The 121,896-nt window shown below is 41.6% G+C and overlaps 1 protein-coding gene across 2 annotated transcripts; it reads left to right on the top strand.

The window, feature by feature from the left end:
- Positions 1-1,609: 1,609 nt before the first annotated feature.
- Positions 1,610-57,549, top strand: LOC138738075 (olfactomedin-like protein 2A). Of its 2 annotated transcripts, none has more exons than XM_069888366.1 (9): positions 1,610-1,683; positions 1,778-2,063; positions 18,698-18,961; positions 28,891-28,998; positions 31,826-32,005; positions 33,891-34,158; positions 50,726-50,791; positions 55,414-55,599; positions 56,001-57,549. In XM_069888366.1, the coding sequence occupies exons 2-9, from the start codon at positions 1,998-2,000 to the stop codon at positions 56,600-56,602; spliced, it is 1,740 nt and encodes a 579-aa protein (XP_069744467.1). In that variant the 5' UTR covers positions 1,610-1,683; positions 1,778-1,997; the 3' UTR covers positions 56,603-57,549. The 2 variants fall into 2 exon arrangements, with proteins under 2 accessions (XP_069744467.1, XP_069744466.1); XM_069888365.1 differs by having other exon boundaries at positions 50,726-50,950.
- The last annotated feature ends 64,347 nt before the right edge of the window (positions 57,550-121,896 follow it).

The raw sequence follows: 121,896 nt of genomic DNA, 5'->3' as shown, positions 1-121,896 counted from the left end.
CCCCACTTTATTTTAACTATGTTTTTATTTTTGAAATGAAATTCATAGCAACATTTGCACTGATACTGTCGCAAAACAATAAATTTCATGACATGTTCATGACAATAAATTCTGATTCTGAGTCAATGGAGGGAAGTAGTGAGTTTGTGTGATAAGAGTCAGCCACTTTGCAACCCTCTGCAGTTTTTTGTGGTCAGAGGCAGAGCAGTTCCCATATCACACCAGGCCCAGGGTTGCAGGTGACATGGCCATTGAATCACTTTTATCAGCAGGCTTTTTCAGGTGTATTCTCCGCTAAGAATGCGCCTGAAGAAGCAGAAACGGACCCTTAAATTGCAGTTCAGGTGGCAGCGTTAAAAACGCAGCGCTGACCACCTGAAAGGACAACTGCGCCAGGATGCGCATCTGAGCGCATTCCGGCTCCTGTCCCTTGGGCTGTCAAGTCAGGATGGCTGGCTGTCAGCTGGGACAGCTAACACAGGCTATCAGCGCGGGGACGTCCCGCGGAGGATGGTCCCCACACTGATCCCGCTGTCCCGCTCTCTTCCCACTCACGGGGCTGGAGCGGCCGGCGTGGGGGTGGGGGCGGATACGGGGGCTGGAGCGACCATCGGGGAAGAAGGAGGCTGGAGTGGCCGGCGGGTGAGTACGGGAGCTGGAGTGGCCGACGGGGGAGGAGGCTGGAGCACATGCGAGGGAGAAGGAGGCTGGAGTACCGGCGGGGGAGAAGGAGGCTGGAGTGGCCGGTGGGGGAGAAAGAGACGTTCGAGTCAAGTACCGGCATTGTTTCAGCCAGCCCCCTTCTCCCCTCTCCCGAAATTAGTCCCCACAGTGTGAGGACAGCCCGCGCCGGCCGCCCGACAGTGCGGGGACTGGGAGAGGAGCTGTCAGGCGCTGGCCAGCTGACTGCATTCAGATGGCTGGTGAGGCCACTGTGCTGCGGGGATTATCCTTCTCTGAGGAGGGTTACCAAGCTCGCCTTGCAGGCGCCTGCTGCACATTCACGTAGCCTTCCCACAGCTACATTTTACCAAAATATATGGCTTTACAAGCGGGGTTACTGGCCTCCTGAAAGTGCCCAGCTCTATTGGTGAAGCTTCTCAGACTTGAATTGTTAAATCTGATACCTTTCAGAGGAATTTCTGATTTTATTTCAAATTTCTAACATCAGCAGTATTTTTTAAAATTTCAACCTACTTTGGTTCCAACTTCCAGTTGTTTGTCATTCTCAAGTAAGACCATGACATCAAAGTTTTTCACTGTATCTCGGTGCACTGGACAATAAGCAATTCAATTCAATGAGTATTGCCATGAGTACCAAGGTGGCTTGACAGGAAACTGTAGCCTTAGTGGTTCTTGGTTTTCTCTCTTTTTCTGTTTCTTGCATGCTGGTTTCCCTCGTCTGAACGGTGTGTCATATAACGGGATGTACAACTGCTCCTGCTGCGAGCAGATTGTTGGCCTCCAGATGGCGCAGCCACATCGGGAAACGAAGAGATGCTCGCCTGGAGAGCGTTGTTGGATGAAGAACGGGGCCACACGTGCTGGCTCACTGCATTAAACAGCACCTCCTTCCCACCCCGTGTTTCAACGTAACTCTAAAAGCCAAAGGAGACCTGTCATTTTTACATTTAAATGAGGTCTTCGGCGACAATCGTGGTTCTTTTGCAGACTGGATTTTCGGTGAGTTGCTGGCCCTCTAACCCGTGCAAAGATGGACAGTGGGTTGGTATTTACTGGTAATCATTAATGCCCCTCCTTCCCATTCAATCCACAGTGGGAATTAAAAATAGCCTTCTCTGCTAGTAAAACGGAATGTGCAGCGACGTACAGCTGCAGTTGCCCAAGAGGAGTTGGATGCAAAGCTTTCGCGTTCCTGCAGGGAATCTACGCCAATGTTTGTTTAAAGGATCGGCGCGCCGACTTTGTTCGTGTTGTCACCAGGATTTCGCCTCAAGCTGCAACGTCTTTCTCTCTCCAAACACCGAGTGTATAAAATGCGGGTATTACGAAAAATTCTCTTTTTCCTCATCTTATCACAAGGAGTTGCTGCCAGCAGTAAGGTGAGATATTAGTTACCTTTTCAAATCATTCTTTTAATAGGTTAAAGGGTTTATTTTTATATTAAATAAATGTAGTCCTCGTTCATATAACTGTTTCTTTCAAGTATCTTTCAACGTCGAAGGCTTCAACACAAGTGAGAGGACTGATTGTTACGCTTACATTGCGGGCTTTGTACATCAGTCACAGAAGTCAACCTCGTGTTGTTATAAACAAGTCGTGAGACTTCTCCTGAACATCTGGATTAGATTCAAAGCGCCAAAGTCACAGTAGGTGGGTCGTTATTAACTGCACCAGACCCGTTTCTTCTCCACACATGGCATGTGCAGCCTTGTCTGTTTATAGGTTACAAATCAAGTTTACTAGTACTTGGATAGTCAAAGTGAGTGCATTTCGTATTTTTCTAAAACCACGAATATAGCAGGAGTATGGTGACGTTTCCTGGAGGTCAAACTTTTCAAACATTTCAAAAGTAGATTATTTTGAATGCGATCTGTTTTCCATTTTAAGATATTGATTCATAGTTTTTTCTAGTGATTCTTTTTTTTATCACTGGAAAAACACTCAATAGTATAAAGACTGAAATATCCTCTGTGAAAGTTTCCTCTGAATAAATGATTTCACCATAAAATTTCAATGGCATTATACTAGAGCCACATTTAAGATCTGCCCCATTGTACCGTTGAAAGCAGGCGCGATCTCAATCCCAAACTGTAATAATTCGATAAAAGAAAGCCTCCATCATTTTTTCATTAATTATCAGACTCTTTCTGTACTCGAACCAGTTTTTCAATGTCCACTAACTAAAAGAAAATAAACCCTTGCTTTCTCTAAATAAAGAACATACTTACCTTAAGTTAGTTTTATTCATTTACCTAAAGCAAGGTGAAAAGTGCTTCAGGAGAAATCCCTGAAGCACCCCATTGCCACTAAATAGAAGCTCAATGCAGTTTTTACCAAACTGCAATGAGCTTCTATTTAGTGACAAGGAATTATTCAGATTTGGATTTTTGACTGTATAAAAACAAATCTAACGAGGAAGTGTGGATATTTTCCAAAATGTTGATTTGGTTTGTGTGGTGTTGACCATCTAGACTTTATGTGGTGAACTAACTGAGATTTGTGAAGTAGGTGGAAAGAGGTACCCTCTTTCTTGTGGGGGGAGGGGGAAAATCAGAGCTTGGGACTAACCTCCCTCAAAGTGGAGGTGGAATGCAGAGTGCTGATGCAGGGATTAAATTCTTCACACTGAGAGACATGATTTCATTGGAGATTCTGACATTTCCATTTCTAGACATTTGTCAGAAATAGCCATCAATGAATGTGGGAAAATGTTAAGATACTAATCGGTAATGATCTAATTGAATGGTACCACAGCTTGAGAGAATGAATTGTCTCTTCCATTATACAGTGTGGTCAAAAAGTAAACAGGAAGGCAAATGGAAACAGTTTCTGTCTGTCATTCCACACATAGCAGGATTCTAAAGAAATGAAATAAAGACTGAACATTACTCCACGAGCAGAGGTAGAGGCAAGCGTTGGTTGCCCTCTCAGGTCCTGCAGGATTTGTACTATGTGCTCACCCAAAACCTTCATAAAGAGGGAACAATGAGCAGAAAAGGAGCAAATCCACTTTAATTCTTTCCCCTGCACAAAATCTAAAGCTCAGTTACACAAAATAAATAGATTCCCATTTTTATTATAGTAGCAATGGTTAAGAAATTATGCATGACACATTTAGTCTGTGTCAAACAACTAATTTAATTTTAATTATTTCCAATATTGCTCAATTGATATTTGAATCTTCAACTATGTATTGCAGAATAAATTACGGAAAGGATTCAGACAGGAATTTTTAATCTGTTAACATCCAGTAGGATTTTAAATATATCCTACAGATCTTAATTATCATAAAAACTAATACTAAATGATTTTCTGTTCATCAGTTTAAGTGGGAGGTAATAGAAATCTCCCGGGAACTTGCCTACTCTGTACAAGGTCCCACTGGTGCCACAGTGCCTTGGAAGGCATCCAGAATCTTGTTGACGTCACCCCTCGTCAACGGGGGAGCTGAATTGTCACTGCTCTACAGCAGAAACAGAAAGAAGACAAAGAATTATTTTGCCATTATTCAAAAACAGTTACCAGTGATGTCACTCTCCAACTTGATCCAGTGGATTTCCTATTGTCTGGATGAAACTTGCCAATGACTTACTCTGTTAATTTGGCCCTGTGATTTTAGTGTGTATACACCTACTGCCATAAATCTTGATATTATGTCAATGCTGGATTTCAGAGTAGAACATCAAATGTCAGGATATCCCGATGTTGTGAAAAATGTCTACATTCCTCATCCCAGGCCAAATTGAGAACAACAAGCAAAGTTTTGTTTTAAATAGCAGTGATATAAGAACTTTGCTTGACTTCATAATTTAATTGCAATCTGCTGTATTTCTGTCTGTCCTGGACTCAAAGATTGAATTTTAGGTGACGACATCATTAACGTCTCTTGCTCAGACACTGTCACCAGGAGGCTCCTGTCATATATTTGGCTAGCTTGTCCACTACAACATATCCATTACACCAGTAGTTCCCAATCATTATGAATGAAAACTCCAGTTGTTTGCACTCAGTTAAATAGATGGTCTGGCCTCATAATCCCCTAATGATATGACAAGGCCACTCTTTTTAAGGACCCAAGGCTGTTCTGCGAATGAACAATAGGCACCCAGCTGGTAAAGCTAACGAGTTGAATATTTATTTAAATCTAATTTTACTTTATTATGTAAACCTTCTAACTCATATCTTTAAAGGCAGACAGATCCTGTTTAATCTACTCTCCAAGAGGTTGGGAATCATTTCATCATCCTGTATCACAGCGCAGAAAACTCATGGCTGGAACAGTTCTGAACAAATTTGATCAAATCTGCTTCATGTTCTCTATTTTTAATCCAGAAACTATTCCACATGTTTGAATGAAATTTGCCATGAAGCTGCTGCTCAAGTTTACTTTCCTCTGAGGCATAGGAACAGAATCAGCATGAATTAAAACTACAATTTCCACTGAACTGATTCATGTAATTTGCAGCATGTTAATAGAAGAGTTAAAGTATTACGTTGGGAATGTGAAGCAACTTTACTGAATATTTTAGATAAATATTAACGGTTAGGTGGTCTGAAAGGAGACTTAACCAGAAAAAAATATGCAGAATGAAAACCTTATTCAGTTTAAATAACAAAATGAAAGGAAGTTATCAAAATTGCCCAATCTGAATGAGAAGAATAGTACCAGCTAGACTGATGTCAATTACTGTACAGGGATGGTCTGAGCAATGGAACACCTAAAGAACCTTAAATTAAGATGTGAGGTAAAAAGTGACGGAACTTAAATTGTCTGAAGTTAAGAAAGTGAACAGAGGTAATTTAAAAAAAAACTCCCAATGCTGGAAGCATTCAGCAGATTAGGCTGCATCTGCAGGGAGATATGGTTGTTTTCCAGTAGATGAGCTTTTATCAGAATTAATCATAAATGTCTATTTCTGTCTCCACAGATGCTGTCTGACTTGCTGATTATTTTCAGTTTATTTCATATTTCCTCATGACATAGGACAACCCATTGACATAATGCCAGCTCTCAGGAGCAATCCTTTCAATCCAATCCTTGTAATGTATTCTCTCTCACAAGCCCATGAATTCCCTCTGATTTCTCCTGCCACCTCCTACACTAGGGGTAATTATGAAATCATTTACTGACCAGTACTTGGGATGTGGACAGAGAGGGGGTAAAATGGAGGACCCAGAAGAAATCCATGGTGTCACAGGTAGAATGGGCAAACACCACACAGACTGCACCAGATGTCAGGATTGAACCCAGGTCACTGGCACAGTAAGGTAACTGCAATATCTGCAGCTCCTGTTTCTGTCAAATGTTCATATATAAATGAGGATTAGAATTCCAATGCTTCTACAATTTCATTAACCTGATCATTTATTCCCTCCACCACCAGCAACATCAATGTGTACCATCTACAAAGTGCACTGCATGTACTTGTTCATGCCATTCTGACATTACCTCCCTTATCTGTGACCTAACAGAAAGGACATGGGCACCAGGCACATGGAAACACCACCACTTTCAGGTTATCCTCCCAGACACAAATCATTCTGATTGGAAGTACATTGGGGTTTTGTTGCTAGAATCATATTAAATGGCCACTTTAAATGGCCCTTGCTGTGTAGATGGGTGGTAAAATGTGTCGGAAGCTGATGAGAATGTGGGAGAACAGGTTACAGGGAAAATTAGAGGGGAATGTGATGGCTTAGAAACCAAGCTGTACTCAATAAGCTGAATGGCCTTTCCCCATATCATAATGAAATATGGAAACATTATATTCCACCAAATTTTTAAGGGATACTTAGGAATATGCAAGAGATAGCCAAATCCAAGAAACTGAATAAATTAAAGAGTAAAGTTATTTGTTAATTCTGGATGGATAGGAATTTTGGAAATGTTTCACTCAAATTCAGAACTGACTAATGTCATCAAGAAAACTATATCATACAGTTTATACACATGTAATAATCAAATTTTGTGGACTAAATTTTAGTGTAAAATTTAAGGGGTTGACTATTACACACATACTACTTTTGACCGCGGTAAGTACTTGCGTTGTTCAAGGTGGGCAGCTGTAAATGGGTGGTAAGTCTGCATTTGGGGGCGTCAGAAGCTCAGATGGCGAGCAGCTGAGTCCAAGACAAGAGTTCGTCTTGGTCATCAATTTTACAACTGAAGTAGGCCTCTTAGGCTTTCTTATTAAGTGTAATTATGCTGCGTCTTTGAGCCTTAAGCATGTACTCACCATAAATGTAACAGAATGTATCGTAACAGTTGTGACATTGATGAGACATTTCTGCTGTATTAAATCTTCCTGTAGAAAATAAATGCTATTGTTAAGTATACTCATATGCTATTGCCTAAAGAGCATGTGCATCAACATGCATTCAATCTATATCAATGTAATACACAGCATCTGTATATGAGAGCTGCTTTTATAGCCTGTCTGCATCTATCTTGTCCAAGCCTGCCCAGGCCTAAGAAAACATTTGCATAGCACCTGCACTGAGTGCATGCCCAGGCAAGCTTGGATAGATCAAAACCGCTTGCTTTGTGGGCAATATACCAGTAGACTTGAAATATGACAGAAAATTACAAAATAGGTTATATCTAAAAAAAATAATGTGATTGTAAAATTTTCAGGTGATTTTCGTGATCAGTAGTCCAAAGTCCATAAAATACACCCAAAAGTGTTCAGAAAGCAAAATCTTCATTGTACAGTGTTTTCAATGAAGCTGGTACATACAGATTATATACAAATTCTCACCATATCTTAAGTATTATTTCAAAGTGATAAATATTTTTTCCATACATCCCTTTAGGCACTGAGCTCCAGATATTCACCACCTTTTGGATGGAGAATTATTCCTCACCTCTTCTCCAATTCTTCTGCCAATACTTTGGCTCTTGGTTTCTGATCCCCTTACAAGGAATGAGACATTTGCTGTAAAACATGAAAAACTGTAGACACCATGATTGAAGTGAAAACACAAAGCAGAGAAACACAGCAGGTCAAACAGCATCCTTTATTTCCAGAGGTAAAAATACACAACAAACGTTTTGGCCTTGAGCCCCTTATCATGGTACCTTGGTAAACGCTCAACATTGAAACGTCGGTTTTGTATTTTTATCTTTGCGATATAAAGGACACTGTTTGACCTACTAGTTTCTCCAGCTTTGTGTTATTACTTTTAAATGAGACTTTTGTTATTTGTTCTAATAGTCTCCTAATTAAATCTCAATCAGCCTCTTCAGTTGCAAAAAAATATCTCTAGTTGATCCAGTGGTTCTCGTGAAGGGGACACTGTACTTGGTCCAGTTCTAACAGATCTTTGTCATGATGTCATCACCAGAACAGTTTACTGTACTCAAACTGTAGCTTAACTAGTGTTGTATACAGGCCCAGTATAAACTCCCTGATTTTTATATACAATTCATAAAGAAAGAAAAGTACCTTGTGTCTTAAATGTTAATAGGATTCCTGTTCTCAAGTAAATGCCACCCTTAAAAAAACAATTCATGCCTGCAAACGTGTCATTTCACATCCATACATTGGCTTTATTGATGCTGTTGTTACCAGCAAATACTCTGGGCAATCAATGAAGCTGGTTCACTATGATAGAGCCTGCAATTGCTTGTTTGTGTTGGTCAAATACTAATCTTCAGTAGGGTTTCTTAACTGAGACATGAGAGAATTCATGTTCAGTTGTGATTCGGAAGTATCTACCCCAATTTGGAGATAACATATCTTGATGTTTTAGCTTGTTATTTTATAGTTTTAATTTAATATTAATAGTTTATTTGATTTAGTTTATTTTTCAAATCTTTCAGCTTTGTTTAAAAAAAACTCAAGTAAGTTCTTCTGTAAGTTAATTCATGCATTTCATTTTCCATATGAATTTGTAAAATGAGATCAACATTATATGCTATTGAAATTTCACTCATCTCTGGGTGTGCGTTGGGACATCCCTGGAATTATGGTTTTGCTCATTCACAACAAATTGTATATTACTTGAATCCTAAAACAAAATATTGCAGATATCAGATATCTGAAATAAATTGCAAGACAAATCAGTATATTTTTTTCCACTTGTGGGTAATTGAAGAGAGGGCAGTTTATAACATAATTAATGTTAAAAGCAGAAAATTATGGAAATGTTGGAAATATTCAGAATGACTGACAGCATCAGTAGAGAGAGAGAGAAACAATTAATGAAAACACCATACACAATATACACAAGTGCTGGAGAAACTCAGCAGGTCACACAGTATAAATAGGAAGTAAAGGGTAACTAACATTTCTGGCTTGGGCTCTTTGATAGGAAACACCATTGCTCTTTCTACAGATGCTGCCAAATCTGCTGAATGTTTCAACCTAGGACTATAGAACCATAGAACATTACAGCACAGAAAACAGGCCATTTGGCCCTTCTAGTATGTGCTGAACTATTCTGCCTAGTCCCACTGACCTGCACCCAGTCCATACCCTCCATATCCCTCCCATCCATGTACCAGTCCAAATTCTTCTTAAACGTTAACATTGAGCTCCCATTCATCACTTAACCTGGCAGCACCTTCCACATTCCCATCACTCTCTGTGTGAAGAAGTTCCCATTCATGTTCCCCCTAAACTTTTCCCCTTTCACCTTTAACCCATGTCCTCTGTCTTGTATCTCATCTACCTTAAGTGGAAAAAGCCTACCCACATGTGATGCACTTCTGCAGCAGTAAGCAGACGCAAAACTCAAGAAAGACTGTGCAACAGGCTTTATTCAGTTACGGGAGGGTCCTCAGGATTATATCCTGGGCGGTTGAATGACAGATAGCTGGGTAGAGTTAGGTCTATTCAGGTTGGCTGATTGACAGCTGGCCAGGTTTGGTCTGTCCTCCAGTGATCTTCCTGTAGGTACAGTAGGCTAGTGGTGTATCACCATATTCGCCCCCTTCTTTAAAATGTTTAGCCACATTCTTAGGTGGTATTTACAGGTTTAGACAGTCTGGCGGCCGTTGGAGTCTCTGTGACCATCGCAGGGTTGGCTCCTGGTCAAAGGTCAGCAAGGACATGCTGAGTATCTGAGAGCTAGACGGGGCGGCTAGGGCGGGCACTGGGGCAGTTGATGTGGCGCAGCACAGTGGGGTGGCTGGGGCACCCGGATCAGTAAGCATGTAAGGCTTTGGAAGGGTGGGGAGAAGGGTCATCCCCCGCGGCATGTGTGTCCAATGAGTGTTCGAGATGGGGAAGACGCATCGGCTGACATAGTCCTGGGGTGGTGGAGGCTGCTGTGTCAAGGGGGGTGCTCCCGTTGGGGCCAGATCTCTGGTTGAGATGGTGTCCTCCTGGTCATTGGGGTAGCTGATGTAGGCGTAGTTGAGGTTGGTGTGTAGAAGGAACACCTGCTCAACCAGGGGGTCAGCCTTGTGGGCCTATGTGCGTTTACGTACTGGTCCTGGAGATGTGAGCCATGCTGGGAGGGAGATTCCAGTTGCCGATTTCCTGGGGATGAAAACAGGCGTTCGTGAGGGGTCTTGTTGGTAGCCGTGTAGAAGAGAGACCTGTTGGCATGGAGTGCCTCGGGGAGGGCTTCCTGCCAGTAGTCCACGGACCAGGACTCCTCCTGCCCATTTCCCCTCGGGTTGTAATTAGTCATATGACTAGTTGCGATGCCCCTTGCTGGTGCAGCTCCTCACTCACGAAGCTGGACCCCTGGTTGCTGTGGATAAACGTGGGGTAGCCGAACAGACTGAAGATCTGTGTCAGTGCCCTGATGACAGTGGCTGTGGAGGTGTCTGGGCACGGGATGGTGAAGGGAAAACGGGAGTACTCGTTTATCACTGTGAGGAAGTAGACGTTCTGGTTCGTGGAAGGCAGGGGGCCCTTGAAGTCAATTCTGAAGGGCTGTGTGGCCTTCACGACATGTGCCTGGGGTGGGTGGAAGAAGCAAGGCTTGCATACTACGCAGACCTGGCATGCCTCAGTCATGGTTCGGACTCCCTGGACAGTGTATGGAAGGTTCCGGGACTGATTGAAAAGGTAGAGATGAGTAACGCCCGGGTGACAGAGGGAATCGTGGAGTGCCTGCTGCTGGCCGGTCTGGGCCGAAGAGCAGGTCTGTGGTAGGGCACTGGGGGAATCGTTGAACTTTCCTGGTTGGTTCTAGATGTTGTAGCTGAACGTTGCTAGCTTGACTCTCCAGCGCAAGATCTTGTCGTTTTTGATCTTGCCTTTGTAGGTGGTGCTGAACATGAATGCTACTGCACTCGGGTTGGTGAGGAGGGTGAACCTCCTGCCTCCCAGGTAGTGATGCCAGTGGTGCACTGCTTCCTCGATCGCTTGGACATTCTTTTCAATGGCGGAGTGCTCGAGCTCGGAACCACGGGTTCTTGAGAAGAAGGCCCTCCTGGTTGAGGGTGACGGCAAGGGCCACATCAGAGGCATCATACTCCATCTGGAACAGGGAGTCCTCATCCACTGCATGTGTCATGGCATCTGTGATGTCCTACCTGATGTGGGTAAAGGCCGCCTGCACCTCGGGTGGAAAGGGAAAGGTGGTGGCCTGGGCCAGTGGGTGGACCTTGTCCGAGAAGCAGGGAGCCCACTAGGAGTAGGCAGAAGAGGCTGAGGCACCTGCGGAGGGCCTTGAGCATGTGTGGGAGGGGTAGCTTCATTAATGGGTGCATGTGCTCTGGACAGGGCTGATGACACCATGTGCCATGATGTACCGCAGGATGGCGAGGCGGGTGGTGTTGAACACACACTTCTCTTTGTTATAAGTGAGGTTCAGCTCCTCAGCCATCCGGAGAAATCTCTCAAGGTTGGCATCATAGTCCTGCTGGTCATGGCCTCAGATGGTGACATTGTCCAAATATGGGAAGGTCGCTCTCAGCTTGTGCCAGCCTACCATGCAGTCCATTTCACGCTGGAAGACAGAGACCCCATTAGTGACCTCAAACCCTGATGATAGGCTGACTTCATGTCGATTGTGGAGAAGACCCTGTAGCAGGCTAGCTCATTGACCATGATGGCTATCCTGGGTAAGGGGTAGGGATCCAGCTGGGTGTACTGGTTAATGGTCTGACTGTAGACTATGACCATTCTCAGTTTGCTGCCCCCTTTGACCACCAGGATTTGGGCTCTCCATGGGCTGCTGCTGGGTTCTATGATGCCCTCCGCCAGGAGCTGCTTTACCTCCGCTTTAATTAATTATCTATCGGCTGGGCAATAGACAGTCTAAACTGTACTTCTCCAATGTCCCCCTCAAAGGTACAACTCCAGATCCTGTGGAAAATCCACTTTTGTCATTTTTTTCAGAGTATCCCCTAGATCTTCCCAGAAGAATCTCACCCTTGTACACAATCAGGTTGAGTGGCAAAGGTTCCAACCTCCACACCGCATCTAAAGCACATTCCCAAGATTTCTAACTTTGACTTGTGTAATTTTATCGGTGTGAGATACAACTGATGCAAAAATTTATATGGCACCAGCATGTGTCTGGCATTAACAATTCCTGTCAGGCTATTGAAACACAAATCTTCCCACCATCATTCATCAATTGTGCCCAAGTCCAACTCCCATCTTTCCTGGCTTTGGGCTTTCATTTTGGATTATGGAATACATCCTAGAGATAAATTAGAGTCTCCATGTCATTACAGTCAGGTAGGGTTATTGTGGATCCCAGTTTATCACTCAGGAAAGATCTCAGTTGCAGAAGGCAGAAGAATGTTCTATTTGATAACTCATATTTAGTCCTCAATTGTTCAAATGACATGAGCTGCCCTTGATAGTAGCAATCCTTGATATACCTGATTACCTTCTGGCACCCGGTATCCAGGAATTTATCGCTCAGAGTCATGGATATTAAATTGCACTTGGTCAAGGGCGCTTTAGGAGATAACCCCACCTTCAATCCAATACATTGATTTATTCTTTGTCGTGTCTGGCACACATGTTTTATTAAGAGGTTAAATGTATTTTTTTAAACTAATTTGTATATAAATTCTCCTGCTACCTTTTCTCCTACTACATGTAACCCGATTTGTGCCCAAGAAGGGAGAACCCCTTCCTCAAAAAATGAGGCAACATACCTTGCCTGGATACCTAGTAGTATTTTTAAAAATCTGGCAGTTTTAAGTCCCCCCCCAATTTATAATTCCCATGTCAACTTTTCCATGGAGACTCTTTACACTTTGAATTCCACAAAAAGCTTCTGACACATCCATTGAGCATTTTAAAGAAGCACTGGGGCAATAAAATGGGCAGCATTTGAAAAATATATTGTAGTCTTGGCATCACCTTCATTTTTACACAGTTAGCTCACTCATTAATGTTATGGGTAGAGTTTTCCATCTGGCCAGGTCCTCCTCAAACTACTGGAGCAAAGTGAGATAATTTAATTTATATAATCATCCAGTATGGTCCTTAGTTTGGCCAATGACCCCCCCCCCCCCCCACCCCAGATTCCATCAAATACTCTAACACATCATCAGCAAACAGGTTGATTTTGTGTTCCACCTGGCCTACTTTAAACCTCTTTATGTCTGGATCCCACAGAATGGCTTCTGCCAGTATGAACAGAGCTGGGAAAGGTCCTGCCTTCTAGATCTACTCAGTGGGAACACTGGAGACACCTGCCCATTTGTGATAATTTAAGGCTGGGGATTCTAATACAATGTCCTTCCCTGAATGATGAATATTTGACCCAGTCCAAGTTTTTCCAATGTCTTAAACAAACAATCCCACTCCAATCTATCAAAGGCCTTCTCCGCATCCAGGGATGTGGCCACTCCCAGGTCCTCCCCTGACTGGGTCAGGTGTATTATATTAAGCAATCTGGTTACATTATCTGCTGATTGCCTCTTCTGAACAAATCCCACCTGATCTGGGTTTGCTCATTTCGGCAAATGTTTTGGCAACCTATTGGCCAATGTTTTTGCTATAATTTTATAATCTACATTTTATAATGATATAGGCCCATAGGAGGAGGGTTTCAATGGGTCCCTGTCTTTTTTCAGGATCACCATAATGATTTCTGATGAAAAAGAGCGTATGTGTCTCTGCTGCCTGATCCACCACCTTCATGAGGAGGGGCATTAACAGGTCTTTGAATTTTCTATAAAATTTGATTGGGAAACCATCCTCTTCCCTTTATTAACCCACCTGCAGAGAACTCAAAGAGTGTGTTCTATCTCCTCTCTAGAGAAGGGAGTGTCTAGCTCCTCTTGATCCAAATTTGGTAATTCCAATGAAAACAAGAAATCATCTGTTTTGGCAGGTGATTTCACCCCCCCCCCCCCCACCCCCGATTCCATGTATACAGAACTTACTAAATGTATCATTTATTTATTTTGGCTTATATGAAATCTTGCCTTCCCCGTTTGAATTACATAAATTGTCCTCGAGATTCTTCCGCCCTCATCTGCCAGGGCAAGACTTTATGACCCTTTACCCCAGTTCATAAGACTGTAAGGCCAGCTTCTCTGTTTTGTATATCTGTATTGTATTTGAGCTTTATATTGACTAAATCCCTATATATTTCCTCCAATCCCAACCTTTGATAATCTTCTTCCAATTGAGTTATGTCCTGTTCCAAATTATTAATTTCCCTCATATATCCCCTTTCTATCCCTTTAATATATCCAATTACCTGCCCCTTTAAATAAACCTTCAATGTGTCCCAAATCAAAAAAATTGATATCGGTAGAGGGCAGTTCGTCTTGCAGAACAGTTCTATCTGAGTTCTGATAAAGCTACAAAATTTTGGTTTTCCCAACAGCAATGGATTTAGGCACCATCTGTACACTGCGACCTGCATATCTGGCATTATGATGGACAAATTCAGGGGTGAAAGGTCTGACAGCAGCTGGCCATGTACTCGGATTCCACTATCCTACTTTCCAACTGGGCTGATGCCAGAAAAGAAAAATCAATTCTAGTGAAGGAATTGTGTTGCCTTGAGTAAATGAGTAATCCCTTTTTCTCAGATTCAGCTTTCTCCAAGTGTCTATAAGATTCAGATCTTTCACGAAGGCCAGGGTGGACTTCGCCGCCTTGGCCCTTGTCACCTTCGTGGCTGACTTGTCTATGGCCAGATCCTAACAAAAATTGAAATCCCCTCCAATAAATAAATTCTCAACCCCCCCGATACTTCGTATAAATTTTTCATCATCAATATTTAGGGCGTATATATTCATAAGTGTCCAGAATTCTGAGTATATTTGACAATGCATCATCACGAACCTCCCTGCTGGGTCAGTGACCACCTCCTGGACCATCACTGGAACATTCATTCCTATTAGGATTGCCACACTCCTGGCTCTGGAATTGAAGGAGAACACTGCCACCTGTCCTTCCCATTCCCCTTTTTAATTTGGAATGTTCCTGGTTTGTAAGATGTGTTTCCTGCAGGGACACTACATCTGCCAGCAGCTTCTTAAGGTGTGTCAAAACTCTTTTACTCTTAACTGTCCCATTTAACTTATTTACATTAAAATGTATGAATCACCCCAGTGCCTCTCCATCTTCCTCTCCCCCTCAAATACTTACCTTCTGTCTCATTTGTCTCGCATCGACTCCTGGCGCAGACGTTCATGTGCAAAATGAAACCTAAACGAATTGACAAAACAAAAACCAATAATTCAAAACAATACATTAAAAACCCCACATAACCCCTTCTCTTTCCCCTCTTTTCCCCACTCCACTCCTACCCTTCTTGGCACCCCTATCCCTTACACAGGAACCAACACCCCCACGGGCACCCACTTAACCTCCCCACCTCCTCCATCACATCAAAGCTCTCCTTTATAAATTTTCAACCTTTGTGTAACCATTTTTTTAATTGTTCACCCTTATTTGTTTTAAGAGAGAAAGCAACTTCTCCTCTTTAAAATGTACAGGTTCCATGACCTCGCTGCTTGTTTTCCTTACTTCCTTAGACTCTGCCAGTTTCCCGAGTAAATACTGATGCAAAAAAATCCATTTAGGATCTCCCCCATCTCTTCTTGCTCCATACATAGCCAACCACTCTGATCTTCAAGGGGACCAATTTGATCTCTTACTATTCATTTGCTCTTAATATACCTATAGAAATCCTTAGGATTTTACTTCACATTGTCTGCTAAAGCAATCTCATGTCTTCTTTTTGCTTCCTGACTTTTTTTCTTGAATTTTTCTTGCTTTTTTTAAATACTACTCAGGTACTTCATTTGCTCTTTGTTGCCTATACCTGCTCTATACCTCTCTCTTCTTCTGAACCAAATCCCAATATCCTTTGAAAACCAAGGTTCTCTATGCCTGTTAACTTTGCTTTTCACCTGACAGGAAGATTCAAACTCTGTATTCTCAAAATTTTACCTTTGAAGGACTTACACTTACCTAGCACATCCTTGCCCAAAATCAAATCCCAATTCTCATTTCTTCCAAATTGGTCCTTCTCCAATTAGAATCGTAACCCTCTTCATAATTAATGAAACTAATGGGATTTTGATCACTGAACCCAAAATGCTCCCCCCCACCACTTCTGTCACGTGTCCTGTCCCATTCCCTAATAGAAGATCCAGTATAGCACTCTCTCTAGTTGGTACCTCTATATATTGATTTAGAAAATTTTCCTGAACACATTTGACAAATCCAAGCCATCCAGCCCTTTTACAGTATGGGAGTCCCAGTCAATATGTGGAAAGTTAAAATCTCTGACTATCACAATTTTATGTTTCCTACAATTGTCTGCTATCTCCAGATTTGCTTCTCCAATTCTCACTGACTATTGAGGTATTTCCATTTCATATATTATGCTCTGTTTCTGTCTGAAATTTTCCCATGGTCAATATATTTGTCTTCCTTATTTTAATCAATTGCCTCAATTGTCCCATGTTTATGCTTGAGAAAATATTTCAAAGTGTGTCAGCCATTGTTTCCTCTACATCCTCTACATTGGAGAGACTGGATGCAGACTGGGAGATCGCTTTGTTGAGCACCTCAGTTCTGTCTGCTGCATTAGCTTGCATCTCCCAGTGGCCACCCATTTCATTTCTCTATCCCATCCCCTTGCTGACATGGTCTCATATCCTGCCAGAATGAGGCCACCGTAAATTGGTGGAATAACACATCATCTTCTTACTGGGCACCCTCCAACCAGATGCATTAATATCGACTTCTCTGGCACTCATCAAACAACCACCACACCATCCCCCCTTCCCCATCACTTTTCCCTATCTCTGTCTCTCCATTTAATCTCCTTCCACACACCTTTTGTTGGTCTGAATTCCTCCCCCATTGTTTGAATTCTGAGACTTTCTGAGATTTCCTGCTTCTAGATTATTCTTCTTATTCCTTGAAGAAGGGCTCAGGCCTGAAATGTTGGCAATATATCTTTGTCTCCTATAGACAGTGAAAAGACCGGCTGAGTTCCTCCAGATTTCAATGTTTTTTATATAATCACAAAATCTGCAGACTTTTCATGTTTCACTCAGCCATTGTTTGTGTAACCTCAAGAGCTTCAGGAGCAAGACTACTAAAGTTACAAGTTGTTGCTACAGGACAAAGGTCTGAGGGTGAAATAATCCATTAACTGGATTGCACAGAACAATTCAATCTTCCAGCTGGGCTCCTTTTTTATTTCCAAAGCAGCATAATTACTGTTAATTTGGTGGTAAACCTCTCAGAAATGGTGACATGCTGAAGACCTCTGGCCTTTTCTAGTAGAGTGTAGATTTAAATTGATAAGAATGTCATCCAAACAAACATCCTAAAGAAGTTAATGGAAACTGTAGGGTATTGCATTTTCCCAGAAACCTTTTTAACTTTTGTTTATATTCTTATTGTTTACCCCTTCTGGAGACTTAATCCTGGGTTTTGCTAATGGTCGGATGTTTCATGAATCTGTTGCTCAGGACTGCAGCCATTTGCTTGCAAGGTCTTGTTCCTGTTTACTTTAACCAATTTACTGCAAAATAAACAGACCCAGTGCTGCTTCTTGTAGCCCCTCAGCACCTGAACAAAGTGGCAAATGACTCAGATTTTCTCTGTAAACATTCAGAAAATGACAGGGATGAACAAAATGAAATGGAATTTAAACAAAAGACCAACAATTTATTCTTGTATAAATTACAATGACAGGAGTGTTTTGAGCACACTTGGATTGCCACAGATTGTCCAGAACTGTGTACTCTCTGCCTCTAAATTGCATTGGAATCATGAATTTCAAAGTAAGTGTAAATGGATGGTTTCTACAAAATATCTCATTTATGCGGGGAAGCATTTCCAGGTACATGGGGCCACAGTTGGCGTGGCGGTTAACCCAACACTATTGCAGCACAAGCGACCTGGGCTTGAATCGGCACTGCCTGTAAGGATTTATATGTTCTCCTTGTGACCTGCGTGGGCTTTTTCCAGGTGCTCCAGTTTCCTCCCACTCTCCAAAACATGCAGGGTTGGTGGGCTAATTGGGCAGCATGGTTTGCAATTCCCCAAACCAGCTTCTACCCTTTTATAAATAGATAAACAAACAAATAAATAAATAGATGGATGAATAAATAGATAGATGAATAAATGAATAAATAAGCAAGCTTGGACACATTTGGTTTGTTAATAGGAAAGGAATCTATCATGTTTAGTTTATCTGGGCTAAATGTAACTCCTCACTCAGAGCAACATGATTGATACTTAAGCAAAAAACAAACTGCTCAAAGAACTCAGTGGGTCAGACAGCATTTGTGGACTTAGAGGGTGTAGCAAGATCCTAACCCAAAATGTTGATTATTTCTCTGCTACACAGATACTGCCTGACCCACTGAGTTACTCCAGCAGTTTGTGTTTTGCTCCAGATTCCAGCATCTGCAGTCTCTTGTTAACTGTCCTCTGACGACATTCACAGCTCTGAAGTGCTTTTGGATCTCTCAAGGATCAGAAATGTTAAGAAAATGCAATCTCTTTCTTAGCATGCTGGGAATAGTTACGGTACTGACACAAACTTGCTGTGGTAAATACTGAAGCCTAATGATGTTGACCAATTGTTTTCATTTCAACAGTTGTTTGGGGAAGATGATCAAGTCAGAATGATATCTGAGGGCTCTGACTGCCGCTGCAAATGTATCATGAGACCACTGACAAAGGAGGCCTGCAGTCGCTTCCGGAGTGGGAATTTACGCTTTGAAGACTTCTATACAGTGGAAACTGTCAGCTCTGGGACGGACTGCAAGTGTTCCTGTGTGGCTCCTCCTTCATCTCTCAATCCCTGTGAAAATGAGTGGAGAATGGAAAAGCTCAGGAAACAGGCTCCAGAATTCTTTAAGGTACCACAGTAAAGTTGGGTGAACATTTGCAAAATATGAATATTCAAAACTGGACTCTGTTGTTCGATGTATTACAATTAAACTATTTTATCCCTGTACATTAATCAATAAATACTATATGGTTTAGTTTATATATGAGTTAAGGATTGGTAACCTTGTGGATATGTTCCAACACAAATGATCTTGATACCCAGAATCAAATCCCACCATAAAATGGGTTGATGGAGGATTTTAAGATCATTTAATTTAAAGGTAAACATCAGAGTGGTAAAGTTCCATACATAGTTATGCCATTTAATATTCTGCATCTGTTCCAGGAAAGGATAGAACCAATGAAATTATCATTAAAAAGGGTAATTGTAACATTGAATATAGAACTCACTTATTGGCAGTTCTGTTGTGCTGAGAACCTAGCACAAATCCTTATCCTGCCTACAGATGAAGGAACCATTGTCAACCTGTTGTGCTGGGAACCCATGCTGGGAACCCATGGGACAGGAACTGGGCAGGTCCCTGGCTTCTGCTGGTCCTCTACTGGAAATTAATTACACTAGGGCTCCGTGTCAGCATGGCCCCCCCCCCCCACTACTGTGCCCAGCAGGATGCAGCTCAGGGAAAAGGACTTTATTTGTCAAAGTGCTTCAAGGTAAAGTTTTGTACCCTTACCTGTCTGTGTTTGAGATTCCAGATACATTGCAATGTAATTGACTCTGAAAGCAAGCTACTGATTATTTCAAAGCCATCAAGAAGGTTCATATAATTTGAAAAAAGTCCATAACTCTCTTGTATAAGAGCACTGCTAACTATTTGAGTGACCATATATTATTTGACCACTGACCTTAAAGACTAGATTTTCTGGCATTTACATTAGAGTTCGCAGTTTTATAAATTTTGTTATGATTAAAATAAATGTACAAAATAAATACTGGGATTTCATTGTAAATTCCTCGTAATTGCTAATAGTTTGAAAAAATCTGTCACATTGCAAGTGAAACTCAAAGTATAAGATGTTACAGTAGAACAAACAGAAGTTGTAGATTACTTACTGATTGTGGGGAACTTTTTTTGAAAATTTATTTATTGATAATGATAAGTCATACAATAAAAAATACAAATAAAGAAAAACATAATGCATCCATAATATTTTTGTAAATATACCCCCTGCAACTCCCCCCCCCACTCCCTACCCTAACCCACCCATCCTTTCCCACCCCACTCTAAACTACCCCAAAAGGAAAAGAAAGAGGATGTAGCGGCAGCTACTCTGCTCCTGCAATAATACACGCAACCAGACGGGTTGAGCTCAGTGAGCAGACTAGTTTATTGCAGGCTGCTGGGCTGCACTTATACTCCTAGCCCGGACCTGGTTGAGAACCGTGCTGGAGGGCATTGACATCACCCGGGCGTCACGTGATCCTCAAGCGTGGGTTTCTGAGCCCCGAGCTGGAAGGAAGGGAAACCTCCGACTGAGCTATTTTGGCTGGCTGCCCCGTCGCGTGGCTTACAAGCGGGGTCGGTTCGCCTGCCTTGTGGTGAGCCGCCACACAGCCCCCCCCAGAACCAGCACCAATGTCCTTTTTTGCCAGGTGTCCTCGCTTCTTGGGCTGGGCAATGACCATGGCCTCGGTAGGATCAAGGTGCGCTGGCTTCAGCCTGTCTATGGTAAACAGCTCATGCCTGCCGCCCAAGTCCAGCATGAATGTCGAGCCGGAATGTTGTAGAACCCTGTATGGCCCCTTGTACAGTTGCTGCAAAGGTGCCGTGGTCAGGCCCCGCCAAACAAAAATGAACTCCATGGAAAACAGCTCATCAGGAATGTGAGACAGGCGGATGCCATGCCTGGGCGGCAGTGGGGGTTCAAAGGAGTCCAAGCGTGCCCTGAGGTGAGGAAGTAGTTCGTGTGGCGACCGCTGGGGATTGTGAGGTGCGTTGACGAACTCACCAGGTAGTGCCAGCGGTGCACCGTAGACCAGCTCAGCTGATGATGCCTGCAGATCTTCTTTGGGAGTGGAGTGGATGCCCAGGAGCACCCAAGGCAGTTCGTCCATCCAGTCAGGACCGGTGAGGCAGGCAATGAGCATCGACTTAAGGTGGTGATGCAGATGTTCAACCAGTCCATTGGCCTGCGGGTGGTAGGCCATGGTGTGGTGTAGCTGTATCCCCAACCTGTTGGCGAGCTGTGCCCAGAATGCAGATGTGAACTGGGTGCCCTGATCGTTGGTGAGGTGAGCCGGGACGCGAACCGGGCGACCCAACCTTGCAACAGGGCTCGGGAGAAGGAGTCGGTGGAGGCATCTGGCATCGGGATTGCCTCGGGCCAGCAGGTGGTGCGGTCCACCACTGTAAACAGGTAGCGGTTGCAGGATAAGAGTAAAGGGCTGACGATGTCCACGTGAATGTGGCTGAACCATTCCCAGATGTGCTCGAACTCCTGTACGGTGTGCCTGTGCACCTTGGATGTCTGGCAATGGATGCATGTTCTGGCCCAGCCCGCGATCTGCTTTTGCAGCCCATGCCATATGAACCATTCTGCCACCATCCGGACCGTGGACCTGATGGACGGATGTGAAAGGTCGTGGATGTGATGGAAAACCTGCCTGCACCACTGCTGCGGAACCACTGGCCGCGGGGTGCTCAAGGAGATATCGCACAGGATGGTGCCTTCGCCGCTTGGAGTTGGGAGGTCTCGGAACCGCAGGCCGGTGATGGCGGTCTTGAAGGCCCTCGTCTCCTCATCAGCTTCCTGGACCTGGGTGAGCTGGTTGAAGTCGAGGCAGGGGGTAAGCGCGCAGATGGCTGGTCACAAGAGTGCATCGGCAACCACATTATCCTTCCCCACTTTGTGCTGAATATCGGTGATAAACTCCGACACAAAGGAGAGGTGACGCTGCTGGCGGGCCGACCAGGGATCCTTTGCCATTGCGAGCACCTGGGTGAGGGGTTTGTGGTCGGTGAAGATGGTAAAAGTCCTCCTCTCCAAAAAATAACGGAAATGCCACACCACCAGGTACATGCCCAGTCTTCTTTTCTTCTTTGGCTTGGCTTCGCGGACGAAGATTTATGGAGGGGGTAAAAAGTCCACGGCAGCTGCAGGCTCGTTTGTGGCTGACAAGTCCGATGCGGGACAGGCAGACACGATTGCAGCGGTTGCAAGGGAAAATTGGTTGGTTGGGGTTGGGTGTTGGGTTTTTCCTCCTTTGCCTTTTGTCAGTGAGGTGGGCTCTGCGGTCTTCTTCAAAGGAGGTTGCTGCCCGCCAAACTGTGAGGCGCCAAGATGCACGGTTTGAGGCGTTATCAGCCCACTGGCAGTGGTCAATGTGGCAGGCACCAAGAGATTTCTTTAGGCAATCCTTGTACCTTTTCTTTGGTGCACCTCTGTCACGGTGGCCAGTGGAGAGCTCGCCATATAACACGATCTTGGGAAGGCGATGGTCCTCCATTCTGGAGACGTGACCCATCCAGCGCAGCTGGATCTTCAGCAGCGTGGACTCGATGCTGTCGACCTCTGCCATCTCGAGTACTTCGACGTTAGGGGTGTAAGCGCTCCAATGGATGTTGAGGATGGAGCGGAGACAACGCTGGTGGAAGCGTTCTAGGAGCCGTAGGTGGTGCCGGTAGAGGACCCATGATTCGGAGCCGAACAGGAGTGTGGGTATGACAACGGCTCTGTATACGCTTATCTTTGTGAGGTTTTTCAGTTGGTTGTTTTTCCATGCCCAGTAACTCACGGTCAAAGGCACTATACTTGCGTTCCGGCGGGCGGAGCAGGCGGCTGAAGAATGCCAGTGGCTCCAGGACGGCACCGATGGCTGTGGCAGAGGCATCGACAGAGAGTGCCATATGCAGGTCGATGTGCGGGTGGGCGAGCATGGCGGCCTTCACGAAGGCACCCTCGGTGGCCTCAAATGCTGTGCAGGCTTCTGGGTTCCAAGCGAGCATCTTGTGCTTGGCTACGATGAGGGTGAACAGTGGCTGCATGAAGCGCGCAGCTCCTGGGATGAAATGGTTGTAAAAGTTGACCATACCCGCGAACTCCTGCAACCCCTTGAGGCTGTTCGAGTGTGGGAACTCCCTGACGGCGGCAACCTTTGCAGCAGTGGGTGTGGCTCCTTCGGCCGTGATGGTATGGCCCAGGAATTCCATGGACTCTTTCCCGAACTGGCACTTGGCCGGGTTGATGTTAAGGCCGAAGTCAGCCAGCTGGGAGAAAAGGGCACGTAGGTAGGCCTTGTGTTGCGCTCAGTCCTTGCTGGCGACAAGAATGTTGTCCAAATAAATAAAGACGAAATCCAAGTCCCTGACCACAGAGTCCATGAGCCGCTGGAAGGTCTGAGCGGCGTTTTTGAGCCTGAACGGCATGCGCACGAATTCAAACAGGCCAAAGGGGGTGATGATGGCCGTCTTGGGTATTTCCTCAGGGTGTACTGGGATCTGGTGATATCCGCGCATCAGGTCAACCTTGGAGAAGACCCTCATGCCATGCAGGTTGGCAGTAAAGTCCTGGATGTGAGGGATGGGGTAACGGTCAGGAATGGTTGCCTCATTGAGCCGTCAATAGTGTCTGCAGGGATGACAGCCACCAGAGGCTTTTCGGACCAGGTGGAGCGGCGAGGTCCATGGGCTGTCGGACCGCCGAATGATCCCCAGCTCCAACAGGTGCAAAAACTCCTCCTTCGCTACCTGGAGTTTGACAGGCAGGAGACGGCGTGCCTTGGCATGAACCAGTGGGCCCTGGGTGGGGATGTGGTGGAACACCCCGTGGCGCGGCGAGGCAGCGGAGAACTGTGGCGTGAGGAGTGTCGGGAACTCGTCCAGGATCTGCTGGAACTTGTCTCTGGGCATGCTGATCATGGCCATCTGCGGATACTCCAAGTGGGAGGCGTCGAGGCAAATGGCCTGGAAGGTACGGGCATCCACCAGGCGCCTACCTCGAATGTCCACCAGAAGCCTGTGTGTGAGGAGGAAGTCTGCACCCAGGATGGCAGTCGGGAGGGACGAGACGGTGAACCTCCACATGAAATTCTGTTGGCCGATCTGGAAGTGGACTGTCTTGTCTCCATATGTCTGGATTTCCATTGCGTTGGCCGCATGGAGGGGAGGTGCACGAGGTCAGTTCTGTGATTCGATGGCCGTGGCCAGCATGATGCTGATCTGGGCTCCAGTGTCAACGAGGAACCGCCGGCCGCTGACTGAGTCCCGCAGATAGAGAAGGCTGTGTCCTTGGCCAGTCACCACAGCCATTAACAGCAGCCAGCCTCGTCGTTTCCCTGGAACGAGCAGGTCTGATGATACTTCTGAGCCTTGGCTCCCCAGCACTGGTGGTAGAAGCAGAGGCCTGAAGCAGATGTTATGGTCTTGGTTATGCTCTTGGGTGCCCCTGCAGGGGCCGAGTGCTCTACCGCAGAGCTGGGGCGAGCTTGGCATGGTTGTGCTCATGCCTCGTGACCTGCTGGACCACTGAGCCTTCCGAGAATCATGCGAGCCTTAGCTCTTGGGCCTTCTGGGCGACGTTCCTCGGGTCAGTGAAGCTCTCCTGAACCAGCAGAGGGCAGATGTCCCCAGGCATATGCTCGAGGAAGATATGCTCGAAAAGTGGGCAGTTGGTGTGCTCACCCATGAGCGCGAGCATCTCGTCCATCAGTTCCATTGGGGACCTGTCCCCCAGGGTGTCGAGGTGCAGCACCCAAGCAGCACACTGGTGTCTAGATAGTCTGAGGGACACAGTAAGCATTTGCTTGATGGTCTCATACTTATCCTCGGCGGGTGGGTGCTGAACAAGGTGCAGCACATGTCTGGCGGTGGCCTGGTCCAGGGCAGTGACCACTTAGTAGAATTTGGTCATGTCGGACGAAATCTGGCAGAGGTAAAACTGGGCCTCCGCGTGGCCGAACCAGGTATCTGGCTCCTGAACCCAGAATTCAGACAATTTCACAGCTATAGCGCTGATCCCAGGCTCACTCATGATGGGTTCAAAGATATTTGAACCAGTCGGGGTCGCCAGTTGTAGCGGCGACTACATTGCTCCTGCAATAACACACGCAACCGGATGGGTTGAGCTCAGTGAGCAGACTAGTTTATTGCAGGCTGCTGGCTGCACTTATACTCCCAGCCTGGACCTGGCTGAGAACCGCATTGGAGGCCGTGGACGTCACCTGGGCGTCACGTGGTCCCCAAGCACGGGTTTCTGCGCCCCGAGCTGGAAGGAAGGGAAACTCCCCCCGACTCTGCCATTTTGACCGGCTGCCCCGCCGTGTGGCTTACAAGCGGGGCCGGTTCACCTGACTTGTGGTGAGCCGCCACAAGGAGATCACAATACATAAAACTCTCGATCAGTTGTTTGCCATGGTTCGGAGCAACACCATCAATGTGTGGGAAGAAAATTAATAATTCAACCCCATATATTCCAGATACAGGCTCCAAGCTTTAACAAAAAAGAATAATTCTTATCTTATCTTATCTTATCTTTTCCGTCGGAATACAAGATCTCATTCTTCCAAGTAATTGCCAAACATTTTCTAGCCACAACTAAGGCCAATCTCAAAAAAGCAATTTGAAATTTATTTAATTTTAACTCCAAGCTCTTAATACAACCCAATGAAAATATTAAATGATCAAATGGAATTTTCAATTTAAAAATAGCTTCTAAAAGTTCCTTAAATCTACCCCAAAAAGGTTTTACCGTTTCACATAGCCAAGTAGAATGTAAAAAAGAACCAACTTCCTTATGACATCTAAACATGAATCAGAAGAAATAAATGTATATTTCCTTAATTTTTCTGGAGTTAAATATATTGAAGAAGAAAATTATAATGAACCAATCTGTACCTTACATTACAATTTTAGTCATACTATCATTGCATAGATTCATCCAATCATCCTGAGAGATAGATATGGACAAATCTTTTTCCCATTTTAATTTCGATTAATAAACATCCAGCTTAACCATTTTATTCTGCAATAAAGCATACATCTGAGATATAAATCCTTTCTTGGCACCAACAGTAAGTAAAATCTCAAATTTAGATCGCCTTTGCAGCTGAAACATGCGCCCAAAATTATCCAACAATAGGGCTTTAATTTGATAATAAGAAAAAAGAGTATTCAAAGATATTTCATATTTCTCTTTCATTCTCTGGAATGAAATAAAATATCCTGCTTCATAACAATCCTCTACTAATTTAATACCTTTCTGATCCCACAACTTCAAAAGTTGATTATCAATTGTAAAAGGAAAAAGCTTATTTTGAAACAAAGGAGTTTTCGCCAAAATTTTACCTTGAGTACCTATAATTTCACTTTTTATTCCCTAATTCCATTAAATGTTTCAACAAAGGAAAATTATAATTTCTTAATAACTGAGAATTCCATCTATAAATGAGCTGATCCATCTTTTTCTCACTAATCTGAAATAATTCAATATTGGCTCATATCAAAGGTTTATCCACTTCAATCATCCTATTAATAAATTTCAACTGTGCAGCTTCATAATCGTTCTAAAAATTAGGAAGTTGCAAATCTTCTAATGCATATTTCCAAGTTAATTTCTGTAGTGGTACCCTAAGCATTTTATCTTTCCACAAAAACCTCCTCACCAAAGCATTCAAATCTTTTTAAAAATTTTGAGGAATCTTGCAAGGAATAGATTGAAAAAAATATTGAATTCAAGGAAAGATATTCATTTTAATACAATTAACATGCCCTATTAATGTTATTGGTAAATCTTTTCACTGATTCAAATCATACTTAATTTTAGACAATAAAGGCAGATAATTCAGTTCATATAAATGATTATAATCTGATCCGACCACTTAAATTTGACAATATGCCTACAGACTAATCCATTTCAGTTAATTTTATAACCCGATACTTCACCATACTGCTCCAATCTATCATGCAGACTCCCCAAAGATTTCAAAGGTTGAGTTAAATATATCAAAATGTCATCTGCAAACAAATCTATTTTATATTCATCAGCTTTCACCTTAATAATTTTAATATTAGTATCTTGTCTAATCATCTGAGCCAATGGTTCAATAGATTGTGGAGAACTTAGCAAATTATCAGGAAATTGGACATTTGCAGAACCCTTGTAATTTGCAGCATTTCCTCAGCAACAGCAGGTTAGGCTCAAATTGCTTTCGGCTTCTAGTGTATTTACAATTCATAGTCCTTGGAGATTTAAAGGCTTTGATGTTAACACAGTGGGTTTAGTTCAAGGGAAGAGGGTAGAACAGAAATCTGCAACTCTTTTTTTAAACTGGATCCTCACACAAAAGTCAACCTGACTGCCAGGCCTGTCAGACATATTTACTGCATCCAGCCCTCCCTTCGTGGCATTCTCTACATCGGAGAGACCGATCGCAGATTGGGTGATTGCTTCGCTGACCACCTCTTCTCCGTCCACAACCACAGTAGTAGCCAACCATTTCAATTCTGAGTCACACTCCCAGACTCGCTGTCCATGGCCTTTTGCACCATTCTGCCCTGACCACTCGCAGGTTGAAGAAACAGTACCCTATCTTCCATTTTGGCACTCTCCAGCCAAATGGAAAGAACATTAATCTCTCTGTTTTCTGTTAAACTTCCTGGCATTTTCTTTCCCCTCCCCTTTCCTGTCTTTCCAGTTCTCTCCTCTCTTCCCCCTTACCCATCCAGCCATCCCTCCTCCCCTTCATTGCTGCTGTGCCCTCCTTCCCCTCATCCACTTATCATCTCCTGCCTTTGCCACCCTCTCCCCCCCCCCACTCATTTGTTCAGATGCCTGCTGGCATTCTCTCATACCTTGGTGAGGGGCTCAAGCCGAAACATTGGTTATGTATTTCTACCCTTGCTACATAAAGGTCACTGTTTGACCTGCTAAGCATCTCCAGCATTTTGTGTTTATTTTATTATCTTCCAATCAGCCTGCAACAGATCAAAGATTGATAGCATGGAATTTGTAGTGGTATTGGAAACCAGGGGTCTAATCTCTGACCATAGGCAATGGTTTCTACAAACATCAGACTGGGGAGTTAGGAGGAGATTGAGGAAGGGTATTTGAGGTTCACTTCATTATCCCAGATTGGGAATAGAAGGGAATGGGAAATGGTGGTCTGATCCAATTGAAGCTAGTAGGTTGGGAGAATGTTGTGCACATCCCACGATAGAGGTTGATAAGGATTTTTCTTCAAAGCTATTACTGACTTCCTTAAACTGCTAGGTGCCTAATGACTGTTAAATGTTATCAGCCAGGATTAAACTGTAGTAGTTTAAGAGTTTTAAACATTTTAACTTCTCACCCAACTCCAAATGTGCATTTTTTTTGGGAGAGAATAAAATGATCTTCAGATTTTTTCAGTGTTGAAATAGCATAATTCATAGTGCAACATTCCTTGAATCAGTTGGCAATCAAAGTTGAGAACACCAAAGGATGGGAGAATTGTTCTTCAGTTGAGCAGTTGGGATTTTCCTATTAGATTTTGCTTGTATCTGGGAGATTAAACCAGTTTCATAATTTTACAGCCATTTTTTAAGAAGATTGGATTAGGTTGTGAGGCATGCAGTAGAACAGCTCCTTCTCCTCTGCCATCAGCTTTCTGAATGGACAATGAACCACAGACACTACTTCACTTTGCACTCATTTATTTATTTTTAAAATGTGATGTATTGTAAAATTTACACATTAATTCTGCCACAAATCAATGAATTTTGTGACATGTTTATGACAATAAATTCTGATTCCGATACATCTGCCATTTTACCCTCTCTGAAAGAGTTTTGTGGGATTGGAAGAAGCAAGTCAGGGAATGTTAGTAAAGAAATCTTTGTTAATTATGGGTTTTAACTTCTTGGGTGCTTAAAGTGATTGCAGAAGAAACTATAAACCAGTGATCCTGTGACTGACTAAATGCCTCATGTGTTTAACATCACTCTTTATGGTCTCACTTTAGCTACAGTCACTCGCTGACCTACTGGAAGGTACTTTATACAGCATCGATATGATGAAAGTTCACTCATATATACAAAAAGTGGCAACACAGATGAACAACCTTGAAGAGGTGATGGAAACTAAGTTCATTTGATGTACTGTTTGTTCACTTGATGTACTAGAATTGGTTCTTGTTCTAAATCTTACATTGTTCTTTGAAAATGGCACTCTCATACCAAAAACAAAGTTTCTAGTCCAAATTATAATGACTTCATCAATTTAAGGCAACAGCCCAATCTCAAGATTCAAATGATAAACATGTACTTTCTGAATTTATTCTAGCATTTCACAGTATGGCCACGATGATTTTATAATTTAATTGACTATCCATCACTTAAAACATGATCCATTCCCACCATTCATTTCATTGATGTTTGTGCATTTGCAGAAAAGTAGATGTAAGACTTCCTTTGCTAATCAAGGACAGGTCATACTTTGAGGAAGGGCTGAAACATTGATAGTATATCTTAACCTCCTATGGATGCTGCGAGACTTGCTGAGTTCCTCCAGCATTTCTGTGTTTTAGTACAATCACAGCATCTGCAAACAAAGCAAATCACCCTGTAATGAGTAAACCCCTGAGCCAGGGCAGCACAGGATGACCCAACCTAACAAAAACTACTCCTGAATCTTAATGCAGATAAACAAAAAATCTGCAGATGCTGGGATCCAGTACAGTACACAACAGTGCTGGAGAAACTCAGCAGGCTATGCAGCATCCATAGAAAGCAAAAGGTAGTATTTGGATATACTGCACCAAATTTTAATGTTTGCAGCCAAACTAACAAATGAATCAAAAAATGGTCCAAACCTAAAATGTTGACTTGAGACACATCTGCTGGAGGAGCTCAGCAGGTCAAGTAATATCATTGGGAGAAAAAGAAAGGTTTAAGTACTTCAATCTAAAACTCTTTAGTAAGACTGAAATGTTAAATGTCCATTTCTCTCTTTGGATACTGCCTGACCTGCTGGGTCCCTCCATTAGTCAGGTTTTATCCAGTATCTTTAGAGGGAGATATTCATTCCCATAGGGTGGGAAGTTCTGAACCATCCATCAATTAATTCTCCAGTCTAAAGTCAATAAAACTTGAGTTTGACCATTGCTAAACAACTGCTGACAGATATACCCTGATAACTTTTAGTAATCTCTTGCATCGGTGGTTGTGTCCAGTCTTCAGAAGTAGAATTCCCAATGGGGATTCCAGAGGATAGGCTGTATGGTAAGTGTATTTATAGTCTAGAGCACTGTGCATGAGAATTCTTTGTCTCCAAAATAATTAACTTGGAAACAGAAAAAAAATTATAAATGTAAGACAAGTGATATAATTATTTTCATAAAATAAGATGAAGAAGCAAGTTATTTTTGCATTCATGATGGATAATATCTCCATTAAGTTTAATTTTTGGAGAATTCTGTTGTGGAGTTGTGGTATATGTGTAAAGATTGTTGCCAGTGGTACGGTGCTGATAGATTGTTTCTCTGATATTGCAATTTAATTGAGGCTCACTCTCTTTAATAACAGATTCACTCTAGTGCCTTTGGGTCTGATTGCCTGTGATAGCAAAAACATAAAAGAAACCACAGCTGTAAACAAAATGTTCCCATTTGAACAAATTATAATGGATCATCTTTTTAAAAATTGTTAACTATAGGTTGCAACTGAGGAACTGTATTGATGAGATTTGGTTTAATGTGTGGTCATTTTTCTTTGGCAAACCTTAATTAGCAATGAAATCTGCTCCTCTGGGAACATGTTGTTGTGACTGCAGCTATGAATTCATTGTTAAATTCATTGTTCATACTGTAATGGATAAATATTGGGAGAGTTTGGTAAGATTTAGAGTAGGTTACGTACATACACACATTTTAAAACAGATCTTATTTGAAATACTGAAGAATTCATATTCAGTAACATTGCAGGATCTTTGGAGACTTTTATGGACATTTCACAAGTTGGTGCTAATGGAAATGACATCATGAAATGAATGACCATTGTTTGGAGGAGACAAACTGACTGTTAAAAAGTACTTACAGTGTGCTCACGGAAAGGTCACTCCTGGGTTTTGTTTATCTAAGACAACAGCTTGACCAAGAAGAACTGTTGTTTGTTGAAGAAGGTGGGGGTTTTGCAAGAGAGAGAGTCACATGGGCTTTCTGGCAGTCTCAGTTGGAGAGAGAGAGAGAGAGAGAAGACAAGCCCTCTCAGCTAGTGTGTGTGTCACTAAAAAGAGACTTAACAGTCACAGCTGAAAAAAGCCAAGAAGAGCTGGTTGTGAACAGAAAGTTCCAGAGCATGGATGGCTGGAAGTGTTATCTGTCTGATGTTTCTCTTAGAATAAGTGGGACAGAAAGGAACTCTGTGGTAGCCTGAAGAAAGAGGTTGCCATCTGGAGAACCCTGATGGGGCAAGTTTCATCAGTGAGACATTGAGATGACTAATGGTGGTACCTCAGTTGTGGAAATCTTGGAACAACAAATCTCTCTCTGCAAACCCTATAAGAACCTTCCTGAGCAATAAACATTTTCCTTTCAAGCACCAAAACCTGGTGAACTTCATACATGTTAAATTCTGTGCACAGTATAAGAATTGCCTGCATCCAGAGAACTTGGAAGAAGGAAAAGTGAGATTGAACTGTGAACCAAAGAACTTTTCTTAAATTTACACGCACATTACATACACGTGTGCTTAGAATTAGAAGGGGGTTAATTTGTGTTAGTTAAGTACAGAGATAAGTCAAAGTTTGATTCTATTTTTATGTTTAAAGTTGATCAAAAATAACTTTTGTTTTAAAAACTACTTGTCTTGGTGAATATCTACTGGTTCTGGGTTTTGGGGTCCTTTGGGCTTGTAACAATACATTTTATGATGGATAAACTAAAGTCTACTCTGTTTCAGACCATCAAATCAAACCTGACCAGAGAGAATAATTTCATGAAAGAAAGTGTGAGAACCCTTTCTGACCAAATGAAACATTATGAAAATTACTCTGAGATTATGCTCAGTGTAAAGAAAGAAATTTCAAAGCTGGGTCTCCAGCTGCTGCAGAAGGATGCAGGTGTGGAGCATAAACAACAGGTAATGAAATTAATAACCTATATCAACCAAACAATTGAGATGATATTTTATAACTACCATTGCTCTTTAGTGTTAATTCACAAAGCATTATATAACTATGCTAAATTAAATCTTTACGCACAAGGACAGCAATTCATCATCTGAATTATGTACATTCTTCTGAAATATCTTGAATTATTAAACAAAACAAAGAGGAAACATCATCTTTGAAGATAGTCCTGGGAAGCTTCTGTGAGCTTCACAATAATGAGGGTTTAATGTGTTGAAGGCAGTAATTTAATAAAATGATTCTTATAATGTAGTCGCCCACAAAACCAAGGTTTGAAAGCTTAAGGAAACAACGGCCAATTCTAACATAAGCTCAAGGACTGAGTTTTCTTTCATATTTGACCTGGATCTCAGACATGCTCACATGAAATAGTTTTAATGAAGCCAGGTTGAATTCTTTGAGGCATTTATAGAAATGTGGATAAAAGGTGTGCCATTGCTCCAATGTATTCATGAAATACTGAGTCCATCTCAACCTGATCCCACTTGTACAATCAGTATTTAAATCTACCCAATCCCTTACAACTAGTCAGAATGCATACCTGAACAAAGTCTGACATAAACAATCTGGTTTCTTGGGCAGCTCTGATTCTAATTGATATTTAGCATAATTCAAGGTTCCTTAATTCTCATGTAATATTACAGAACATGTAGTATCACATAAAATTGGCTTCTGCCTGCCATAAGTGTTAGTGTTGCCTGGTACTCCTTATAGCAAGAGAAAAAGAGAAGAAAAAGACAGTACCTTCAGAGTCACTGAGTGTCCGTGGATTCACCTCCAGCCCTCCCGCAGCCTCCGCAGCTGCATTGACTCTTGTTCAATACATCAGCAAACTGAGCACCAGATCCAAACCTTCGACACGATTAGGAAGCCCTCAGTGCCTGAGGCCCTACAAGATCCCTTCTTGCACTCAGCACCCTCTCAAATACTGGCCTCGATACCTGGTCCCATGAGCCAGTCTCCAGCAGCCTGCAGCCTGTGCGAGTCCCCTAACCACAAGTTGCCCGCAGCCTGTGTGAGTCTCTCAGCCACTGAGCCCCTCGCTGGTTCGCCGCCGTGGTCTACTTCCCTGTAGGATCGTCTCCTCTGCTTCTCCTTCTCAACGGGGCGTGTTCTTCCCATTTCTGGTGCCCTCCATTAGTCCACTGTTCATGTGGAATCTGCAGACTGCTACTCAGCACTGGTGCCACTATCATGGCCACAGACCCTGTTGAACACCTGTACAGAGCTGCCAGCATTAGGACTGGACAGTTGAACCCTTCGGAGCAGCTCTGTGTCTCCACTCTCTGGTCTCCCAGGTCCACAACAGCGGCAGCATTGCTGTTACAGCAACACCAGCACCATTTTTTTTGTCATTGGTGAAGTTTGACATTTCATTTCTGGTTTGAACCTACTTGTAGTGTAGTGTAACCCTATTGTGAATAAGGCTGGAGGAAAGACGACAGGAGAAACCACTGAGCAGGTTAGACTGATGTACTTTTGGAATCTGGGGAATGACAAATAAAATCTGGGCTAGTTTATAAAAAGGCAGCAGTGGCAAGAAGCAGAATTAAATAATGGTGTAGGGAGAACTACCAAGTGAAAGCAATAGAAGGAGATCTATTATGTGGTTCAGATTCAGTAGATCAGTACCAGGTTGAGAATAGGGAGAAAGCCTCCAGTTGCAAGCAACAGGACAAGAACCACTCCAATATCAGTGAATATCATGTTTGACCTTGAGTCATGAATGGGCTGCAGGTAGAAGAGGACCACGCTGAGAAAGAAAGCCTAGTTACACGAAAGGCTCAAAGGACTGAGACGTTCTTAGACTGTAACTGAATCTACATTTATTTTCAGTACACATCTGGAGCGAAAGATGCAAAGAAGTATTTAAATAAAGCAGAGAACAAAAAAAAGTCTCCAGCTCGAAAATTTCCTCCCAAAGTACCAAAAGACAAAAGGATTAAATCAAAGAAGCCAGCTGCCAAAGGAAAAGCAGCAGCCTTACTCAGAAATCCGCAGCCCACCACCAAGGCCAAGTCTGGCATGCAGCAGCCGGCTGTCATAAAAAGTGTTACCTATTACAAGGCAGAAAGAATTGAAGACACAGGAAATAATGGCAAGAGTAAGTAAAAACAAGGCAACTCTTGATATTTTTATAACTGTTAAGATCATAAAAAATAAGCAGAGGCTTATTTTTCTATGTCGAAAAAAATTCTAAAACCTTCATAAAACTGAGTGTCCTATTAAATGCATGAAAGTATAATTAATAGAGAACTTGGTTTCGGAGGAGATTCTTGGAGCTTATTGTAAAACTCACTAAAAGTCCAACAGAGGAGTTGAATCTGAGAATGTAAAATGTAAATGATAATATAAGCATCCATCAGGAAACTGACATGACAGAGGACATTGCTGTTTTTAACAACTACACTCCAGCCCTACCCTCCACACCCTCAATCTGACTTTCCACTGCTGTAGTCCGCAACACAGTGGGCAAATGTGTTTCCTGACTGGTGATTGTGTTTAAAATGATCACCAGTGACGACTCTATTTAGTATCAAACAAAGGTTGAATATTGCAGTCTATAATTTCAGTAAGTATTGAAGACAGTAAAATTCTGTCAATCCTGCATGGTCAGATTTTCCAGACTATTATAAGTTACTGCGAACTAACTTTTAATTTTTTAGATCTGGTATAATAAATTTTCCAGCAAATACTGTGAGTTAAAGGGAATGTGGGAAAGAGGGACCAGGTAAAGAGAGCGTAGGATGCAGGGCTATTTGTTGAGAGAGTGCAGGCGTAAGCACCAGGTGAGCTGGTTTACTGTGTCATTGATCAATATGTTGTCAAAACTGATGTGAAGAGACATTTATTGATAGGTAAAACAAAGCAAATATTGTGTAAAGAGGTAAGAATCTACAATATTGCAAGAGTGTAAACCTTTTCTACATTTCATGTGACATCTAATTTTAAATTGGTTAGCTACTCCATTACATTATTATGCATCCACACCGATGTCCACATCTTTAATTATTTTGGAAAGATGAGAATTTTAACATAATTGTAAAAATCTGGTGTAGTTGATATTTTCTTTTGCCTATTGAAGCATCCTATCTGCTTAAACATTGACCTTGTAGCGACTACCTTGGTAGAGCTACTAAAACAATATACATACATCATGTTAGTCAACACAAGACTATTTTATTTAGACTTTACAGGCTTCTTTTATATACCTCATATCCTGGGCTCTACGGGACAGGGTGCGACATCATTATGAGTTTACCACTGATCCACAGGACCGGCAGGTTTAAATTAAGCACAGTGAGAGTCCTGTGCTTTCCGGCAGGAGACTCAGCACACCAATGTGCCATTACTTGGTACACAGCACCGCGCGCATGCGGTCCATTAAATGGATGAGTACCCAGCTGTCTGTCCTATGGCTCCGCGCGCCTGCTGAAGAACCACATCAGTGACATTTTGCAATACTGCACTGCTACACCACATCCCCCAGAACCGTCGCCAGAAACCAATACACCAGTTGCATGCACCTTAGGATGACCTCGCCGCCTGGGCTGGGGGCAATGAATAGATGAAGTGGGATCCACAAGGGCAGACTTGAGTCTGTCCACACTGAACAGTTGTGAATGCCCCCCAATGTCCAAAGTATATACAACCCCGTCCTTCCTAATCACGTGGAAAGAGTCCTTATATGGTCATTGTAACGGCGCTCCTGGGACCTGTCTGCATACAAAAACAAAGTCAGCGTCAAAGAGCAGTGGGGGCACATGCTGTTTAGGGGTTCCGTGCCAGTTGGTTGGAACAGGTTTGCTGACTGCAACACCACATTGAAGCTGCTGAAAGATGTCCAGGTCAGAGGTGGATGCAAAGTGAATGTCCCCTGGAACTGAAAGGATCATACCATAAACCATCTCTGCAGATGATGCAGGCAAATCTTCCTTGGGAGCTGTGTGCACTCCCAGTAGAACCCATGTAACTCATCAATCCAATATGGACCGGTGAGTCGGGCCTTAAGTGCGGACTCGAGTTGTCGGTGGAAACTTTTCACAAGGCCGTTGGACTGTGGGTAGTACACTATGGTGTGGTGCTGTTGTGTGCCACAAAAGTATGCAAAGGCAGTCCATAACACAGAGGTGAATTGTGCTCCACGATCTGAAGTTATGTGTGTCGGGACACCAAATCTAGAGATCCAATTGACAATGAATGCTCTGGTGCATGTCTCAGTGTCACTGGATGGCAACGGGATGGCCTCTGGCCAGCACGTGAAATGGTCTACAACTGTTAAGATGTATCTCATGTTTTGAGATACTAGCAATGATCCGACCAGGTCCACAATCACGTGTTCAAACCACCGGCATACCACCGGAAATGGTTGAAGAGGTGCCTTGGTATGCCACTGAATTTTGGAAGTCTGGCAGGAGGTACATGTGCAGGCCTATTACGCGACGTCTTTTTTCAGTCCATGCCATATGTATTTATTCGACCTGAGCTTGATGGATGTTTTGATGGATGGGTGAGACAAGCTGTGTACCTGGTCAAAAAGGCATCACCTCCAAGGTGCTGGAATCACCGGTCTAGGGTAGCCCAAAGACAAGTCACTAAGTAGGATTGGGCCACCCAGTTGTGGTGCCACCTGTTGTCTGTCCATGTTAGTAATGGCTATACTGTATGTCTGAACATTAGGGTCCATGGCCTGTGCACTAGCTAATTCAGGAATATCAATGCCACCCTAAATATGACAGCATATCAGCAATGAGATTGTTTTTACCTGAGACATGGCGCATGTCCTTGGAAATGTATGACAGGTGACACTGCTGCCTGGTTGACCATGGATCCATTATTTTACTGAAGGCAAAAACAAGTGGCTTATGGTTGTAAACACAGTGAAATTCTGACTTTCCAAAACATATCGGAAGTGTCGTGTGGCTATATACAATGCCAACAGTTCCCGATCAAATGCACTATATTTCATCTCCACTGGCCGTAGTGTTGGCTAAAGAAAGCAAGGGGTTGGCAATGGCCATCGATGGACTGCTCAAGAACTGCACCTTTAGTCGTATCGAGGCATCAGTGTTAAGTGTCAGGGAAGCATCGGGATAGGATGGGCGAGCATTGCTGCCTTGGTCAAAGCGTCTTTGGCAGTTGTAAACGCAACCTCCGTCTCTGTTGTCCAAGTAACCTCCCTGTGCTTTGTGGTGAGGATCTCAAACAGTGGTCAAAGAATGTCAGCAGCTGCTGGAATGAATAGAAGTTTATCATGCTCAAGAATTTCTGCACTCCCTTAACTTTGGTAGGTTTTGGAAAAGCACAGACTGTGTCTAAGTTGCTGGATAAGGGAAGACACCGTTGGCCATGATCCACTGCTGAATCAATTTCACTACCTCTTTATTTATACCTAATGCCTCCATCTTTTTTCCTAACCTCCTGTGGGGAACTTTGTCAAAAGCTTTACTCAAGTCCAAATAGACAACATCCACAGCTTTCCCTTCATCAACCTTTTTTGTAACCCCTTTGAAGAACTCAATCAGGTTTGTCAAGCATGACCTACCCCTGACAAAACCATGCTGATTACTCCCTATCAATCCCTGTACCTCCAAAAATTTGTAAATAGCATCCCTCAGAACACTTTACATCAACTTGCCCACCACAGACGTCAGACTTACAGGCCTATAATTCCCAGGTTTGCATTTGGACCCTTTCTTAAACAGAGGAACCACATCCGCCACCCTCCAATCCTTTGGAGGGTATTCATTGAGCCAACACTCAGATGGAAAATAGTTAACAGAAGCTCCTATATACTAACAGGACAAATTTATTATATTTTGTCAAAGCACAGATTTGGTAACAAATAGTTCGAGATAGCCAACAGAATGAAGTTAAGCAACTATTCACTATTTTATTTAAAACCAACCATTGTCCTCCATCATTTGAATTTCCTCTGTTGAATGCAGCATTCTTGCAAGATAGCAAGAATGATAGATCTAAAGGAGACCAGTCTTCAGATGGGGAAAGCAGCCTGTTCATCCACAAAAGCACCATGGTCTTGATTGAAATCCACTTTATTACAAAAACCAAGTTTGAAAACAATGTTCATTCATCTCTTCTCTATTTGAAAATTCCCATCACGTTTGTTTTCATAGCAACAATCACAGTGTTTTTGACTGTTTTTCATTCTTCTAGTGGTAGTCAGCATTTCCTTATGGTCCATTTGTAATATTTTTATGGTTACAGGGTGGTCCTGCTATTAATTCCTGGTGGTCTGAAGCATGGTATACATCTGTTTTTTTCTTTTATCTTGTAAAAAAGTGTCCATATTCCCACATGATGAAAGATAGTTTTCATATTGGCAGTTTTCATATCTTACAAAGAAGGGAAATAGTTTGTTTCTTGAGTCACAATAAGATCACATATTTTACTGAGCTCCAATGAGTATTGAGTAGACTCGTTCAATATCTTTCCAGTTGCACTCAATTTATGTCTCTACATGTATCCCTGGGAACAGCTAGTCGATTGTCTTCTGTGAGGCAGCTGCCTGGGTTGAACCTTGACAAGGACCAGTGCACCCCTTTCAAACCTTATTGGTAAAAACAAAGTGCACAAGGAGCTGGATGATCATTTCATCCACACTGCAGCCATCTCAAGAACAGCATGCAGTGGACTGAAGCCCTGCCTTGGCACCAAGGATTTGATGGGGAGGTCATTTATTTACATTTCAAAACAGACTGCATGTATGTATGTGTATATAAACGCGCGTGCACACACACACACACACACACACACACACACACACACACACACACACACACACAGCAAGACTTCACATTCATAGTGTCATATTTTTATATACTCAAAGTGATGGCCTTCTTACTGCTAATTTTCTCTTCTTGAAATAGCTCGGTCATCTCTGCTATGCAGCTTTGAATGCAAGGCAAGACATCCTCCAGGAAAATGGCACACTGTACTTCAATGATATCTCACCTAGACCCTGCAGAATCCTTACCCTTCTCTCTTTCTACTCCGACCTTCTTTTAATAATAAGCTAAATTATATTTAAATCATATGCTTATCTATTTATTCTCTCTGCATACAATAGCCTTAGGCACATTTAGCTACTAAATGAATGTTGATTAGATTCATTACAAAACAAAGGAAATAATGTTTTGTTTTCTATGTACTGCTCTAGATTTGTTCTAGATTTCATCATCTGTACTCTGTCTTCAGTGTTTCTGATGAGAGTTGGTTGATATGTAATCAGATTGTATCCAATCTCTCAGTTGAATGGTTTCAACAAACTGTGGGGCAAACAATACAATTTCAACAAAATATGTTTCTGATGAGAGTTGGTTGATATGTAATCAGATTGTATCCATTCTCTCAGTTGAATGGTTTCAACAAACTGTGGGGCAAACAATACAAACTAAACAGGGAGGGGAGAGTGCCATTAAATGGAATAGCTTTAACCAATTCAAGCCATAAAGAATTTTCTGGTATGCATCCTGTTTCCACACTCACTGCTTACAAACTACAATGAGCCGCGATGCTATTTCCTGCTCAGACCTGCCAACAGGTTTCCTGTAGATTAGTTTTGTTCTTTCCCAATTGTTTCTCCTTTAAGTCCTGGCATTCCAGAGAAATGAATCAGTTACACAGTCAACAATAAGTGTCCCTTGCATTCTGTCTTGTAATCCTTCAGCAAATGTTTAAAGTGCTCAAAGATTAAAATGATTGGCTAGAGATTCTTCCACTCCAGAAAAGACAAGTTAACATGATGCAAGATGGGACCCACAACTGTATTGTGCAATGAGTGTGTATCAGGGTGGCAGGTTGATGGGGTGTGGTGTGAACATGTACAATTCGTTCATTTTTGCTTTCATAGTGCCTATCAGGGAAGAGTACTTATGTGTGTGTGTGTGGGGTTGGTGTATATGGAGGGATTAGGAATGCATGGGGATGTTTGTCCATGTAGGCTTTATGTGGTGTGCATTGTGTGTGAGAGGTGTAGGGTATATTACATGGGGATGCACTGCTCTTTTGGGCTAGATGCATTTGAGAGGTGGTGTGTGCAAGGGGTAAGTTTTGCTTATAGAAAGCATGTGTGTGTGTGTGTGTGTGTGTGTGTGTGTGTGTGTGTGTGTGTGTGTGTGTGTGTGTGTGTGTGTGTGTGTGTGTGTGTGTGTGTGTGTGTGTGTGGCATAACTGGTCCCTCAGCTTGATGTGTTACTGAGCACCAGGATGGCGGCCCCCACAATCCGCATGCAGGGTTTAGACTTAAAACTGCCAAGGCCATATTTATTGCCCATTCCTAACTTTTCAAAAGTAGGTTAAGGGTAACATAGGTGGGTCTCTGAAAATTTCTTCAAATTGTCTTAGAAGAACAGGATGTAAATGAGATGGGAAAAGTGCAAAGAAACAATTGAATTATATTTCTACTTACCAGTATTCTATAGCAAACAAATTAGTGTATTTACATTTTATCAATGTATTTATGTTTACAATTCAAGATCAAAAACTATCTGTAATGTGGGGGCCTAAATTAGCTATCTGAAGTGCTTTAATGCTGTATAAATATTTTGTTGCTGTATAGGCATTGCTTATATGCAGTACAATGCTTATTGAATAGTATCAGAGTGAAATATTTTATTCCAAAACTTGCCTAAACATTTTATTAGAGATTCAGTGCCAGATTCTGCAAGTGTATGAAGGCGCAGTGAGAGAATAAATAGAAAACTCTGCACTGCTTCAAATATGAAAATTACATCATATAATTAACTGAAACAACTTTTCAGGGAATTATTAAAATATGTCATTAACTGGCATTGATGTAATGCTTGCAGCTTTTCAATAACTTTGTTTGATTCAAATTTCTGTCCATCTAAACATTCATCTAAACATTCATCTAAAGTTTTTGAAAAACAAATAAATAACATTTCACTATATAGCAATGTTGTAATAAATCTGTGAGTTTGATCAGTTAGTGTGTTTAGTGTGTTGTGATGAAGTTACTGTGAGTTACTGTGAGTCTAAAAGACAACTAGAAAAAAAGCAGAGAAATTTGTTATTTAAGTGGACGCTGTGCTGTGAAATGAGCTTTACACTTCTCCAGGCTTTCCACTATAGACCTTTGAAATTGAATTGCACACCTCCATGTTTTGGTGTGATGTGTCAATCAATTTCACTTCCAAAAAAATCAACAGCCTGGTTGGGTCCCAGGCTGCAATGTTTTCTCATTTTGAACCAATCTTTTGTATTGCCTCCAAATTAACATAAAATTGTCTCCATTTTGAAACTATTAGATATCCAAGATTCTGACAGCATGAGGAAGTAGAGTTGAGAAAATGGAAATTCCAATCATTGTACAGAGCACAGCAGAAGACCTACCTCAGATTAATGTGTAATTTCTGTGGCTTGATTCTTACCAAGCTGTAGAGATTAGCTTACTGTGTTGTGGCCAGAAATGAAGCCCACTTGGATTAACATTAGATTCTTTGAATTTGAGGCTCAGAAGGCATGGTTGATGTAGCATTTAGTGCAATGCCTTTGCAGAGCCAGTACCCAGTGATCGGGACCAGACCAGGGTTCAAGTCCTGCGCTATCTGTAAGGAATTTGTATATATTGCGTGGGTTTTTCTCCGGGAGATCCGGTTTCCTCCCACCATTCAAAATGTACCGGGGGTGTAGGTTAATAGGGTGTAAATTGGGCGGCACAGACTCATGGGCTCAAATGGCCTGTTACCATGCTGTATGTCTAAATTAAAATTAAATTAAATAGATTTCTGCTCTGTAAGGATAGCATCTTGCCAGCACTGCCCACTGCTGGGTAACAGAGCAGTTAAAGGATCTTTAAGCAGGATTTCATTTTCTGGTTTTATGAACATGTAGCATGATTATATAATGATTCTGCCATGAGTTTTAAGAAAATATTTTTTCCCATTTGTGTGCAATGTTCATGAGAAATGGATTTAATTAAACAATGTATCAAGAGTTGGGGAAAAAAAAGCTGAAAGAGAAAGAATCTCAAGATTCAAAATTTGACAAAATTCTCAATGTCCCAAGTTTATGTATGGTCAACTTGCAATGAATGAAGATGGAGAAAAGGGGTAGGTGTTTGCTTGTGATGGTGCATCTAAATCATGTAGTTTTGGAAGATTGTAGCACATAGTGCCACAAGGCAACAGCTCCCTGGTTTTATGCTGGATCCTTGGAAAGCTATTTGAAATTCACCTGATATGCAGGGAGGATGCCTGTGTAAGTTGCCTTTCTCGTTTTTAGCCTGGTGCATTAGAAGAGTTAGCCTGAACGAACACAGTAACAGGCCCTTCTGCCCACAATGTCCATGCTGACCATGATGCCAATTTAAACTAATCTCATCTGCCTGCACATGATCTACGTATATTCCTACATTCCCCGTTTATTCGTGTGCCTGTATAAAACCTTCTTAAATGGCAGTATCTTATCTGCTTCACTATCCCCCCACCAACAGCAGCATGTTCTAGCACCCTGTCACTCTGTGTAAAACAAAAACTTGCCCTGCATTTCTCTTTTAAGCTTTTCTCCTCTCATCTTAAATCTATGCCTTTTAGTATTTGACATTTTTACCCAGGGAAAATGACTCTGACAATTTTCCCTTTCTATGCCCCTTCTATAATTTTATTTTACTTCTAAAGTAAATCACAAAAGTCTGCATACTCTGTGGTTGAAATAAAAACACAATGCTGGAGAAACTCATCAGGTCAAACAGTGTACTTTATATAGCAGAGATAAAAATACATAACCGAAGTTTCAGGCTTGAGCCCTTTTTCAAGATATGGTAAAATGTCAGGAGGCATCTGAATAAAGAGACATGGTTGCAAAGGCAACAGGTATTAGGTGGAGAAGGGAAGGACACAGCAGCAAGCAAGGGGAGGAGGGATGGCTAGGTGAATAGAGAGGAAAGGAGGTGGAGAGCTGAGGGAAAGAAGAGGGAGAAAGGAGAGCAGGTTAACAGAAACTAGAAAAGTCCATGTTAATGCCATCCAGCTGGAGAGTGCCCAGATGGGCACTCCAATTTACCTCCAATTTACAGGTGGTCGATGGGATAGAAAGTGAAGAAACTGATCAATTTGCATCAGTGAAAGCAAGAAAGTTGCAGTTATAATTTTCATGTAGTGCCATAATTTGTTAATTAAAAGATTAATAACTTTGATTTGTATTTTTGAGCTGATATTATGATAAAGTTATCTAAAAGATGGGTGTCAGATGTTTGGACAGGGGCATAATTTCAGTGCTTGCTATAGGCACTATTTTCTGCAGATACACCCCTGTGTTGGAGTGGGATACAGAACTGAAATGATTGGCTACTGGGAGTTCCCTGTCACTCAGGAGACAAGCTTTCTACTGACCTATATTACAAAGCCACCATCTCCCAATGACTACACTTCCTCACACTCTGTCACCTGCAAGAATTCTATTCCCTTCTCACAACTTCTCCAACTCTGCCACGTCTGTTCCCAAAATGAGGTCTTTCAGTCCAGATCTTCTGAAATGTCTGACTTCTTACACAAAAATGGTTTCCCCTCTGTAGTGCACGTCGAAAGAATCAAAGGCTTGTTGATCTAAACCAAGGCTTTCATTAACTAGAAGACTGAAGCATGTCATATGTAAGTCAACCAGTCCAGAATGACCTGGTCTGGCTAGGAGCAACCCTTTAAGTGGCTACACTCTCAGCCAATCACAACCATCCTATAACCACAATATATACATATACACATTGGTGATAGAATCCGTACTATCACACCCTCCATCACCATCAACTCAGCCCACACCTGCATCCTGCTCGTCTGCCCTGACCTCTCTACCCCCAGGTGCAACAAACACGGATTCCCTTGTCCTCACCTACCACCCACCAGCTTCTGCATCTAACACATTATCAACTCCACCATCGTTCATCAAGCCACCATCTCCAACACTATCTTGAATCTCATCACCTCTGGTCACCTCCCTCCCACAGACTCCAGCCTCCTTGTTTCCCATCCATGACCTGCTTGTTTCTATCTTCTACTAAAGATACATAAACCCAACTATCCTGGTAGATCTATTGTTTCCACTTGCTCTTGCACCACCAAACAAGTTTCCTCTTACCTCGACTATCTTTTCTCCCCATTCCAATCCCTCCCCACTTGCATCTATGATACCTCACATGCCCTCCATCCCTTCAATGACTTCAGATTTGCTGAACTGGACCGCTTCATCTTCACGATTAATGTCCAATCCCTATATACCTCCATTCCCCATACAGAAGGTCTTAAAGCATTTTGCTTCTTTTTGGACCAGAGACCCAACCAGTCTCATTTTACCACCACCTGCTCCACCTGGCAGAATTGTCCTCACTCTAAACAACTTCTCCTTTGACTCATCTCACTTCCTCTAAATCAAAGGAATAGTCACATGGGTTCCAGCTATGCCTTCTTGTTTGCGGGTTTTATGGAGCAATCCATGCTGCAAGCCTGCACAGGCAAGACCCCTCAACTCTTCCTCCAGCATATTGATGACATTGGGACTGCCTCATGCACCCACGATGAGCTCATCAACTTCATTCATTTCGATGCCAATTCCCCCCCCCCCCCCAACTCAAACTCACTTGGTCCATCTCTGACAAAACTCTCCCCTTTCTTGGTCTCTCTGCCTCCATCTCGGAAGACAAGCTTTCCACTGACACCAACTCCCACAATTACACTTCTTCTTACCCTGTCCTCTGCAAGGATTCTATTCCCTTCTCACAATTTCTCCATCTCTGCTGCATCTGTTCCCAAGATGAGGTTTTCCAGTTCAGATCTTCTGAAATGTCTGCATTCTTCCACAAATGTGGTTTCCCTTCCACCACTATCAACTCATCTCTCCCCTGTGTCTCTTCCATTTCCCGCTCATCTGCCTTGGCTCCTTCTGCCCTCAGGCACAACAAACACCTACCACTCCACCAGCCTCTGCATCCAACACATTATTCTCCAGACACATCTTCCCCTCTCCTCCCCTTTCTGCCTTCCGTAGGGATTGCTCCGTCCATGAGTCCCTCATGCACTCATCCCTCCCCACCAATCCCCCCCTCCCCGGCACTTCCTCTGTGGCCACAGGAAGTGCCACACACCTCCTTCTTGTGCCCACACCTCCTCCTTAACCACAGTCCGGGGCCCCAAACAGGTCTTTCAAGTGAAGCCACACTTGCTTGTAATCAGATTCGTTTACTGCATCTGGTGCTCCCTTTGTGGCCTTCTCTACATTGGAAAGACTGGGTGCAGACTGGGAGATCGGTTTTCTGAACACTTTTGCTCTGTTTGAACCAGTGATAGAAACCTCCCAGTAGCCAACCATTTCAGTTCTGCATCCAACTCCCATATTCACATGTCAGTCCATGGCCTCATGTACAATCCCACCAAGACCCCCCTAAATTGGAGGAACATCATCTGATTTTCCATCTGGGCACTCTCCAGCTGAATGGCATTAATGTTGACTTTTCTGGTAACCTGCTCTCCTTTCCCCCTTCCTTTCCTTTCCTTTCCTTTCCTTCCCCTGTCTTCTTTCCATCAACTCTCCAACCCCTTCCCTCTCTATTCACCTAGCCATCCCTCATCCTCTGGCTTGCTGCTGTGTTCTCCCTCCCTTCTCCACCTATTGCTCTTGCCTTTGCGACTATGCTCCTCTCCCCATCCCCCCTTACCTTTTTATTTGGATGCCTGCCGAATTTTACCATACCTTGATGAAGGGCTCAAGCCCGAAATATAGGTTATGTATTTTTAAAAGACCTGCTGAGTTTCTGCAGCTTTGTGTTTTTACTTTATTATACCTCTGTCAAGTCTTCCCTCAGCCTCAAACACACCAGAGAAAAAATCCAAGTTTGCCCAACCTTATAACTAAAACTAATCCAGGCAACATCTTGGTGAAACTTTCATGTTTTCTGGAAGCTTGTGGGAAAAATCGGGAAACATGAAATATGGAAGGAAGGCTTAAAAACATTTTTTTAAATGTTTAAAAAACACAAAACCCTTAAGTTCAGCACTGATGTTTTGGTTATCAAATATTGACCACCAACATTGTGTTACATTTGGAAAATTTCATGTTTACTTACAGATTTCCAAACATGTTAAATTTATTTACTTCCACAACTCCAAAATAAAAATAGAAGTGGCAAGCATCTCGGAGAGGGAAAGGTTAACACTTTAGGTCAATAACCCATCATAACTGGAAAAGTTAAGGATAAAAAAAACTCTGAGAATACAGTAAAGGAAGTAGGGGATGATCTAGCAAAGGGGAAGTTCTGTGGTAGTGTGGGAGGCAGGAGAGATTAAATGGTGACAGAGGAATAGAAACAACAGCTGGATCGAGAAGAGATGTAAATGGAAGATGCAGAATCATTATCAGTTTAATACAGACCTTCCCTTCTCCCTCATTTTTCCATTCTATGACATTCTACAGTCAAGAACCACATCATGATAGCAGTAAACAAACATTACTGGTATCAATCCCCTTCAGCCAGCAATGCTCCAGATCCAAAATATTTTGCCTAAATCTGAAAAGTTAGTACAAGAAAAGATACATATAGGACATGTCCTCTTTCCTTTAATTTGATTTTTTTAAGTATGTGTTCAGTTTAGTCACAACATTACAGAAAGGATGTAGTTATGCTGGATGGCTACAAAGGGCAGTTATAAAGATGAAGAGGAAAATTGTAGCTGTAAGGAAAGATTGGATTGGATTGACTTGATTTAGGTTGTTTTCTTTCGAACAACAGAGGCTGAGATGAGAGTTAATTGGGCCCAAAATAAGTAAATAGCAAGAACCTGCTTTTTTTAATAAAACTAGGGGGGGTGGGGGCAGAGTTTTAAAGTCATTGGTAGAGGAATTAATGGGGAACTGAAGGAAGGTTGATAGGCACTTGCAGTAGGGATGTAGATAGAACCTTTCACCATATTTCATAGCATGCCAGGATACAGCTTCTGAAGCAAGTCAACATTCCCTTTCATATCATAGCTGATCCACTACCTCCCTTGTAGTTTATACATCTATCAATCTCTATTGATTTGGCCTCTGCAGGCAGCTGATTCCTAAGATTCATGACTCTGTGAGAAGTTCCCCCTCATCTCTGTTTGAAATTGATGACCCTATTTTTTTCAAACCTGTCCCTGAGTTATAGATAACCCCACTGGAGGAAACACCCTGTCAGGAAGCACTCTGTAAACCCCCTCAGAATCTCTGTGTTTCAATAAAATCCCTTTTCAATTCTCAAAACTTCAATGTGCATAGGACCAACTTGCACAACCTTTCTTCATATGTCCACCACTTCATCCCTGGAATTAACCTGGCAAATATTCTTGAAATTTGGTTGAGATTGGGTTTCCATGACTAAACCTGGTGAGTACAGGCCCGCGGAGCATAGACACCAATCACACAATGGATCAGGTCTGCAAAATCTGACAGCTTATAATGAAGCCCAGTACGAGGTTTTATCAAAATAATTATTTAGGATCTAGGCATCATAAGCAAAGCCACCATTAATTCCCCATCACTAATTTATTATATAGTAAATGGTCAAGCCCTCAAAACTGTTTTAAAATGGGAAGATGGAGGAGTACTAGAGCTGAAAGCTTTGACTCAGGTAGATATGGTGCTCTAGGCATTTGGCACTCTCACTTTTACAGGCCAGGATATTGTGGTCAAAATTTGTTTTTTTTATTTATTTATTCGTTCAAAAAAACAAATAATATATGACATATACAGCAATTAAACATGAACATGAATGTATATATATATATATATATAAACATGTATATGTATATTTAACTCTTTTTTTAATATTTCTTTAAAAGAAATATTAAAAAAAGAGTTAAATATACATATTAAAATCTAATCAATATAAATTGAAATGTAAATATTCCGAGTATAACAGCCACTTATTAATAAAAAATTGTGGTCAAAAGTTGTACATTACATAGTTAGATAGGCTTGCTTTTAATTCCTTGAAGGGTGACCTTATGGAGATATCAAAAATCAAGGGGAAAGTGAATGCTCATAGTCTTCTTCCCTGTAGTTAATACTAGAATGAGAGGATGAGAGAACTTATGTTTATGGATAGAAATTTAAGAGGGACTTGAGGGATAACACTGTCACTGAGAGGGTCCGAATACGGAATGAGTTGCCAGAGGAAGCTATAGAAGTGAGCATTTGCAATGTTCGAAAGACATTTGGATGGCTATATGATAGGAAGCATCTAGAAGGATGTGGACCAAAGGCAGGCAAATGAGACAAGCCAAAATACCAACTTGGTCAGCATGAACAAGTTGAACTGATGGACCTGTTCTATCCTGTATGTCTCTATTTCCTTGAATAGTTAGTGGTGAGGCACTTTCTAGAACTGCAACAGCCGTTCTGGTGAAACTATTTTGTGAATGCCATTAGGAAAGGAATTCCAGGATTTAGCTCCAGCAACAAAGAAGGATGAGCGATATTTTTCCAAATCATGATGGTGTGTGACTTGAATATGAAACCAGCCAGTGATGATGTCCATTGCACTTGCACAGCTTGGAGATGTGTTGTTGGAGTAGTCTGGGTACGTACCTGCAGAGTATTTTTGTGAATGGTCCACAGTTTAGCCATTGTGTCTTGGTGGGGGAAGGAGCATCAGATCAGTGAATGGGATGCCAACAAGTGGGCTGCTTAGTCCTGGATCATAAGTTGTTGGAGCTTCACTAAGCCAAGCAAGGAAAGGGTTTTCCATCATACTCCAAACTTGTGGAAAGGCTTGTTGGATGTCGGGCCTCTTGTAGCCACTATCTTTATGTGATAACTCCCAGGACATTGCTGGTGGGGAACTTGGCAATGGTAATGCCATTGAATATTATAGGGAGGGAGTTAGACTCCCCTTAGTTGGAAATGTTCATTGTCCGACACTTGTATTGCATGGATGCTACTTGCCATGTATCAACCCTGGGCTTGAATGTTCTCTAGATCTTGTTGCATGAAAGTTTGGTCTGATTCATTTGCTGAGGAGTTACAAATGGAATTGAACATTGCAATCATCAGTGTCTATTTTCATGTCTGACATTATGGTGGAAGAATAGTCACCTTTAAATAGCTGAAGGTGATTAGACTGGCCTGAGGAACTCCTGCAGTGATGTCCTAGACTGGGATGAATGACCTCCTGCTACCAAAACCATCTTTGTTAATTGTTTTCACAACTGAATGATTAATTTTAATTACATTTGAAGCTGGAACTCAACATTTCTTTCTTCCAGTCTCAAAACAAAAAAAAACAGTTATACAAAGTACACAAAGTTCATGTTTGGTCATTAAATGTAATAATAGAAGGGCTTTGCACATTTAGTAATATGGTCACATTGAGCCAGATTTCAGGAGTATAATCTCAACTCCATTATCTTCTTGATGTGGTAAACTGACTTGGCACATTTTCTACACACTGTTTTAATCAATCCTACCCTTTGTTCTAGCTTTAATTTATAATCGAGGTAAACACAATGTTTTACGTTGATTTACACTGGAAAAAGCTTTCTAGTGCATCTGCACATTGTACTTTTTGTACATAAAACAATAAACTGTCAAACTCATGAGTAAAACTCATGGAGATTGAATTTTTAAAAGCCCAACAATGTTACCTCTGATTTGAATCTGCTGGAAATGTGACACATCATTAACAGAACTTATGGAACCAGATTTTGCAAAGGGGTTAATTCAAAATGTAATAAATTCTAAAATTTGAAGAACATAATCAAGACAAATCATGATTTTATTGGAAAATGAGCAGAGAACATAAAACTTCTTGAAATTAGATGTTTTGAATTTGGTATGTGACTGAAATTGCCATTAGAGTGTGGTATTATTTTTTTTCTGTTTTTTTCAGACCATAATTTTTTACTCATTCATCTTAAAAAGTTGAAGTATGTGAAATACTGAAACAAAAATCCTCAGGCAGTATTTAAAGATTATAAACATTAAACCCATCATTATCTATGCCAGTCAAAAAAGAATTCCCCAAAGTAATCCTCCTTTCAACATTGTGTTGCGAGACCCGCAGGTCATGTTCTTCAATTCGGTGCAGTGTGTAAAAATGATGAAGGTTTCTGACTCAACCATCCTTTCAGGTTGTGAATTCCATCCTTCTATCAAACTCTGGGCAAAATATATTCCTCTTGTCCCCTCTAATCCTTTAAATAGTTGAACCCCCCCTGTTTATTAAACCTTCTGTCAAGACAATTAAATTTCCCTAATTTCTCTACCAATTGAGGAAATCATATGCTTGAAAGAAAACATTCCCTCTGAGCTGTAAAACTAAGATGTAAAGTAAACGCTATTCAAGTTCAAGTTTATTATCATCTGACTATACATATACAACCAGATGAAACAGTATTTCACAGGACCACGGTGCACACACATAATACACACACACAATAATTAAATATGTACATAAAGATATAATTTAAAATAAATATAATATATAAATATTTTTGGATGATTTACTCGGTTACAGGATACAGGTTTGTCAATCTCACAGCCTGCGGGAAGAAAGCTATTTCCAGCTCAACAGACCTGATTTTTATATAAATTTGCATCATTCAACTGGTGATATTTTGTGCTTGTAACATTTGAAATGGACCCAGATTGATTAACTTTATTTTAAAAATCACTTTCAGATAGTTCATTTAGAGGGACGTCTCATTCCGAGGATCAGGAGTCGAGAGCAGGAGTGAAGTCTCAAGGTGCTTATGAATCTGAGGGAGCTGGCAGGAGCACAGAGAATTCAACCACAGCTTCATTCCCTATCACCAGTAGCACCAGCCCAACCACAGCTGGCCCAGGCACAAATACCACAGACAGCATCATGGAACCAACCACTCGTTCAACCAGGCCAAATAAAGGTTTATTCGCTGTGTGCTAAATGAGATTCAAACAAATTTGATTTTTTTACAGATCTGAACAGTCAAAATGGGTTCCGTTAGAGTTTTTTTTCATTATTTCATTTGTTTTATGCATTCAGTTTTTTCCCCATGATTTGAATACACTATGTGAGACAAGGCTAGCATTATATTGTTCATCCATACAATTGAATTACTTGTTAGTCTTTTTAAGAGGGTATTTAATAGTCAATTTTATTGGTAGATGTGGAATTACAAGGGCTATGGGACCAGAAAACATTTAATATATATCTGCCTCCAAAATTAACTGCATTTTTCCAACCTGTTCCAGTTTAATTCCAACACTGATATCTCTGAATGGAAAATTGCAGCTCAATAATGTCCAGGACAAAGCAGGCCTTTTGATTGGTATCTCAACATTCACTCTCTGTATCATCAGTGCAGAGTGGATGCAGTATTGCCATGTACAAAATGCACTGTTGTTACTTGCGCAGACTACTCACAAACCCAATACATAGAGGGATCATTACCTTCCAAATCACACAACATGCTGATGTGGAGTAATATTGTCACTGGATATAAATCCTAGAATTCTGCCCTCTGTAGGACTGTGCCAGAATTCCTGCAGGAGGTGCAAGGAGATGGTTCACTTCCACTTTCTCAAGGAAAATTAGAGATAGGCAATAAATGCTAGCCTTGCTAGGAAAACTAAAATACTGAATATGAACAAATAAATGAATAAATAGGTAAGCATATTTTCTCTTACATGTAATAACAAAGAATTAATGATGATTTACAGGAGTGTTGTCAGACAAATGATGACATCAATTCATTCAAATTAATCAATTTATTTTGTATTGATTTGACCATACTGAAAGGTTTGTGTATTATTAAAAGCAGCTGGCTCAATGTCTTCAATTTAGCCCCTCAAGCCAGCTCCAGCATTCAATAAAATCAAAGCTGCTCTGATTGTAACTTGAACTCCATATCCCCTCCTATTCCCCACAACTTCTTGCCTGCTTGCTTCAGGCATAAAATTATAGAATTTATCAAATTCTCCACCTCTACCACCCTTTTAGCAAGAGAGTTCTGAAGGTTCATGACTTGCTAAGATTTAAAAAAAATGCATCATTTGTTTTAAAGGGGCAACCCCTTAGTTTTTAAAGTGACCCATTGTTCTAGACTTTCCACAAGAGAAAGCATCCTCTCCATGTTCACCCTGCCAAGACTTTGTCAGCATTTAATGTATAGTATTTTAATCAAATCCACTTTCACCCTTCCAAACTCCAGTGGATACAAGCCTTGCCTACCTAATCTTTCTTCAATAATCAACCTACTCATTCTATGAATTAGTCTAATAAATCTCTTTGAACTTCATCAAACACATTTACATCCATCCTTAAATAAGGAGACTAATCTTCTTTGGTAGGCCCTCAGAAATGAGGATGGTTGACATTCATTCTGTTTATTTTTATGTGTTCTGAGATGGCTAATAAAGCAATTAATAAGAGTAACATCTAGAAAATCTGCTGATAATTATAGTTAAATGGTAGTCTTCTCCTTTCGTTGCTTATGTTGTTTCTGTGAGCTCCTGATGTATAGCCTCAAGATACTCAATACCATCCCAAATGTTCCTTTTAGTTTTGAGTAGTCATGAGTGAGAGTTCCCAGAATTGATGGAAATGTTGTGTTTCCTCAATAAGGCTTGGAACTCACCCTTGAATCTTTTCTTCTTTCCATCTGTTAATCTCTTCCCAGACAGGACTCAAGTAATATTTCTGCAGCTGGTTTTTGGCATCAGATTAAAGTGGCCTTTCCAATACCATACATGTATTCCAGATATGGTCTCACTAATGCCATATTATCTGTCTATTTTTGTATTCATTTCTTCTTTTTCTTCTTTGGCTTGGCTTCGCGGACGAAGATTTATGGAGGGATATGTCCACGTCTGCTACAGGCTCGTTGGTGACTGACAAGTCCAATGCGGGACAGGCAGGCACGGTTGCAGCGGTTGCAAGGGAAAATTGGTGGGTTGGGGTTGGGTGTCGGGTTTTTCCTACTTTGTCTTTTGTCAATGAGGTGGGCTCTGCGGTCTTCTTCAAAGGAGGTTGCTGCCTGCCGAACTGTGAGGCGCCAAGATGCATGATTGGAGGCGATATCAGCCCACTGGCAGTGGTCAATGTGGCAGGCACCAAGTGATTTCTTTAAGCAGACCTTGTACCTCTTCTTTGGTGCACGTCTGTCTCGGTGGCCAGTGGAGAGCTCACCCTATAACACGATCTTGGGAAGGCGATGGTCCTCCATTCTGGAGACATGACCCACCCAGCGCAGTTGGGTCTTCAGCAGCGTGGATTCGATGCTTGTGGACTCTACCAGCTCGAGTACTTCGATGTTGGTGATGAAGTCACTCCAATGAATGTTGAGGATGGAGCGGAGACAGCGCTGATGGAAGCATTCTAGGAGCCGTAGGTGATGCCGGTAGAGGACCCATGATTCGTAGCTGAACAGGAGTGTGGGTATGACAACGGCTCTGTACACACTGATCTTTGTGTATTTCTTCAGGTGGTTGTTTTTCTAGACTCTTTTGTGTAGTCTTCCAAAGGCACTATTTGCCTTGGCGAGTGTGCTGTCTATCTCTTTGTCGATCCTTGCATCCGATGAAATGGTGCAGCCGAGGTAGGTAAACTGGTTGACCGTTTTGAGTTCTGTGTGCCCGATGGAGATGTGGGGGGGCTGGTAGTCATGGTGGGGAGCTGGCTGATGGAGGACCTCTGTTTTCTTCAGGCTGACTTCCAGGCCAAACATTTTGGCAGTTTCCACAAAACAGGATGTCATGTGCTGGAGAGCTGGCTCTGAATGGGCAACTAAAGCGGCATCGTCTGCAAAGAGTAGTTCATGGACAAGTTGCTCTTGTGTCTTGGTGTGAGCTTGCAGGATTGAAGAGTCTGCCATCCGTGTGGTACCGGCTGTAAACAGCGTCTTCATTGTTGAGGTCTTTCATGGCTTGTTTCAGCATAATGCTGAAGAAGATAGTAAAGAGGGTTGGTGTGAGGACGCAGCCTTGCTTCACGCCGTTGTCAGTGGAGAAGGGTTCGGAGAGCTCATTGCTGTATCTGACCCGACCTTGTTAGTTTTCGTGCAGTTGGATAACCATGTTGAGGAACTTGGGGGGACATTCGAGGCACTCTAGTATTTGCCAAAGCCCTTTCCTGCTCTCGGTGTTGAAGGCTTTGGTGAGGTCAACAAAGGTGATGTAGAGACCTTTGTTTTGTTCTCTGCACTTTTCGTGGAGCTGTCTGAGGGCAAAGACCATGTCAGTAGTCCCTCTGTTTGCATGAAAGCCACACTGTGATTCTGGGAGGACATTTTCGGCGACACTAGGTATTAGTCTATTAAGGAGAATCCTAGCGAAGATTTTGCCTGCAATGGAGAGCAGCATGATTCCCCTGTAGTTTGAGCAGTCTGATTTCTCGCCTTTGTTTTTGTACAGGGTGATGATGATGGCATCACGAAGGTCCTGAGGCAGCTTTCCTTGGTCCAACAGAGCATGAAAAACTCATGGAGTTTGGTATGCAGAGTTTTGCCGCCAGCCTTCCAGACCTCTGGGGGGGGATTCCATCCAAACCTGCTGCTTTGCCACTTTTCAGTTGTTCAATTGCCTTATATATCTCTTCCCGGGTAAGGACCTCATCCAGCTCTAGACTCAAGGGCTGTTGAGGGATCTGGAGCAGGGCGGATTCTTGGACTGAGCGGTTGGCACTGAATAGAGATTGGAAGTGTTCTGACCATCGATTGAAGATGGAGATCTTGTCGCTGAGGAGGACTTCACCGTCTGAGGTGCACAGAGGGCTTTGGACTTGGGATGAGGGGACGTACACAGCCTTTAGTGTCTCATAAAAACCCCTGAAGTCGCCAATGTCGGCGCTAAGCTGGGTTCATTTGGTGAGGCAAAGCAATTTACTCTCACAATAAATTACAATATGATAGCTTCTATGATTGCTTTCTCAATTACTTGCTTCACCTTTTGGATATGTTACTTCAGGTCAATCAGATCCATCTGAGATCTCTGCAATTTTTCAGAATATGGATGAAACACAGCACATTAATTTTCCATCAACCCATCTGTTAAGCAATGAATGAATTAGTATAAACAAATAGAGATATGTCTTTCTCAAAGCAATAATGTATGCTCATTTTCAATGGAACCATATTTCTGAAACATGATTCAATGGACTCACATTACTGTTTTGCTCAATTAGCACAATAAACAGAAAAAGTTCAAATTTTTCTACGCCTGCTTCTGTTCAATGACCCTGCAAATATTATTCAGTTTAACATTTATCATTTCCTGTTCCAGAAAATTTATCATTGATAGTTTATAGCAAGCTGTTCCATCCTGCACAATGTCACACTTCTGTAAATTTCTCAGTATCTGAAACTCATACTAATATTCTTTTTATCTAAAGTCAGAGAAGGTGAATGTTACGGGACATTGTCAATGATTGAGCCACCTATCAAACATCATAGTTATGGCCGTAATGAGGGTGCTTGGATGAAAGATCCCATGGTAAAAGACAACAGGATCTACGTGACTAACTATTACTATGGAAACAACCTCATAGAATTCAGAAACCTTGAAAATTTTAAACAAGGTAAGATGTAACACGTTTAAAAATCACCAGTAGTATAACAGACACATTCTAGGTACTAATAATATCCAATTTTTGTGTCAATTGTCATTCTAAGATTAGTGCTTCTAAATTGATTACATGAGCTTGTTAACTTTTTTATTGGAAATCTAAGATGGACTCATGATTCAACCATGCAACATACACTTTTCTTCATTTTTAAATGGATGAGATTAAGTTTTTACATGTATTCTAACTTCAAAGTAATGGACTGGCAATGTTCCCAAATACCAATGAACAATGTTCTCTCCATTTGGTTCCATCTAGCCGATTATTACAAGGATCTGCTTTTTAAGTGTAATTTTGTTTTGAATGAATTCACCAATATTTTGTTTTTAACACCCTCATTATCTTTTCCCTCATAGGACGGTGGAGCAACCTTTACAAACTTCCTTACAATTGGATTGGAACAGGCCATGTTGTTTACAATGGATCATTCTATTACAATCGGGCTTTTACCCGAAATATAATTAAGTATAATATTAAGCAGCGATTTGTAGCTGCCTGGACCCTTCTTCATGATGTGGTTTATGAAAACACTACACCATGGAAATGGCGGGGACATTCAGACATTGACTTTGCTGTTGATGAGAGTGGCCTGTGGGTCATTTATCCTGCCTCATATTATGAATATTCCCAGCATGAAATCATCGTAATCAGTAAATTAGATCCAATCGATCTTTCAGTGAAGACAGAGACAACATGGAAAACAGGCCTCAAACGTAATTCCTATGGTAACTGTTTCATCATCTGTGGTGTTCTGTACGCAGTAGATACCTACAATGAAAAAGAAGGCCAAGTATCTTACGCATATGATACTCACACAGACACTGAGATAAATCCAAAGTTACCCTTCATCAATGAGTACACTTATACCACTCAGATTGACTACAATCCCAAAGAGAAAGTTCTGTATGCATGGGATAATGGTCATCAAGTCATTTACAAAATAATTTTTGCATTCTGACTTTCCATAAAAACATGGCCCATCACAGAGCACTTTTAATTTGACTTATTTTGATCATTTCTAAAGAATGAGAATTGCACTTGAGCTGGTAGGGTCAATTCTTGTCATAAATGATCAGAAGTAAATAAGTTTGAAAAAGCATGATGAATTATGATTGATCATTTTACATAAGCACAATGTAAGACACATAAATATTCTCCTTTTATTTCAATACAGCACCAACTAGAACTTAAGAGTCAAATGGTAGACTAAACAAGTTCCTGCCTTTGTGCAGGATATCATTAATAAAAGAAGTCATGAACATAAGCTGTATTCTAAACCAGCAGACTAATGCCATTTTTTTCAGATATATCAAAATGGCAGACTGAACTTTTGAAATATCACCATTAAAATATGCTCCAATATTGACTCAATAAATTCACACAAAGGATCCTCTGTTTGAGTATATCTATAGTGAGTTTTGTCAGGGCATGTTTAATTGACCATATTTCTGGAAAATATGTTCATATTTTAAAAACCAAGTCCCATCTGCTGAAATTTGGATGCTTCAGTAGCAGCGCAAAATTGGCAGTGAAAGAGGTTAGCTTTTAATTAAGTGGACAGTAAGAGTTTCCTTTTCATTAGGGTCCATGGCCAGGCTGCATAACAAACAACTGATCTGTTACTGCTCATACTGCACCCAGCTGAAATTGAAACTCACTCTCCCATGAGTTTGCATTGGTATTATTATGTCAAAAGTTGCACTGTATGTACAACCTTGTTTTGTAATTTGATGGAGAGTGTGAAACTAGTGCTACTGCTAAATGCTTTAAATACTGTACTCTATTGCCTTTTGATTAGGAAATATACACATCATGTATCTATCTATATAGACCCTGTGTAAATTTTGCAAATAGACTTGGATTCACAGGGCATAATTCAGTTTCTGTACAAATAACAGATATAAATAATACAAGAAAATCAAAATGTATCTTTTATTGTTATTTCAAAATAATTTTAATGTGTTATTTTTAGAATTCTGTCTGGCTTGAGCATTGCTGTTGGAATACTGGAAAGGAATAAATAACCACAAACAATATATTTTTCAAGACAAAGAAATATTGCAACTCTAAAATATCAAATGATGCTCTTACATTAAACAGTATGGTACAGCACCTTATGGCCTATGATGTACGTGCCAACCATGATGCCAATTTAAACTGGTCCCACCTGCCAGCATATGGTCTATGCACTTCCATTCTCTCCCTGTCTAAATGGTTCTTAAATGTTGCTATTGTATCTGGTTTGACCACTTTCCTCAACTGTGCATTTTAGGAACTGACCTAGATTCTTTTATTCTTTGAATAAAATAAAACTTGCCTCATAAATTTCCTTTAAACGTTTCCCCTCTCAATTTAAACCTGTGCCCTCTAGTATTTAACATTTTCACCCTGGGAAAAACAATCAGATTGTTTATCTGTTTCATAATTTTATATTCTTCTATCAGATTGCCCCTCAGCCTTCACTCCAAAAAATATCATTTGTCCAACAACTTCTAATGACTTGTACTTCTTAATCTAAGCAACCTCCTGCTGAAGCACTTCTGCAGCCTCTTCAAAGCCTCCATGTCCTTCCTGTAATGCAGCAACAGTCTGCACAAAATATTCAAACATTTTATACAAATGCAGCATAATTTCCCATCTTTTATATTGAATATCCTGACCCATGTAGGCAAGCATGCTGTACACCTTCTTTATTACATTATGTACTTGTTTTGACACTTTCAACGAACTATGATCTTGCAACTTAAGAACCCTCTGTACATCAATCTTCCTAAGGGTCTTGTCATTTACTGTATACCTTCTTCTTACATTTGACCTCCGAAAGGGCAACACCTCAAACTTGTCCAGATAAAACTCCATCTGCATTTCTCTGTCCACATTTCTACTAGTCTATGTATTATTTTGCTAAATTGTTCCACATCCTTCTTTACTATCCACAACTCCATTGATTTTTGTGTTATCCACAAACTTAATTTTTTTTTAGTAATTAGATTTTTGTGCAAGCCATATAAGGTATATATACATATATACAGCCATGCATCAACTTACATCCAGGTTACGTTCTGGAAGTGGGGACGCAAATCGATTTGAGTCTGTCAATTATTATAGGTAAAATATACATAAATATATATAAATGTACAACAAGGTACCATGGCACACATACATATTTACCAATGTTTTACAGTACAGAGTGTTTTTTCTGTAGTAAATAGAGTATACATTAATGTAATAACACAATGAAAAAAATAAGTACATACATATATTATGGATTTCAATTACATATATGTACTGTATTACACATCGGGTGTATATTGTGTATCAAAACCTGTTTTGTTTTGGCTTTGGAGACCATGTGTCAAAAGCGTGATGTGTGACTTAATGTTTGCTAACACCCACCAATGTGAGTCCCAGCATAAATAATTTTTTTTTAATTAAGCCCTTATGGTGACCATGGACGTATCTGCGATTGGACATTACTTGATTGGGCATAAATCAAGGTATGGCTATGAGAGGGACACACACACACACACACACATACACACACACACACACATTTTGAATCTAACCTACCAAGTATCAATGGATCCTGTGTGCCTTAATCTTCTTTATCAGCCTACCACAAGGGACTTTGTTGAAAGCTTCAATAAAATCCATATATACAACATTCTCAACCCACCATCATCAATCACCTTTGTTACCTCCTCAAAGAACTCAGTTAAGTTTATAGCATGTGACCTCCTGCACAAAGTCATTTTGACTAGTGCTATTAAGTCACTGCTTTTCTAGATGCAAGTGATTTAAATGAGGAGTTGTGGCATTTTACTTTAGCTGTTGCTTAAGCCATTATAGGCACAATGCAATATATTGTACCAGCTCTTTCTAATTCAGATATGCAAAAAAAATTGAAATTTTTTTCAAGATTCAATTTATTGTTATGTAATAAAATGGTGTCATATTACATAAAATTGCTTCTGTCTATTGTAAGGCAGTCAGATTTGCCATTGGCAGAAATTGCCTGAAGTGCATCTTAGAGCCAGAGAAAGAGAAGCAAAAGAGAGTTCTCCCCCAAGTCACCAAGTGTTTGTAGATTCACTTCCAGCGCTTCCTCAGCCTCTGCAGCCACACAGAGTCCAATCCAAAGCAATGCACCATTCCAAATCTGAGCTCCAGATCCAAAACTCCGACACGATCAAGAACCTTTCAGCGTCTTCGGCACCCCCCTCACATCAGTAGACAGGGTGATCTATCATTTTCTAGTGCCCTGCACCAATCCTCTGCTTCCCTGGAGTCTGCAACCCCTGTGGCTGCTGCCGATCAGAGGCACCGCCATTTTGGACGCAGACCCCAGGATTTTAAATAAAACTACCGTTGGCTCCTTGAACAGGTCATTCAAAGCCTGTGCATGTTGACACCAGTTGACTGGGCGGATGCACCCTGCAGGAGTGCTCCTCGCTCTCTGTGGGTCTGCACCTGTGGCAGCACTACCGTTACAGCAGCTCCAGCATTGCCGCCAGTTGTAATATTGCAGATTAATTGGGAATGTGTAATGCTTCATAATATTCTTCTCATATCCGTGCAATGATTTTGCTTTTTGTGGAGACACAATGATATTTGGAAACTGATAAAACAGCATTTTTCTAAAATTGTAATCAGAACTGCATGTTTCCTCATTTACAAATGTTTGAAACAGACCATAGCCATTATGTGATCAGGTATTTTGATAAAAATTTATTCAAAAATCAATTGAAGTTTTACTTGGTTTGGAATTATTTACTTTATCTGATGCAAAACAATATATAAAATGTCTGTGATTTTATCCTATGTGTAAATGACTATACAAAGATCAACCTGCCTATAATTTATAATTATTACTTCACAGCTGCTCTGTATGAATTGTATGTCTGAATTCACAAATAGATTTCCTTAACAGTGTTAAATTAATCCAAACAATAAATCATCAAATTGATGTTAATATGTAGGCTGTTAGAAGGACATGGGAAATAAATGTGCTTCATACAAAATCAGATTGGTCAAAAGCAGGATCTGTATCTGGGAATATCAAATAGTTGACAGGATGGCATTCTGATTGCCTTACTGTTTAAAAAGAACAATTCTCATTAATTAAATAAACAGCTATAATTTTTGCAACTATCATTACAAATATTGGTCTGTGGTTTACTTCAGTGATGGCCTTGTGTTGAGTACATATTAAATTTTTGACTACAATCAAGTGTGTATTTTAAAATTCACTGAAAACTGCATTTTCACACACATTGCTGGAATCTTCAAAACTTACTTTACCATCAGTGGCTATTTACTAAAGAGTCTGAATGAAAGGACAGACTTGATGTTTTCCAACTTCATTCTTAAGTTGAATTCTAGGATTCATAAATAATGCAGCTTGATTTAGTTTTTCCTCCCTGCCATTGGCAAGTATTCCATTACTGCTTGATGATGCTTGCAAATGAGAATTGTAAGTTATAAACTGTAATGGTATGGATTGTATGTACTCATTGGCCGGTAAAGGCTCGGGCTGGCCCGCCTCCTGATGACACTCTCTCCTGGACTCCTCCCCTGGAACCCAGGCCATAAAGGTCGGGCCACCTCACCCTTCCCTGCACTTCCCTAGCTTGGATCTGGGCCAGCTCAAGTTTAATGTACCATAAAGCCTATCGTTCCCCTCAGTCTTTGTTCTTGTGATTATTGGGGCAACTGGTAGTTACCAGCAATTTATTGTACAGAAATTTTTAACATCTCCGGTAATGGAGAATTTGCTGCCCCCGATTGGCTAGAGGAGGATCCCCAAGTCCCGGGTGCATCAGAACTCTTCGAGCAGTGGACCAATTCCTTCAACAACTTTCTGGAGGCCGCTGCTGGAGTGGTCGACTTGGATGAGAAGAGGCTGAAGGTCCTACAGGCAAGAGTCGGCCAGAGGGCTTTCCAGGCCATCAGAAGCTGCACGACGTACACCGAGGTAATAGCTGAGCTATGGGTCCTATACAAGCCCAAAATCAACAAGGTCTACTCCATTACCTCCTGGCGTCCAGAAAACAGCAGCCTGGTGAGTCGATAGAAGAGTTCATCTGAGCCCTGATCACACTGGGAAAAGACTGGGGAACCCCACGGTCCCTGTGCTGGGGGCCCAGTGCATGGAGGATCTAGTCTGGGACACTTGCGTATTGGGGCTGACAACATCTCCTCAAGGAGGATCAATTCCCATTGAAACAGGCGATCTAACTGGCCAGGACCTTAGACTCGGCCCAGCACCATGCAGAGTCAATCGTGGGCAGAAGCGGGCCTACCCAGTACGCGCCGCCACAAGGGTCGCCATCCTTGGAGTCGTTGTCGGGGATGATCGACCCGATTGCGGCTCCAGTGGCACTGGGATCCTCGAGGTGCAACTTCTTTGGGCAGGCAAGACATCCACGATGTCTCTGCCCTGCGAAAGGAGCTACCTGTTCGGGCTGTGGGAAAAAGGGCCACTATCAATGAATCTGCAGGTCCAGAGCCCCATCCCAGAGCAGCATGGCATGTATGGTGGAGGAGCTTTCAGTGTCGGTCACATGCGTGGGCGCCATTTTACCTGCTCCTGCATCCATCATCTACGCAGCGGGAACTCTCATCAATGATGTCACTTCCACCCCCGACGATGTCACTTCCATCTTTTTCATTGACGTCAGCAGTGTGGTCAAAATGGAGGCTGCCATCTTGGACATCAGGCCTCCCTACTGATGACAAAGATGATGCACCCATCCTGGCATCAATCACCTTGAACCAAGCCAGCCCTCACTCGATCACGAACTCCATGATTCAGATTGAGGTGAATGTGCACAAATCGAACTGCCTTTGATAGTGGCAGTACTGAAAGTTTTATCCACCCCGGGGTGGCCCATAGACTCTTGATACCCATTTGGCTGATGACTGGATCCATGTCAATGGCAGTGAAAGACCAGTGGACTTGTATCTAGGGGTGCTGCATGGCGTCTCTGTCGGTGGGAATGTTATAATGACTTTGTTGTTGGTCATGCCTCAACTCTGTGTGCCAATCCTCCTGGGCCTCGACTTCCAGAGTCAGTTCAGTAGTGTGACGATGGCATACAGGGGCCCCCAACCGCCGCTCACCATTTGCAACCCACAGCTTACAGATTCCAGCCTCCAGCATCGACCTGCAGCCTCACTACCCTGCAGGTGGCCCCTCCATCACTATTCACAAATGTCACCCTGGACTGTAAACCAATCGCCACCAAGAGCAGGTGCTACAGCACTGAGGATATGGCGTTCATCCAGGCCGAGGTTCAGCAACTCTTGGTGAAGGGGATCATCGCCCCTAGCTCCAGCCCCTGGAGGGCACAGGTCCTTGTGGTCAGAGGGGCAGGCAAGCTCCAAATGGTGATTGATTATAGTCAAACCATCAACCGCTTCACCCTGTTGGATGCATATCCTCTATCCTGGATAGCCGACTTGGTCAACAAGGTCGCACAATACAGAGACTTTTCAACCATTGATCTCAAGTCGGCCTATCATCAACTTTCCCTTCACCCAAGTGACCGGCTCTACATGGGTTTTGAGGCCGATGGCAGACTTTTTCACTTCCTGCAGGTGCCTTTTGGTGTTACTAATGGTGTCTCTGCTTTTCAGAGAGTGTAGCATCAGAAGGTGGAGGAGCACAAGCTGAAGGCGATGTTCCCATATCTTGACAATGCCACTATCTCCGGCCATGACCAGCAGGACCACGACGCGAACCTCGCAAAGTTCTTACATACAGCTAAGTCTCTCAACTTAACGTACAGTAAGGACAAGTGCTTATTCAACACAGACCACCTGGCCTTTCTTGGATGTGTAAAGGCACATGGTGTCATTGCCCCGGACCCCGACCGCATGCAACCTCTTATGGAGCTCCCAGTCCCAAACACACTAAAGGTGCTGAAGAGGTGCCTGGGGCTGTTTTCCTATTATGCATAATGGGTGGCCAATTACGCCAATAAAGCCCACCCCCTGATCAAGTCCACAATTTTCCCGTTATCGGCGGAAGCCCAAGCTGTATTCTACCAGATGCAAGGAGACATTGCAAAGGCCTCGATGTATGCCATGGACGAGTCCATCCCTTTTTAGGTGGAGAGCGATGCCTCCGATTTCACACTGGCCACCACTCTTAACCAGGCAGGCAGCCTAGTAGCATTTTTCTCCCGCACCCTGCACAGTTCTGAGGTACGTCACTCCTTGGTCGAGAAGGAGGCCCAAGCGATTGTTGAAGTGATGCGCCACTGGCAACATTACCTGGCCGGTAAATGGTTTACCCTGCTGACAGAGCAGAGGGCCAAGACCTTCATGTTTAATACTAAGCAGCGGGGTAAAATCAAGAATGACAAGATTTTTAGGTGGAGGATCGATCTATCCACATATAATTATGACATCTTGTACTGACCAGGTAAACTCAATGATCCCCCAGATGCCCTATTCTAGGGGAGGCATCTCGACCGCCTCCAGACCCTCCATGGCAGTCTGTGCCACCCCAGAGTCACAAGGTTATACCACTTCATCAAGACTCGGAACCTTCCATACTCCATTGAGGACGTCCGGTCCATGGATCGGTGCTGAATGAAAGCCGCAGTTCTACCAACCCGAAAAGGCACATTTCATTAAGGCCACACGCCCTTTTGAATGGCTCAGTGTCAATTTCAAGGGCCCCCTACCCACTACAAATAGGAATGCCTACTTCCTGATGGTGGTGGACAAGTTCTCCAGGTTCCCTTTTGCTATTCCCTGCCCAGATATGACCTCGGCGATGGTAATCAAGGTGCTACACAATACCTTCACCCTGTTCGGTTACCCCGATTACATCCACAGCAATCGGGGGTCCTTGTTCATGAGTGAGGAACTGCGACAGTACTTCTTGGTTAGAGGCATAGCTATAACCCCAGGGGTAATGGCCAGGTGGAAAGGGAGAACACCACTGTCTGGAAAGCGGTGCTCTTGGCCCTTAGGTCCAAAAACATGCTGGTGTCCCGCTGGCAGGACATTTTGCCTGAAGCGCTCCATGCCATTCGATCACTCCTGTGCACCATGACTAACACCACCCCGCAGGAATGCTTGTTTGCTTTCCCTAGGAGATCGGTGAATGGTGCCTCCACTCCTCCTTGGCTGGCAACCCCGGGACTGGTCCTGCTACAGAGACACACGAGGGGCCATAAGACAGATCCACTGGTGGAAGTGGTACACCTCATACACGCCAACCTGCAATATGCATTTGTGAGGTACCCCAATGGCCACAAGGACACTGTACCTATCTGAGACCTGGCGAGGGCCGGGGATCCCGAAACTGCCCTGCCTGCCACTCTCCATCCCACGGAGCAGACCACCCCACACGGGAGCGCAATACTGGAGGCTGAGCCACCCGGCTCTCCTCTCCAGGAGTCAGTCCTCTGGGAGACATCAAACCCCTCCTCATTCCTCCCGAGAGCCCTCAATCATCACCCCAACCCAGGCTGTTCCCTCCCCTGCCCCCTCTGGGACTGCTTCCCCTCCCAAACAGCAGAGCACGGAGATACCTGCCCCCCAGCGGTCCCGCAGAAGGAGGAAGTCACCGGTGCGGCTAAACCTCTAGTTAGATTTTTAAAAATCTCCTCTCTCTTGTTTAAAAAGGTTGGGGGGGGGGGAGGTTTCTGTTTAAAAAGAGGGGTTGAATGTAATGGTATGGATTATATGTACTCATTGGCTGGTAAAGGCTCAGGCTGGCCCGCCCCCTGATGACACTCTCCCCTGGACTCCTCCCCTGTGACCCAGGCCATAAAGGTCGAGCCATCTCTCCCTTCCCGGCTCTTCCCTAACTTAGATCCGGGCCAGTTCAAGTCTTATGTACAATAAAGCCTATCAGTCTTTGTCCTGGTGATTATTGGGGCAACTGGTAGTGCCCAACATAAACTTTAACTAGAGAGCAGAATACTGGGGTACACTTCAATTGAGCTGGTAGTGAGTCTGTTGATCTTGGATTTATACTGCATCTCGCAGAATTACTCATAAAGTAATACCTACAAGCATGACAGCAATAATGAAATTTTACAATTATTTATTTTTTTCAGATGAGAATATCACTGGCAAGGCCAATATTTATTGTCTCTCCCTAATTGCTCTTGTAAAAACGATGGTGGGTCTCTCTCTTGAACTGTTGAAATTTTCCTAACAAATCTGTTATGGAGGGAGTGCAGAATTTATTTTTAAACAACAATAAAAGGCCACTGATACAGAATATTTTCAACTGAGGCTGATGTATGACTGGGAGAGGGGTCTGCTGGTGATAGTTTATTGTTATCATCTACCTACTGCCCTGACCTTGATGTAAGTGAAGATACTGATCTTGGGAGATGTTGGAGTAGTAATAAGCATCAATTTTCATATGGCAGCCATGCTGCGTCAGTTGTGAAGGAAATTAACATTTATGATAGGATATTAATAAAATGTCTTAAGCTGCAATCATCTGGGCAAATGGAGGGTATTCCACCATACTCCCGACTTGTGCTTTGTAGGTCACAGATAGGCATTTTGATGAGTAATGGTGCATGAAAATAACCCTTGATAGATTCTTGAGACTACTGTATTCATGTGGGTCATGCAAATGAGTTTCTAGTCTGCAGTGGGTCCACACACTGCTAATGGCAATGTCACTGAATGTCAAAGCTCTCTTTTGCTGGAGGTAGTAACTGTTTGACATAGTCTAAACCACACATGTCAAACTCTGGCCCGCCGGCCAAATTTGGCCTGCGATATAATTATATTTGGCCCGCAAGATCATATTAAATATATATTAGAGTTGGCCCGCTGGCCGCCGCGCCAGTATAGCGCATGCACACTGAAGGTGAAAATGAAGACGCCGGAGGTGTGGAAGGATCTCAGAGTCCCAAATCCCGGGGATCGGAGCGCTGCACTCAGCCCGCCCGGCTCCCGGACACACAGACGCGGCTGGAGTTGGGGACCATCCTCGCTGGGTCTGCGCTTCAGCGGTTTAATCCCTCTCCAACCATGGGATGGGGGTGGGAGCAACGCGCTCTTCTCAGCCAATTCCTCCTCCGCCCCGGACGCCGGCGTTTCAACGGGGGGTTCGGGTGCCTTCATCAGGTGACTGACCTGTTGGTCCAAGACAAGGGGAGAGCGTACAAACTCCACACAGACAGCACCTGAACTCGGGTGAACGTGGCGCTGCGACCCCACATTCCACATCAGGACTGTGTGTAAGATTGGGAGCAGTGAGACGGAAGCTTATTTTGTTCCTGTTATTTAAGCCTTTCTTTGGGTGGGGGTGGTCCTTCTCTGACCACTTGCCTAACAATTAACCTAATCAGATGTGGAGTTACCACAATACAACAGTTCTCTACCTTTTTCTTTCCACTCGCGTCCCTGTGCCATTGGTGCTCTGTGATTAGTAAGGGATTGCTTAAGGTGGTCTGTGGGTGGAAAGAAAAAGTTTGAAGACCATCGCTTTAATCATCCCTCATTGACTCGTCATGTGCACGGTTTCAGACGCTAAAGGAAATGGGCCAATGACAATGACAATGACAATGAAAAAGTTTATCCAAAACTATTATTAAACATGTATTTTAATAAGAAAAAGTTTAACATTACATATGTTGAAAGAAGAGAAAACATGCAGATGTTGTTGAAAATTTTCAATAAATATTTAGTTCGGCCCTTGACTTAGTCCAAGTTTTTAATTTTGGCCCTCCGTGAATTTGAGTTTGACACCCCTGGTCTAAACCCATTGACTCCCACAGCTACCTTGACTGCACCTCTCCCACCCTGTCTCCTGTGAGGATGCCACCCCTTTATCTCAGTTCCTTTGGCTCTGCCATATCTGCTCTCAAGATGTGGCCTTCTTTTTAAAAACATCAGAAATGTCTTCCATTATGAAACAACACAGCTTCCCTACTATTGTAGTCGTTAGAACCATCTCCAGCATTTCCTTTGCTTCTTGGAGTTTCACTCAAACTCCCTCCAAGCTGAGCAAGGATAGAGTTCCTCTGATCCTCACCTTTCACCCTTCTGCATTCAGCACATTTGTCACACTTACAATTTCCACAAGCTGCAACTAGATCCACCACCAGACACATTTACTCCACCTCAACACTTCCTGCCTTCTGCAGAGATTGTTCCCTCCATGATTTCCTTGTCTGCTCATCCCTCTCCTCCCACCTCTCTGTGACCACATGTACACTTCCCTGCAACCACATATAATGCTACATTTGTTCCTCCCTCACCACCATCCAGGGCCTTTTCAAAACTTATTCCACAGAGCCACCTTTTGCTTATTACATGCACCTACAAGATGATGTTCATCCTGGCCAATAAAATAGGAAATGTTGACACAGCATTTTACAATGGAAAATATTGATGCAGATTCATAACAAAAAAAATGTGATAACTGGATTCAAGGAGTAACTTATTTTTTAAGAAGAATGAGAGAGAGAATCTTAATGAAAGCTGTAAAATTCTTACATGGCTAGAAAGAATGAATTCGGAGAGTATGTTTCACCTGGATGAAGTCCTTAACATGGACTCAGAATAATAGATAAATCATTTGGGTGGAGATGTAGAGAAATGTCTTTCTATGGAAGGAAGGTGAACTGATGGGACTCTCTACCACAAACTGCTATGGAGACCAAGTCGCTAAATATTTTAAAGAAGAAAATAGGTAGATTTTTAATATAACATACTTCACGCAGTATTTTTGAAAATCAGGAATTAATGATAGTGTATTATTATACACATGACCTGCTGCAGCTAAACAGGTATCTTTGTTTAAAAAAAACTACAATAGTAATTTGGTTTTGTGATAAAGGATCATGCATAATGGTACGAAATGACAGAGCACTCTCAAGGGGCTGAACATCTACATCTGCTCTTATTTTCTATGTTTCTAAATTTATCCTAAGATTCCCTTCATTAGTCGAGCTGAAAGCATATCTATGACCTCATTTGCATAAAGATAAAAAATATCCTAATTCAAACCATCCTTTGATTTTTCGGACTCTGAGGCTGCCAGCAAATAGCACTTCAGGATTTCTTTTTACTACATACATTATTTCATACATTTTCCATGATATCCACTTTAGTCAACTCCTTTTGGGTGTACTAGAACAATTTTCCCACAATCCTGTCCTTTTATACAAGGGAAACATGAAAGTCTACAGACACTGTGATTGTAGTAAAAATACACTGAAATGGTAGAGGAACTCAGCCGATCTTTTCAGCATCCATAAAAAAGTAAAGATATATTGCCGATGTTTTGGGCCTGAGCCTTTCTTTAAGGAATAAGCAGAATGAGCCATTAGCTGGATATCTCAGAAAATCTCAGAATTCAGACAATGGTGGCCGGGGGAGGAATCCAGACCAACAAAATGTGTTAATTGGATATGATAAGGGGTAAGGTGAGAATTTATGTGTTCCCTCAACTCAATTGTCTCATGTTTACCATGGGCATCCAAACCTTATACATCATCCTGCATGCTGAAGACCTCAAAGCCCTTCATTTCTTTCTGGACAATGTCCCCCTCTACCACCATCCTCCTCTGGCTGGAAAGAACTTGTCCTCACCCTCAATAATTTCACCTTTGACTCATCCCACTTTCTCCATGTTAAAGGAGTAGCCATGAGTATCCACATGGGCCTTAGTTATGCCTGTCTTTTTGTTGGCTACATGGAGCAATCTATGCTACAAGCCTACGCAGGCAAGGCTTCTCAACTCTTCCTCTGCTACATTGATGACTATTTTGGTGCTACCTCATGCACCCATGATGAGCTCATTGACTTCCTCCACTTTGCTGCCAACTTCCAACCTGACATCAAATTCACTAGCAACACTCTCCCTTTCCTTGATCTTTTTGTCTCCATCTCAGAAGACAGACTCTCAACAGACATCTTTTACAAACCCACCAACTCCCACAACCACCTTGACTACACCTCTTCCCACCCTGTCCTCCATTTCATTCTCTTAATTCCTCCATTTCTGTACATCTGAACTCAGGATGAGGACTTCCATGTCAGATCATCAGACATGTTCTCCTTCTTCAAAAAAAGTGCCTCTCCCTCTACCACCTTCAACTCAGCACTCACCCACATATCCTCCATTACCCATACATCTTCCCTATCCCCCTTCGCCCTCACACGCAACAAGAACAGGATTCCTCGTGTCTTCACCTACCACCCCACCAGTCTCTGCATCCAACATATCCTCCTTCACCATTTCTGCCACCAACTATGTGATCCCACCACTAAATACATATTCCCCTCTCCTCCTCCTTTTACCTCCACTCCCTCCTTCTGTGACTCCCTTGTCCACTCCTCCCTCCCCACTAGCATTCCCTTGGACCTACCCCTGTGATCACTGGAGATGCTCCACTTGCACCCACACTTCCTCCTTCACCACCATTCAGGGCCCAAAATAATCTTCCAAGTGAAACAACATTTCAATTGTGAATCTGCAAGTGTCATCTACTACATACAGTGCTCCCATTGTGTTCTCTACATCAGAGAGACTGGACACAGACTGGGAGAACACTTTGTTGAGCACCTCGGCTCTGTCCGCTGCAAAAGTGTGGATCTCCCAGTGGCTACCCATTTCAATTCCCCATCCCATTCCCTTGCTGACATGTCTGTACATGGTCTCATGCACTACCAGACTGAGAGGAACAACCCCTCATCTTCCGAATGGTCACCCTCCAACCAGATGGTATTAATATCAACTTCTCTGGCTTTCGTTAAAACTCCCTCAACCCTCCCATACCCACCTTTCCGCCCCCCCCCCCCCCCCCATTGCCTTCCCCAGCTCTCTCTCTCTCTCCTTTTTCCCTGTTTTCTTTTGCACAGACATGATCAATTCTTAACTCTCCCCTTACCATATCCAATTAACACCTTTTATTGGCCTGGATTCTTCCTCCAGCCAGCATTGTCTGAATTCTGAGCAGTTCTGAGATTTTCTGCTTCAGGCTCATTCTGATTATTGCTTGAAGAAGGGCTCAGGCCCGAAACATTGGCAATTTACCTTTGTTTTTTATGGATGCTGAAAAGCCCAGCTGAGTTCCTCCAGCATTTTGGTGTGCTTTAACTTTAATACAAGGGATCCACTTTCCTTACCTAAACATTGCCTTTGTGTATACACTACTCATGAGGAGTTCTTGTCATTTATTCAAATCTGATTTGGAAATCTCTCTAGCCTATTACTGAAGGAAATTGTTCTTAATTAGATGTCATGGCATCATAGAAATGTGATTAAGAAATCCAGTTGTTTTCTAACTAATGATGATAATATCCCAAGAAAATTGATTGAAACTGTCAAAAGATCACACACAAAAGCTCTTTTATCTAATCATCCTAATTGGCTGGTGACTGTGTTTCTCTTTTATCTCAAATGGCCTTTTTAAAAGAATTGTTTTCAAAAGGTTGTCACTGTTTCAGTATTGTTGTTTGCATAAGAAGGATCAGTTTCAAAGGGTCATCCTCAGAAAGATATATTATCCTTTTACAATTCTCTGGGGTGTAACAAGACTGCAACAAAGATTCACTGCAAAAAATCAATGCTGTTGGAAGTTACAAAATATTCTATTGACTTGAAAGCAAAAACATCCATGACTATTTTTCATTACAACTCATGTTTTATGCTGCATTCGAATGTATTCACATTTACAAAGAGAAAATTACAAAATTCAATTAAGAGTAGAGCCTTTTACTACTGCTTAATATTCCTAGGTCAGTGAGGCCAGGGCACAATTGCTGCAGTAAAGGTATCATGGCTGGTTGATCAGATTTGACACTCTGCTACAGGGACCAAGATTATGCACCTCATAGACCAGGAAGTTCACTGATAAATTAAACAAATCAATGCTATAATAAATTAAATTTGATTTGATTAACTGTTTATATGAAGGGGCCAGAGCCGCTGTAGCAGCAGCACTGCTGCTGGTGTGGACCCACATAGAATGAGGGAGTGGAAATGCAGTGCTCCAACGGGGTCTAGCTGCGCAGTTGACAGCCATTGGCTCTGCACAGGCTTTGAATGGCCCATTGAGGAAGCCAACAGTGGTTTTAGTGGAAATCCAGCGATCGCAAGCATGTGCCCAAGATAGCAGCACCTATTAATTGGCAAACTCTGGGAAGGCAGAGGACTGCAGCAAGGCACCAGAGGACAAGAAGAGCACACACCATGTGAGAGGGAGAAGTGGAGGAGACAACCCATGGGGATGGTGACTACGGCGACAAACCAGTAAGGGGACTCTGTGGCTGAGGGGTTAATGCATGCGGTGGGCTGATGGCGACACGAGGCGAGGAACATGTGGAAGCTGTGGGCTGCTGGAGTCTGCTGGCAGGAGACACATCTGGACTGCTGGAGACTGGTTCGAACTGGTTGGTGGGGTAGCAGGTATCAGAACCAGGATGCGAGGAGGTGCCAAGGGCACTGGAGGGTCCCTGACTGTGTCAGAGGTTCAGATCTGCAACTCAGGCTGCCACTGATTTGGAATGGACTCTGTGCAGCTACAGGGGCTGTGGAACCGCTGGAGGCAAATCTACGGACACTCACTGACTGGGGGAGACTCTCATTTGCTTGTCTCTCTCTGACTGTAAGTTGAACTGTCAGGCGCTTAGGCAATTCCTGCCACTGGCGATTCTCTCTGCCTTACAGCAGGCAAAAAGAAATTTCATGTAATATGACACTTTTATTACTATGATAATAAATTGAATCTTGAATCTTGATTTTCATTTTATCTTGAGACCTTTAGAAAATAAGGCACAAATAGATTTATACAAAAACCACTGGAAAATTAGAAGCACATGAATTAGATGTGATGATCTGTGTCCAATTTTGATTTGCACTCCTGATCTCCATCCACCATTGCTACCACCCCTACCTCCCATATTGCTCAGCTGTGCACTTTTCACCCAAATAAGTTGTATAAATCTTCTTTAGCACTGGAGAAAATCAACAAGCAAAACTTTGTAAGCCTGACTCAGCTAACCACTATATCTGAATGTATTCAAAATATGAATGGGGGTGGGCTTGGAGCTTCAGCAGTATAAATACATTAAAGTATTGGTTTAAAATAAAAATGATCCCTTTCTTACCTAGCACATGCTCCTGAACTCTTATAAATGGAAATCTAGTTTTAAATTTGTACTACCACAGTCAGAGTCATGATTAATAGCCTTTAATCATCTTGAAGAGTCAGCATAGCTTGCATGTTGGTGACCCAGTTCCAAGGCAGGTACTGAGAGAAGGGTTTGGGCGTGACAGCCTTTATGGGGATATCTGGGAGGGAGGAGTCACAGCCCCAAGGGGTGGGCCAGCCTATACAGCACATATATACATCTATAGTGGTAGCACCACATTCACCCCTCCTTTTTAAACAAAGTCCGGTGGGGTGGTATGGTTTTAGATCATTGCAGCTCCAAAGTCCCAGCCTGTCCGCTGGTCTTGTCTGTCACTGCGACTGTCGCAGGGTCTGCTGTGGAACAGCTGTCAGTTCCCAGGCAGTGTCTTGCACAACAAGCAGTGCCTCCGGTGTCTGAGGGGGTGTTGGTACAGTGGTGCTGTTTGGGTCAGTTGGAGTTTTGGGCACAAAATCAGGTGGGGCTGGTTGGTCAGGGTTACCGGGGGAGGGGACTGGTCGGGGTGGGGGTCTCCTGCATATGTCAGGTCCAGGATGAAGACGGTGTCCTGTCAATCTTCCTGATACCCCATGGAAGAGGTGGACCTTCTCGACCAGAGGGTCAGTTTTGTGGTGTCTGAATTGCCTTCAGAGCAGCACTAGCCTAGGGTTTGTCAGCCAGGATGGTAGTGCAGTTCCAGATGCCGACTTCCTGGGGAAGGAAAAGAGCCTTTCAGACTGTGTTGCATTCGTGGCCGAACAGAGAAGGGACCTGGTGATGTGGAGAGTGTCGGAGAGGGCGTCTTGCCACCAGGAGGTGGGCAGTCCTCTTGTCCAAATGGTGACATTTCCCTCTCGACCTGCCCATTCCCCCAGGGGATTAGAGCCTGTGGTCCTGCTTGTGGCTATGCCCTTGGTCCACAGGTAAGAATGCAGCTCCTCGCTCATAAAGGAAGATCCCTGATCGCCATAAATATAGCGGGGGTATCTGAACAGAACGAAGATCCTGTGCAGCATCTTTATGATGAGCGCCATGGTCATATCCAGGCAGGGGATGGCAAAGGGAAAGCAGGAGTATTTGTCCACGATGTTTGGGAATACACATTCCTGTTGGTGGACGGGAGGGGTCCCTTAAAATCTATGCTCAGCCACTCGAAGGGGTGGATGGCTTTGACCAGATGGGTTTTGTCCGGTTGATAGAAATGGGGTTTGCACTCGGCGCAGACCAGGCAGTTGTGTGTTAACACCCTGATGTGTTCAACCGAATAGGTGAGGTTGTGGACTCTAACAAAGTGGCAGAGCCTGGTGACTCCGGGGTGGCAGAAGTTGTTGTGGAGGACTTGGAGGTAATCCAGCTGCATGTTGGTGCATGTTCCCCAGGACAGGACATCAGGAGGCTCGTTGAGCTTCCTGGGCTGGTGCAAGATCTCATAGCTGTCAATGGACATTTCAGTTCTCCATCTCAGGATCTTGTCATTCTTAATTTTTCCCCACTACTTGTTGTTAAACATAAAAGTGACTGCACATTGATCAGTCACCAGGGTGAACAGTTTTCCAGCCAGGTAGTACCTCCGATAGCGCACAGCTTTCACTATGGCTTGAGCCTCTTTCTCAACAGCTGAATGCCGGAGCTTGGAGCCCTGGAGGGTTCTAGAAAAGAATGCCATGGGCCTGCCCTCCTGCTTGAGCGTGGTGGCCAGGGCGAAGTTGGATGTATCACTCTCCACTTGGAAGGGGGTGGATTCATCTACACTGTACATCGTTGTCTTGGCGATGTTGCCCTTAATGCGTGTGAATGCCATTTGGGCTTCTGCCGACAGGGGGGAGTGTGGCCAATTTTATCAGGGTGTGGGCTTTGTCCATGTAATTGGGGACCTACTGGGCATAATAGGAGAAAAGATCCAAGCCATAGTGGAAGCTGTGCGCTATCAGACAGGACCTTGAGGGTCTGGGGTAAGGGGCTTCCAACAGGGGGTGCATGCCATCTGGGTTTGGCCCAATGACATCATTTCCACCAATCAGCCAGGATAACCAGCCATGAAGTGCGAAAGTTGCACTTCTTTTGGCTATAGCTCAGATTGAGGCTTTTGGTCACTGGAGAAACTTGTAGAGGTTGGAATCATGGTCCTGCTGATCATGGTCACAGATGGTTTCATTGTCCAGATAAGGGAATGTGACCTTGAGTCCATACTCATCGACTATGCGGTTCATCTCCCTCTGGAAGACCAAGACTCTGTTGGTTACTCCAAAAGGGACATGGAGGAAATGGTAGAGGTGGCCATCCACCTCGAAGGCAGTGTATGGGCTGTCCTCCAGCCGGATTGATAGCTGGTGGTAATCCAACTTGAGGTCGAAGGTCGAGAAAACCCAAAACTGGGCGATCTCGTTAACCAAGTCAGCAATGCAGGGGAGTGGGTAGGCATTTATTAGGGTGAAGGGGTTTATGGTCTAACTGTAGTCAATGACCAAGTGTTGTTTTTCTCCGTTCTTTACCAGCAGTACTTGGGATCACCATGGGCTGGTGCTGGGTTCTATGACTCCTTCTGCTAAGAGTCATTTGACCTCTGCTTTAATGAAGGCTCTCTCTCTGGAGCTGTACCATCTGTTCCTAGTGGCTACTGGCTTGCAGTTGGGGGTGAGGTTCTCGAACAGGTGCAGTGGGGGGGACATGGAAATTATAGAGGCCACAGGACATGTTTAGGGGGATGTCCGGTTCAGGAGTTTGGTGTTGCAGACCATGAGGGGCGGGTGGGGTCCATTGAACAGCATGCAGACGCTTGTAGCTGGCACTGGAAATTTAGTCCCAGTATGATCAACACGTAGAGGTGTGGCACGATCAGGAGTTTAAAATTCCTGTACTCGGTGCCCCATACCGTCAGCATCATGGTGCAGCAGCCGCTGATCTCACCCAATTGGATTGGGAGGTGAGGGAGATTTTACATTGCATTGGGTTCACTATGAGTGAATATTGGTGTACAGTACCCAAATGGATGAAGCTCTCCATGCTTCCAGTGTCGAATAAACAATTTGTAGGCTGGCCGTTCACCTCGATGTTCATCATGGGTTTGGTCAGTTGGTATGATCGAGGATGATGGAGCTGAACGTGTGGTCATTGTTGGAGTTGCTGGAACCTTTACAAGTCTGATAAGTTCTCCCTCCTATTAATACAGTATATATGCGCCTCGGATGCCCCCTAAAGTTCCTCAACATGGTTATCCAACTGCACGAAAACCAACAAGGTCAGGTCAGATACAGCAATGAGCTCTCTGAACCCTTCTCCATTAACAATGGTGTGAAGCAAGGCTGCACTCTCGCACCAACCCTCTTTTTAATCTTCTTCAGCATGATGCTGAGACAAGCCATGAAAGACCTCAACAATGAAGATGCTGTTTACATCCGGTACCGCACGGATGGTAGTCTCTTCAATCTGAGGCGCCTGCAAGCTCACACCAAGACACAAGAGCAACTTGTCCGTGAACTACTCTTTGCAGACGATGCCACTTTAGTTGCCCATTCAGAGCCAGCTCTTCAGCGCTTGACGTCCTGTTTTGCGAAAACTGCAAAAATGTTTGGCCTGGAAGTCAGCCTGAAGAAAACTGAGTTCCTCCATCAGCCAGCTCCCCACCATGACTACCAGCCCCCCCACATCTCCATCAGGCACACAAAACTCAAAACGGTCAAACAGTTTACCTATCTCGGCTGCACCATTTCATCGGATGCAAGGATCGACAACGAGATAGACAACTGACTCGCCAAGGCAAATAGCGCCTTTGGAAGACTACACAAAAGAGTCTGGAAAAACAACCAACTGTGCTGTATGGGCTGGCCCACCCCCTGAATCTGTGACTCATCCCTCCCAGATATCCCCACAAAATTCCCAGGGCATTTCAACATTAATGGGAGGCAGAACTTATCAGTCTTGTAAAGATTTCATTATTGTCAAGTAATAATAAAGTTAGAATGTAACATATATGAAATTCTTTAACTTTGTCTACCCTAAGAAAGACAGAGAGTCACCACTTTGTCAAGCGTCCCTCACGAAATGAGGCCCCAGTGAAAAACAAACTCACAACCACAGGTTTACAAGGCCAGTGCTCTAACCACTGAGCTATCAGAGCCTCTAGTTATTTAAATTTTAAGCAATTTTAATTAAAAATTCATCATTGCACACTGATACCTCAATAAGCCAATACAAGGTAGATGATTCATTGCTGAGACCTGCAATTTTAACTTATAGTGCCATTGATTACTGTTAAAAAATGTTGTTTGGAACCTTTTTTTCCTTTTGTGGATAAAAGAATCTTTAGGGCAGTAATTCCACTCAAAGTTAACTTTATTTTGCAGAATTCTTCATTGTAAATATGTATAGATAGAAATTAATGTTAAGATTATGCATATGAAGTAACTACATACATACTAATAATAGTTCTGACTGTCATTTTTACATGGCATAGAAGGCAGTAATTTTAGCCCATCAGAACGATCCCATTGCCCCATCTAATTTCCCATTTACCCATTCTTCCCCTATTTCCATCAACTCCTCCCACCTACACACTAGGGATGAAACACAGTGGCTTATTAATCCACTAATTTGCATGTCTTTGGAATGTGGGAGGCAATTGAAGCAGCCAGGGAAACCCTTGGGATTACAGGAGAATGTGCAAATTCCACACATTTAGCAAAAGAGGTTGAGACTGAACCCAGCTAATGAATCTCTCCCCTAAGTTTTCTTAATGAGATCATTTACAAGCTCAAAACACAGAGAATTAAACAAATACCTATCCAGTAAAAGTAAGAATGGGTGTAAGCACGTGTTCCTTGGAATTCGTCGAATTGCAGTAATAATACTGAGGTACATATTAAATGACCTCAATGGTTGACCAGTGTGTACTCAGCACAGGCTTTATAAGTGTCTTATTTTCATATCTCCCCTCCTAACCTAGTAAGGGGGGGTTTTGGTAGAGTGGATAATCTCTTATAAGTATTATATGGAATAAACAATCAAGATAAAACTATGGCATCTAGCCCATTTCGTGTTGTTCTTTATCCTTCCCAAAAGCAGAAGCCATTGACTCATTTGTCAACCTGTACTTATTTGACTCCATATTGCTTTTCTTCGGCCATCTATCTATTTATTCCTAAATTTGGGGATGGACACTGCTTCACTGTAAATTATATGTGATGTGACTCAGAGGAGATTTTCAAGGATGTTGCGAGAAATTGAGAAAGGCTGACATATTATTCAGAGCTGTGGAAGATTAGGTAGCTTTAATTGAAGTGTAGAAAATTACCAGCAGTCTAGATGGGATGTATAGGAGGTTAGTTACAGAACAATTACATTGAGTTTAAGATTTTTTCAATCCAGAATGTGGTTGGCATGTGTCTGGAATTCATTGCTTGAAAGGATGACAGAAATAGACATGTTCAACACATTTAAAAGTACTGAGTTGGGCAGTTAATTTTGTGTAACCACATGGCTACTTCCCAAGATATACAAAATTGGATTAATTTCAATCAGCCTTTTTTTGGCCAGCAATGGACTCAGCAGGTAACCAGACATCTTCTGTGTTGCAAGTTTTTATGATTAAATCCCTCATTCCATTCCACTGTCTCATTACTTCCTAGGATATAAGAATTCCTTAAGAGACTGGCCAGTTGTTTCCATATCACTGAGTACATTTTGATCAGTTTTGGATCCAAATAATAATAGACTTTCAATAAGCATGTAGAGTTCTGTTTCAGTAACTGAAAATTAGTTCTTGTTTTTGTCACAAATTAGTTTTTGGCATAATAATCTAAAGCGGCAAAATGGCACAGAAAGTATGAAATATACATGTGTAAAGATGGTTGCAAAGTATAAACTATTCACAACATTTGCCTGTGGAAGCCCTGATGTTATAGGGATGTGAGTCCTAGGTTTAGTTAGTTACCATAAATCCTATTACTGGGAATTAGTGAGGATTGTATTATTTGTTGTAATACATTATTTCACTTATAAGGTTGTATTTAGTTAAAATTTCAAGATCCTAAGATTATGTATATACTGCTCTGTACTGGCTTGGACTGATGTAAGTAGCTTTATTTTATTTTTTTATCGATGGCTAGACATGGTTTCCTGTGTTTTGGAGCTCAAAATGTGAAATTAAGGTGCAATGCAAATGCATGACCTTAAATATAGGTATTGTAGAAAATAGGGTATGACTAAATTTCACACAGCACAGTAATATTTAGCACTTACTTTAGACTTCATCTTTTACATTCAATCAAGATTCATCTCTATATTTAATGAGAAACATTTGTACATATTTTTGTTGATATGGTTCATAGTGCGATAAATAATAAGTTACAAAAAAAATCAAGATTCATTTCATCTGAATCAATCTCTGCCAGCAGTGAAAAAAAATTGTTAAGTTCATGGAAATAACTAGTCAAATTACCAAATAAAATTTAAATGTTGTAAAGCCAATCGGAATCCTCCTTGAGTACTGAGGAAGGGGATAGTCAGGCTAAGGTAGGCAGAGGTGTAGGGTCAGCCTCTGTAGCCCAGAAAGGAAATAATAGGAAGAATAGGGTGATAGTTATAGGGACTTGCTGGTGAGGCAGACAGACAGAGGTTTTTGTGGAAGAGATAAAGAAAACCAGATTGTGGTTTGCCTCCCTGGTGCCAGGGTCCGGGATGTGGCTACACGAGTCCAGAACATCCTAAAGGGGTAAGGGAAAGAGCCTGAGGTCGTAGTCCACGTCGGTACCAATGACATTGGTAGGAAGGAAGAAGTGGTCCTGCAAAATGAATATAAGGAGTTAGGCAGGGAGCTCAGAAGAAGGACCACTAAGGGTGTAATCTCTGGATTACTTCTTGTGCCACGTGATAGTGAGGGCAAAAATAGAATCAGGTGGAGATTGAATGTGTGGCTGAAGGGGTGGAGTAAAAGACAGGGTTTTAAATTCTTGGACCACTGGGGCTGTTTCTGGGGGAGATGGGAGCTATACTGTAAGGAGGGTTACATCTAAATCCCAGAGGTACCAATCTCCTGGCAGGGACATTTGCTTGGGCTTTAAACTAGTAAGGTTGGGGACAAGGGTTCATGTCAGGGAGGAGAGCAAGAACATAGTCTTTAGGCAAATAAAAAAGGCTTTTTCACACAATCTGGAGGTGGAACAGCAGCAGGTAATAAATAGTGGCCATAGTAACAATTGTAGAGAAGGTGAGAAGCAGAAAGTTAAATGTGGAAGATCTCTGAGATGCATTTATTTCAAAGCAAGGAGTGTGGTAAATAAAGTGGATGAACTAATGGTGTGGATTGACATGTGACATTATGATGTGATAGCAATTAGTGAGACTTGATTGAAGGAACGTTGTGACTGGCAGTTAAATATTCAGGGATTTTGCTGCTTTAGACATGACAGAATTGGCGGGGTACGAGGGGGAGGTATGGCGTTGCTTGTCAGGGAAGATATTACAGTGGTGCTGAGGCAAGATAGACAGGAGGACTCATCGTGGGCGGCTCTGTGGGTTGAATTAAAAAATAAGAAAGGTGAGGCTACAAATATAGGGTATATTATAGGCCGCCAAAAGAGGATAGGGAACTGGAAGAGCAAATGTGCAGGGAAATGGCTGAGATGTGTAGTAGAAATAGGGTTGTGATAGTTGGGGATTTCAATTTTCCTAATATTGATTTGGAAATACAATCAGTGAGAGAGCAGGATGGCTTAGACTTTGTGCAGTGTGTTCAGGATTGCTTTTTACAGCAGTATGTTGAGGTACCTACTAGAGGCGAGGCAGTGTTAGATCTATTGCTAGGGAATAGAATAGGGCAGATGACGGAAATGTGCGTGGGTGAGAACTTTGGATCCAGTGATCATGGGTTCATTAGCTTCAATTTAAATATGGAAAGAGATAGGTCAGGTCTGAGGTTGAAGGTCTTCGAGTGGGGGAAGGCCAGATTTAAAGAAATGAGAAGGGATTTTCAGAAAACTGTATGGGTTGATCTTTTTTCTGGAAAGGAGGTAGAGGAGATTTGGAGGGTATTTAAAGAAGAGATATTGAGAGTACAGGATCTTTACGTCCCAGTCAGATTAAAAGGCAAGGCCAAAAGTTCAAGAGAACTGTGGATTTCTGGAAAAATTAGAAAGTTGGTTCGGAATAAGAGGGGTGCATATACTAAATTTAAGAAGGAAAAAATGGATAAGATGTATGATTATTACATAGATTGCAGAAAAAAACCTTCAGCAGGAAATGAGAAAGGCAAAAAGAAGGTATGAAGTGTCATAGCTGTTAAGGTAAAAGTGAATCCAAAGGGTTTTTACAGATAAGTGAATAGTAAAAGGAGGGTTAAGGATAGAATAGGACTGCTGGAAAATGCGAGCGGTGAACTGTGCGAGGAACCATATCAGATGGGAGAGATATTGAACGATTTTTTCTCATCTGTGTTCACGAATGAAAAGGACATTGGACTATGTGAGATAAGTGAAGCAAATGGCTTAGTTATGGAAAAGATAGGGATTATTAAAGAGAGGGTTTTGGAGCTTCTAGGGTCAGTAAAAGTGGATGTCTCCTGGTCCTGATGAGATTTTCCCAAAGACATTAAGGGAGGTCAGGGAGCAAATAGTGGAGGCACTGTCAGTGATTTTTCAAAGTTCACTGGAGGAGGGTGTGGTGCCGCGGGATTGGAGGGTTGCTAATGTAGTTTCGTTGTTTAAAAAAAGGCATGAGGTGTCAGCCAAGTAATTATAGGCCTGTAAGCTTGACTTCGGTGGTAGGGAAAGTTATTGGAGGGTATTCTTAGAGATGGTGTGTATAAATATCTGGATAGGCAGGGATTGATCAGGAGCACCCAGCATTAGTTTGTGAAGGGGAAGTCATGTTTGACGAACCTTGTTGAGTTTTTTGAAGAAGTGACAAGAAAGGTGGATGTAGGTAGGGCAGTTGATGTAGTCTATCTGGATTTTAGCAAAACCTTTGATAAGGTTCCACATGAAAGGTTAGTAAGGAAGGTTCAGTCACGAGGGATTAATAGAGAAATAGTAAGATGGGTTCAGAGGTGGCTGAAGGAGAGACAGCAGAGGGTCATGGAGGACAACTGTCTGTCAGGATGGAAGCCTGTGATGAGCGGCATGCCTCAAGGATCGGTGCTAGGTCCCCTGTTGTTCATAATTTATATTAATGACTTGGATGTTGGGGTGGTTAACTGGGTAAGTAAATACGCAGATGATACAAAAATAGGGGGAGTGGTGGATAGCGAGGAAGATTTTCAGGGATTACAGAGGGATTTAGTTTGTCTGGAAAATTGGGCTGAAAGATGGCAGATGGAATTTAATGTAGAGAAGTGGGAGATGCTTCATTTTGTAAAAAATAATCAAAAGAGGACATACGTAGTGAAGGGGAGGACATTGGGGAATGCACAAGAACAAAAAGATCTTGGAGTTATGGTGCAGCGTTCCTTGAAGGTGGATTCCCATGTTGACAGGGTGGTTAAGAAGGCATTTGGTATGTTAACCTTCATAAATCATAGCATAGAGTATAGGAGCTGGGAAGTGATGCTGCAACTGTTTAAGGCATTGGTGAGGCCAGGTTTAGAATACTGTGTTCATTCTGGTCTCCAAATTATAGGAAGGATATAGATAAGGTGGAGAGGATGCAGAGAAGATTTACCAGGCTTAAAATACCTAGAGTACAGAGAAAGAATGAAGAGGTTAAGTCTTTATTCATTGGAACGTAGATGGTTGAGAGGGGATTTGATGGAGGTGTTTAAAATTATGAAGGGAATAGATAGACTAGACGTGAGTAGACTCTTTCCCTGAGGGCAGGGGAGGTTGGAACAAGAGGGCATAAGTTAAGGGTAAGGGGCAAAACTTTAGGAGAAATGTTAGAGGATGCTTCTTCACTCAAAGAGTGATGGCAGAATGGAATGATCTTCCAGAGGGGAGAGTTGCGGCAGGGTCCTTTCTGTAATTTAAGAGAAAGCTGGATATATACATGGATAGGAGGTGGTTGGAAGGTTATGGGCAGAGAACAGGTTGGGGGATCTAATGGAGTTGTTTGAGTGAACCGGTGTGGACTTGAAGGGCCGAGATGGCCTGTTTCCATGCCATAAACTATTATATGTTATATGGTTATATGGAATGTTGCCAAAAATCAGTAAGAAGCATTCTGATAATGAACTTGATTTAAAGAAACATATGCAAGGTTTTAAGGCATTTTGAGGCTTAGAATTAAGATATAGAAATTCTGCATTTTTCAGAAAAAAAACATCCTTAAAACCCTGAACACAAGTCACCTTATCTTGCAGTCTGGCTATATCTAAAATAGCGCCTATGGCAAGCACTGAAATTGTGCCCCCCTATTAAAATTGCAAATAAAATTTGCCAGTTTGTCGATTTCTTCACACAATTGGGGTAGTTTTGAAGATTGGCTGGGTGTGTATTGGATACAGTTTCTTTTCATGTCAGCCAAAACAGTTCAAAGGAATAAAATGTCCTTTTATGAGGAATGTACACTTCCCTGAACAACACTGCCATTCCATTTATCTGCTTGCCACCATAGTGCAGGCAAATGGCAGGAATTTTTTTTATAGTTCGCAGCCTAGAATACTTGTCCATCGCTTCAATTAGGAGCAAAAAATATAGGACTTAGTAGTGCAATTGTCTTGTGAAGGAGAGCGTCTTAAATTGGGGGATTATGTGAGCTGGACCACCTGAAGAGCATTCATGGGGATTTCTATATGCCTTACTGCATGTAGTCTGATCAACAATACAGAAAAAGCTGTTTAAAAGACTGTTCCTTGTGTCAGCTTCTATTTCCCCCTCTCAGAACCCTGCTGGCATTATTCAACCCAATTTGTTTTAAAAGTATTTCCTATCATTAGTTCTGTACAAATTAAGAATATTGGTGATTTCCTGTGAGGAGCAGTTCTTTTCTCAGTTGTTAGAAGCACAATTCACAGCTGACACCTATTCCCAGCGCAGGTTATTGGACTCCGAACATCATTATACGAATAATCACACTTCATTTGGTGACATACACTCTAAAGTCCTTGCCACTACTCCCTGTGTGTTTTATTTAATTTAGACAGTGAGGACATACCAACTCCTTACAGACAGTACGGGATTTGAACCCCTGGTCCCGATAGCTGGCACTAACCGCTGCACTAACCATGCTGCCTTTCATATCCTTGTAAATTTCACATGTTACATTGTAATTTATTAGAACTCGAATTTTAAAAAATATTTTATTTTGGTTTTTGTTTTCCATAAATATACGTATTATATATTTTCATTTTCAAAAATATAAATATATATTTATAAAACTTTTTTCTTATAAAACACAACAACTCCTTCCCTCCCTCCCCTTTCACAGGGTAAATCCATACACCATCAAGGCTTACAATTGGGTTTAAAAAATAAAGTCTTCATTGGGGAGTTCACTTATATTTTTATAAAAATAGCACCTTTTTATATTTGAGCCCCTATATAGTACAAATATGGTTGCCATATTTTTTTATAAATGGTTTTCATATTAGTCCTTTAGATTGTATGTCATTATTTTTCATAGGAATACAACTGTCAATCTCTGTCTTCCGTCATACTATCTGTAGAGGGGAGTCAGATTCAGGAACGTAGACGGTTGAGAGGGGATTTGATAGAGGTATTTAAAATTATGAAGGGAATAGATAGACTAGACGTGAGTAGACTCTTTCCCTGAGGGCAGGGGAGGTTGGAACAAGAGGGCATAAGTTAAGGGTAAGGGGCAAAACTTTAGGAGAAATGTTAGAGGATGCTTCTTCACTCAAAGAGTGATGGAAGAATGGAATGATCTTCCAGAGGAGATAGTTGCGGCAGGGTCCTTTCTGTAATTTAAGAGAAGGTTGAATGTGTACATGGATATGAGGGGGTTGGAGGGTTATGGGCGGATAGTGGTTGGAGGGGGGGGAAAACTAGTGGAGTTGTTCAAGTGAACCAGCGTGGACTCAAAGGGCCGATATGGCATGTTTCTGTGCTGTAAACTGTTATATGGTTATATTTCTTAGCCACAGCTAAACCTATTTTAACAAATTAAATTTGGAATTTAGTTAGTTTATTACTTATTTCAATAAGGTTGCCCAAAAGATAAAGGTCCGGGTCATCCTTGTTAGTATTTCAATAATATCCTGCCAGAAAGATCTCACCTTCACACACACACACACAACTACGCAGCAGTACAAACATTCCTATTTCTGTTCCACATCTAAAGCACATCTTTGATATTTCCGATTTTGATTTATGTAATTTCTATGGTGTGAGAAAATTACATTGTACTAATCCATATCTTACATTTATAATTGACATCATGCTATCCAAACATCAATCAGACCAGCATCTTTCCATTATTGTAACTCCTAAATCCGACTCTCATCTCTCTCTTGATCTCTGTAAACCTGGTTTTGCACTTTCATTTTGGAAAGCAAAGTACATCTTAGATATAAATTTAGGTGCTTTCTCCAGCCAAATTGTTCGTTCCATCTCACTAATTTCAGGAGGGGCTAAGTTTGACCCCATCTTTCTCTTAAGAATTATCTTAACTGGAGAAAGAAAAAGAATGTCCCATTAGCTACTTCATACTTATTTTTTAATTGTTCAAAAGACAAAGAGATCCTTCCATATAAAATCATCAACATATCTTATTCCTTTCTCACAAAATGAATGTAATATTTTGATACCTAAATTCACAGGCAGTAGTACATTTTTACATCATGGTGTCCTTAGTGATATACCTACTTTTTTCCTGATATTATTTATTTCTTGGCATATTCTAATCATGCGTATTAATATAGGATTGCCCTTTTTTTGTTATTGATTTATCATTCCACATAAATAAAGTCCTTAATTGTCTCCTCTTTTATTGAATTCAATCCCATTCGAATCTATGAAGGGGGACTGTTTACTTCAGAGAAAGATGATAGGAATCTTGCCTGTGCTGATAGATATACTTCTTAAAATCCAGGTGTCTAAATCCTCCCAATTTATAGTCCCAGGTTTTAACTTTTCCAGTGCAGTTCTTGGTATTACATAGGAATTTTCTTATACAATTATGTAATCATTTAAATAAATTTTTAGTCAGTACAATAGGCAATGATTGAAGGAAATACTGTAGTCTTGGCATTACCTTCATTTTTAAAGAATTTACCCTTCCTATTAATGTAATTGGCAGATCTTTCCATTTCTGCAATTCTTTTTCTATTTTTTCCAATAAAGGGGTATAATTAAGCTTATATAAATTTTGAAAATTGTTATCTGTCATTGATCCTAAACATTTAATTTAATCTTTCTTCCATTCAAATCTACTGCCTTTTTGGTATCTCATAATCAAAGTTCTGCAATGACATTATCTCACTTTTATCCATATTTATTTTATATCCCAATATTCTTCCATATTTTTCTAATATTGTTTGTAATCTTATCAGTGATTCAGCTGGGTTAGGCATATATAATAGCACATCATCAGCAAATAAACTAATTTTATGTTCTTCCTGTCCAATTTTGAAGCCTTTAATATCTGGATCTCTTCTTATAATCTCTGCCAGAGGTTCAATAGCTGAATGAATAATGCTGCTGATAGGGGACACCCCTGTCACCTCAATCTACTCAAGGGAAAAATAGATGACATTTGGTTTTATCCAATTTATACATTTTCTACCTACACCAATTTTTTCCAATGTTTTATATAAGAAAGACCATTCTAGTCAGTCAAATGCCTTTTCTGCATCTAAAGAAATAGTTATATTTGGGTTCAACCTTGATTTTGCTATATGTACTATATTGAATAATCTACTTAGACTATTTGAAGAATGCCTTCCTTTAACAAATCCCATCTGATCTAGATGTATTAATTTTGGTCAATGCTCTCCAAATCTATTAGCTAATTAGCTAGAATTTTATAGTCTGCATTCAGAAGTGATATTGGTCTGTACAATGAGGTTTTTAATGGGCCTTTACCTTTCTTCGGTAACACTGTAATTATAGCAGTTGATAAATTTTTCAAGAGGGTTTGGGTCTCCACCGCATGGTCTAATACATCCATCAAAAGAGGCATCAACACATCTTTAAATTATCTACAGAACTCAGGAGGGAGTCCATCTTCCCCCAGGGACTTATTAGCTTGTAAGTTACCCAGAGCTTTCTCTATTTCTTCCCTTGTAAAAAGTGCATCTAAATCATCCTTTTCCCTCTCTTTTAGTTTAGGAAATTCAACATTTGTTAAAAAATTTTCCATCTCATTTTCATCTCCTACTAATTCTGATTTATATAGTTTCATATGGTATTGTCTAAATATGTTACTTATTTCTTTTGGATGTTAGAGTATCAGCTTCTGTTTCCATTGCATTTATCATTCTGGATGACTCCTCTGCCAAGATAACATTTTGTGTGCCCACTATCCTAGTTCATAATATTTTTGTTTAGTTTTTAGTATCATTTTTTTCCATTCTATGTGCTTGTAGTGTATTATTTTGTAGCTTTTTATTCTTTAATATTCTTTACTTTTCTTGTGTTCCTGATATCTGATATTCTTTTTCCAATTTTGTTATATCCTTCCCTAAACCTTCTAAGTCTCTCACATATTCTCCCTTAAGATTTTTAATATGAAATCATTTGTCCCCTCAAGTAAGCTTTAAGTGTATCCCATATTAGAAACCTATTGTCAGGTGAAGGAAGATGGTTTTCTCAAAATATTTCTATCTGTCTCTTAAAAAATTCACAAAAATCCTTCCTTTTTAATAATGTAGCTTTGAGGCGCCACCTGTGCATACTTTCTTGCTTTTCCATTATCATAATAGTTAATGTTAATGATAAAAGTCTTGCCAAATACTCTGTTTTTACCATTCTACTTTGTAACTAGGCAGACCTTAAAAAAAAGGTCAATCCTTGTATGTGAATCATGTACCCTTGAAAGAACAAATAGTCTCTTTCTCAAGCAAAGGTTCACAACCTTTTTCTTTCCACTCACATACCACTTTAAGTAATCCTATGCCATTTGTGCTCTGTGATTAGTAAGGGATTGTTTAAGGTGGTATGTAAGTGGGAAGGGAAGGTTGAGATTCACTGCTCTAGTCCCAATTGTTACTGAAATATTTTACTTGCGAAAAATTGTCATTGGCTCATTTCCTTTGGAGTTATGAAACCGTGCACATAACAAATCAATTAGTATGATTAAAACAGTGGTTTTCAAACTTTTTCTTTCCACACACATACCACCTTAAGCAATCCCTTATTAATCACAGAAAACCTATGGCATAGGGAATACTTAAAGTGGTATGTGAGTGGAAAGAAAAAGGTTGAGCCGGCTCCATAAATCAATTACATTTAAAATCTTCGTAAATGATAATGTCATTTTTTTAAGCTTTTGCCCTTGTTATTGTTCTCACTGATTTGTCCAATATTGGATCTAAACAAAAATTGAAATTTCCTCTAATCAATATATTTTGTTTTCCCCCTGTGGTTTTTAAAAAGATACCCTTCATAAATACTTCATCATCATAGTTTAGGGCGTAAATGTTTCTAAACATTCATGATTATGCATAAATTTTGCAATGTGCCATTACAAATTGTCCAGCTTGATCAGTTAATAACTCTTCTATTATTATTGGTATATATTAATTAAGATCACTACATCTCTTGCTTTTGATCCAAATGAAGATGATATTACTTTCCCCACCCATCTTCTTTTTAATTTTGCATGTTCCATTTTGGTAAGATGTGTTTATTGTAAAAAGACTATATCTGCCTTTAATTTTTTTAGGTATTGCAAGATCCATTTTCTCTTCACCAACCTGTTAATTCCATTAACATTAAAACCTATCAATCTCAATGTTATATCCATTAAAACAATTTTTTAACAGCTAAATCTCTTTAACTCTTTAAATAATAAAATGATCCTTCCCCTTTAAGAAAAAAACACACAGTGTCCCTGCCCCTGTTGTGACATATATGTAGAGCCCTGAAAACCCATGAAAATACCCCGCAGAATCTCTCAAGAGAGAAGAACCCCTCCATTTAGTGCCATCTTTTTATTACTCCTTTCCAGGCATCATTTTCCCCCTTAGACCAGAGTCTCCAGCCTACTACTATTTTTCCCTGATATTTTTGTTCCCTTTTACTGAGCTCTCCATGAACATCTCTTCACTTTTAAACAATAAGTATCAGAAGATTCAACAAGAATAAAAAAGATTATAAAAAAAACAACTTTTACTACTTTTACTTAGTTCCATTATAAATACTTTCACTACCTTCTCCCTTGGCAACCTTAATCTTTTTTACAAACTTCACAGAAAATCTTCCTCTTCATTCTTGGTCTTGAAATATCGCAGGTCCCCTTCTCCTCCTTCGACCCTTACATTTGCAGGATATAATTGAATATTTCAAGTTTTTAGCACATAACTGTCTTTTCACATCTTCAAATTGTTTTCTTTGTTTATCAAGGTCAGGCTAAGGTCTTTGAAAAAATAGTACCTATACCTTTACATGATCAGCCTAGGGCAGCCCATTATTCTATTTAGAGTAATAATATGCTGCTTCCAGAATTATCTCCCATTCTCGGTAGCTTTAAAATCTCACCAGAAGTGGTCTTGGTCTCTAATCGCCGATTCTTCTAGGTCCGAAGGTTCAGTTACCTCTCCCGATATGCAGTTTTTCTTCAAATTTATCTTCTCCCAACACTTGTGGGATCCACTTATGAAATGTTCACCAGGTCTCTTCTCTCAATTTCTTTATAGTCCAATAATTCGGACATTGTTCCGTTGACTGAAGTTCTCCATATGGTCAATTTTGTCAAGCAGTCCTTGTTTATCCGACTCCAAAACTTTGGCCTTTTTTTCAGATCCTCAACTTTTTCATGTGTTTTTGTCAATTCAATCTCTGTTCGACCCATTCTCTTCATTAGATCTTCAACAATCTCTTTTATTTTGGTCAATTTTTTCCATCATATCTCTCATCACCATTTCAACACATGAATCAGTTACTCATATTCTCCATTTTTTCTAGGATGATGCTCATTTCTTTTACTGGTTATGCCAGTCCTGTCACCATTTTTGCACCACTCCCTTTTAGCTTTCACCCAAAGTTCCAGTTGAATAGAAGCTTCTTCAGCCTTTGTTCTTGGCTTCCTTGGTTTCTTTGCATTATCTTTATCTTTTTTCTTTTATCCGTTATTCTTTTGATGAAGAAAATCTTGATTTTTAAGTCTTAACTGTCTATTTAGCATTCTTCATGGAGAGCTCAACCAAAACATATCTATCTAGATCCTTTGCATGGCTATGCACCCAGAACTCTCATTCTTAAATATTATCAGTACTTTTGACCTTTTATTGATCTGCTGAAATACAAAAAGCATCATGTGCTTACAAACCAGTTTGCATCTTCTTTCACATTCATTGTGTGTGTGTGTGTGTGTGTATTTCATTCCAGAGAGATGAAGTCCTGCTGGAGCTCACCAAAGTGCCATTCTGGCACCTCACTGGGCTTCTCAGGCATCTCATGGGGCCGTTTTGGGGCCGCTCCAGCACCTTGCAGCAGCATCTCAATGGGGGATGAAAAGCTGTCTTTGCCACCCATAATCCCCCATGTAGCTGGAACTGCTCTGCCAGTGCATGGGGGATTATGAGTAATGTAGACAGCCATTGATCCAGCATTGAGCCGCCAGGGCAATGTGCCGGAGCCGTCCCGAAGGAAGCTGTGATAGTACAGATCTATCACCAATGTACATAGTGTATATAGTTACTGTATCTAGACTGTGCTTACAGCGATTGGCTGAGAGCTCAGCCACCTGTGAAGAGCTCCGGTCTTTTGCTAATAAAAGCCTTGGTTTGGATCAACAAGTCTTTGGTTCTTTCGACGAGCTCTACAATTTTATTAGCAAAAGACCGGAGCTCTTCACAGGTGGCCGACCAGTCCGGAATGATCCGAGCTGGCTAGGGACAAAACCCTTTAAGGCCCAGACAATAGGTGTGGCTTAGCTCTCAGCCAATCGCTGTAAGCACAGTCTAGATGCAGTAACTATATACACTATGTACATTGGTGATAGATCTGTACTATCACAGAAGCAGCCTGAAGAGATGCCAGAGCAGCCTGGTGAGGTGCCAGATCGGCGCTCCGGTGAGCTCTGGCAGCACTGGACCCCTCAGATGGAGATTCTTTGTTAGACTTGGATCTTGGGAGTTCGATATTGGGCAGGCAAGATTAAGACAGTGGCGCCCCCCTCTAGATATGCCTATGTCTGTGATAAATTTATCTAGCAGAGAAATTATAATTTCCTTAATGGCTATTAATGCTTTTCACATCCCATGCCAGGGTTTTTGCCACTCCCAAATGATCAATGAATTTTCAGGTTCTGAACGTAGATACTGATATAGATTCCGTAGTTCTGTATCATAATGTCTTTCACTTCTGCCATTTATAGTTCAAGCTTATAATGAGTTTTCTTAATCCTATATGATTACTTAGGTAAGATGATGGTTGAATTCTGAAATCCATCACCTCTAATTTCAAGAATGTTTTTTTTACAATAGATATCAGACCCTTGAACCTCACCATAAACTAATCCTGTAGCATGAAAAGCTTTGCCTGCACTATTGAAACACCACTTTTTACTTGTACATTTATTATTAATCTATCTGTCTTTAATTTATTACATGTTTCCATATGGTAGTTTAATGGTTTTTCTTTTACCTGTTTTGCTGCAACAAATAAGAATTTTCTTGCCTATGTACATTACACTCATGTACAACAATAAACTCATTATCAATATATCTTATAGATCATCCTTCAAGTTTCTATATCCTAGAGAAAAGAGCTCAAACTCATCAAGTTTTCTGAAACTACTTTAGGAAGTGTCCAGTTATTTTCAGTCAACATCCAAAAAAAGAAACATATTGCAGAATAGAATTAAAAGCAGTAATTTGGTAACAAGAAGACACAAGTTGAGGGTAAGGGGGGGAAATTTTAGGAGAAACATTAGACGATGCTTCTTCACTCAGAGAATGGTGGCTGAATAGAATAATCTTCCGGAGGAAATAGTTGAGGATGAGTCAGTTCTTTCATTGAAGAGGAGGCTGGATATTTACATGGATAAGAGGGGGTTAGAGGGTTATGGGCGGAGAATAGGCGGGGGGAGCTAGCAGAGTTGTTTGAGTGAACCGGCGTGGACTTGAAGGGACAAGATGGCCTGTTTCCATGCCATAAACTGTTATATGGTTATATGGTTTCTGGCATGTGCTCTATCATTTAATGTCACGGTTGATTTTTTATTTCAAATCTATATTAATGCTGTAATGGATAAATATTTTGGGAGAATTTGGTAATATTTGGGGAGAATTTGTAAGATTTAGAGTAGGTAACATACATACACACATTTTAAAACAGATCTTATTTGAAAGACTGAAGAAATATTGAAGATCTCTGGAGAACGTAAGCACCTTTCACAAGTAGGTGTTAATTGAACTGACATCATAAAATGAATGACCATTTTTTGGAACTGGAGCCAAGATAATTACAAGTACCTTTCCGCAGGGTGCTTACAGGAAGGTCATTCCTGGGTTTTGTTTATCTAACCACAGCTTGAGCAGAAGAAAGAACTCCTGTTGTTTGCTGAAGAAGGTGGGGGTTTTGCAAGTGAGTGAATCACATGTTTTTTGCTGGAAGTTTCAGTTGGAGAGAGAGGGAGGGAGAGAAGAGAAGCCCTCTCAGCTTGTGGGTGTGTGACAATGAAAAGCAGTTGAACAGTGCAAGCCAGGAAGAGCTGGTTGAAACTGATGAAAAGTTCCAAAAGCAGTGGATGGTTGGATGTGCTATTGTCTGATGTTTCTCTTGGAATAAGAGGAATGGAACTCTGTGGTAGCTTGAAGTAAGAAGTTACCATCTGGAAAACCCTGATGGGGCAAGTTTCATCAGCGAGACATTTAGGTGACTAATGGTAGTACCTCAGTTGTGGAAATCCTGGAACAACAAATCTCTCTCTGCAAACCCTACAAGAACCTTCCTGAGTGGTAAACATTTACCTTTTGAGCACCAAAGACTGGTGAACTTTATATATGTTAAATTCTGTGCACAGTATAAGAATTGCCTACATCCAGAGAACTTGGAAGAAGAAGAGAGATTGAACTGTGAACCAAAGAACTTTTCTTAAATTTACACACACATTACATTCATGTGCGCTTAAAATTAGAAGGGGGTTAATTTGGGTTAATTAAGTATAGAGTTAAGTTAAAGTTTGATTCTATTTTCATGTTTAAAGTTGATTAAAAATAACTTTTGTTTTAAAAACCACTTGTCTTGGTGAATGTCTATTGCTGCTGGGTTTTGGGGTCCTTTGGGCTCATAACAATGCCATTTATCATCATTCCCTTAATATCAAAAACCTATCAATCCCTGTCTAGAATATATTAATGCCTGAGCCTTCACAGCTCTCTACTGTAAGGAGTTCCAGCAAGATTCACCACTCCCTTGATCTGTACTAAAAAGCCAACCCTCTATTTTTAGACAATTATCGTTAGTTCTAGAGACCTAAGGCAAGAAAAGCATCAACCTTGCATACACCCTATCATCCATTGCAAGAATGTATGTTTAGTAACATCACCTCTAATTCTTCTCAACTCTTGAGAGAATTAGCTCAGTCTGCTTAATCCCTGCCCATGAGACAATTCCCCCTTCTCAAAATTAATCTGATTAATCTGCATTGCACTCCCTCTATTACAATTTTATCCTTCCTACAATAGATAGTCCTGACCTATAAATAATATTCCATTTAACCTGACCCTATACAATTTCAGTAAATTTCCTTCACCTTCGAGCTCAAATTCTCTTATAATAAAGGACAACATACCATTTGCTATCCAAGTTGACTTTCAATGACTCATGCGCAAGGTCACAAAGGTTTACCTGAACATTAACATTTTTCAAACTCTTACCATTTAAAAGACACTCTACTTTTCTATCTCTCCTACCAAAATGAATGATATATTTTTCTCCCATGTTTCACTATTTTTTCCATATCCTTGGCCATTTAGCCTGCCTGCAGTCTGTTCAATCATCACTAAATGCTGCTCACAACTTACATTGCCACCCTGCTTTGTACTCTCAGTCAACTTAGATATATTACATTTGGTCTTCTTATTTAAATTGTTGATATAATTTACAAAGAGCTGGGGCCCTAGCACTGTTTCCTGTGGGACACCCAACCCAAAAAATCACCCTTTTTTCCCATTTCCTGTTCATTAACCAATCTTTATCCACAGCAGTATATTACCCTCAATAACATATTTAATAACTTGCCATGTCTTACTGAAGGCACCACATCCACTGCTTCCCCCTTATCTATGCCACTATAATGTCAATATGCTACGAAGTCAAAAATCTTTGTCAAATATAATTTCCCTTTCATAAATTTATATCGACTCCCCTCAATTGTTTTTTTTTCTAGGTGCTCTATTACAGATTCTAACCTTTTCTATCTGACTGATGTGTGGCCAACTGGTTTGTAGTGCCACACTCAGGGCAGCAAGGTGGTGCAGCTCTAGAGTTACTGCATCATATTTCTGGTGCTATCGGTGTGGAACGTACGAATACTCTCTGTGATCACATGCATTTTCCCCACTGCTCTGGTTTCCTCCCACATCCCAAAAATAAGCAAATTGGTAAATTAAGTGGGCACTGTAAATTGCTACAGTGTATAGGTGAGTAGTAGAATCATAGGGGAGTTTATGTAAATGTGGGGAGAATAAAATGAAATTGATGTAAGATTGGATAAGTTGGTGTGTTAAGGGATGGGGGTGCCTGTTTTCATAATGACCAGCTTTTTGATTCTGTGATTCTCTTCATTATCTCTGACAGACATCATTGCACAGCTTTTGCTTTTACTTTGACATTTGAGATGCAGCTCTGCCTAAGAAATGCACATCTGCAGGGCAACACTGGATAAATCTATTTTACAGCCAGGAGTCTACTGAAAGTGATTACAAGGGTTATGAACTTGCCTTAATTATAATTAATTGTAGTGAGATTAAAGTTGCTATGTCCATCAAAAGCTAAAAGGAAGAAGACACTAGTGGATGACATGACAGGGGACAAGAAACTGCCATCTAATGTAGTGCGTCAGGCTTTGTAGGTGAACTTGAAGTCAACATTATGTCCATTGAACCAAATCAAAGCTTTTAATTGTTGCTGCTTTTTATAGTGTGTCAGAGTTATTTTGCAGTATGACTTGACACCTGAAAAAGTAATCACTGTCTACATGAACTCAGGAAGCAACTTTAACAAGCTACCTTCACTGCAGGACAAGTATAGGGCCAGCTTAATTCAGTCACTCAAAACTAATTCCTGTGTGTAAAACAATTTAGAAATGTCAATATAAATGTTAATTGGAACTTTCAATGCAGTTCTACTAGAATTCAGTATTAACACTGATAAAGCCTTTGACAGTTTTGGACTTTTATCGACATAAATTAATACAGACTGTCATAATGTATCAAATAGTGCAAATGATCTAGAAGGCAGAGGGGTATCGATGTCATTCCCAATTATTATCCCAATTAGTGCCTTTGGTTCCAGGATCATTTTGGTAGTAGTGCTAAAATTGATACTGAAGTTTGTTTACTAGTCTCATAAATAATGGCCCAATTATTTTTCTTCCATCAATTTGCAACTGCCAAGACATCATTATACACAGACTTTGAGTTTATAGGACTGTTTCATTGTCAGCATGCTGTTTCAGAATCAAGATTATTTAAGCACTAACATTGCTTTGGTGAATATGGACAACTTTGTACATAATAGCTACAAAAATTGTCAAATGTAACGAATAAAGGGCAGATATGATGTTAACTTGTGGCTATCATGGAGTCGTGGCTAAAGGATGGACGTCATTAGGAGCTGAATGCACAGTGATTCAAAAGGATAGGCAGGGAAGCAGAAGGGGTGGTATGGCTTTGTTGGTAAGGAACAATATTAAATCATTAGAAAGAGGTGACATAGGATCATTGTGGGTAAAGCTAAGAAATTGCAAGGATAAAAGACACTGCTTCCAAACAATAGCTGGGATGTTAACTACAATTTGCAACAGTAGATAGAAAAGGCATGTCAGAAGGTCAATGTATTGGTATTCATGGGGGATTTTAACATGCAAGTAGATTGGGAAAACTACGCTGGGACTGGATCTCAAGAGAAAGATTTTGTAGAAAGCCTATGAGATAGCTTTTTAGAGCAGCTTGTTGATGAGGCCATGAGGATTGGGTGTTGTGAAATTGACCCAAGGTGATTAGAGAGCTTTGAATAAAGGAACTATTAGGGGACAGTGATCACAATATGATTGACTTCAATTTGAAATTTTACAAGGAGAAACTAATGTCTTGTGTCAGTATTTCAGTGGAGTAAAGGAAATTACAGTGGCATGAGAGTGGAATTGGCCAAAGTAGATTGGAAGGGTGCACTTAATAGGAAAGACAGCAGAACATTAATCAATGGAATTTCTGCAAGAAATGGGGAAGGTGCAAGATAAATACCTAACAAAAAAGAGGAAATATTCAAATTTAAAAATGTTTCAACTGTGGCTGGATAAGGGAGTCAAAGCCAACATGAAAGCAAAAGAGAGGCCATGCAAGGAAGCAAAAATTAGCGGGAAGATAGAGGATTGGATGCTTTTAAAAACTTGCAGAACTTGCAATGATCCAAAGACACTGCCTTACACTTTTCCTGCACTTTTTAAAAATGTATTGTTGTAAGGTGGTTTACATGTATGTTCGAACTATGATGCTGCCGGAAAACACCCAATTTCATGTCAATAGATTCTGATTCTAATGCTGAATCTGATTCTGAAACAACTAAAAAGCTCATAAGGAGGGAAAAGTAGGCTAGGAAATAATATCAAAGAGGATACAATAAGCTTCTTCACGTATATGATGAATAAAAGAGAAGTGAGAGTAGATAAAGGATTACTAGAAGATGATGCTGCAGAAATAATAGGAGATAGAGATGGCAGAGGCACTAAATATTTTGCATCAGTCTTCAATGTGGAAGACATTATCAGTATGCCAGATGTTAAAGGGAAACAGGGAAGAGAAGTGAGTGCAGTTGCTATTTTATTTTTTCAAGGGAGAGTGTGCTCAGAAAGTTGAATGGATAAGTTTTCTGGACAAGATGGATTGCACATTCAGGCCCTGAAAAAGGGAGCAGTAGAGATTGATGAGGTGTTGGCAATCATCATTCAGGAATCAATAGAATCGGGGGACGTAGCAAGATGGGATAGGTGTAATTCCACCTCTCCCCAGTTGAACTATCTAAAGCCCAAACTGAAAAGTCTGAAAAGTTTTAATAAAAATTTCTGAAGATGTCTGAAGATGGAAGATAGAGAATGGCTACAAATGTGAAGAAGGCAAAAGTTCAATTACAAAAGAAATTACCTTTTAAAAGTGCTGAAGAATTGAGGCCTTCTTACCAGAGAGAAGCCATGGAATCGATTGACTCTGCTCCTAAAGCCCAACGAACTCCTGGACAGATGAGTATAACGCTGACGCCCGTCCTGCAACCGTAAGATGGCACCAGCATTGTCACCCGCCCGGCTGACTCTGAAACGTGCACCCGTGATGCTAGGCACGCGAGTGAGGCAGCTGAGTGGCACCTCTGCTACTGTGCCCGGCAGCTCAGTGATGTGCAGTGATGCATCAGAAGACATACCTCTGAGATTGATGGCACTGCTGGGCATGCGCAGAAGTGTGCACGTGCGCCAATTGTTGGAAAGGGATTGGACGGGGGCGGGGATGGACCTGAATGGCGCCGAGCTGAGGAAGTCGGCCCAACGCCGGCGGGGGTCCAGACCCCAGTCGAGCGGCCCAACCAGCAGTAAGTGCAGGTGAAGAGGAAGATGAAAGCCCTGCACTGTTAGGGACACAAGAATATGAGGAATTAACTACAACAACTGCAGTTAAAGAAGGTAGGCCTCGAGGTAGAATGAGGGAACCAGGAATTGAAGATGTTTTTACTGTTTTAGAAGGCATTGCTCAACAAATGCAAAATATGTCATTACAGATGACTTTTCAGATGAATCAGGGATTTATGGACATGAAAGTCAGAATGAATAATTTCTGTGAAGAAGTGTCATCTGTAAAGAAGGATATGTCTGTGGTCAAGGATGATGTCAATAAATGTTTGAAAGCGATGGATACAGTACAGGATAATTTTAAGAAAATTGAAGAAGCATTTCATGAATGCAGAGATCAAGTGGAATGGAATAGAGAAAAAATGGAGAAAGTGGAAGATTCATTTGTTGGGTGGGAAATTCAGAAGAGAGAATTGTTGAAAAAGATTGACTCTTTGGAAAACCAAGATCGATGTAATAATGTGAAAATTGTAGGACTTACGAAAGATATTGAAGGTTCAGATCCGGTTAAGTTTTTAAAAAAATGGATTCCAGATATGCTGGGTGTTGAATTTTTTCCGGATGGTTTGGAATTGGACAGAGTACACAGGGCATTGAGAAAGAAACCTTATCTGGGTCAGCTGCCTCGAGCTGTTCTAATTCGATGCTTGAGATACCAGAATAGAGAGATGATTTTGTCCAGAAAGCTCATCAAAATCAGGCTCCAATGATAGTCCAAGGTAGCAGGGTATTTTTCTATGCTGACCTGAGTCAGGATATCATTAAGAGGCATAAGGGATTTAATTCGGCTAAAGAGGTGTTGTGAAGAAAAAGGTACAAGTTTACTTTTCGATACCCTGCTGTGTTGAAAGTTTTTTATGGGAATTATCAATTTCAGTTTTTTGAGGAATCAATAGAATCTGGCATGGTCCCAGAAGATTGGAAAATTGCAAATGTCACCCCACTATTCAAGAAAGGAGGGAGGAAGCAGAAAGGAAACTATAGGCCTGTTAGCCTGACATCCATAGTTGGGAAGATGTTGGAGTCATTTGTAAAGGATGAGATTATGGAGTACTTGCATAAAATCCGAGGGCGTATCTAGGTAAAATATGGCAAGCAGTGAAATTGCACCCCCCCCCCCCAACCACTGTTAAAAAATCACAAATAAAGTTGCTATTTGGGTGGTTTCCATGCACAATTGGGTAAGTTTTGGAGATCAGCTGTGGGAAACTCTGAGCGTTTGTGAGTTGCAGGTTTTGGGATACTTTTAAGGGTGTGTGCTTTTTTGGATGGTATTCCATAATGAAACTATGATATTGCTAAACTGAAGCATGAGCCTGTTGATTTAAAAGGGACCCTCTATCCTGGATGGGGTTCAATTTCAAGAGGGAGTGGGGAACACTGCACCCAAATACATTTAATCCCAGACACATTGCCCAGCACCCGAGGGTGAGAGAGTGGGGAGAGAGGTTGAGGGAGGGGGAGAGAGAAAGAAAGGAGATTGAGAAGAGAGAGAAAGAGGGGAGGGTGAGAGGGGAGAGAGGGGAGGAGAGAGAAAGGGAGAAAAGGGAAAAGAGGAGTGAAAGAGAAGAATGAAAGGTCATGAGAGAGAAGTTGAGGAAGGGGAAGAGAGAGGATAGGAGGGAGAGAGAAGGGTGATTGAAGGGGAGAGAAAGGGAGGGGGAGGGGAAAGAAGGGGAGAAAAGGGGAAGAGGTCAGGAGAGAGAGGGAGAGAGGGAAGAGAAGGGGAGAGAGGAAAGAAGAGGGAGAGGGTTTGAGAGGGGGTTGTGAGAGAGGGACAGGGAGAAGAAGAGTGCACAATTCATCCTGGGACAGACAATCTGTGTGTGCAACGTGTTACAATCGACTCATTTGTACTTGTCTGGCCTTTGCTGTAAGATCCACTCCTGGGCACACAGATCCCTTCCCCGTCCCCAAACCCTCCACCCCCCCCCCCCCTCCAACTGCCCCAAAATATCCACCAGGATAAAATCCGAGAGCAAAGGAGAAACTTTCCAAAAGTCTGGGGTAACATTTCTTGAACTTCTGAAACATTGATTTCTCTGGGTTTTCTGGGTGGTGCGGCAGGAGTGGGGACCTCGGGCTGCCAGCAGGAGCGGAAATGTTGGTCTAACGGCAGGAGTGGGGACCTCAGGCTCCTGGCAGGAGCTGGGATTTCCATCATAAAGCAAAATATGACAGTGTAATTAAATAACCTCAGATTATTGCCCAGATGGAAATTCTTTGTTGGGCTTGGGACTCAGGAGTTCGATATTATGCGGCTGAGGTGAGGTCAGTGGCGTCCCCCTTCAAGTGGCACCCAGGGCAGGTGCCCTGGCTGCCAAATCCTAGATACGTCTATGCTTGCAGGAACATGACAGGATAGATCAAAGCCAGCATGGTTTTGTTAAGGTAAAATTTTGCTTGACAAACCTATTGGAATTTTTTGAGGAAGTAACAAGCAGGTTGGATAAGAGAGATGCAGTGGATGTTGTTTTACGGCACTGTAACAGGCCAATTAACCTGGACCCCAGTATGTTTTTGAAGGGTGGGAGGAAACCAGAGCCCCTGGAGAAAACCCATGCAGACACGGGGAGAAGATACAAACTCTGACAGACAGTGCAGGATTCGAACCCTGGTCTGGTCCTGATTGCTGACACTGTAAAGGTGTTATGCTAATCGCTACACTAACCGTGCCAGACCATTTGTATGTGTATTTGTATTTGCAGAAGGCATTTGACAAGGTGCTGCACATGAAGTTACTTAACAAGAGCCCATGGTATAATAGGAAACATTCTTGCGTGCGTAAAGCATTAACTGATTGGCAGGAAGCAGAGAGCTAGAATAGAGGGATCATATTTTATTGGCAATCAATTGCTAGTGTTGTTGTACAGGGGTCAGTGTTGGAGCCACTTATTTTTATGTTGTATATTAATGATTTGGATAATGGAATGAATGACTCTGAAACAAAGTTTGCAGATGATGCAAAAGTAGTTGGAGGAGCAGGTAGTGTTGAGGAAACAGAGAGGCTGCAGAAGGACTTGGACAGATTAGGAGAATGGGCAGAGAAGTGGCAAATGAAATATTACAAGAGTAAGTGTACGGTCATGCACTTCAGTAGAAAAATAAAGGGAAGGCTATTTTTTAAATGGGGAGAAAATTGAAAATACTCAGTTGCAAAGGGTCCTGGGAGTTCTTGTGCAGGCTAGCTGAAGGTAAACTTGCTTGTTGAGATGATGGTGAAGAAGGCAAATGTAATGCGGGCATTCATTTCAAGACGATTAATTATAAAAGTAGGGGTGTGATGTTGAGGCTTTATAAGGCACTGGTGAGACCTCACTTGGATTATTGTGAGCAGTTTTTGGCTCTTCATTTAAGAAAAGATATGCTGATATTCGAGAGGGCTCAAAGGAAGTTTACTAGGATGATTCCTGGGATTGAAAGGTTTATCATATGAGGAGCATTTGACAGCTCTTGGCATGTATTGTAAACATTAAAACCTTGTGTTTTTGATTTTTGATAATTTCCTTCCTATCCCTCTAAGAAAAAAATATTGTTTGTAGTGTTTCCATAGTGTCTATGATGTCATATGTTGTAATATCCGGGCGGAGTGAGAACTTGCATTTCGTTCTTCAATTAATCATGAAAGATACGTGAGCTCAAGATACTTTACTTTGAATTCATCTTTATTTGATCTTAATTCATCTTATTTTGTCTATTTCTTCTTATATCTGTTTAAGTTGAATATAGTTATATCATTATACAGTATGGTTTATTTATTCATCATCAATAAAATCTCAGAGCGAAGTTATGCAAAATGTTTATTTATTATATCAACAAATTAAAGCTACTTAAAGCTTCATCTACAAAGTTTGGTTTATTGGATTAATAAGATAGTAATTTGGAATATTGTCACTTACGTATCCTTGAAGATGACACATTTTGAAATTAGGAAATATTAGAACTTAGAAAGTGTCTTCCATATGTATTCATTGGAATTTAGGAAAATTGAGGGGGAATCTCATTGAAATACTTTGAATGTTGGAAAGCGTGGACAGAGTAGATGTAAAAAGGTTATTCCCCATGGTGGGAGAATCTTGGACAAGAGGGCACAACCTCAGGATTGAAGGGTGTCCACTTAAAGAGGAGATGTGTAGGAATTTCTTCAGTAAGAGGGCAGTAATTTGTTGCCAGAGGCAGGTTATGGAGGCCAAGTCATTGGGTGTATTTAAAGCAGAGAATGATAGTTTCTTGATTAGCCAGGACATTAAAGGTTATGGGGCAAAGATCGTGCAGTGGGGTTGAGTGGAAAAATGGATCAGATCATGCTTAAATGGTGGGGAAGACTCGATGGGCTGAATAGCCTATTTCTGCTCCTATGTCTTATTAAAAAATGAAACAACCATTTGTTTATCTATTCATCTGAGGCAATGGCATTATTTTTTTTCCAAAATATAACTTTCCTAATACCAAATAATTGCCTGAAATTCAGTTTCTGGAAATCCAGCCTTGCATCTCACTCCTCAAAAACCACTGCCTTGAACAATTCTGTTGCTAACTCTTCCACCATCTCTCTCCTTGCTTCAATGCCCATTTTCTTTTTAATCTTTTCCCTACATAAAGCATTTTTGGGACTTTTTTGCATTGAAAATACGAGACACGATGTGTAATTTGATGTGTACTTTATTAATTGTATTTGTATCTATAAATGCTTGCATCCATGACAACCATACCATCTAAGTATATGACCAAAATATTACTTAGTATGCTTCTGCTACAGTGATCCAAAAATTCTCACAAATGCATGTTTTATTTGGAAAGGATTTTGTGATGGTTTCCATTTTACAGGAGTGTGTGAGGCAATAAAGTCCTATTTTACTAATTAAAGACAAAAGTTATGTCTCAAAGGAGTCAGACAACGTGATACAGCTGTGTATTGCTGCTCTTTCATGCAAATAGGTTCTCAGCCCAAAAAGAAGACACCAACCATATCAGGAAAGGGTGAATAAACTATCAGGGAATGTAGTGATCGAAGGAGGAGAAAGGAAAAGTGTGAAGAAATTAGTTATTGAGAGTCAAGCTATTTGAAATTTAGATATTACACACACACACACCTTTCTAAATGAATGCACAGAGCACAGTTAACAAGTATCTAGGGGTTGACAGGCCTTCCAAATAAGAATGAGTACAAGATGAATGGTTGGGTGCTGCATCACCAGAGATTGCCAAAGTTTCAGTCAAATAGACTTTAAAAGTAGCTTCCATATGCAAACAAAACAGGTAGGAAGGATAAAGTAATTTGAAGAAGAAAAGAATATTTAGAGAGAGTCTCAATTATTCTGGGTTAAAACAGTCTAATAAATACAGCACAAATATTTTGGCAAGCATCTCAAATTACAATGACACAACTGACAAAATAGGTCTTTGCCAGTATCAATGTTTGATGAATATCCTTGCATAAAGTATTTTTGGAAATCCCTCACTAATTAAAAAAATCTGAATTCTTAATAATAAACAATAATGAGGAGGCAGATAAATTAAATGAGTGCAAGCTGTGTCCTCTGCATGTTACCACAAGAAGGGACTGGTGGAAAGGCAGGGTTGTTGCATAATTATGTGTTTTAATTTGCCTGCCAAGTCCCATTTTCCTGAATATATTAGTGAAGGGGCCATAGCCTTTGGGCACTTCAGATAAAAATGTAAACACCTGGCTTTGTTAATGATTTTTTTGTAAAAAAATTGTAGTTCTAATGATTTGCATTCATGTTAACATTATTATTCTCATTTGTTGTTTTGAAATTTTCTTAAAAAATCATAAAGCATTCAGCATGTCTTGGAAAAAATATCCTGCAACTGTACTGGCTGTAGCAACATTGACATCTGTTTAGCAGCTGGATCATTCTGGTGATACCCTCATGACTTTAGTTATAACTTATCACACAGTTTTATCATCAGTTAACAGAGTTTGTACAAGGCAGCCTATAGTCCTCACCAGGAGACCATTAATATCTACATCGCGGCAGAAACAAACAAGATCTGCATGTAAAATTCCTTAGCAATATTAATAAATAGTACTGATGATCCACAAGTGGAATACTTACTCGGATTTAATTCTGTTCTAATCCATAAAGATTACAAGAAAGGGAAGAAAATTTGAAAGAGGAAGGATTATTTTTAGTGTTGCAATAAAGAGCAGCAATGGGTGTCACAGCAGAGATTTAATTACTGCAATGTCTAGTCTATAGAAGTGGGATTCTCACTCCCTCAAGTAGCTATGCTAACTGAATTTGTCAGAATGATGGCAAAGATTCAAACTTGTCAAATTGAATGTAAAATTGACAACAGGAATGACAGGAGTCAGTATCTGCTGATTTATCACAATGTAATTTTCAATCCTCTGGCAATTAAAATATTAAATCTACAGAGTAATTTTACTTAGATTATTTCATTTATAAATATGAAATCAGGTAAAAGTGCATACCATTTCCAATATTTTCTACGAATTACATTCAATAGAAATATCTTTCTTTGGCTTGGCTTCGCGGACGAAGATTTATGGAGGGGGTAAAAAGTCCACGTCAGCTGCAGGCTCGTTTGTGGCTGACAAGTCCGATGCGGGACAGGCAGACACGATTGCAGCGGTTGCAAGGGAAAATTGGTTGGTTGGGGTTGGGTGTTGGGTTTTTCCTCCTTTGCCTTTTGTCAGTGAGGTGGGCTCTGCGGTCTTCTTCAAAGGAGGTTGCTGCCCGCCAAACTGTGAGGCGCCAAGATGCACGGTTTGAGGCGTTATCAGCCCACTGGTGGTGGTCAATGTGGCAGGCACCAAGAGATTTCTTTAGGCAGTCCTTGTACCTTTTCTTTGGTGCACCTCTGTCACGGTGGCCAGTGGAGAGCTCGCCATCCATTGGAGCGCTTACACCCCTAACGTCGAAGTACTCGAGATGGCAGAGGTCGACAGCATCGAGTCCACGCTGCTGAAGATCCAGCTGCGTTGGATGGGTCACGTCTCCAGAATGGAGGACCATCGCCTTCCCAAGATCAATAGAAATATCCACAATGGTAAATGCTGATTTTTTTTTCATCCAAAAGGTTAGAAAAAGTTTATTTGGGAAAACATCCAAAATGTTGACAATTCCTTTCCTCTCCACGGATGCTTCTCAACCCGCTGAGTTCTTCCATCAGATTATTCATTATCTCAGCACCACACCTCCATATCCTAATGCTTTATCTCCTTTTTCACAACTTGATTCAAAGCCTTCCTTTATAGTCATTGTTTATAAAACTACGTAACATTACAGCATAGAAACTGGCTCCTTCAACCCTTCTAGTCTGTGCAAACAAGAAAGAAGAGAAGGAAAGGGCAACAAAGAAACAACAGATGGCCAACCCAGAGGAAGAAGAAGAGGAAGAGGAAGAGTACAGTGAAATAGAAGAAGAAAAGAAAGGCAAGATAAAGGAGGTACTTTCTCTTATTAAAGGATACATGGAGTCATTTAAAGAATGGCAAACACAGGAATTTAATGATTTAAGAAGAAGAATAAACAACACAGAAGAGAAAATGAATAAAATAGATATGACCTTAACAGAAATGGGAAAGAAAATGGACAAGATGGAAGAGCGGGCAGTAGCAGCAGAAATGGAGGTAGAAGACTTAAAAAAGAAATTGGAGGAATCTAATAAAAAAACTAAAGAGACACAAGAACTACTAGCTCAAAAAATAGATATAATGGAAAACCATAACAGAAGAAATAACATAAAGATAGTGGGCCTTAAGGAAGATGAAGAAGGCAAGAATATGAGGGAGTTTATAAAAGAGTGGATCCCTAAGACCCTAGGATGTCCAGAACTACAGCAAGAAATGGAAATAGAAAGGGCACATAGAGCATTGGCCTCTAAACCACAACCACAACAAAAACCAAGATCTATTGTAGTAAAATTCCTAAGATATACTACAAGAGAAAAGGTACTGGAGAAGACAATGGAAAAAGTAAGAGTGGGCAACAAACCACTGGAGTATAAAGGGCAAAAAATCTTCATTTATCCAGATATAAGTTTTGAACTCCTAAAGAAGAGAAAAGAGTTCAATACAGCAAAGGCGATTTTATGGAAGAAAGGGTATAAATTTATACTAAAGCATCCAGCGGTATTGAAAATATTTATTCCAGGACAACAAAACAGACTATTCTCGGATCCAGAAGAAGCACGAAAATTTGCAGAACAATTACAAAAATAGACTGAGGGATGAAGACGGGTAATGAGAGTAAAAATGATCACGATTGATATGTATGTGGGTAAAGACAAAAATAGACTGAGGGATGAAGACGGGTAATGAGAGTAAAAATGATCACGATTGATATGTATGCGGGTAAAGAGGTATAAGAGTGAATAGAGACAATGTGCATACGTGAATGTATCTGTACTTAGAGGAAAATATAGATAGTATAGACAAGAATTAATAAGGGAAGGTAATGGAATAGAGAGAATAAGGAGGGAATTAAAAGAGTGACCTTTGTGACATATGAAAAGTGAAATCTTTTCTGGGGGGGGCGGGGTGGGGGGAAATAGCGGTCACTACAAAATCAGTTGACGCTTGCGAGTGGATTCGCAAATCCAAATGGAGAGGGGAGATGTGGTTGTCCGACAAGGGATAAAGGACAACTCAGGAGGGGAAGGGGAGATTGGGGATAAAGAAAATAGAAATAGGAGAATAAGGAAAATGTTGGATGTTGTAGGAATGTTGTCTTATAAAGAGTTGAAAATAAGAAAACAGAAATGGAAAAGGAGGAAAGGTAATGATGGAAAAACGGAAAGAGAAGATAAACAAAATATAAAATGGCTACGCTGAACTATATGACTTTAAATATTAATGGAATACATAACCAAATTAAAAGGAAGAAACTACTAAATTTACTGAAAAAGGAAAAAATTGATATAGCATTTGTCCAAGAAACACACTTAACTGAATTGGAGCACAAGAAATTAAAGAGAGATTGGGTAGGACATGTAACAGCAGCATCGTATAATTCAAAAGCAAGAGGAGTGGCTATATTAATTAGCAAAAATGTGCCATTTAAAATAGAAGAGGAAATAATAGATTCAGCAGGGAGATATGTTATGATAAAATGTCAGATATATTCGGAGTTTTGGAATCTACTTAATATATATTCACCTAACGAAGAAGATCAAAAGTTTATGCAAGATATCTTTTTGAAGGTAGCTAATACGCAAGGGAACATACTAATAGGAGGGGATTTCAACCTGAATTTGGATCCAAATATGGATAAAACGGGGAAAAAAAGTTACAGGAAGAACAAAGTAACCAAATTTATAATTAAATCAATACAAGAAATGAAACTTTTGGATATATGGAGGAAACAAAACCCAAAAGAAAAGGAATACTCATACTACTCGACTAGACATAAAACATACTCAAGAATAGACCTATTTTTGTTATCAGCTAGTATGCAGGATAGAGTAAGAAAAACAGAATATAAAGCGAGAATGCTATCGGACCATTCACCCTTAATACTGACAGAAAAGCTAGAGGACATCCCTCAAGGAATGTATAGATGGAGATTAAACCCCATGCTACTTAAAAGACAGGATTTTAGAGAATTTATTGAAAAACAATTAAAAATGTATTTTGAAGTAAATACGGAATCAGTGGAAGATAAGTTTATACTATGGGACGCAATGAAAGCATTCATTAGAGGGCAAATAATAAGTTACGTAACCAAGATGAAGAAGGACTATAATCAGGAAACAGAGCAGTTGGAAAGGGAAATAGTAAACATAGAAAAAAAATTAGCAATGAAGGAAGATACAACTAAAAGAAGAGAATTGGCGGATAAAAAAATAAAATATGAAACATTACAAACATATAAGGTAGAGAAGAATAAATGAAGACAAAACAGAAATATTATGAACTAGGTGAAAAAACGCACAAAATCCTAGCATGGCAGCTTAAGACAGAGCAAACTAAGAAAATGGTACTGGCAACAAGGAAAAAAGACAAACAAATTACATATAATCCAAAAGAAATTAAGGAAAACTTTAGAGAATTCTATGAACAATTATACCGAACTGAAAACGAAGGGAAAGAAGGGAAAATAGATGAATTTTTGACTAAAATTGAACTACCAAAACTACAAATAGAGGAACAAAATAAATTAACAGAAACATTTGGAACAGTAGAAATACAAGAGATAATAAAAAAATTACCAAATAATAAGACACCAGGAGAGGATGGATTTCCAATAGAATTCTACAAAACATTTAAAGACTTATTAATACCGCCCCTCCTGGATATAATCAACCAGATTGATGAGACACAAAACTTACCAGATTCATGTAAAACAGCAATAATTACAAAAAAACAAGGGAAAGATCCACTCTCACCAGCGTCATATAGACCAATATCTTTGCTAAACACAGGTTATAAGATAATAGCTAAACTATTAGCAAACAGATTAGCAGAACAGGTACCGAAAATGGTAAATTTAGACCAAACTGGATTTATCAAAAAAAGACGCACAACAGACAATATTTGTAAATTTATTAACTTAATTCATGCAGTAGAAGGAAATAAAGCACCTACAGTAGCAGTTGCTTTAGACGCAGAGAAGGCCTTCGACAGAGTAGAATGGAATTATTTGTTCAAAGTATTGCAAAAATTCAGTTTACCGGAGAAGTATATTAATTGGATTAAAGCATTATATAAGGGACCGTTAGCGAAAGAGACAGTAAATGGACATGTATCAAAGCAATTTAACTTAAGCAGGTCAACGCGGCAGGGATGCCCACTATCACCTTTATTGTTTGCGCTAGCTATAGAACCACTAGCAGAATTGATAAGAATAGATAATAATATAAAAGGAATAAAAATAAAAGACAGGAAATATAAAATCAGTCTATTTGCAGATGATGTTATAATGTACTTAACAGAACCAGAACTATCAATAAAAGAATTATATAAGAAATTGAAGGAATATGGAGAAGTGTCGGGTTACAAGATAAACGTAAATAAAAGTGAAGCAATGCCTATGAATAATGCAGATTTCTCAAAATTTAAGAAGGAATCTCCATTCAGATGGCAAATGCAGGCAATAAGATACCTAGGGGTACAAATAAACAAAAATCTAGGCCAATTATATAAACTCAATTACAATCCACTAATGAAAAAATTACAGGACGATTTAGAGGATTGGAAAGATCTACCACTAACACTGATAGGAAGGATAAACTGTATTAAAATGAACATTTTTCCAAGGATACTATACTTATTTCAGGCATTGCCAATACAACTGACAGAAAAATTCTTCAAAGAGTTAAAGAAAATAATAAGGAAATTTCTATGGAGAGGGGGGAAACTGAGGATAGCACTAGATAAATTAACAGAATGGTATAAACAAGGAGGCTTACAATTGCCAAACTTCAAAAATTATTATAGAGCCACACAATTAAGATACCTATCAGATTTTTATCAAACAAGGGAAAAACCAGACTGGACGAGATTAGAATTAGATAAAATAGGGGAAAAGATACCTGAACACATATTATATAAATGGGATGAAAAATTGGTACAACATAGAACTTCTCCAGTATTAAATCATCTCCTCAATATTTGGAAGAAGATTCATGTAGAAAGAAATAAAACAAATTATCAATTACCAAAACTAATATTGACGCAAAATAAGCTACTCCCTTTTACAATAGACAACCTTTCCTTTAGAAAATGGGGAAAAAAAAGGGATTAAAAGAATAGAAAATTGTTTTTCAGGAAGTAGATTCTTATCCTTTGAACAAATGAGAGATAAGTACAATATAACTGGAGATACAGCGCTGGCATATTACCAACTGAGATCCTACTTGAAAGATAAATTAGGAAGCAATTTGAGTTTACCAGAGGGAAGTAACCTTGAATATGTGATTACAGATACAATGTTAATCAAAAGATTTATAACAAATATGTATATTAAACTGCAAGAAAAGGAGAATGAGGAAACAAATGGTAAAACTAAACAAAAATGGGAACAAGATTTAAATATAAAGATAAAAAAGGAAACATGGGAGAAATTATGTTCTGGAACGATGAGAAATACAATAAATACGAGGCTACGTATGATACAATATAATTGGTTACACAGACTATACATTACACTGCAAAAGTTAAATAAATGGGACCCAACAGTATCTGATAGATGTTTTCGATGTAAAAAAGAAATGGGAACAACAATTCATGCAATCTGGACATGTGAGAGAGTAGAAAAATTTTGGGATGATCTCAATCAGATATTAAATAAAATAACAGAAAACAATATACCAAAGAATCCAGAGATCTTTCTCCTAAGCAACATAAAAAACAAAGAATTTGGAATTGATTTGGAGGATGCACAAAAAAGATTTGTTAAGATAGCCCTAGCCGTAGCAAAAAAATGTATTATGTCAACCTGGAAATTGGAAGATAATCTGAAAATACAACAATGGTATATAGAAATGAATAAATGTATTTCATTAGAAAAAATAACATATAGTTTAAGAAATAATATTGAAATATTCGAACAAGTATGGGAGCCTTACATTAAATACAATAGCGAAAACCTACCGGGGACAAACATTACCTAAGTTGATGGAAGGAGGAGGAAAGAAAAGAATGGACTCAGTAGAATTTCTGGTGTATTTTTGTTGAATGACAACATTGACTGACTGGCTTAATGCAACCTAGATTGTATACCTAAAATGGATGAGAGGGGGGGGGGGGTGGGGGGGTGGCTTGGGAGGAGGGTGTGGGGGGGAGAAAAAGTCACTGTATATGTGTGAAAAAGAAAAAGTGTATATCATGGCTAATGTGATTTATGGTGTGAAAAATAAAAAATTTAAAAAAAACAAAAAAAAAAACCATTCTAGTCTGTGCCAAACCATTTTTTTTGCCCAGTCCCACTGACCTGCATCCAGTCCTTAGGTCTTCATACCTCTCCTGTGCATGTACCTGCCCAAATTCTTCTTAAATGTTAAAATTGAGCCTGCATTCACCACCTCAGCTGGCAGCTTGTTTCACATTCCCACCACTTTCTGTGTGAAGAAGTTCCCCCTCATGTTCCCCCTAAACTTTTCCCCTTCCACTCTTAACCTATGTCCTCTAGTTTATATCTCACCTAACCTCAGTGGAAAAAGCCTATCTACATTTATTCTGTCTATCCGCCTCAACATTTTAAATACCTCTATCAAGTTTCCCCTCATTATATGCTCCAGGGAATAAAGATCTAACCTGCTTAATCTTTCCCTGTAACATCCTAGTAAATCTTCTCTGCACTCTTTCAATCTTATTAATATCCTTCCTGTAGTTAGGTGACCAAACTGCACACAATACTCCAAATTTGGCCTCACAAATGTCTTATACAATTTTACTATAACACCCCAACTCCTGTACTCAATATTTTGATTTATGAAGGCCAAGATGCCAAAAGCTTTCTTTACAACTCTGACTACATGTGACGCCCCATTCAGGGAATTCTATCTGCCCTCTGTTCTATTGCACTCCTCATTCACCGTGTCTGTCCTTTCTTGGTTTGTCCTTCCAAAATGCAACACCTCACACTTGGCTGCATTAAATTCCATCTGCCATTTTTAGCTCATTTTTCCAGCTGGTCCAGATCCCTCTGCAAGCTTCAAAAACTTCTTCACTGTCAACCACCCCTCCAGTCTAAGAAGCAATCATCCACCACTACTCACTGGCTTCTCCCATCCAGCCATTGTTGAATCCAGTTCACTACTTCACCATGAATGCCTAGCATCTGAACCTTTGTGTCTAATCTCCCATGTGGCACCTTGTCAAAGGCCTTACTAAAGCCCATGTAGACAACATTCACAGCCTTTCCTTCATCAACTTTCCTGGTAACCTCCTCGAAAAACTCTATGATTGGTTAAACATAACCTACCACACACAAAGCCATGTTGACTATCCCTAATCAGTTTCTGACTATCCAAATAATTGTATATCCAATCTCTTAGAAGAACTTCCAGTAAGTTACCTACTACTGATATCAGGCTCACGTGCCTATAATTTCCAGGGTTACTATTGGAGTGTGCGGCACACATCTCTGTGAGTGAACCAGTCCGGCTTGTACTGCTGTGCTGGCGGGGAAGTTGCAGAAATATGGCGCTGTCGAGGCTTGCTCTTGCTTCGTGGCTTAGGCCACAGTTCGTGCCTCGGGCAATGTGGTGACATCACCACTGAACAGGGCGGAAATCCCGTTGGTCTTAAAGGGGAACCCGCGAAATTCAAATAAACAGTTCAACTGAAACCCCCCCCATCGAGTTCAGTGGTGTGTTTCTGTGTTGTAGCAGCCACTACATTGGTGACCCCGAAGAGCCCAGACATTATCTGGTCTCCAAACATGGATTCGTCAGCAATTAGTGCTGTCTCTGTGAAACTCCTCCTCTTTTGGACCCATCAGCCCCACATGTGGTTCGGACAGGCGAAGGCGCAGTTTCATCTTAGGCAGATCACCTCGGACTCCACCATATTCTACCATGTGGTGAGCACCTTTGATGAAGAAACTGTGGCCAGAGTGGATGACCTGATCCATGATTGTCCAGAGGAGGGCAAGTATGTTGCCCTCAAAGCCCTCCTCCTCAGCACCTTCGATCTCTCCCGTCAGCAGCCCCGTCTGCCATAATGGATGAAATGCTCACACTGACAAAGGTCACAAACCCTGTCTGAAGTTTGAGCAAGCCTTCCTGGAACAAATGCCAGAAGACATCCAGCTAGCGGACGAGGACTTCTTGGACCCCTGGATTGTCGCAGCCTGCGCCGACGTGCTGTGGTGAACTAAACGAGAGAATGAGGCTGCCATGAACCAGGTCACCCGCCCTGGACGTAGCCGACCACAGCCCGCCCCCATATAGAGGATGGAGGAGCACCAATCCACCTGATGTTTCTACCACTAACGCTCGGGAGCCCAAGCCCGCAAGTGCCGCCAACCCTGCTCGTACCAGGGAAATGACCAGGACAGCTGCTGCTGATGGCTGCGATGGATGGCTACACGAACAGCCTCTTACACATGGTTGACAAGACCAATAGACAGTTTCCTGGTGGACACTGTGGCAGAGTTGAACGTTCCATGTGGTGAGTGCCCTTGATGAAGAAACTACGCCCAGAGTGGACTACCTGATCCACGATCATCCAGAGGAGGGCAAGTATGTTGCCCTCAAAGCCCTCCTCCTCGGCGCCTTTGGTCTCTTCCGTTGGTGGTAGCACACAGCCAGGCTGATGCACCTTGATGGCCTGGGGAACAGAGCCCCGTCCGCCTTAATGGATGAAATGCTCGTACTGGCAGAAGGTCACAAACCCTGCCTGATGTTTGAGCAAGCCTTCCTGGAACAAATGCCAGAAGACATTCAGCTCCTACTAGCAGATGAGGACTTCACGGACCCCCAGACGGTTGCAGCCAGTGTCGACATGCTGTGGTGAACTAAACGAGAGAATGAGGCCGCCATGAACCAGGTCGCCCACCCTGGACCCAGCTGACCACAGCTTGACCCCATACAGAGAATGGAAGAGCACCAATCCACCTGATGGTTCTACCACCAACGCTGGGGAGCTCAAGCCTGCAAGTGCCGCCAACCCTGCTCGTACCAGGGAAACAACCATGACAGCCGCCGCTGATGGCTGCGATGGCTGGCCACACGAACAGCCACTTGCACATGGTTGACAAGTCCAATGGACGGTGTTTCCTGGTGGACACCGGGTCAGAGTTGAGCATGCCACCCCTGACCACCCTCGAATCTCGCATGAGGGCATGAGGCCCCACCCTGTGGGCAGCGAACGGCATTGACATAAAGACCTCCTGTCTGTGGTCAACTGGAAAGCGAGGTGGCCAGAAGCCATGGCCATCAGGGACACTTCCGCCGAGTCCTGTGTCAGAGCCTTGCTCGCTAACTGGGCCACCCAGTTCAGCGTCCCAGCCCAAATGATGAGTGACTGGGGTGCCCAGTTCACCTCCGCCCTCCGGGTGCAACTGGCAAACCGCTTGGGATTCAAGCTCCACCACACCACGGCCTATCATCCCCAAGCAAATGGACTCGTAGAGTGCTTCCACTGGCACCTCAAGGCAGCTCTCATGGCACAGCTAAAATGACCTAAATGGACAGACAAGCTGCCGTGGGTCCTGCTTGGCATTCGAACGGCTCCGAAAGAGGACCTCCAGGCTTCATCAGTGGAACTTGTCTATGGTGCACCGCTGTCGCTACCAGGGGAGCTTTTCAGAGTTGGCACAGAATTCGGAGGTGAGATCCCAACCCTTCTCGAGGACCTCAGCAACAGACTCGCCTTGCTAGCACCCCCACCACCGACCCACCACGGCAAGCGTCCCTCAGCGAACTCCCTCAGCGGAGTTCATGTTTGTTCAGTATGCCCGCAAGCCCTCCTGCACCGCTCGTAGGAGGGCCCGTATAAGGTCCTCCACCAATCGGGAAAGACTTTCACTCTGAACATTTGGGGCAGGGAGGAACTATTTACAGTCGACCGACTGACACCGGCACATGTAGACTTAGACCAACCCGTGCAAACAGCCCAACCTAAATGAGGGGTCGGCCGCCCATGCGGCAGGATGCATAGGCCAGTTATAGGGGGGGGGGGGGTTGTGAGGTGGCACACATCTCTGTGACTGAACTGGCCCCACTTGTACCGCCGTGCTGGCGGGGCAGCTGCAGAAAGATGGCGTCATCAGGGCTTGCTCTTGCCTTGTGGCTCAGGCCACAGCTCGCACCCTGGGCAACATGGTGATGTCACCGTTGCGCAGGACAGGACTCCTGTTGACCTTAAAGGGGCACATGTGAAATTCAAATAAACAGTTGAACTGAAACCCCCATCGAGTTCAGTGGTGTGTTTCTATGTTGTAGCAGCCGCTAAAGGAGGCTTTTTTTTATACAATAGAACAATGTGAGCTACCTGCGAATCTTCTGGCACTACACATGTGGCTAAGGACATATTAAATATTTCTGCCAGACCCCCTACAATTTCTACACTAGCCTCTCTCAAGGTCCAAGGGAATATCTTATCAGGCCCTGGGGATTTATCTACCCTTATTTGCTTTAAGTCAGCAAGCACCTCCTCCTCTTTAATCTGTATAGGTTCCATGACCACACTGCTTGTTTTCCTTACTTCCCACAACTCTGTACCTGTTTCCTGAGTGAATACTGATGAAAAAAACATTTAAGATCTCTCCCATCTCTTTTGGCTCCATACAAAGCCAAGCTCTCTGATCTTCAAGAGGACTAATTTTGTCCTTTACTTTCCTTTTGCTCTTAATATATCTATAGAAACCCTTATCATTTTCCTTCGCATTGTCTGCAAACGCAACCTCATGAATTTTTTTTAGCCTTTCTGATTTCTTTCGAGCTTTTTCTTGCAGTTTTTACACACCTCAAGTCCCTTATTTGCTCCATTTTGCCTATACTTGCTATACACCTCTATTCTTCTGAACCAGATCCCCAATATCCCCTGAAAACCAAGGTTCCCTATGTCTGCTAACCTTGCTTTTAATCCTGACAAGAACATACAAACTCTGTACTCAAAATTTAAACTTTGTTAAGTCCTCCACTGACTTCACACATCCTTGCCTGAAAACAACTTATCCCAATTTATGCTTTCTAGATCCTTCCTCATTTCCTCAAAATTAGCCTTTCTCCAATTAAGAATCTCAACCTGAGGCTCAGACCTACCCTTCTTCATAATTAACTTGAAACTAATGGCATTATGATCAATGGACCTAAAATATTCCCTTACACATACTTCTGTCCCCTGTCCTGTCTCATTCCCTTAAAAGAGATCCATTATTGCATGATCACTAGTGGCTAACTCTATATATTGATTTAGAAAACTTTCCTGAATACATTTGACAAACTCCAAGCCATCCAGTCCCAGATTTTACATCTCAAATCATACAGACAATCCTTACTAATACACTTTTTAAAAAATTCCACATCTATCAAGAAAGACTTTCAAACTACAGCACCTCCAACTAGTCAGCATTGTTGAACTATCCTAAATGAAAAAATCTTAAATATAAGTTTTACTAAAAAAAGTTCCTTACACATTATTGCATTGTATAGTACTGTAGTAGCTTTGAGAGAATTAAAGAAAAATTCTTGTATCAATTGCAGAATACAAATGCATGATCTCCTTTCAAATTCCAGCTACTAAGAAAGGAAGTAAAGAATGAATATAAAAGATGAAAAAGAAGTACAGTATTACTTAACACAATGAAGTGACTGACTAGTTCTTTAGATCTGCAAGTCAAAACATAGGCTGTACTGTCAGCCCCACAGGGTCATGACCCTTGAAGTAAAGCAGTTAGTCAATCATCCCAGAGAAGCATTAAACTAATTACAGGAAAAATCAAATGGAATCTCTATAACCCACATTTGAATAAGGTCAGAGAGATCAACAGTAAAGCATCATGGCATGTCAAACATTCCTTTGTTAGTGAAGTCAGGAAGCAGACACTTGAACAATGCTTTTGTCTTTCTCTTTTACACACATCTTTCCTTTTTGCCCCAATAAAATCTGTCTATTAGCTATTTGGTTAATACAACTGTTAAATGTTGGAAGATAACTTGAGATATTTTTATCTTGAAAATAATCTGTACACAGTTTTAAGTTTATGAGTATTTTAAGGAACGCTTCACAACATACTTAACACATGCAGCTAACTGTAAATAGATACATTTATGATATAATTGGTTGTGATGTGATCTCATTGACAGGCATCATTATAGAATACCTTCAGTGTTTCAGACACCCCAGACCCAGCAGGAGATTTGCATAAGCCATGATGTAATTGTGTAGTATAAAATAGTTCTCTGGATTTGATCTCTGGATTTTATAATAAAAGATTTTAAGCAAAATGAATATTTAAAGACTTCAATGAATACTTCTGAGTTTTATTCACAGAAAGTGATTGAAAAGCATGAAATAATATTAACCACAATCATTGTATATTACTTCTTTTTATGTAAGAGTACACGATATATATTGTATGAATTACAATGTGCCACAGTGAAGAGCGGATATTCTTTTTCCCAGTCCATAGGAATGATAATCCAGAAATAGCAATTATTAAAAAAGGATTCTGTCCGTGAATGAATATGCACAAGTTGTGTGTGGCAAGAGCTTTTCTCTTTTTTAACATCTGTTCATGTCACTTATCATTTCATCAAAGGGATTCTTGAATCCCAACTACAATGAAGTTATCAATTAAAAAAAAAATTAGACATGCCTCACAGTAATAGGCCATTTCAGCCTGAGTCTGTGACGCCCAATTTACACCCCATTAACCTACACACCCGGTACGCTTTGGAGGAAACCAGAGCCCTCGAAGAAAATCCATACAAACATGGGGAGAATGTACAAACTCCTTACAAATAGCGAAGCACTCAAACCCCAGTCTGGTCCCGATTGCTAGCACTGTAAAGGTGTTGCTAATCCCCTAAACTCACATTGAACCTTAAGCAATCCTTACGCCATAAGTGCGCTGTGATTAGTAAGGGATTGCTTAAGGTGGTATGTGAGTGGGAAGGGAAAGTTGAGAACCACTGGTCTAGAAATTGAAATATTTTGCTTGAGAAAAATTGTCATTGGCCCATTTCCTTTGGAATTATGAAATCATGCTCATAATGAGTAAATTAGGTATGATTAAAACAGTGGTTTTCAAACATTTTCTTTCCATTCATATACAAGAATGGAAACTTTAAGTAATCCTTGCTAATCACAGAGCACTTAAGGCATAGGGATTGCTTAAGGTGGAATATGAGTTTACGGGGAGGGGATGGGGTCAGTTTGAAAACCACCACACTAATCGCTACACTAACCATGCTGCCTGGATGACGAACAAGTGCATTAACTAATTCTCACTGAATGGAAGTCAGAAAAATAAAAAAATGTTTTTTAATTATGATTTTTAAAACATTTATCAGAGAATTAAATAAAGTTTGTAAATGCTGGAAAAACAGCATTTCAGACAGCATTTGTGGAAGAGAAACAGGTAACATCTTCAAGTTAAAGACCCTTCATCAGAGTAAAGGGAAAGATAAGCCACTAAAGGTGAAGAAGATCTTGTTAAATCCTCCCTTCTACGACATTCCTTTGGGATGTTCTGGCTGATCGTGCCTCTGGACTTTTTTTAAATGTAGTATTGGAATTAATTTAGTTTTGCATATCTTAGAATAAGTTGCTAAAGTTATTTACCTGTTATCTATGGCATGAGCTGCCTTTCCTGCCAAGATGTTTCCAAAATAGTAGGTTTATTTTAATCCAGGATGATTGACATCACCTGATAATGCTAGAACTAACAATTTCTGAGAATTAACTTCATTAAGATTTTCCACTTTACAGGAAGAAGTGAATCTGTTGCATTGTTCAAGTGAACCGGCATGGACTTGAAGGGCCGACATGGCCTGTTTCCACGCCGTAAACAGTTATATGGTTATATGGTAAGACAAAAGAGGCAGATGGAAATTCTACAGAGAGTAGAAGAAAACATTTTCAATGGTTAGCACAGTGGCTTTCTTTCCACTTACATACCACCTTAAGTAATCCCTATGCCATAAGTGCTCTATGATTAGTAAGGGATTGCTTAAGGTGGTATATGAGTGGGAAAGGAAGGTTGAGAATCACTGCTCTAAACCTAATTTTTACTGAAATATTTTATTTGAGAAAATTGTCATTGGCCCATTTCCTTTGGAGTTATGAAAACGTGCACATAACTAGTCAATTAGGTACGATTAAAACAGTGGTTTTCATACTTTTTCTTTCCACCCACATACCACCTTAAGCAATTCATTACTAATCACAGAGCACCTATGGCATAGGGAATACTTAGAGTGGCATGTGAAGTCAGAGAAGTCGCATCCATATTCAACAGTAAATTTTTAAAACTCCAGTTCCAATGAAGCATATTAGACCAGTAAAGTATATTTTTCTGCAGATGTTGTTTGATCTGCTGAGTTTTTCCAGAACTTACTGTTTTTATTTCAGAATTACAGCACCTGCAGTTTCTGTTTATGATCATTCCTTAAAATAAAGAATGATTATGTTATGGCTGCGCACATCTCTGTGAGTGAACCGGCCCCGCTTGTACTGCTGTGCTGGCGGGGCAGCTGCATGTTCCCCCTAAACTTTTCCCCTTCCACTCTTAACCTATGTCCTCTAGTTTGTATCTCACCTAACCTCAGTGGAAAAAGCCTATCTACATTTATTCTGTCTATCCGCCTCAACATGTTAAATACCTCTATCAAGTCTCCCCTCATTATATGCTCCAGGGAATAAAGATCTAACCTGCTTAATCTTTCCCTGTAACATCCTAGTAAATCTTCTCTGCACTCTTTCAATCTTATTAATATCCTTCCTGTAGTTAGGTGACCAAACTGCACACAATACTCCAAATTTGGCCTCACAAATGTCTTATACAATTTTACTATAACACCCCAACTCCTGTACTCAATATTTTAATTTATGAAGGCCAAGATGCCAAAAGCTTTCTTTACAACTCTGACTACATGTGACGCCCCATTCAGGGAATTCTATCTCTGTTCTATTGCATTACTCATTCACCGTGTCTGTCCTTTCTTGGTTTGTCCTTCCAAAATGCAACACCTCACACTTGGCTGCATTAAATTCCATCTGCCATTTTTAGCTCATTTTTCCAGCTGGTCCAGATGCCTCTGCAAGCTTCAAAAACTTCTTCACTGTCAACCACCCCTCCAGTCTAAGAAGCAATCATCCACCACTACTCACTGGCTTCTCCCATCCAGCCATTGTCGAATCCAGTTCACTACTTCACCATGAATGCCTAGCATCTGAACCTTTGTGTCTAATCTCCCATGTGGCACCTTGTCAAAGGCCTTACTAAAGCCCATGTAGACAACATTCACAGCCTTTCCTTCATCAACTTTCCTGGTAACCTCCTCGAAAAACTCTATAAGATTGGTTAAACATAACCTACCACACACAAAGCCATGTTGACTATCCCTAATCAGTTTCTGACTATCCAAATAATTGTATTTCCGATCTCTTAGAACACTTTCCAATAAGTTACCTACTACTGATATCAGGCTCACGTGCCTATAATTTCCAGGGTTACTATTGGAGTGTGCGGCACACATCTCTGTGAGTGAACCAGTCCGGCTTGTACTGCTGCGCTGGCGGGGAAGTTGCAGAAATATGGCGCTGTCGGGGCTTGCTCTTGCCTTGTGGCATAGGCCACAGCTCGTGCCCCGGGCAACGTGGTGTCGTCACCACTGCACAGGGCAGGACTCCTGTTGGCCTTAAAGGGGCACCCGTGAAATTCAAATAAACAGTTCAACTGAAACCCCCCATCGAGTTCAGTGGTGTGTTTCTGTGTTGTAGCAGCCGCTACATTAGTGACCCCGAAGAGCCCAGACGTTATCTTGTCTCCAAACATGGATTTGTTGGCAATCAGTGCTGTCTCTGTGAAACACCTGCCCTTTTGGACCCATCGGCCCTGCATGTGGTTTGGGCAGACAGAGGTGCAGTTTCACCTAAGGCAGATCACCTCGGACTCCACCATGTTCTACCATGTGGTGAGCACCCTTGATGCGGCCAGAGTGGATGACCTGATCTACGATCTTCCAGAGGAGGGCAAGTATGTCATCCTCAAAGCCCTCCTCCTCGGTGCCTTCAGTCTCTCCCGTTGGCAGTGAATGGCCAGGCTGATGCACTTTGATGGCCTGGGGAACAGAGCCCTGTCTCCCTTAATGGATGAAATCCACGCACTGGCAGAGGGTCACAAACCCTGCCTGATCTTTGAGCAAGCCTTCCTGGAACAAATGCCAGAAGACATTCAGCTCCTACGAGCAGATGAGGACTTCTCGGACCCCCGGAAGGTCGCAGCCTGTGTTGACGTGCTGTGGTAAACTAAATGAGAGAACGAGACCACCATGAACCAGTCGCCCACCCTGGACCCAGCTGACCACAGCCCGCCACCATACAGAGGATGGAGGAGCACCAATCCACCTGATGTTTCTACCACCAACGCTGGGGAGCCCAAGCCCGCAAGTGCTGCCAAACCTGCTCGTACCAGCGAAATGACCAGGATAACCGCCGCTGATGGGCGCAATGACTGGCCACACAAACAGCCTCTTACACATGGTTGACAAGACCAATGGACGCTGTATCCTGGTGGACACCAGGTCAGAGTTGAGCATGCCATCCCCAACCGCCCTCGAATCCCGCACAAGGGCATGAGGCCCCATCCTGTGGGCAGCAAACGGCACCGACATAATGATTTTCAGCACCTGGACCATTCAGGTGCACCTCGGGCCAGATAAATACCACTGGAAGTTCCTGCTAGCCACCGTGACAACTGCGCTGTTAGGAGCCAACTTCGTCCAAGCACACAGCCTGCTGGTCGACCTTAAGGGTAAGAGACTTGTGCATGCCTGTACCTTCCAGTCTCTTCGACTCGAGCCTTCCAATGTGCACAGCCTGGGAATAGCCAACATCTGCATGCCCAGGAATGAGTACTCCCACATCCTAGACGAGTTCCCTGCCATTCTACAGCCACAATTCACCACCACCATGCCTCAGCACGGCATCCGCCACTACATCACCACACAGGGACCTCCACTCCACACCAACGCCACACCAAGGAAAAGCTGCAGCTAGCAAAAGAGGAGTTCTCCTGCCTCCAGAAGCTCGACATAGACCGCAGGTCAGACAGCCCCTGGGCTTCCCCCCTGCACATGGTCTCAAAGGCCTCCGGGGGTTGGCGCCCTTGTGAGGATTACCACCGGCTCAACAACACAATCACGCCTGATCGATACCCAATCCCCCACATTCAGGACTTCATGATCATCTTACATGACACCAAAGTTTTCTCTAAGGTCGACTTGGTGAGGGGCTATAATCAAATCCTCGTACTCCCGGATGACATTGGAAAAACTGCCATCATTACCCTGTTCGGCCTTTTTGAATTCCTTCAGATGCCCTTTGGCCTGAAGAATGGAGGCCAAACCCTCCAGCGGCTCATGGACACAGTGGGTAGAGACTTGGAGTTTGAGTTCATCTATCTCGACAACATCCTCATCGCCAGTCGAAATCACAATGAGCACAAGTCCCATCTCTGCACACTGTTTGCCCGCCTGGCTGAATTCGGCCTCACCGTCAACGTGGCCAAATGCCAGTTCAGGAAGGAGTCGCTACAGTTCCTGGGCCATGCTATCACCGTG

The sequence above is a fragment of the Narcine bancroftii genome, chromosome 1, assembly GCF_036971445.1.
Source record: "Narcine bancroftii isolate sNarBan1 chromosome 1, sNarBan1.hap1, whole genome shotgun sequence".
Classification (NCBI taxonomy): Eukaryota; Metazoa; Chordata; class Chondrichthyes; order Torpediniformes; family Narcinidae; genus Narcine; species Narcine bancroftii.
Note: the sequence above shows the minus strand (reverse complement) of the source record. Positions and strands in the feature narration are given on the sequence as shown.

Bases quoted from the DNA above. Each gene is read 5' to 3' on its own strand.
- LOC138738075 (XM_069888365.1), top strand. From the start codon at position 1,998: ATGCGGGTATTACGAAAAATTCTCTTTTTCCTCATCTTATCACAAGGA. The intron at 2,064-18,697 runs GTGAGATATTAG...TCATTTCAACAG, and splicing joins GAGTTGCTGCCAGCAGTAAG to TTGTTTGGGGAAGATGATCA. The intron at 32,006-33,890 runs GTAATGAAATTA...ATTTATTTTCAG, and splicing joins GTGTGGAGCATAAACAACAG to TACACATCTGGAGCGAAAGA.